The 123623-nt window shown below is 39.9% G+C and overlaps 2 protein-coding genes across 4 annotated transcripts; both read right to left on the reverse strand.

Moving 5' to 3' along the window:
* Positions 1-17165: 17165 nt before the first annotated feature.
* RAB28 (RAB28, member RAS oncogene family) lies at positions 17166-79880 on the reverse strand. 3 transcript variants are annotated; one of them, XM_040065663.2, is made up of 8 exons: positions 79622-79880; positions 72761-72857; positions 67566-67654; positions 58862-58991; positions 26718-26821; positions 23898-23975; positions 18737-18834; positions 17713-17847 (listed from the first exon to the last, which is right to left on the reverse strand). In XM_040065663.2, the coding sequence occupies exons 1-7, from the start codon at positions 79697-79699 to the stop codon at positions 18742-18744; spliced, it is 669 nt and encodes a 222-aa protein (XP_039921597.1). In that variant the 5' UTR covers positions 79700-79880; the 3' UTR covers positions 17713-17847; positions 18737-18741. The 3 variants fall into 3 exon arrangements, 2 of the variants coding, with proteins under 2 accessions (XP_039921596.1, XP_039921597.1); XR_009207901.1 differs by lacking the exon at positions 17713-17847 and adding an exon at positions 19788-20010 and having other exon boundaries at positions 18794-18834; XM_040065662.2 differs by lacking the exon at positions 18737-18834 and having other exon boundaries at positions 17166-17847.
* Positions 79881-103762: 23882 nt separating this feature from the next.
* On the reverse strand, positions 103763-106134 carry NKX3-2 (NK3 homeobox 2). The gene is made up of 2 exons (XM_040064996.1): positions 105738-106134; positions 103763-105297 (listed from the first exon to the last, which is right to left on the reverse strand). The coding sequence occupies exons 1-2, from the start codon at positions 106132-106134 to the stop codon at positions 104816-104818; spliced, it is 879 nt and encodes a 292-aa protein (XP_039920930.1). The 3' UTR covers positions 103763-104815.
* Between the last annotated feature and the right edge of the window lie 17489 nt (positions 106135-123623).

A 123623-nucleotide genomic window follows, 5' to 3' on the forward strand; every position in this document is an offset into this window, starting at 1 on the left:
ACTATTTGTAAATTACAATAACCAAGTGAATAATCTATTTTTAAACATTTTTTGTTGACATTTATCCTATGAATGTATCCTTTGGAACATACTTAACAATCTGTTATGTTTATACTTGCGGTTTCAGTTCTTTCTCTGAAGTTCAGTTGGGGGCAACTCCACAAGTATATTTATCTGTGTGTTTTATTTTGTCATCTTCTTACTATTTGACAAAGTCATCTTTTGCTCTTTTTAATTACATTAATATATAAAATAAAATTCCTTTTGGCAAGATGTTTTTGAGCACAGTAAATAAATATAAAGATGTACCTCAGATTACGTAAGGAAGCAAAGCTTGAACAAAAACAATCCTAACTGGCAGCCATTGTCCTGCTTAAGACATGAGGACACATCTGGGATATTTTATCTTACTGAAGACAGGAGTAAAATTCACATGGTGCTAGCTCACAAAAGATTTGGTCCACATATTAAGTTCCTTCTTATTGCTGTCCACACACACATCCGCGCTGAATTTCCCCAGGACAACTCCATAAATGGTAAAATTATACAACTAAGTTTTAAAATTTTGTCTCTTACTTAAGAGGACTTACTCTGGCCTCACTTAGAATCAATTTGCTCTAATATTTTTCTGATATGCAGATTAGGTCATGGTAGAAAGTTCAGGATGTATTAAACATTTTCTCAGAAATTTAAATAAGCCTTTATGGAAAGACTTTATGCAAAGAATCTATGAGGCCCATCTGCTCTCCATAGGTTATGAGAGCCCATGAGATTCTTACAGTTTCATATTCTGCTATTAGTTAAGGACTTTATTGCTTCCTAAATAAATACAGCAATTCAATCCATAAACTTACCACTGTGTAACATATTTGGTACAACAGGCCTGACATTACCCATCTGAACATGTGATTACCAAAAAACAGGTGAACAAGACTTCCTTCAAAGTGCTGTGTTTCTACATGAACTGAAAGAAACATTGAGAAAAAAAATGAAACTATCGTAAGAAAACATAACAAATATCTTAAATATTTTCATTGCTGTAAAATCTCATGGGTGGTTTCATGGAAATATCCCCTTTTTATTAAGTCAAATAAATTCAATGTTTCCTAAAGTCGTAGCCTCAACTGAAGAATTTAATTGCTATAATAGCACAAAAGATTTATTCACACATTTGGTTGGAATTCCTTTTCTCTGACAAATTTAATCAGTGTAATTATCTATTCGACAGACACATTGACAAGGAGAAACCTCAACAAGATACATGCTTCGATTAATCTTTCCAAAAATATGTATAATCTAACGGATGGATCAAACTTTATGCAAGTATTTGACCAAAGGCTATAAATCAACAGTGACATGTTTTCTTTCAGGCAAAGAAATTAATATTGCTTCACAAAGTTAGACAAAGGTATTGTTAATCTTAAAATAGTTCCCTTCCTCATAAAATGATCTATTATATAGAGAATATTAATGATATAGCTTTCTTAACCACGACAAAGAAAGGATAGGTTTAATATATGTTATTCCTGTTAAATAACTTTCTTTTATTAATGTAAAGAGCTTCAGAGCTTTGCACTACAGCAAATTAATTCACAGTAGCACTGATGAACAAACAGTAAAACTCCCCAAAAGGCAGACCCCACTGTTACAACCTATTCTCACAGCACTTTGTCAAAGCAGAGACACCACTCCAGTTTCATATTTTTCATTGCATTTTAAAAAATGCAAAAAATTGTGATATGAAAATTAAATTTGACAGGGGAGATGACAATATTCTAGGAAAAGTTCCAAAAGATGATTTGTGCTGTACAGGAGAGAGGGCTAATGTCACTGCTGACCCTCCCTGTCAGAGATGTCACCACATACTGCCTGTCCCTGTCCCTGGAGTTTTTGCTGCTCCAGTGCCCAGAACATTGGCACCACCATTGGGGCTCGGCAGTGTGAGAGCTCCTCTGGGTGCATCAGCTGAAAGCCTTGCGGCTCAGATCGGTCTGGACCTCCCACGCTGCCCTCGGAAGGAAAAGTAAACTCACAGCTGCCCCCAGTAACCAAAACACACAGCAGCTGAAGAGCCATGGTCTGCAGCAGGTCACCGTGTCACCGCCCTCTCACTCTCCGTGCCCCCGTACGCCCACCTGGCCACGCTGACAGCCGCACCTGAAGCCTCAGCACCCACAGGAGCTCCTGCCATCGCCCCTGAGCAGTGACAGACCAGACACGCAGCAGATCTTACCAGGGAAGGGGCTCTTCCTGCAGCTGAGTGCCTGCAGGCCCCATGAAGATGATCAGAACTGCTGCTGCCTCGTACACAGTAGTTGTTGATCAGCTGGATGCCGGCATCTTCCTGAAGACCGGCTCAAGCAGCTTCAAATAAAGGGAAGAATTAAACTTGCAACTCTCTCCTGCTATGAGAGTGAGCACCATAGCTGAGAGGAATGCCAAATCCATTTGTTATTTAGGCAACCTTCAGAACAAAGCCTCGTCCAGCAGCAGAGCATGCTACCATGTTGCTGTCACAGTATGCCTGAGGATTGGTACCTTGGAGTGGCAATTCTTCTTACTCTTTTAAGCACAAGTGAGAAGCCATAAGAAGAAAGTTTGTCTGGCATAAAAATACAGTCTCTTGGTTATGACCTTCAGTATTCTGCTCTGTGAGAAGTAACAGGAGCTTTGACAGCAATTAAGGAGCCGGCAACATGCAGAGAAATCCAGACAGTGTAGTGTAGAATTGGGTGGAAGCAAGAATTTCATTTAAATCTTCCACTTGTTAAATACATCTTTCCATCTGTCTCTGAGTCAGCAGCATCCCCCTCAAGACTGGCACAAAGCTCAAGAGGAAACGAAGCTGCTCCAAAACATTTTTGAACTTAACCTATCAAGCCAAAATTTAAAACCATCTGAGGTTCATTCACTCTAAAAGAGAGGGTGGGGTTATCCCTTTCTGAACCATGAGTGGACTTCAAAGGTGTACTCTTCACTTCAATGTGAAAAGCAGACCTAGTCCTCTAAAGCCACAAAGCCCTAATGCCCTTGATGTCTTAAAGATTATTTCAAATCAAATCAAAATTAATACCAGATGGGGAGGGGCAAGAAGGCCAGAAGAAGTGAAAGGAAAAAAAAAAAAAAATCTGTTTTATCTGCAGTTATTTTTGGCCTTTCATAGAGGTACTTTAATTCCTTTACCCTTCAGTCTGCTATGACTAACTAATTCCAAGCTTAACTGGTAGTGGCTATTGGCAATTCTGCTCACTTGTCAGATAATCACAGCAGTTAATTATTCCAGATTTTTTTATTTAATAGTGCTAGGCAAATACATAAAAATTTATTTGCAAATTCTGTTCCCTTGTTGATTATGTCTTCTGTTTTTTCATTGCACTGGTATTTGCAACCTGCTTCTTTGCTTCTTTACTGGATCCCGCTGGAGCTCGTGGAGAGAACTTGCTGTTCACACGGAGCCAGACAGCGGGATTGTGCATGCAAACCATGAATACATGTGGTCAAGCTTTGCATTTAGAAGGGGAAAAAAAACCAAAAAAACCTTCTTACTTCACAGTGTAGAAATAGCTATTACAAATTCAACTTGGAAACAGAGAACAAGATAGCACATTTTTCAGTCTTATGCTTTCCATAAGGAAACAAAAAGAATAATGTGCAAAACCAACAAATGATCCTGTGGCATGAAAAACTTGCAGTAACCAGCATAAGAAAAAAACCCACAAACTAAAATTAATTTGCACAGATTACTGATGGAACTTTCAGAACATGAACTCATTCCCAACACAACCTGTTTGTGGGAACCTGGAATAATCTTGAGGGATACATTTTAAAAAGATGAAAAGGTCCCTTTTTACAATGTTACTAGTTCAGTCTAACTGAAAACCCAACAAAAATGCAAGATAATTTGCTTTAAAGTCTGCTAAACTTCTCTTGGCAGCCTTGGCTTTACCATAGCTTATTTATCTATGCATGTATATTATATCCAACATATATATTATACTATATTATAAATATAATATAATATAATATAATATAATATAATATAATATAATATAATATAATATGGAAAAACATTAAGGCTCCAAAACCAGAAACAGGAAAATTAGCAAAAAAGGCAAAGTTGCCTGTTCCACCATAGTGCTCTCGGATCATGCCTATACATTTTGACACCATCTCCCATTACACAACCGCTTACTCTTTCCCCTAAAGAAACTCTCACCCAGACACTGGATGAGATATTTTCTCCCTCTCTCACCCAGAAAGGTGTGGCACATTCTGTTATTTACTGCCTGAAAGCCTTGCTGTGAGGGCAGGATTCATTTCCTCAGTGGTGGATGTGGTGTTGTATATCCCCATAGTAACTGACTGCTTCAACCACGTGTGTATTTTCACAACACCCCTGTCTCCATCCTCCATCATTCTGCTTGGTCCCAATCCCTTTGGCAGCCAGTTGGCTTCCACAGTTTCATGCCCCAGTCACCCAATTCCTCATGCAATCTTGGTCTCAGCCACACCTAGAGAATGAGGTTTCCATCCAAGTCATAACTCCAGCAAAAATGAAATTTAGAAAACATGGTGTTTAACCCTGACTTCCTTGAATTCGTTCTGATGAGCTCTTCTCCAACTCCTGCAGACCCACTCAAGAGGAGAAACAACACCAACAGCCAAAATTAAGCAAAATTTTTAAAAACCCTGTGCAGAGAATTGGAAGGGATAATTTAATGTGTTGAATCATTAGAGAAGAAGCTGCAGCAATTCTGCCAATAATTTTTATACAAGACAGCAGTTTCCAGGAAAAATTAATTTGAACTGAGGGAAAAAAATAAAGGAGTACACAGGGTTAAAAACACCCCGTGAAGTAGAGGGAAGCACACACAAAGACTACTTTCAAGGTAAGCTATAGTTTACTCTGCACCACTTTAAGGGCCAGTTCTCTGCAAAACATGCCAAGGAGAGAAAGGTAATTTTATAGAAAGCAGATAACATTAACAGATGTAGTGAGAAGTGTTATTTATGTGTATTTTCTAGTCCAAAAAGCAAAATATATTACATATTCTGAATTGACTCTTGCTGTCTTTTCAGATTTGAGATATTTTTAGAAAATAACATTAATATGAAATTACACTTCATTACTGGATTTGCTGAGGGACAGGAGTTTTGTTTAAACACAATGTTAAAAATTCTTGTCTCTACAGTAACTGGAAATAAAATTCTTGGAAACTTTCTCCTATTAAAACACATTTTGGCAGTTAAATCAACACTCTCATGCATGTTGAGGAACAAACTCTGTTGATGAGTTGGTCACTCACAAACACAAAGCCAGATTCACATTACTAAGGCTGTGTTCCTCTGCATCCCTGCCTGCAGGCTCTCCTGGAAATGACAAACAAAGCTGCATTACAGGACGTGATCTGGATAATTCAGGCAAAACAGATGTGGGTGCACACCTGGGACCAAATATATCTCTTCTGCACTATTGCAAGGTTGAACTCAATGATCTTTGAGATCTTTTCCAACCTTAATGATTCTATGATTCTATGATCTCTGAGCACCCACTCCTAAGAGGATACCATAGAACCACATGGGGAATACTACGTCAATTTAAAAGTTTACTGTCCTAAAACCTAACGGTCTGTCCTCCGTCAGCCTCTGAAGAGATGCCTCTCCAACCCTCAGAGTACACCCTGGCACTGTCTCTGCATTGCAGAGTTCACAGTCTGAGTGCAGATGCTCAGGGCCAAGACCATGGCCTTGGATCCAAGTGCTTGAGGCTGGAGGCATCTGCACTCCGTCGGTCACCGCTGTCCCCCGGAGCTCCCCTGCTGAGGACAGCACTCCAGCTGAGCTCCTCGCCTGCGCTCCCACGGCCACCACCAAAACATTCTCATTTATGTAGACTGAAAAATGCCACGGCAGCATCGACATACTGGCCTTTCACTGTGCAGTTTCAGCTCTGGTAGCAAACCTCTTTTACAGGTGTGAACTAAGTTTTATTTTATCAAACAATTTACACAAGAATTGCACCTGCAATGCCAGCTTCCAGAGAACTCACAGCAAACAGGTGCATTCATACTCTACAGGAAACCTCCCCACCTCCAAACATCATAGAAGAAGGCAGGTAATTCTTTTCTGCTTGCAGCTTTAAGAGCAAGTACAATATGTCAAGTGAAAAAAAAAAAAAAAAAAAAAAAAAAAAAAAAAAAAAAAAAAAAAAGAAGCAGCACACTGGAGAAAAAAAATGGACTGGGGTTTATTTCAGTTTTATCAAATCCCAGTAAATTTCTGGAACATTTATTCAGCTGTTCTGGATAAAAAGTAATATCTTAAATATTTTGAAGTATTATCAGATGTAAGCTTCTCTCATAAATTACAAATTGAAAGGTTAATGACTCCATGAGTACAAATGGTAACCAAGTAGAAATCAAAGGCAGCAGTCCAACAATTATGAAATCCATCTCCTGACTCTATTAAGTAGGAGATTAAGTACTTTGTAGTTCCATGGATAAACTCTTATTTCTTTATGCATCTATTATTTATTAAAATTTAATAAATGTTTTGAAAGCCACATCACCTTAGTATAGAAACAACCTCAAATCAAGGAGCCTCTGCTTTTTGTCCATAATTACTTTATAATTGCTTGTAGTTTTAACACTTTGTAAAAGTGGCACTCTGCAGGTGAGGGACATAAACCCTCCTTAGGGTGGTGCCAGCCATCTCCTTGGGTTGTGATGTATTGATCTGAAGGAATGGAAAACCTGTAATCTCACTACACAACAGGTATGGATTTCTTGAGCTGTTGCTGCAAGTCTGTAACAGAACCAGGGAAGTCCAGACCTCCTGGCCCTTAACCAAGAGCTCTGTCCATGGCTCTCTTTAAGTGCCTCACGAACAGCATTTAACCAGAATTTCTTTCTGATGGGGATCTGCTTTGGCATCACCATTTAGCACTGAAGTAGGGATTTTTTAGTCAATAACACTGAAATTCCTGTACAGTCCAGGCATCCTCTGATCCTAGCAGTGAGGGCTCAGGCAATGTCACCAAACAGGACAGTCATGTCCCTAGCTCTTGCCTCCTACTCAAGACGGTGTTGCAATGCCACCATGTAACTTCTTCACATCGAATATATATTGTGGGCATTACTGTTCACACTGCACGTGAATGTACCATTTTGAAGAGTAGGAATTTATGGACAGACTCCCTTTGCTTTCCCTGGGAATCCAGGAGTCCTTGTTTGGCCTCTACCTTGAGAACTTGAAAAAGAAGGGCTACTCAGCCTTTACCATCTGAATAAGTAATTTTAATGAGCAAATTCAATGTCTACAAGCACCACAGATTGCAGAAGACTGGGCTGCCTTTGTCAAAATCCAACCCACAGAGCTTTTTGTTTCCACCTCTAAGGGTGCATCTGAACCTCTCTTCACCCTTATCTTTCTGCATCCATGTTTTGTTCCTGAGTCCTACTTACAGTGTGAACTCTTTGTGACAAGGCCATCATTTGTTTCTGCATTTGAACAGCATCAAGTTTTCTAATTCCAGAACAATTTTGGTGTTTTAGCACTTTTTGATAAAGATAACAAATAGATATTTTTCTGTTTCCCTTAGCAAAGAAACAAAACCCTCCAAATCACAAAAAGGAATGTCTAGATTTGATTGATTTGACCAAATGTGAATCGTTTACAGGACATCTTCACTTATGTGACATAAACATTTACATACATGACACACTCACATGGCAAATACAAGTCAACAGGCTGTTCCTAAGGACTGTAGCTTCCATACAAGTGGCCAAGTTCAGCTTTGGTGCATGTGGGCATAATGACATTAGTCAGTGATAGTTATATGCTAAACACATGATTCTCCCACATGGTTGTTCTTGATCCAGGAACAAAACTATACAAGAAAGCTTCTAAGCAGTATGGAGTCACATATGCCATAAAGTTACACTACTCTTCTCAAGTCACTTATTCACATTCAGATGGAAGAAGAGAATACATAGGTACACTGAAAACTGCAACCGTTCCTTTTGTGAAAAAAAGTGCCAGAAAACCCAGGGAGGAATGTAAAGTGTTTCCTTGCAATGGATTTCAGATAGGCTGAAACAGGACTCTGCGCATTTCCTCTCTCTTTCTGCTCTGCTGTTTCAAGAAACCACTAAAGAGGTACAGAAAGAGGTAGGTTATTTTGTGCTTAAGGTAATGATCTTTATTTAAATTTATATTTTAAAAGAAAACACAAATGATTTTATATAGAAAGAAGTTAAAGATATTAATTTTCAAAACCTGAGGTAACCCTAGCCCTGCAATCAGATGCTCAAGAATTCATCTCATTGTAGGCATCTGAAATATCTCCTATATGGAACACAGTCAGACCTGTATTTTGGTGCCAGATATTCTTTGATGAGGAAGCGGATTTGGGAAAAAAAAAATCTTGAAAATTAATATCTGTTGTGTTTATGCCATTAACAGCAACATGAAAGGGGGAAAAATGATGGTTTGAATATCTAGGAGCCCAGGAAAATATGTGTTTGAAGACTGGCTTTCTGCAGGTGGAACTGATCTCAAGAGCAGGTCAGACAGTGGTGAACAGGATGAGAAAGACAGGATGTCTTTACAACTTTTGGAAGGTCTGAGGACTGCAGGTCATAAATGGTATACATTTTGCCAGGTCTCTGATTCCATGAGTTGTCTTCACCTAAACACTGACCAGTGGTGCTTCTGTGCTCCAGCTCACTGTCACCTCAGCCACGCTTAAAGAACGCATGCCAGGCCACATTGATCCTGCCTTCTAATGCTCCACTTCCACATTTTTTAAGTTGGATCACTTTCCTAATCTAGATTATAACACAAATAATTGTGCAGCCTTAATGACAGTGAAATGGAGGGAGGATTTTCAATACTGTAGTCTAATGCTGCTGTGAACATCCAAGTGCTCTGGTGAAATGACAGTGAGAGTTTGTTTGCATTCCTATTCTCCAACCCTTGTTCCATTGCCCTACTTCCCACTGCAGCTCTTAATGCACCATGTAAATAACAGAAGAAGGTCAGGTATGCCATTTTTGCTCCATAGCAAGCAACAACATTCCAGTGCTCTGTAAAGCTCCTTGGACCTGCTTTATTCACTGTATCAATGTAGTCAACATAGCTTAGAGACAGATATAATCAATATCTACCGCTAAATATTGCAGGTATTTCCAAGTTTTAGCCATATATTCTAATATTTGCTTTTAGCAGTACTGAAACACTTGGCTTAAAACAGTAAATAGACAGAGGTGAGGAGAGAACCCAACATCTAAAACTTTGCTAGCACCAGCTACCAAGACACTCATTATGTGCTGCAGTGTATGGAGGCTCAGGTATATTTATATACACACAGATGTACACGTGTGTGTGTGTGTGTGTGTGTGTGTGTGTGCAGTACAATGTCCTGCTAAAGTATGAAGGGATAGAAGAAACAGCTCAGAGTGATTGCTGCTGAGGATGGCTGCAGATGTGAAGAGCACAACAGAAACCACTGCTCCAATGAGTGGAACACTTAAAGAAAAAAGGTATTTTAAAAAAGCGGTTTTGGTAACTTTTTGTTTTTTACAAAAATAATTAGGGAAAGGAACAGACAAAAAAAAAAAAAAAAAAAAAAAAAAAAAAAAAAAAAAAAAAAAAAAAAAAAAGAAGACTAATTTTTTCATTAATTTAAAAGAATCCCAAGACTGACCAAAGCAATTAAGGCACACTTAGGCAAAGCATTCTTCTATCCCCAGGCTTTGCCAGAATGCCCCAGCAATCACTTGCATTAGCCTTCAGCTGCCAGTTGTGTCTTCTGAGCAGAAACAAACATCATTTAATGTTTATGGCTTGCATGATAACTAACCTTGCTGGTATAACTTTTATAAACTTGGGCCTATTTGTTACCTGAAATACACCTTGTCCAGGTCCATCTCAAATATTTGGCTGTACAAGGGACACCATCAGACTGCACACAATGGAAGCATTGATAAGAATCCTAGAAAATACTGCTTGATGCCTCCCACGTCTAAACAAGGAACCAGTCAAAGCTACCACTCTACCACAGTACACAAGCACAGGACATTCCCACAAATGTCCATGGCAGCCCCGCTGGATGGAGTACTGTGGTCAGCCTGCCAAGAATTCCAAGTCATAGACAGCTTAAGTGGTTTGTACAAACACACACAGGGAGCATTTGCAGCTCCTCCAACTCAGAGCATAAGATTCTGCCAGTTTCTACTGAAAACATTGGTCTGCAATGTCCAAGTCCAAATAAATTCAAAGACATCATCACCTGAATTTCTGGGTGAATAGGTGCCAATTAGACTATGAAGATCCTCTAAACAGGCAAAAAAAACCCCAGTTCACCAATTTTCATTGTCTAGCACTTCTACCATGCTTGGGGGTTAAGACTAGAGCAACAATTACAAAGACCAGAATTATCCTCAGCTGCTTATAGCACCGCCTTTGAATGGATACTACAGCACCATACTGAATGCTCCTCAGAGCCAGTGAAGTGCCTGCACAAGGATGTGGATTCGGACTTTCTCAAAGCTGCATCAAAAACTATGTCCAACCTGAATCAGTATGGTTAGTGAGTCTGCACTGCAACAAGCTTAACCAAAGAGGAGAAGACTGCCCACAGCAGGAGGATGCAGAAACGTTCAACCTGTTGTCACAAGTAGAAAAACTACAGTAAGCTTACACTCACCTGAAAAAAAATAGTAATTCAATAAAGTCAGTTGGTGTCTTACCCAAAAGACAGTGGAAGACATTCAACTGCTGCTGACGTACAAATCAAACTAATTTTTATCTCAGTCAAGTAACTTACACTTTCCAAATTGAACTATCTGGCTGAAGCTTCTCCAAGCCTGCTCAGCTGCATTTCAGTGTCATCACTACCTGTCACCTCAGTCTCTGCTGCTGGGGACCCGGCTGGCACCAGGTGCCCTTGACAGAGATTGGGGAGCCACCTTATCAGTTCAGCAGCTGACCATATAGAAACAGAGTTAAACTCAGAACTTTCAAAGGTTGGTTATTTAGTCAGGAAGATTAGCAGAACTACAGTGAAAATAAAAAAGAGAGCACCCTCTTTAAGACTCCTGATTACATTCAAGCTTAATTGGCACAAACACAGGTTGCACTTTTAAGAATATATAATCTGTTGAGTACTTACTCGCATTCCTGAATTTTTAGGTGATAAAACCAGTAAAGAGGTTCAACTGAAAAACTTCCATTTCCTTTCTTACATCAGTGTGTGATTCCTGGGGGATATGATTCGTTTTCTTGTAGTTTATGCTAGGTTGTGAGCTCACTCCCTGTTATAAATGGGTTGTCTGTATAATTGTTACCAATTACATGCAAATTGCTCCTAAATGGCACAGTCAGCCCATTTGTGCCAAACGTTGGTTTACACTTTGCTCTCTTTCCAAGACAGTGGAGAGATAAAAAAGCAATTGGATTGATGAGTGGGATGTCAACATTTCTCTCCAGTTTCCATTATGCAGTTAAACATTGCCTCACTATTCTTTGACAAATACTGGAATATTTCCAGAAATCACACTTCATTTTTTCCAAGATGGTGATCAAATGCCTCCCCAAATCTGAGTAAGAAGCACCAGCTCTTGTTTATCCTCCATGTCAGATCTGTAATTCAGACACTACAAATGGGAACTTGGTATGTTTTCCTGCACTATCAGTTGGAATTCAGTTTGCAATGAGACTTGTCAAGCGCCTCCAGATTCTTTTGTTTCTGATTCATTATGGATCTGAGCATTTGCTCCAAAAACAGCAACTTGGCCAATGTCAAGTAAATGTTCTGCTCACAAAACTGAACATTTCAACTTTCAATTTTCATATCATTCATGCTAGAGAAAATATCAGAAAAAACAATCATATGGGAAACAACTTTTGTCTTTTTTTTCTTTTTAACTTGTGAGTGGCTTTAGTTTATACCCTTCACAATGGGTAGAAAATTTAAGAAACACTAAAATTCCTGACAGAACTTTAGCCTCAAAGGCATTTATTTCAATGGAGCCAGAATTTCTGTGTCAGCAAAGTATGACAGAATGTATTTAGCTTCAAGTGTGTACTTAAACAGCATAGACTTCAAGGGAACTTAAATACATGCTTAATTTTGAGCATATGCTTAAGTGTTTTTGGTGAATAGTATTGAACCACAGCATTCACCTCTTTTTAAAGGAGAGAATGCTTTCCAAAGCAACATTTATTTTTCAGGACACAGTGTGTGTCTTTTAAATCCTCCTTTGATGTTTCTTGGTCTACTTTGTTTTTAAAAGCTCACCAGAAATCAAAAAGGATTAGTAGGTCATGATCCTCCAAGCTACCTGGTACGGATCAGCCCAAGAAAGGACAGAAATGGAGTTTAGCTAGCAAAGAAAAAATGTTTGCCTGAAGCAGTCTGAAGGACTTTTTCTGGGGCACAAATTAATTAAAACTGGTTTGGTGTTTTGTTTTCTATTTATAATCATTATCATTTTAAAGAATACTTTAAATAAGAAAAGTAGAAAGCAGAATATATTTAACAGATCATAACAACCAAATATAATTATTAATATGCATTCAACTTTGCCAGTGATATTTCATACAATAAGCAGTTTTTTTCCAGTCATCCTTAAAAGAAAAACTTTCCTGAACCAAAGTATACTTATCACATCTTGTTTTTAAAATGAGGACTCGAATTAATATTTTTTTTAAAGCATTGATTGCTGGTATGATATTACAGAGTAGAAGTGGAGGAAGCCTTGAAAGTGATATTAAAAAAAGATCTGGATTCCTACTTCCTCCAGAATTCAGTGCTCTAAATGTGGTATGAAAGCAAACACAAGCTCTTGACCTCAAATCTATATTCTTCTCTGAGGTTCGTCCACTAGGATAAGGACTGCTGTGTAGCAGTTAAACACAAAACAAACCTGAAATTTGTGCCTTCTGAGGTTTGGTTCTGACCAGCCTTTGAAACACGATTGCTTTCAGTCAATCGGTTATTTCAGCACTTGACATCACCCCCACATAAAACAAGGCAAATGGCCAATTAGCTAACTGGAAGTTTTCCAGTTCAAAATGGTGCCAAAATGAATGAAGATGAAGTGGAGGAGAAAAAAAAGAGTTGAAATTGGCTGAACAGTCAGCTCTCTATGGGGAGCTGAAAATAGAAATCAGTTCATGGAACTCAGGAGCTTCACTATCTTCTATTTGGGGAAGATCAAACTTCGGCATTTGCAAGTTAAACAGGGATCCCCAAGGCTTCTAGAGAGTCCTTTATAAAAAGAGGTTTTATACAGGACCTGTGTATTTTGCAAATAAAACTGCAGCACATTAAATTCTAATCACATTCTATTCATAGCATCTGAAATCAGAGTATAAATTTGCTTCCTACAGATAATTATCTGGAGTTTTAATCTTATACGTATGCCATTACCCCTATGCAAACATGGGTAACTTTTGGCTTTTTCTTTTCAGCAACATTCAGCTATTTTGACATTTTAAGTGGTTATGAGTTGGTTTTAAATAAAGACAGCCTAAAGAAATCAGATTATATGTTAAGCAGTAGTATTTGATCTGAGAAAGAAAAGAATACAGCACTGTAGAATAACATCTTTTCTTGGGATATAATGTGCAAATTCCAGAAAGAAAAGTAGTTAATCACGCCAGCTTTGTAAATATAACTTCTATAAAAGTCAATGCTGCTTTAAATACATCTATCAGGCCCCCCATACAAACCTTTAAGCTACATCAGAAATTCATGTAAGTATTCTAAATAGAAAAAATTCTCCTGCAGAAAATTTCCCACTATTATAAACTTGTTAGTTATATTGCAGAACAGCACTTTAATCTTCTGTCAAAACATTAGCAGCACAGTACAGTCCAAGTTAGATATACCAATGTTTACCTACTAAACAGTACTCTCTACTATGACTTTGTAAAATGTCAAGAACATCATGAAATAAAGATTATATTTTTTTTGTGAAAAAGCAACCATATTCCTGATATAAAATAAATGTAAAAAGGAAAAATACAACTGCAATTTATCTAAATTGCCATTCTCAAAAAAAGCAGAATAACCAACTTCAAATATTACTATAATATTTTTCTTTACAAAATTATTATAAAATTTTGGGTATTAAGCTATCAGGTGCACCTACTGACAAGCAAATTTGCTCTGCATTTAAAAGAAGCTGCCTGATACAAAAGCCCTTTTCTTCCAGTGTAAATCAAGCAGAGATTTAAAGAAAAGGGGGTTTTCAGATGCCTATTGATGCAGATACATAGCACTGACAATTATCAAATTCCTCAAATGAGCACATTTCACATAACTTCGTAGTGACTTTGTATGTGTCTAAAAGTTAAAAAAAAAAAAAAAAAGGTCCAGTTAAAAAGTAGCTTAAAATTTGGGGGGTTTTGACTTTTATGAACTGTCCAAAGAACAATGTATCCAGAGAGATCATGAACTCCTCACAGGTTCTGGCATTCACAGCATCTGGTTGCAAGGGAAAATGACTTCATGCAGTTCTTTGTGAAAAAGATTCCATTTGACTCCACCAAACTTTAGAACCATAAAAGTCAAGAAATTGCATGAGTCTAATAATGCTTCAGATCCATGCTTTAAAAGCACTGATACTCTACCATGCAGCCAGATGCAATGAACCGACTGGTATCCACCACATCATGGAGACTGACCTTAGCAAGGAGCTGAACTTAACAACAACGTTTAACCGTGGAGCTGTTACTGAAATGATTAGTTACAACAGCTCTGAGCAGGCAGATCACTTCACCAGTGTGCATCTGTGTAAGATCAGGGCCTGAACAGGTTTCTTCCCTTCATCTGGCCTCAGCTTCAGGAAAAAACATGTTTTGCTTGTCCCAGCCCACTCCCCATGTCAGTGGACATTAAGCACGTCACCTCACTTTCGGAGTGCATTGCATTTTTTTACTCTGTAACTATTGAATTGCCTTCCACCAGTTCTCACCTTGGAAAAAACTTTTAAAGTGCATTAATATGGCACAATTCAACTCTACTACACGTGAATCAGTAGTGGTGGGAGATTACTTACAGAAGGCAACCAGACCCAGAGTCCTTACACAGTCTTTCTCTAACTAGATTTGTGTCTATCCCTCCAGTCACGAGAGTCATTGCCTTCCCTGCAGAACACTGTCCATTCCCTCTCTCCATACCACTTAATCCTCCAGAATCATCTCTGACCTTTCTGCTCTGCCTGGGGAAACCTGTGTTGCAGCACCAGCAACAGCAGTGCTGAATCTTCAACCACAGCTGCTGCAGCACTTCAAAGGCAGCTACCACAGCCAAGGATTTAGACTGCAGCTGGAATTTGAAGGCTCAAGGTGGGGTCCCCAAGGCTGAGCAAAAAGAGCAAAGCTCATTTGTAAGGATTAAAAGGTGGACAGGTGATGGATCTCAATGGGGCAGGAAGGGGAGGGAAAAGCAGAGAGAGTGGAAGTCAGTATACAATACAAAAAGCTGAGGAGGTTAAGAGGGGCAGCAAAAGGAAGGGCTGAGGGCACAGAAGAGAGGAGATTCCTAGTTAGCGTAAATAATATATATGTATGTTAGAGGGAAAGAATGAGGGCAGTCTGGAAACATAAACAAAAATATCTTCAGAGGAAGTAGGCCTTTAACATAGCAGTTGGTAAAAAGATCAAGAGGAATACAGTACAAAAGGAATTACAAGTCAAAGACAGCTAGAAAAAATAGGCACTGAGAATTAAAAAATGTGATGTGACCAAGACATAAAATCCATGCATAAAACAGCTTGGACTGGGACATGTATAACATCTTTCATACTTCAGGATACTCAAAATGCAAAAGCAAAATTTTTTATTATTCAGGGTAATAATGGACTCTACATACGAAGTTATGAAAAAGCTTTTTTTTTTTTTTTTTTTGAAAAGTAAAATTACAGAAGTTTTTAAAAGGAAAAAACTTAGCTCAAGAAGTTGGGTGTCTAAGACCATGCTACTTATTACTTGGGAAACAGGACCATGAAGATGATACACGTGGACTAGAGAAAGACCACAGCCACCTGCCTGAGGCACGCTGTGCTCAGCTTCTCAGAGGGGGCAGCTCTTGTCAATATTTGAACATACGAGCAGAGCTGAGATCACAAAAACACCAAGAAATGTAAGGATTTAAAAAAACTTTCCACCTGCCTTGGAGGCCATTAACCTGTGAACTGAGTAACTACTTAAGAAAAAATTTCAAGAGAAGTTCTCAGCTGGTGGTAGTGGAAAAGAGTTTTCCTTACAGCTGCAGGTAACTATACAGTAAAGGGATGCAGTGGGACGTGAACCCCAGGGGAAGGAGGAAGAATATGGACTAGAATAAATAATTTACTGCAAATCACACCTATCTTAGTGTAGCATAATTTCTCAGTATCTCAACTTCTTAGAATTTCCCACATATGAATACTAAACAATACACACTAAGTCATATCACAGAGTTATATAATTATGTGTTAGGCTAATAAATGGGATTTTTTGCCATCAGCAATCTTTTTTTTAACACAGTTAAAATTGTTTAGCCATTCTGTTAAACTACTAATTGTTTGTTCCAACTAATAAGCACTTGCTTGAACAGCTTATTAGTAACATTCACTTGAAGAACCTCATAATTTTCACTTGTGATATACGAGCTTCACAGCCTCATTGCTTTCTGAATCTCCAAACATTTCCTTGTAGGTATTAGAAAACACATTCTAGAGTTTAAACAGGAAAAGATTTCTAGTTTGGGAATTGAGATGGCTTAATTTTTTCTCTCTCCTTAGCTTTCTGTTCAGATGTGCCAGCAGAGAACTGTGAGCACTGCAACAAAAGCAACAGGGGAAAAGTGTGAAGATCACAGAGCACACAGCTTTTTATTTGTCATTTACTTGAAATTCGAAAGAAAAGAGAACCAGCCCAAAAGTAATTCTGCTAGTTATTTAAAGTGACTGATGCTATCAACAGTTTCTAATGCATGTTGAATATATCATTCATCATTTACAGACCAAACTGTTGACGGAGATTCATCCATATTCATAAAGACATATAAGCCTATCTATTACTGCAAAAAGTAAAGCTGATGTGGTAATAAAAATACACAAAAACACCAGCATTTTTCAGAGCATCCATGGAAACAATTTGAGACTTCAGAAAAGTAACTATTTTTATAATAACAGCTTTATTTCAAACACTGTTTCTCACTGGATACAATTTATACATTTTGTGCTAACTGTATATATATTAATGGAACACTTTCAAAATTATCCCTAGATAAAATATATATTACGCGTTTAAAATTATTCCAACAACAGCTTTTCCAAGTAACATTTTGCTGAGTTTTAGTTCAAATAACTGGAGAAAAAAAATAAAAATGCTTTGGCAAAATACCCTTGCACGGTGATGTCTTTAAAAGCATTTTGATTGCAGGGCTTCCTCATCCATTTTTATTCTGGTATCACTCAAATAGAGAGGAGGAAACATAAACACAGTTATACAGTTTCATTTAAATATAACTTAAAAGAATATAGACCGTGAAATTTCAAGTGTGTGGTCTCATGTTTGAATTTTGGCTAGTCAAAAAACTGCCTGCTGCTTCTTAATGGACAATGGTGCAACATGTTTCTGAAACCTCTAATTGCTTTGTTATGTTGGTCCCTGTTAAAACAAAGTTCCTGGTAATCCCAGAGCCTGTGTCAAGGCAGAGGGAGTGCTATGGTTTCAAACCAGAGAAGAACAGCGTGGTCACTGAAGTGCACACATGGAGCTTCTGGGAGGGTTAACGGTTCTTGTCACAGGCTCCTGACTGTAGTTGACAATATCTGCCTTCACCACCCTCTGTCATAAAAGAAAACACAGTAACAATCAGAAAATACAAACTTCATGCTGGCAAACCATTCGACAGATTTTTATGAAATACAAAGGGAAAAATAACAAACAAACCATTTTTTTTTCACTACCTTACAGGAAGCCTTACCAGGTGCTAATTCTCATTATAATTCTAGGTTTATTCATGCTAAGCAGAAGCAAGTGCCTTGATAGATTATCACAGCACTACAAAAGGAATATAATTTTTTTCACTAAAGCAGAATACAGTTTTACTTCTACTAAAACTGTTCTGTATGAGAGTAATAAAACACAATTTATTTGCAAAAGTTGTGTCATTAATTTTTTTATAAAAACTGCCCAAATTGTAACTGGAAATTGTACCTAAGTTTGTCTTTTTGTCTTTACTCCAAGCATTTCATCAGAAAATATGGACAGAATTCAAAGCAAATTTTAAATACAGCCATATTTTTAAAAAGCTTTGTTAGGCTAAAGATTAACATAAAAAGAAGCTCTGCATACTATATTTATTCTCTAATACAGATCTAACAGATATTCACATTCTATTTACAAAGCATTTGATAAGACTGATGTTCTCTCCTACATGAGGAGGCAGAAATGTACAATTTTGTATCCATTTCCATCTGAGACAGCTATGAAATATTTTGAATGTACAGAACTGAATACAGTAACATGAAGCATTTCCAGGTTTCCACAAACTACCTGATTATTAGAAACACAATATAGTTAATAGTACACAGAGTTCCAAAATAATTGAGTATTACAAGTATTTACATATACAAAACACAATCTTCCAAAAGAACTTACTTTAACAGTTGTTAGTTCATGTAAAAGCAATGCAGCTCATAAAAAAGAAACAAACCAAGTTTTCAATCAATACCTGAACTACTGCATTGAGCAGACTTTGCTCTGACAGTTGGAAGTATGATGTTGGTTATCTTCTTCAGGATATTTCACTACTTCTGCCCTGACAACATTCTGTTAACCATGTATCAACATGATGGATAGAGGGCAAGGAGAAGAATGTAAAAAGAAAAGAGAAGGAAAACAATGGAGAGATTAATCAGTAGTTGAAAAGAATGAATGGATAACATAAGATTATGCAGAAGCAAAATGAAAGTGCATTTTCAGGCCTTAGGCAGATATAAGAGCAACACGTCTGGCTGAAAGCAGTACTCTCAGCACCAGGGCTGCTTCTCAAGCTTTTTCCAGGACATGCCCTTTCAAAGCACCTAAGTGAAAGGCTCAATCATGCAATCAGCAAAAATGTATTAAAGCTAGAGAAGGGACAGAATAAAAAGGCAGGGAATTCAGTGGAAGAAAAGATGACAGTGGCCTATTCCTCCTTTAAGTCAAAGATACTTTAATATTAAATACTACATTATCAGCTTGTAACAAGTGCATTTGCCGTACACATGCATCTTTTCCATTACTTAACAATCACATTACACCTAAATATATAACCCAAAAGCAGTGACCAAATTAACAACCTCATGTCAAAATGCTCTAAGTTTTGATTTTTCTTTGCTTCATTTAAAAATAAAAGGTTCCCATTTTTCCCCTTAAACAAATAAAACATTTTTATTATTATTAATACAGGTAATGGATACAGGGTTCTCATTTTTAATAAAGGGTTCATGCAAAGGGAAGTAAAATTCATGGAACAATTTCAGCAAAGAAGCAGCAGAGGAGGTAAGTCTGCTACGAAAGATACCCTAAACCAGTTTAATATTTTTTCTTAAATACCTCAACATTCCTAAAATAGATTTGCAAGGTTAAAATGAATTAATAAATAATTAAATTCTAGTATTTTAAAGGAAACAATATATAAACTGGATCAGGAATATAAACAGTATACATTAAAGATTGCCTCTGTAAATAAAACCTATATGTCAAACAAGCAACAATAATTGAATAGGCTGGTAAAGGACCTGGATTTATTAGCTGCTGAAGTACTCTTCTTGAGCTTAATTGATCACATTCATATTATCTTATCTAGTGGACAACACTTGTGATTTACTGGACTCCTGGCCTGATGTTATCAAGAGAAAGGTTGCCAAATCCTATGTAGGGCAGTAGTAGGAGTTATAGCATTAAACCGCGTTATCTGACCTCACAGGACCTAGTTTCTTCATACCAATCTTTTGACTAGACCTGAGGGGCAAAAAAAAAGAAAAAAAAGTCCTGCAATCAGTAGGCAATTAATTGTTCCTCAAACACTGGTCTAAATCCCATCCTGTAAACACAGGCAGGTTAGTGACCTATACTTAGGTACACTGTAGCAAAAAACTGATGATCATAAATGACCTGGATTTTCTAATGGAATTTCATCCAAATAAGAGTTTAAAAATATAATTGCAACATTTCTTTTATTAACTTCATGATAATTAAAAACCTGGGCCTCTTTGCATCAGATTCTCCATCAAGCATATCATTGCCATGGTTCAAATCACTGTCAATAATGAGAAATAACCTTTCTTGGCCCAGGTGCTCTGTATTCCAGATCTCACTTATCTGCCAAACATTTTATTGTACAAAGCTGGCGCATACACACTGGTCTGCTGAACTGGCATTTAGTTCAGCACATCTGAACTAAAAAACTACACATCACTTACAAAAATGCTAGCTCTTGCCAATGCCAAGAAACAAAGCTGTACCCCATGCAGTTTTTACACTACAGTTGAAAGTAAAAAATACAGAAAGAAAAACATTTGATTAATAAAGGAGCTATTTCCTCAAATTTCATCAGACCCTTGCAATTTAAAAGGGTGAGTATTTTGAGGACTGAAAATAAGTCAGAATCTGCAATTTTCTTATTTTGGAACTGTTTCATTTCAAAAAACATGCTCTACTTTCCAGTCACGCATGAAGAATAATCTAGTTCTTTGTTCTACCACAGTTTTGTCCAAATAAAGGTTTGATTAACAATCATCTCAGCATGTTAACAGACAAGGTTCAGTAGCTCTAGCTGAGATGGTTTAAAAACTTACCACCCCCAAATGTCTGTCCTATTCCTCTGCTGGACATCATTGCTGCCAAAGGAGAGCTGGTGGAATGTAATGTGTACTTGCACCTCATCCACTTCAGCGTAAAATCTGGCAGCTTCTCTTTAAAACAACTTTCAGCAGCAGTTTAAGCTAAGCTGCTCAACTTCACCCTGATGTGGCCAAAGCACATGATCACCTTCCATTTTCTGATTCTGATGTGGGAGCAATACATTCCAAAAAAAGGGCAGTAGCAAACAGCTTGGGCTGCATCATTATCTTAAACTGCTGCAGCTGTTTTCTGAAACAATGCAGAGTAAATATAATTCAATCTCTGAGGCTTGCTCTTGCAGTTAATTAACAGAAGTCGTGCTGCTAATTTGAAGGCAACCAAGAACTTCACATACTTTTCACAAGAGCTTCTGCAGTTCTGCCAGTCATCAAAGCTCAAAAGTCATCAGCCAAACCCCACAAATTCATACAAATTAAAATAATGTTTGGGATTCCTATTACTTATTTCCACCTATGAGTCACATCTAAGATAATAACAATCTAAACACAAGAAATAAGATCTTTAGACACAAAATCAAGTGCTAGAAATAATTTTAAAGCATATTCTCAATACCAGACAATAAAAAATACACATATAGCATTTGACTACTGGCATTTTACACAAATTCAGTATTTAACCTTGTATTTTCTTACAGCCTAGATTGAATGAACATAGCTGATACTCTCTGACAAACAGATTCAAGCAAGAACTATCTGTTTTCAAAATGAGGAAATATATCATTACACAAAATATGGAAACCTCAAATATATAATTGCGTGTGTAAATAGTGCGTATTTGTAAAAACTACAGTGGCTTTTACTCCTTAATTAAAGATTAAATCCAAGTCAACACCTGTGTATTTTATGGATGAGTCACATTTACTATTGTATTGTATTTATTGGATTCTTTATAGCATTTACCTAGCATCTGTCTATCCACTATCTAATTTTATAGCTAGAGTATTTGATGCCTAAAAATTTTAAGGAACACACATCATATAATTGTCCCACAAATTAAGGAAGATGCGTGCCCATTTTAGAGATGGAAGAGGGAAACACTCCCACCACCACCACACTGAAGGGACCTGCACCTGTCATACAAGAATCTGCGCTGAAACAGAAACCTAATAATGGCATGGTCCTCTAACACCACCTCCTTCCAGCCAAGAGACCAGCTCCAGGCTTCTGGGAAACAGCGTCTACACATCACCTCAATTAGGCTTTTCTACTGCAGACGAATGTATTTCTCTCAAGAGAATTTATCTTCCTGAGGATACAAAGGCTCAAGTTTTCACTCTCCACATTATGTAGAGACTTTCCCTTTTCTATTCTTATGCAGTGATGGGGATATTTGGTTCCATACAACGAGCCTTACGATACAGCTAACAGATATTCCAATACAATTCTCATTGGTTTCTGACTTATATTGGGGAAACTCTTACAGCCCCTTCAAAATAACACTCTCAAAAGAAGCAAAGGTTTTACTGATAACAAAGAGCTCACACTCTTTAGTTACATGCACAGTGTTGCACCACATAGTGACTTCTGCTGTGCCTGAAAGGCAACGGTGAAGTTTCTTTTCTGTCCAAATTAATTTACTGGTTTTGTTTCTTCTTTTGTTTATTTTTTGTCGCTGGTGGTGGTTTTTGAGAGATATTTTTACCTTTTTTTTTTTTCAGAATTAGAGCCTGGATTCACATCAACAGTAATGTATGCCACAGTATTTAATTTATGCAAATTAAGTATTTATAGACTATTACTAATGCAACTTGTGTAATATCAGCGTTGTCTGACCCATGTATTCCCTATTCCATTGATATACTCAACAAAATTAAAAGCTAATTACAATACTAAAGTAGAAGGAAGCCCATTTAAATCTGATACCAATTTGACATAGAAAGTTATGTACTCTTGAATTGGGGCTATATGGAACTTTTACTTTAAAAACAACCTAAAACCAACCTGAAAACAGACCCTTTCTTTAGAACAACACAATTTTCTGTATAACCCTACTACCAGTTTCCTTTAAATTTAAGGTATTTGCATGCCTTTCTACAATCTTACACCTGAATTACACCACTCACAGCACAGAGAGGCCTAGGACTGATATTCCAGTACTAGCTAAACAACCAAAGAAAAATGGAAGAACTCTATGTGCTCAATTATTTATAGGCAAATAGTCATGGAGCTCAAAATAACAGATGGATGGTACATTAGTAGTAAAAGAACATTTAAAAGACACACTTAGTATTTCTCTGCCTATAAATGACAGCTTTTTAAAACTAATCTGCTTGTTAAGTACACTCTGTAAGTACATTTTACAATTTTACTGTTTGCAATACAGTTTTCTAGTTAACCACTTCAACACAGACTGCAAACACTGCTGTGGTAAAGCACTTTCAGAAATTACATATTTATTGTATATTTCAAAAAGAAGGGGACCAGGCTGTACATAAGAAATGCTTTGCCATTTATTTTAAATAAACTTATTGACTTATTTTGTGGTACTTGTTTAACACTGGTATTGAAAAGCAGTTCCAGGGTATTACAGTACTAGAATAGCAACATTTGGGTTCACTAAGTACACTTAAATAATTGTAATCTCAAATGTCATTACATAGGGTGGCCTCAGTAGTATAATCTTTCTTTTTGAGATTTCTGAAACTAGGTTGTAGAAAAATTTTTCAGTTTAAACCCATGTATATAATATCACGAATATCTTCCATGCTACATATTTAATTTATAAACTAATCTTAAGCACTATTTTTAAACAAACTTCCTTAGAACTAAAGTTTTTTGTTCATTCTTGAACATTTTTTTCTTGTTTCAGAGAGTTGATCATGACGGATAAATAAGGAATTATCATATTTCAAAAAAACTGTTGTGAAATTTATTATCTTCAGAACAACAGATGAAGGCTGATTTAAGGAACAGTTATAAATCCACAAGATCACTTTTAATATTAAATAAAATACTAAAAATATCCATGTATTTGTGGAAAATCACCTGCGATTGTTCCAATTCTGCTTTGTTTAATTTGATGCCAAGTATGTCAGCAGCAATTCTCTGAAAACACAGGAAGACCTATGGAAAAAAATAAATGGCATTTAAATGATTAAAAACAGACATCCTTGAGGTTCTTTCAAATATCAAACCATTCTTGAACAGTAAACAATGATATACAAAAATTATGACCTGTGCAAAACAGATCTGAAAATAACCTCATCTGGTACTTTCTATTTTGTTTAAAAATTTGAGAAAATAACTCAACAATGGTACAAGGAATGAACAGTATTCTGGATTGTTAAGCAACACTTCTACTCTGCCTCCAGAGACCTAAGTTTAAACAAGCTTTTACACAACCCACCTCTCAAATAGTACTCTCGGTGCTATAAAATATGAATAAGGGTATTCACTAATGTTTAGCACAAAAATGTATTACCAGTGTATTGTGACATAAGAGATGTAGGTTTCTAAAACTGAGAATAACAGAACTGTGCATCGACATCACCAAAATCTTTACCAATTATGCCCAAAAAGTATGAAAGAGTTCTGAAGAATCTTACAATACATACACTGAATAGAAGTATCGAGGAACGAGCAGGATGTTGTACAGACTGCAGCAGCAGCCTGGCAGAATTAAGACTTTGGACATGGTTTAACACATAATACTGGGCGGCAGTGCTGTCTTAAATAATTCCTGTAATTCATCTCAAGACAGTACACCTATCTCACTGTTTAGGTAAAATTGCATTTTAAATGTGATTAAAGAATATGTCATGTTCAAGAGGAGCAGCTTAAGTGTGCACTGCTGCTGAACACTGTATTGCCAAGCTACATGTTTCATTTTATCTGCAGAGCTGTTCGTCTGAGCTCACCATCTAAATTCCTAACAAACATTGGTTTGCATCACGCAGCTGCCACACACAAGGTAAAAAGATCTACATACATGCTCCCAGTCATTTTCAGTGAAAACTAAGAAAATACTATTTACACAATCTCTTCTAACATCCAAGATGGAAACCAGAAACAAATTAGTGGCACAACCAACAAAGTGTGGTAGCTTCCAAAACAATTGCTCTTTCTCTAATTCCTTGGGGTAGCACTGGGTCTTTTCTACCAATTTCTGCACAACAAGAAAGGATATACTGAACAGAGATTCTGAGGCTCAGAGACCTAGTTTAATCCACATCAAGCTCTCAGGTGCTCAGAGCTACATCACCTGCCCTGAGAACACTCTGCAAAAAAATCAAGCATATGTGCAATGCCATGTGATTTGATGGACAGTAACACAGTTAGTTCTACTAAAAGTCTTTCATGAAATTTTTTTGATCCTGAGACAACTTTCAGAATTTTCTACGTACACAAGATCATCTTTTGCAAACAAGTCTGTCAAAAAGATCTGATGCAAACAAAACAAATCTGAGGAAGTCTCCTCTAGTCTATATTCACAATAGCAATGGATGGCCTGTTCTTAATACGCTGTCTGGGATAAGCACTCCATCTTCTGAATGATCACTGTGTAGCAACAGAGAAAGGGCTCAAATTTATATTGAAACTAAAAATGAACTATTGAAACCTCCTCTTTTGTTAGTAGATATTTAGGCCGAGATTTCCTGTTAACATTTTCTAGACAAATTTAGATGTACTTTTGTTTTTAAACAGTAAGCTATGAAAAGTACAATCAGTACATATAGTGGAATGCTGATGTAATTAATGACAGCTGCAATAAAGATTCTGACATAATTAGCAATGATAAATATATCAATTATAAAATGAACTCATTTTGGTGGTCTCCCTGAGAAAATAATACATCAATATCAGATGCACATTTTACTAAGTGTAGTATTATGGGGTTTTTTTCTGTTTTTAGCATAAAAAGCCTATATTATCACACTTTAAACAAAACAAAACAAAACAAAAGGACTTCAGCTGTAAAGAGGATCAGGACTCACTGCATTTGTAACTGCAGTATTGTTAGACTTTACAGAAAAACTATTATCTTACAAAATTAGGCAGTTCATTGCACAAGATTCATCAAAGTGATTCCATTTGTGGACTATATTTCCATGTACTTGAACATGGTCTTATTATTCAGTAACATAAAAATAAAGTAAACTTTCTTGTCAACAGTAATATTAAGGAGACAGATACAAGACTGTTTTATGGGAATGACAAACTCATTAGGCTTGAGACAGAAATCAAGCAAAACAATACGTTTTGACTGATAGTGTCAACTGAAAAAGAATCTTTTCTTTCATACGCTTCCAACTAAAACAAATAACCCAGTTAGCTCAGAGTCAAAAGATTCTTCAAAAATGTACTCTGCAAAGCATCTGGTACAAATGCCAAAGTGTTCAAATTTCAATGGACTTGCAAAGGGAATGTCTCTCATGGCCCAGGACCCATATTAAAATAAAATCTTTTATTGCAACAGGATCTTGACACATTATTTCCCAATCATTGGAAATTTCAATATTGATGGTCTATGGATGAAACTCCACCTGGAATGAAGAAATACATTTAACTACAGGCTGACAGCAAACAGAGATTTAGCTGGTCTCAGTTCTCACGCTGATGTATAAGCCAGACCATTTCCATTAAAATTTGTACCTCAAACTGAAAATCAGATGAGAAACCACTGTAATTTAATAAGAATAATATGCACTCATACAAAGATCTACTTTTCATGCAACTAAGGGAGGCAAAAGATGGCATGCAGCACCCTGGATTGTCAACAATTTGTTATGTGAATTATAATAAAACTGCTGCATCTTGGAAAAAAACAACAGACATCTACAATTTTGGGGGTTTTTTCTTACTTACAGAATCTCCTGTCTTGGCTGACACAAAATGGCTACTGAAATTGTTTTCCTGACAAAATCGCTGGTGCTTGTCAGCTTTCACTGTGCGCATATGCTCCAAGTCAACTAAAAAGAAGTTGAAGAAATGAAATATTATTAGACTGGAGCCCATTTAGTTACCCAACTTAGAAATTATTCACTGGAAACACATCAGATATATTTTTCTTTACAGGTGTATGCAAATGCAAGTTTCTTTCTCTCTATAACCATTTGCTAAAATAAAAGCAATGGATTACAGCAGACTAATTTTATTAGCAAAGCTAAAATAAAATCACAATTAAAATTTTATGGCCAAATGCAACAAATTCATATCTCAAAGTACAAATTTATTTCTGGATGCACTCAAATACTTTTTAATAACTCTACTGCTAGCTACATACTAAAATAAGACAGAACCAATATTCTATATTCTGTTTGCAAGCAAGATGCATATTGGGGATTCCAGTGTAACCTGAAGAGTTTAAAAAATAAATTCACCAATCACATCTGAATTTACATATTTTTCCAAAGTAAAAATGTAAATAAGTTATATAGAATTTTATTGCAGAACACGGCAAAGCAAAAACATTTACTATAATAAAAATTTGACCTAGTAAAAGCAGTGATGCTTAGTTACTTACATATGAGGCTTTCAATTCCACAAAGGTGTGGTTCAGAAAATTTTAAAAAGTAAAATGCATATTTCAAAACACACACATATTTTCATTTTTATCACCTTACAACCATTGGAAGCAGAGTAAAGCTTTCAAATGGTATTTTATGCTGAAAAGCACCAGTTGCTTCCAAAATCTCACAGAACCCAAGTCTTGTGCAGGTTTTATTGTGTACATTCCAACTTCTCCAATCTGATCCTAGGGTAATTGGAAACTATATTGAACAGTTTCTCTTTTTTTTTTATTGCATTACAGTTCCTATAAGGGTGTTGACTCAATGTAGTCAAATTATAAGGCAAATATATTCAGAAGGATTTAAGGACAAGCAGGCTCTTTGAGTTAATACAGGAAAAAAAAACTTCAACTGATTTCCTGAGGAAGAGACCCAACTGGCTTGTAAAAACTTGTAAATTTGCAAATCTAGTAAGCCTGTATAATAGTGTTATTTGATTATCAACTGAAAAAAATGCTCTCCTACTACATAAAAGGCTTTATTTTTAAATTATATTGGAGGTCTTTAATTTGTAGGCTCTTGAGATTTTCTCTTGGAGATTTTTAGCCTAACTGGGGATTCCTACACCCCATTTATACTGCTTACCTTGGTTAATGTGGAGTTTTTGACACGTATTACTGTTCCTTGCACATCAGTAAGGCCTTGTTTGTAAGAACAGGCCTAAAATCATCCAGTTACCACAGGCATTAATTTGTGAAGGACTAAAATACTAAGCTATTAACACTAATGTTTCTAGTAGAGTTTTTCCATAATGCTAAACATCCACTATATAATAAAGTTTCATTAAAAAGGGAAGAACAAATACATTTACTAAAATAAAACCCAAAGTCAATAACAATTTTGTTAAATTCTCATGCATTTAATTTTTTTTCTCTGAAAAATAACTACCAAGATAAAAGATAAGACTCTTTTGAAATGCCTTTAAGAATAAAACATAGCATACTACCTAAAACATTTCATTATTAACTATTGTTTTTATGCTTCACATATTAGTTTTAAGTGCAGCTTGGAAAAAACAACAGTGAGATTACTCTTTTGGGAAAAATAAAAATGTATTTTCTTTATTTTCATTTCAAGAACTTTTAAAGGAACTTTAACCCCAGCTCCAGATTTCACTCATTATATTTCTCTGATTATACCTGAACTCCAAAAATCTACACACAATTACAATACAACTAAATAGATAGATAGATAGACAGATAGACAGCATTTGCACTATATTCCTTTAAAATACCACAACATGCTTACATAAATACTTAAAAACAAGTTCACTAGTTACAATCTCTTTCAAACTCTCCCAGGAAGGAAAGAATAGAGAGTGTACAAAGAAAACAACAGGCTAAAAGGTTGATAATTTCCAGGAAGAAAATGCCACGGGGATATTGGAAATCATTCTCAAATGCCTCTTATTTTCTATGAAGAAATAGCAATAATAATACATGGTCAGTGGAGTATATGCTTTACTACAGAAGAGAAATTAAAGCACACAAGATCATAGAAACAAACAGCCTGAAAGTGAAAAATCAAGGTGCAATTACTTTTCCATCTTTGTGTGCTTCTCAGTCCTTCTCCCCAGTCACAAGTATTTTGCTTTCTGCCTCCTGAATTTTGGGCTGTCTGCTCAGAACTGTACAGGCACTGCCATGCCAGGGAACTGCCAGGTGACTGTCCGTGTGTACATTCAGAGCCCACAGAAAATGACAGGTGATTCATGTTACATTAGCCCTTGGTGAAAAAGGGCACATTTTTAGTATAAGAAGAGTTTCAAGTGTTAATCAATATTTAACTACCCATAACTGCAGTTTGAAGTCAATGAAGGGCAATGATCCTAAGTCCAGTCCCTTTGCATTGCCCACAGGTCAAGCATATAATCATAAATTACTGAAGATCAGCTAAAAGCAGTGAACATGTACCCTACAGACCTTTTTCTTTAGCATCTGACATTGGTCAGCGCAACAGGCAGAATTCTTAGCACACCAGGAGACAAGTCTTGTCCAGCTTTTATTTAGCCATCACAGCAAAATGACTTTAAGAAGAGCTTTGGAGGAGAAAAATTATTTTCTAAAAAAGATGTTCATAAGGAATGCAGGGACTTTATAGAAAGAAAACTAACAGCTGCCAATGTGAGCTCATATGATAAGCCAATTAACAGCAGGAATAGGTATCTTGGGATGAAGAATGATATGAGAGTGCACTTAGGCCATGAAAAGTTTAACAGCAAAGACAAATAAGTTTTGGATCGAAAGAAAGCAAATAAGATACATAAATATAGTTTGATTTTATAAACCAGTAAAATGATCTTGCAGAATATTCTAAATTACTAGATAACATAGCAATGGCCAAGAAAAAGGAATTATTGAAATTTAGATACAAAATGAGAACATTTTAACTCTGCTAATGGCTATGCTAGGCCATATCTAACAAAGGTCTCAGAGAAGGAATCCACAAGATTTGGCCACACATCAAACACAAACATTTAGAGAAAGGCCCAAAGTGAAGTTTATGTGCCAGATGGTACAATCGTCCTCCTCATCTTTAGGGAATGAGAAAGACAGTAACAGCAGAGCAAAATGAATTCATTTTTACCAAGGAGAATATAAACTGATGGCTAGAGATTCACAATGGGATGTATAAAGGAGACAAAAGAGCACAAGACACAAGTTTGAAAAGTAAAGAGAGATTTAACTATTTGCAAACAGTGACTCTCTACAGCACACAAACGTTACAAACCAATATTTTTGGTCAAGGGCTTGAATACAAACTCCCCTATCTGCATTAAAGTATGTTTTCTGATCATGAAAAGCTAGGCAAGCCCAAGATGTGTAAACTTTGGAGAATGCAGTGAGGGTACTTCTTTGATCTATCATTTCAAAAATTCTAAATGTCTTAAAAATGGGATCAACGGGGAGAAAAGGCAGTTAGAAGTATAAATTACCAAAGCAATAGTCAATGGAGTACATTGCTAATACCCTGGCTAGAATGGAACCACTTAATATATTTTCGTTAAATGGAATACTTAAATAAACTACATGAAAACTTGTATCAGGAGAAGCAGAGGGACATCATGAGCAATGGGAGAAAGAGTGGAAGATACAGGTCACAGAATTTTTTTCCCTGATTAGCCTGATGGGGACAGAAAAAGGGAACTCATCAGCCTCCAAAGTGTATTCAAAGTCCCTTTCAAAGAAAAGGCATCTACAATATAGGCTGTTGCAGTTTTGCTTATTTTTATGCCTGAAATACACACTAAAAGCCTCAAGTGACAACTACAAAAAATACATGGCTTCTAGATATTCTCCAACACTTATCTCCATTGCCTTGATTATCCTCTGAAGAGCCCATCTTGTTGATTCTCTAAAATATGACATTCATCTTTAAGCTTGTCTAGTATGAAGAGTCATTTCAATTACACTATCAAGATAAACTGCTGTTCCACAACAGGTTGATACACATCTGTATGTACAGATATCCCATAAAGATATTAGAACAACAAAAACAGATTAGAAACTTTGGGAATACAGACACAGCTCTCAGCAAGGCAAACAGATCCAAGTGAAAATCTCTTCTTAAAGACTGAGCAAGCATAGATCAACATCTGCTGTAGCAAAAGTAGGTAAGACTTAGTAAAATGCTTGCTTCACATGAATTCCTGGGAGTTCCATTTTGATTTATAGGTGAGATTAAACAGAGATCTAGTGAAGTGAAAAGAGAAAACAGAATCTAGGAGAAAAGCACTGAACTCCCACAGAAATCTCAAGGATACTCCCTCTAAGACATTCCTGAAGACTTCTTGGAAGAAAACCAATTCTATCCCAGCCAAAACCAGCACAGGGAAAAACAAATAAATAAACAACCAAACAAACAACAACAACAAAAAGGTAAAAACACTGCAGAATTTAGGAAAGGGAAAAGATGTAAACACTACTGTGGCCACCTCTGTGGAGAGCAAGTGACATTTCAAAGAAGGTAAGGACAAAATAATAATTTTAAATTATAACTAGAGAGGTTTGATTAGGTTAAATCTTCAGGTGATCTATAAAAGGATTTTCAGTAACTACCCTTCAAATTGCTCTTATACATCAATTATAATCTCATGGTCAGTGCTAAATCAAAATGGAAAAGGAAACCATACTTTAAAATACAGCAAGGCAACATATCTATCCTATGATTAAAAAATTCTGAGGAAACACTCAAGACAGCATAAATTGTTCTTCAAAGTCAAAAGTCTATATGAATTTACTTGAGAAATTAAGAGTAAGTCACTGAAATTTTAGTTTATTTGGCTGTGGCAAGGGAATGGAAAAACCTTAACAAGTACTATATAAAACACAAATGAATGTTTTACAATCTACCCACACCCAGCCATTCAGCAGCAATTCCATCTTGATTGAATAGTTCTGCTGCTTTTGACTCTGAAACCACTAATGGTAAATATATTAATGTCAAGGGGTTTTTTTCTCTTCCACTATTTAGCTGTTTGCATCATTCCCTACGTTAAAAAATGGCCTGCAGTCAGCCACATGGACTTGTATCATCTCCATTCCACTACACCATATCTGGTGTAGCAGCTTAAACACTACTTTAACTCAACTGCTTCTCTAAAATCCAGGAGATAGGACCAATATAATAGGCTCACCAGAGTTTGCTGTGAGGAAAAAAGTGTGATATCAAATTGCAGAACTGCATTGTCTTAAAATTAAGGCAATAATAAAATACATGTAACAATTTACCCAATACAACAGGTGCAAAGATAAAGCCAGGAAGTACTTTGAAATATATATCATCAGTCAGAAGAATGATGAATGTTCTGGTTTTATAATCTTTCAAAACCATATAAGCAAATAACTGCACATACTCTAAAAAGACAACAGAGCGTCATTTTGTGCAGAATGTAAAGGCTGCTACTCATTTCATTTATCTCTCTTTCCCCCAGGACTGCCAGTCTCTTCTTTCATAACACCACTGGAGAAGAGCTCCATGTAAAATTAGAGGGGTTTTTTAAGTAGGAAAACATCCATTTTGCATGAATCTTCCTTTCAGGCAATTCTGGAAGAAACACAGAAAGGTAACTTGTACACATAGTTCCAAGCAGCTGAGAAACTAGTGACAGTACTTGCTGAGGATAGTATGGACAACTGAGTATAATGCATGTGAAGCAAGTCTGGGTGTTAATTAGTTTATTGGCATTTCCCCTGGATCGTGAGATTACACTTGCAAACTGTAAGCTGTTTTCAATGATTATACCAGTGATAACCTATCCACTTTCTAACCCATATGTACAGAAAGAAACACAAGAGACAGTTTAGAGTTTCAGCTGGGATGCCTCTCCACCCAAATCTGACAATCTTTCATTTTCAGACCTTGAACTATAAAAACTGCAAGGGATTCCATTGCAAAGGGGCAGTTCTCTTTAACATGAACTTTTTTTTTTTAATTAATAACAGTATTTTCCATTAAAACTGGTAATAACACATAAATGAAGTTACAACTCTCTTAGTTATCTTACATATTATAGCTATCTCAATATTTCAATATAACTAAGAGTAGTTTTAATGTTATGAGTAAACATCTTTATTAATTTAAGGTACCATACAAAAATATATTCTTTTATAGTATGCTGTGAAAAATGAAATATAAATCTTTCTGCAAAGTATTTGCAGCTGTGCACACAAGGTATACAATTACATAATGTTTAAATAATGAGCTATCACGATTAGCCCACACAGACATGACAAGTAAAATGCTTTAATAATTTATTAATTTGATTTACATGTGCTTAAAATTATGTACACGTTTTCTCTTCTAAAAATACTCCAGGGTCATAAAGAAAGGGGTCTATATGCAACAATGTCTTTTTCATCCTATTTTTTGGTATAATTTCTGACTGATTTCTTAAGAACAAAGCTAGCTTGGGCACCTGAAAACCTATCAGACTGAGGACAACAGTATTGTTATACAACACTGTCCTCATGCAGAGCATGCTGCTCAACAAGTACAGACAGTTAAACTCCAGAACTTGACAGTTCTGCTTCCTCCATGTGTAAGCAAGCGTGTATGAAAAAGGGAATTAAAAGAGGGACTTCTCCAAGAGGTGCCAAATACCCACTATTTTAAAACATAAACCAGAAATCAAGCTGAACACTGACAACATCCTAGGCAACATGATTTACTTTCCAGTTTATTGGATCTCTGTCTCGTAGCATGTCAACAGAGAATAGCTTAGCATGGCCCACTGCTCTGGCCAGAAGGAACCCCTATTCAAGACTCTTCTGTCTGTAATAAGAAATATTACCTGGTTTTCATACTAATTTTACAATCAATCCAAAGAATAAAGTGGAATTTAAAAAAAAAGGAAAAAAAAAAAACCAAAAACAAAAAAACCCTCCCTAGTTTTTTATTGCAAGGCTTACCAGCAACCGACTGTTTTCTTGCTAAAACATGGAGCTATTTCATGACATCTTAGATTTTAAAGAGTATTTCAACAGGTTTCTTAGAACTTCAAGCAAATGCACTTTCATTTTCTCTTTAGATACAAAGGTTCTTTCTGTGTAAATAAAAAAATCATCTAATATCTAATCATTATTATCCAATATAACCAGATTCACCCAGAAATATCAATAACTTTATTTGCCAATGAACTACCAGGTCTGCAGCACTACCAGACTTTGTGTATCAGCTAGCTTTTTGAAAATCTATTTTGATTTGGTACTTCTAAATTACTGCAGCACACATTCTCGAATATTCAATCCCAAATGTCAGAGTGCAAACTGCAAGTTTTCATAGTTAATTTTCTGTTAATACTTTCAATCTTTTTCTCACACTAAAATTGTATAACTGCCAAGAAAACTCTTTCATGGAATCCTGAAAACTATGCCCCTACTCTGATTTAAGGAAGCTCAAAACGAAATATAAATATAGTTCCAGTACAGATTTTCTCAGTAATTTTTTTAGGTTATCAAGAAAACATCTAGAGTGTTGATCTGGTTATACTCATGTCAGACAAACTACATGTCACATTAACTACCTCCAGGAAGTTATTCCAAACACAAAATAAACTGTTTATGCCACTTCTCAGATAGATAGCATGACAGATTGTTATTAATTGAAGACAGATGAAATACATTAATTTGATTGCAAGCATATGTTTACTTTCTCACTGTCATGTACACTCTACGGCTGATGCTTTCCTACGAGGACATAGTAACAAATCAAATGTTGTATTAGAAGACTTGCTAAGGCAGAATAATAGCTGGTGCTGCACTTTAGTACTTAAAAAACTACGCTTAACATTTCCAGCTACAACAGGAAACCACTGATTTCAGAAAGCAAAAAAAAAAAAGATGGCTTAAAAACTCTTGTAATTTACACAAAACACTGTAACACTTCCTCCTCTAAAAAAATTAGAACTATCAGCAAATACACTTCTCAATTACAATAAAGAAAAATACAACTTTCTAAATGACAAATCTATGATCTGAGTGCCTTCCAAAAGAAAAATTCCTACAGATACAAGACATGAAAATGTATGCCTAATATGGGAAAGAATAAGTGAACAATTCCTAGGTCCTCTGGTTAAAAACACAAAGACATCATGCCTGTGAATGAGGTTTGCCTGGTTTTATGTGCACCTCTCATATAGGCCTCCACTTATTTGTAATAAGCTTTCATGGAATTACGTTTCTTGTCCAAAAAATTTCATACAAAGACACAAAATCTGAGCTTCTTGGTATAAGACTATTTCTCACATTAAAATCAAATTGACGAGGCTGACAGTTTGTTCTACCACAGGAAATAATAAAAAGAAAGTGTTTACCATGACAAGTTCTTTGATGGGCATTTATGAAAGTAGCTGCAGTTATTATATTAACTTCTTTCTACAAAATATATTTCATATTAAATGAGACTTTCAAATACTGTTAAACAATAAATAATTACAATACTTCTGGAAAGCTCTAAAACACAGTGGTTCTTGAGCATCTTATTAACATGAGGTTAACACCTGCAAAATTTAAAATAGTTTTCAACAGAAAACAAGAAGAACAGCCAGAAGCAAATGCCTCCATCTCAGCACACCAAGCACAGCTAACTAAAAAGGACACAGGACAGGATTCTTGCCTAATAACAATCATGTTTAATGTCTGGTAGATGGCAGGTCATTTTTAAGATGTTAACCTTCACAAATACAAGAGCAGGCATTTTTTCATACAGAAGTAAAATTTCTTACAAAGGAAAAAAACAATACACCCAAGTTTCTTTTCAAAACTAGGATGACAGATGACTGGCTTAAACAGCTTGAAGAGACAGTTAAAGAGAAAATAAGATTTTTTTTTCCCAGCTAGACATTTCCCATTTTATTTTTAATAAATTCTTGGCAGAAGTTCTTACAACCATTTCTCATTTGACTGAACAGACTAAGACGACAGCTGGAATCTGATCCCTTCTGTTTGGTACCTGTACCACTTATCCCTACCCCTAATGCCAGCACTTTTGGAAACATGTATTCAGAAAAGATTATATTATTAAACTAATACAAATTTAAGTCACTTTATTTTAGGATTAAAACATAACTGGAACTACTCTACTTTTTTTATTTTTTTTCTTTTTGAAAGGGCATCATAAGGCTACAGAAAGCAAGAGAAGTGGATGAAAGGCATTGTTGTCTGTGTTCTCCCCACCCTGCAACTCAAGTGGCTAAGTATGCTGAAGATCTATTGAGGCAGCAGACAGTGAATTCAGAAGGCATTAATCGAGGCACAAGGAGTTTAGACATGGTGCACACACCTCTGTGCAGATGACTTTATAACATCTCTCTGTTTACTGCAGTGTATGGACCTAAATAAACACGTCCTTGGGGTAAGCTTAAAAAATCAAGTGGTGTTGCAAATGAAAAAACATGAAACACTTTTGTGCATTCTGGTATGGAGAATGAACAGCCTGGCTTCAGCAAACTAATGCTACTTTCTCAAAAGTATCATCTCAAAAGACTTCAGTGTTCTCTAATTTCACATCTTTGGTTAATCAGTTTTTACTTTCCACACAGAAACATATCCTAAGATTACAAGCTCCTCCTGGACAGAGGACAATTTGTTCACTGTTGTTTTTTATCCAGTCTGTCAGATTCTTACATGGCCCTAGTGCCAATTTACAAACCCTTTACAATTAGTAACAGATCATTTGCTGACTAATTTGCTTCCCAGTAATACCATTCTTGTTTTTACAAAGAGAAAATGAAACACATATGAAAAGATAAATTAATGCCTGGCTAAGATCACAGGAAATTTCACTGAACCACCAATTAACTGCTTTGTGCACTAAATCATCTTTCACCCTCTTTTACACTTGTGTTCAGGCTTCCTATTCTTCATATCAATGAGAAAGTTAAGTTATTAAGTTAAGTTAATGGTGTTAATGTAGATGCAAATATCTTTATGAGTAGCTGTTTCCTAGAGACAAGGAGAAATGAGAAAAAGCCAGGGACAGGAGAACATACTCCAGCTGATTTTTTCTTGCTATATTAGTTCAATTATAAAAATCACAGTGCAGGCACAGTGACCAAGCACAGGACAGGAACACAGTTGAAAATGTTTATTGAATGATGCTGAGTAAGAAAAGCAAAGAAAAATAAGCTGTGTTCACATAAACCATAATCCCCAATGCCCAACACCAATTCCAGTCCCCACAGGCACATTAAAACATCAGCATTAGACAAGGAACTGTTTAATGAAATTATAAATTATACAGCAAGAGCATTAGTATGACCATCTCTGAGAAACAGAAGTTCTCTTAATGAAGAGCCATAACTCAAATACAGTAGAACATGAAAATATGTAACAATTCTTTTGTATCTCTCAAACTCTAGTTGCAACATTTCTTCTCACATTCTTAAATTTTTCTGGAAGTAATACATATGTTATTTCACTTTTTGGATCCAGCATCCTTCATAAACACAGTAATTAAGCATACACATAGAAAAAAATAAGTTTCAAGTGAGATATAGACATAGAAAAAATCAAGTTGCAAGTGAGATATCATTTTTTAATTGTCAACATTTTAGCAATACCAACAAGAAAAACATCATAACACTTTGAGATAAGATTTTTGCTCACCAGTGTAAGACTACCTTTTATAAAGCAACATATAAGAAACACAGAAATATTTGATTCATAATCTTTTACAATAATTTTTAACACTGCAGTGGCTGCAATATATTTTTTAAATGTTTATATGCACTCCTATGGACGAATTCATTTCTATATGCCTAACTTCAGAAACTACATTTCTCTTTAGATTAGACATTACTGGGTTTGATAGTAGTTTCCAAAGTTCCCTGTAATGAACTTCAATGACTGCCTCAGCACTTTAAAACAAGACCTGCTGACAGGAAAAAAAAAAAAAAAAAAAAAGAAACTCTTCTCTGATTCAATATAAAACTATTTTTATCAGGATTACTGAAAGTTAGAAAAAAAAAAGCTTAGATTGATTTAGCTGAGCTACTAGTGACAAACTTCTGGGCCCAATGGCTTTTTTTAAAAATAAATTTCCTCCCTATATTTTTAAAGGTATGTTTTAGGACAGAGGTTAAAAAGGGGTAAAATCCAAAAACCCTGTTTTCCTGCTAATAGAAATATCATTGTTTTGGCTGAATTTAAAATTCTGTAAGGTCAACAGAGTGTAAAAAAAGATATTATACTAATGCAATTTCTGAAATTCTAAGTTGAATGAATATTATTTTAAGTGTTCTTTACTGCATTATTGTAGACATGAAGTTGCAATGTACTAAACATTCAGAAGATGGTGCTAGTCCGATACATCCATAAGCCATGGGCGTATCAGCTTTTCTTCCTCTCTTTCAAATATTTTCTCTAATTTCATGTTTCTACTACATCATCACTGAATTTGTCAATCCCAGAACAAGGTATAGTCATCATCAGTTAAATACTATGAGGAGTACTAAATGATATCATTCTAAAATTCATGAAGATTTACAGGATTGACAGGCTGGAAACATGAAGCTCACTATAATTTCATAAACTCAGGGTCTTGGGATCTTTATGAAAACTTATACAACATTTATTACATCCTGCCTTCAGTCACTCACATCCATCTCCTTCTGCAGTCAGTTTCAAGACTTACTGATGCCAGCACCGAAGTCTGGGAAGTCTCACCTGTCCCACTCCCGGCTCCTCATCCCCACCTTCATGCCACAGTGTAACTATTCTCTCCTCACCTACTTAGGAGACCAGGCAACTCCTGTGAGCTTAGGAAGCTCAGTGAGCTGATCCAAGTTAAAAATAACCATTTCTTTTTGACTGCTCTGTTTAACCCAGATCAAGTCTCAGATCCGATTTCCCGTGGAGCAGCGGTGGTAACTTCAAGCTGTAAATGGGCTTCCCCCCAAGGCCAAACCAATTGTGGAACTGCAGCCTCCCTGACCTTCTCAGCATTGAAAAGGCTTGGCACATTAACAAAGCCAGGCTCATTACTGCATATGAAAAATTAATCTTTTTCATATTATTGAAGGCAGATATCTGTTTATTAAGATATGAGAGGCAGTCTGTAGCAACAGACAAAAATCAAAACTAATTCCACCTGCCCTCCCTTCACCAAACACCTACAAAATCTTGGAACCGACTGACAGTTCTGCCCATAATTCAAACATTATACAGCCCCTTCCAGACTAAGTACAGTTGGACAAGTACTTTCTTCCAAAAACTAGTAAATCAGAACATATTAAAATATCTAGCAAAAAGTCTTATCCTTACCTAGCAGTTCCTGAAACAGCGTTTTCCAAATAATGCACAGGAACATATCTCAGAGTAATATATTTCATGAAGCCATGGAAGTGAACTATTAATATCAAACTTACTTCTATAAAAAGCATTTACCTAATAAATAACAATTCCTCAGAGGACCCATGCCAGCTTGACATTCTTGATGGCTACTGCTGTATCCATTTACACAGTCTCTTTCCACAGGTATGCTTCTGTTGACATAGGCCAACAGCTATGTTTGGCTGTCCTCTCCAGTGTGATGATTTTATCCAATACTCTGAATTACTTGTCCCTACCAGAGCCAGCCCAGGTCAACTCCAGGGCCCTTCCATGCCTGATTTCTTGGTGGTTCCAGCAGATGTAATAAGCTGGAGACAGTGCTTCTCCTACATACCCCTATGGGAACTCTCCCACAACAAAAATTATAAATGAAATCATTCACTGGGATATAAAAGCAAGCCTTAAATGTTCAAAGATCAGGCCAAGTCAGTATTACTGTTATTACAATAAACCTCCAGCATCAAGCCATTTCAAACATCAGTTCTTCTTCCAAAATTTTTCAATGTAGAGGCAAGATTGGCACATATCTGAGAGAAATTACTCAGTTACTAGGCAATTTATTACTGCTTAACTGTTCCATGTGTATCAAATCCTGTTTAACAGCAGCCCAGTTCTTCTTCCATTTGGAAGCTTTTGTAACTAATTATTACTAAGCCAAACTGATTTCAACTGGCAGTTAAAAAATTAATAGTGCAACTGAATTTTACATTAAATGACTTTTTATAAGAAAAAAGTGAGGCTGGTTAGTAAATAAATATAATGTACTTCAATTAACTACAAAAGGCGAAACTAAACCCAAGCACATTCAGATAAATGACAGCAAATTTATCAGCTAATTCTTAAACTGAGCCACAGCACTTCAAAGACTACAAAGAACTGAATTCAAACTATTTATTCTTAACGATATGATGATTTCAGAGCAGACAGTAGAAATGGAATAGTACAAAGCTCTTACGCATTTGCCAACTCACATATTTCATTATTACAATCTAGTCATCCAGGAAAAAAAACCTCACCTGAATTTTAATCAACACATCACTTGGTTCATCATTATCTTGAAGAAGTGTTCTTGCCTCCAAGCAGAGTGAGCATATTTCTCCCTGACACAAATTTCTATACTGATGTGAATATGTGGTCCAGAACTTCGTTAGCTTAACAGAAAGCTATTATTGACTCAGATATTGAGGAAAAGCTAAAAATGCCTTTTCTTAAACAAATTTAAAACATCAAATAGTTGACACACTAATACGGATTATACCAGTATTGCAACTTTACTGCATTAACCAGTGTCAGATGAGAAGAAGAAACCAAGTCATCAGTCTAGCTATAAGGGACTGAACAAAAATCATTAACAACCTTGTCCAAGACTTTAAAAGCTACATAATGCATAAAGGAACCAGGGGAATAAGAAAAGTACTTTATACACAATTTGTTACAAATCAGGGCCCATATTCTTCTCAGAGCTAACCCAGCCATCTGCCTATGCAAAGCAATTCAATTCCCCCTTTTTGCTTCTCTCTCACACACAAACAGAAAAGAAAAAAAAAAAAATTAACCAAATGAACCTCACACCAAAAAGACTTTAATCAAGAAAGTAAATGGCTCAGCAGAAGAGCTAGACCTGAAATCAGAAGAATTATAGTTTCTTTAACAGTTTAAGCTGCCATAATTGCAAACCAAAGGGATGGTCCTGGCTTTTACTGGGCTACTGGCTGAGCACTTCCAAAGTTTCTCATGTGTGATAGCACCACTTCAGAAGAAAAAGAACCTACATCTTCATTCAAAGAAGAACTCCTCTTTGCTCTGTTCATTTGAGGCTGGATTAGTGAACAGAACGAACTCTGTGCAGTGCTACCATGACTGCAGATGACAAAAGTCAATCACAAAACCACCTCAGACCAGGCCATGTTGTGGGAAATACATCACTGAGAACAGCCAAATATGAACACACATATGCACTCTCATAAATTTTTGTCAGGATTCGTTTTGTTATGAAAATATTAAGCAAGTAAGTTAGGGTTGCACCAGAGCTTCTTTTTGTAAACTTTTTAACATTTATTTTCTAAAACTTCCTAAAACCAAAGGTGATTTTAAGAGTTTCTGCTTCATTCCATTTTTGTTTAACTTCGAGATATCAGCTGCATCTGACTTTAAGCAGAAGTTAGCTGCTGAAGTGTATTTTCCCAGGCTATTTGGCCACTCATGACCTCAAACAGTGAAACAAACCCAATCTAATTTTTATAGTTTGGAGTTCTCAAGGATCAGCAGTACTTCCTTTGCTAGGTTTGAAAAAGAAAAAGAGAATTTGTGCCAAGAAGTTAGCAAGTCCCTTGTAAATAACCCCAAGATATTATCTACTAAAATTTTAGCACAGCCCTGCTGATGACCTAATTTCTTTGTGACTTAGAATACTCCTCCTCTAATATAGACTAAGAGTTTCCACAGGCACAATTTCCATGAGTGAAGTGTTCTAAATTAGGATAGTAAAGAAACTTTTTTAGTTAATGGTTAGACACTTGTTTAGGTCATCACTGACAACTCTTTGACAAATTTATATCAACATCAAAATTCCATTTAAAACATAATATGTTTTTAATAATATTAAATGACACATTAGATTCTTAGAATTTTTCAGTATCACAATTCTTTTTAACATGGTCTAGGCAAACAGGGTTTTCAGAAGAGTCTGTGAGATTCACACAGTTGAACAGGTTACAAGCAGATACTTTAAAGAAAGACCTCAAAGGCCTAAAATTAGTCACCAGGGTCTACTGAGTACTCAGTACTCCTCTTTGTCCCACAGCCTTCTTAATTACTTTATCCAAAGAAAGTTGTATTGAAAAATAAATAAGACTGTGAAGCAACCACCAGAATCCAGATCACATTCTCTCACCCGCACTGTTCCAACCAACCAGTTCCAAAGTAATACACATAAATATACACAACCCAAGGCACTGGGGTCAAAATTGCAAGGATACATGGAGGTGTTTTGTTCACTGTCCTAGAGGGTTTTTGGAGCTTAGAGTTGGGGAGAACGAGTTGCAACACTCAAGAGTGTGAATTTGTTTGGGTTTTTTTAATCTGGTAGTTGAAGGTCTGGCACAGTCCATGCCAGCAACTTTCTTTAATGAGAATTCAGCAGCAGGCACTGAGGCAGGAAAATAAGAAACAGTATAACTACAGTGTACTACTACTCCTTGATACACACCCTACTTTGAGGCACCCTGAGTTCCTCAGCCTGACACTCCATCTCCAGGTTGCCAGGAATACAGCTGAAATGTTTTATGGCCACTGGTGGGCCAGCCCTTCACAAGTCTCTGTGGTTCCTTTCTGAAGCCACGTGCACTCCAGGCTACTACAATGAACAGTACTTCCACAATTTCGTTGTTCACAATGTGAAAAAATAATTTAATCTGTTTATTTTAAGCTTGTTGCTGAGATTTCCTCAGGTTTGTATTGAAAAGATGCCATGTAATTGTTCTCTACCCACTTTTCATGGTTTTATACACCTGTTTGTATTTTTCTGACTTCTAGGAAACTCAATCTATTTTGTCCCACCTCATATAAAAGCTTTTTCATTTCTCTGATCATCATTGTTCTCCTATGTAAACTGGGATCACCTACATTTTCCTCAGTTCTCGAGGATAATTCTGAGATTCATATCCAGAATTCTAATCGCAGTCTTATCAGAGCTTTGCAGTTTGGCACCAGGGATACACGTTGTCCTAAAAGCAAAGAAGGAAATTATGCACTTGCATTTTGCTTGTCCTACTTGTTTCTTCTTTTCATTTCAGTAGGAAATTTGTAGGGAATTCAAATTAAACATAAAAATGGGACATCCAACAAACTGGAAGAAATAAACAAGCTTTTTGGGTTCTTGCTTTCTAATAATATGAAGTGACAACCCTCAGACTTAAAAGGAGAAAACAATCACCAAGTAAAAAGAATTTACATTGCAACCCAACTCACCTTCACCAGTTGCCCATGCAAAGCAAACAAGGGCATATTGCAGAGGCAGATGTGTTAAATGAATGCCACACCAAAGCTTTGAACATAAGATATTTAGCTGCACACCACAGGCTACACTGTTGGGAGCAAAAGTGATATTGAAGGTATTTCCACAAGTGTGGAAACCCCAACACAGCAAAGCAACAGGTACCAAGACCAGTGATGGAATCAGCTATGACAGGCTGTAATCTGCTAAGATTAAAAGCCAACAAACACCCTAACAACCTCAATTAAAAAAGGAAAAGGAAAAAAAAAAGAAAATTGCAGCTTGGAAGAAACTTCAGTGCCATCTCTGCTGCCACACAAAACATTCAATGACTGTCATCTACCTGACATGCTTCCCAACTGTCTGAAGACAATTCCACATCCAGATGCATACTCTGAACGAGCCCTGTCACAGTAAGCTCAAGCTAAGTGAACTCAGTATGGTCATACCACAGGTAGCCTGGTGGGACAAGTCACACCTGCTCCGAGTGCCACCAGACATCTGGGAAGGCCTTGCAGCAACCATGTATCATTTATGGAATAGACCAGCCAGGACAGGATCAAAAACAATTGCTCTAACAAATTCCAGACATATGTATACATGGATATTAAGTCAGGAAGCATTTTACACTCTAGCCCCACCACCCCCAAAATCAGTAAAGACAAAATGTTCTTGAAGGAACTACTTTTTGTTTTTTCTCTTTCAGAAGGTAGATTGAACAAGGAATAGTCTAAATCATGACTCTTTCTTTTAAATATTCAACATCTGATAAACTATCTGCTTGTTTCTGTCCAACTGATTTTAATCAGATTAAGTAACCTGGACAAAAAAAGAGAAATCCTATTATTACCTCAAAATACCTAAATCATGAGCAGGACTATAATGCCTGCAAAATATGGCACAAGGGAAGTATTATGCTTAGCCTTGGAACCTGGGAATTTCAACAAACAAGATCCCTCATTAGAATCAAATGGGGACAGATGTACTTACATGTGGGTGGGCATGGGTGGACATCAGCCCCTCCAACCTCTCTAATGAGCAATTTCCTCAGATTCAAAGAAAAAATTCATAAAAAGTTAAAGAGAAATGGCAACTTGCCTCCCATTACCACTGGCCTAACTGCTTGGGCTGCTGGTTCTATAAAACAGGGGTTTTTTCAAAGAAAATTATTGTTAAAACCATTCGGCTGAAAGTGAAGAGTTATTGAAAAGTACAGTCAAACTAGCAGCTTGCTCTTAAAATTTCCCCCACCACTTTTATAAGTATCGTTTTGCTTGTGGCTTTTAACAGCTGTTCACACACGTCTAAGCTAGATGTGAACTTTTATTTTCCCAAAACTAAATGGGAAGCTTTAAACAGCATCTGATTTTTTTTTTTTTTTTTTTTAATTAAAAGTGGAGGTTAAAAGGACTGGGGAAATGGATGATGCAGCTGTGCTGATGCTAAGGAAAAGAATTCCAGAAAAAGAAGTGAGGCAGAGTAAACACACAAAATAAGTTTCCCTACACTAAGTGCACACCACACTCAAGTTATTTTATTAGCTAAAGAGAAGTTAACTCTATGTTTCTTCAGAAACATTTTCCAAAATTAAACTAAATTGTATTTTGAAAATACAATAGAATTGTGATGTCTACTACACTTTTCCCTCAGACCAATCCTAAAATTAATTCAAGAATGAAGTGGCTTCACAGGTTCCAATGTTATTCACAAATTAATTTAGAAACACGGAAAACTCAAGACACTCAAGTCAGAACTAGCCTATTGGTTCTTAATATTACCATATATTTACTGGTTTGGTTATCAACAGAATTGAATTTCCCCTGCATTTAGATGCCTTCTTGGAAAAATTAAACATTTAGAGTCACATTTGCAATGATACTGAGAGACTGAAAGATGAAAGCAGGCATTCCTAGGGACACCTAAAGTACCAAAGCAACTACTGGGCAACTTGAAAACCCCACCAGACAGCAGTCTACATTTTTAAGCACCAGCATACTTGCAAAAATTCTGCCCTCTTGGCCTAATTACTTAATACACAGCACTAAATACTAAATTCTAACAAAAAAAACCACAGAAAGAATAAAAATGCCACAGCTTATTTCTACTTGTATATGTCAAGTATAAAAGCACACAATGACAATATAACAATTCTGGATATCAACACGTATTCAAATGTCTATTCTACTGAAGTTCTTACAAAAAAACATAAAAGCAGCTCTAAGGCAGAAAATTCATAGGATTATGAAGGAAATGCCACATTAATTCATGTGGATTATGTACCCTGTAGACTGTAACCGCTCCAAAAGAAACCTTCTTCAGTACACTAGCAGAGCTGCTACTTAGACCAAAAGAATTTAGTAGTTCATCCATCAAGTTTATTCAAAGAATAAGGGAGGGGAAGGGAGAGGGAGAGGGAGAGGACCAAAACCCTGGTATATCAGGCTGATGAAGCAATACTTCCTGGTCATACATGGATGAAGAGAAAACCAACAGCGTTAAGAGCATTCCCTTTGCACCAAGCAAAAGGGACAAGGGGTGAAGGGTATGAAGAAGATGAAAAAGTGGGAGAAACAAGTAATCCAGTCTGGATAGTAGAGCCTAACACAGAGAGGCAGATGGAAAATTACAGTGATGCAGTCATTTGTTTGCCTCCCTTGTCTACCCACATACAAGAGGCTCACTATAAATAAGAAAATCTGAGCTAACCAAAACCAGAAATCCAGAACATTCTAGTCAGGTCCAATAAAAAATATTGCAACCTGGATCCCTTCCTGGGTTTCCTCTGGGACAATATCCTCTGGGATACTGTCTTTGATGATATGAAGCCTTGATTTCTGATGGGTTAGTACCTTGCTAAGTCCAGGGCATAAATCAAGTCAAGCAAATGAAACCCCAGTCACAGGTGAAACATTTTATGCAGGTGCATATAAATTACATTTGTTCACTTTAACTAATCAAAAGCAGAAAATAACAATTCACCACTGTTAAACACAATGATAAAGCAAATATAGCATTAATGTTTCTGACTCTTCTATTAAAAAAAAACATGCTTTAAGAACTGACATTAATATACTGCAAATACACCACTTGCAGATAAAATTATTCAGAGTGCACCAATTCACATGCTTTGTATTAGATAGAGAAGAAAAGAAATTTAATTTCCAGAACTATGAAATGAATATAAGTCACTTTTTGTTTTATTTCCTAATAATACTGTCCTCACACTACAAATAAACTAATTATTAGAGTATCACTCAATGGAAAGACAGAAGGAACTATCAATGACCAATACACATTTTGCTGAAATATAAAGTTTCCTAATATTCCACATATGAGCTGGAAAAAAAAAATTGGCCAAGCAACTTCAGAAGTGGATACATACTACCAACATGATAGAGATTCACCCATGCTATAAAATGCTCCAAAATGGATGACATAGAAACAGAAAATGCCTTGGTACTACAAGACATTTCATTGTCCAAAGAATATCAGATATCCTTTCTTTTCCCTACTGTCAGTTAGTATGAGCCTAAATGTATGAGAAGGTAGCTCCCAAAAGGTACACAGAAATTTTCCTGTCCTGAGAATTCTTAGCTGGAAGTGCTCTCCTCAGGTTAAACAACTACAAAAGCATGTGGGTTTGCAACCTAATAAATAAGGCATAACACAGTGAAAGTAATCAAATTCAAATTAAAACAAAGCATTCAAATTAAAACAAAGCATTCAAATGAAAAGCAAGTATTTCCATCAATAAAGCAATATAATCTGTTGAGGACAAGGAAAGTGGTTTTATTGCACGTTTGCTCAGTATTCCTTCTGTATGTTGTTTCCTAATCACAGACTTCATCAAGAACTGGGCTTTGTTTACTAATGGCAGCAGGGCTCAGGATGTTAGCAGTCTGTACTGCTTTACAGAAAAACTGATGGCCTTTCAAAATGATCTGCTCTAGTTCAGTCTGAATTACTGGACATGAAGCAAGAAGTAGAAAACAAAATATTATGACCTGTGCCGAGCAGACCAAGCCTGATTACGAAACAAGGCTTGTGGCTAAAATCTCTGAAACAAATCTTGGTCACACTGATGTCAAAAGCAAAACAGGACCACTGACAATGGAACTAGACACTCAGTTTTAAATTTATGATTTTTCAGTTCCCTCTCAAAGCATGTTGATCAGATCTTAAAGCTTATACTCACATATCTGTCAATATGACAAAAAGAGTAGGGTACTATTCCCTGTAAAAATCACAATTAAATAATCTATGATCATTTATTTCAAAATTAAGAAATAAGGGGAGTTAACAGTTGTTTTGATGACTGTGAAAGACCAAAACAGTGGATCTGTAAGATGCTTCAATTCAGAGAAACAATGTACAAGATATTTTCCTGTCCATATTGCTCTCTAGTGTCCTGATTCCATTATTAGTTTGCTGCCATGCTCTAAGCTTAAAAATATGAAGGAAACTGAAGGCTTGTTTCAGTGCTTTTGAAGGCAATGAAACTACTTGGAATAAGTGAGGGTAAGTGTGTATGGTGGGATTGTGACGTTGCTATAGTATTCTTTCATGAATAGTAATTACTCTGCAAGTGCATAAAGCAGACAGGCCCAGTTGCATAAGGCTCAATGTAAGTTTTATGAACTGCAGAAAAGCATGATTAGTATGGGGGGAAAAACATGTTTCACACTTTTATTGTAAAGAACATGAGAATCTCACAGAAACTGCCAGAACAGATGTTCATAAATTGGGCCCTTAATCTGCAGCACTTTCCAGGTTTTAAGCTCTATCCGCTGGTCTGTAGAATATATTCCTCTCTTTTTAATATAATTCTTCTGTTTAGTTTTTTTAATAAATAAGTTTATGACTTTAGTAGTGTTGCCAGCTGTTCAATTTTGATTTACTGTCAGAGTCTGCTTTAATATATAGTGGCTTTTGTGGCTTACCCATATAGATTACATTTTAAGCTTCAAGATATCACTATAAAGCAGCTGGAGAAAGTGCTGGCTGTGCTCAGAAACCAGCATTATCGCCGTAGTGATCAACCACTGAAACATTCAACTAGACCAGTAACCATTCTGTAATAAACTTTTGTATACAGCATTCCCAAAATAAAACTGCAAAACTTACAGTGTAAAAGCAGGTCATCTTAACACATGTACTTTAAGAAGCCAACCCAATAAAATTGCTAAATTATTAATTAGGCAATATATTAGCTGGCAATAGAGATCTCTACAACTGCTCTTTATTCTTTCCTTATATTGTTTCCTTTACTGTGCAGCTTGAGACAACTTAAGAAATAAAAGATTTTAGAACTGTTTTATATAGTGCTTTCTAAAAATTTTCTTTAAGGCAGTACTGAATATTACTCTTCACAATGAACCATTTTCAACATTGCAGAACCACAATACAACCAGACTAGGCGTCTTTTCTCCAGCATCTGCTAGTACACAGGGTAATGTTATTAAAATAAACTACCACAACAGTATACTTAGAATTAAATAATAAATTAAACTCAAAAACGCTGGAAATTCTTCACAGCTGAACTAGTTCAGAACCATCAGTCAGAACTACTAGGGCTCTTTTATTACACTGAAAATTACTTTTTCTGCTCAAAAAGATTGGTTTTCCATACAAAACTAACACCCTAAAAAAAATTCCAACCAAGAGAACCAAAGAGTTTGATTCAGAAAGATGAGTAAAGTGCCTTTTGAGAGGGATTTTTTCACTTTTCTTACACAGTTATTTTCTCCCAAGTTTAGATTTGCCAGTTGGACAGTATCCATGGTACATTACTCTCATGAAGTCCTATCAAAGCTAAGGGGAAGGCAGACCTACATCATGGAAGATATAATGGGAAAAAGAAAACGAAAACTAAACTAGCCTTTCTACCCATAGCATCAGGAGCAAAGCCTGTAGGAGAATGAAGAGTGAAGAGAAACATAAAAATGCATATCCCATGAGACACTGCAGTGGCATCTCCAAAACAAAATACGTCAAGCTTTTCTATAATGCTTTTGAAGGGAGATTAAGAAGTAGAGTCCAAAATGCCACCATTTTCTATGTTATGAGCAGAACATAAAAATATTTTCAAAACAGTTCTACTTAACACATGGCCAACATCACCTATACGCTGCTTTCTTCTGAATGCCTACAACAAAATTACTTTCCAAAGTCTCCTGTAAATGCAGGTTTTAGGAACTGAGGTTTCTTTTTCTGTACACAGTATCAAAGATGTGCTATCTGTACAAACCATGGCTTTTCAAGCCTTCATGTTAAATTATCTACAACAACAACAAAAAGATTGGTTGCAAAATCCAACAATTTAAAGTTGTTCTAAATATACATCATGATTATATCCCTGGATTTTTCCAAAGCAATCCCTTTTTTACTGTTCTCTATTCAACTATTTAGGCTGTACTTTTTTTTTTTTTTTTTTAAATACTTTTTGTTTAGCATATGAAACAAAATCAATAGTCCTGATGGCAGTATTTAAATTATATGATCTAGGTGTGACTGAGTTCTCCAGTCAAAGTGAGAAAGAGTTGATGTTATTCCTTTCTGTACACATATTTCAAAACTTTAATGAATTGTACCATCATATACTTGTATTATACCAGTATGATAGATTCCTGTTATCACATATAATTAGGTAAACATACTGGACAATATTTACAACCAAATCCTCAGAGTACACAGATTGAAAAAGGCAATCCAGAAGAATATTAAAAATTAGGCGCTAGCATGAAAACTCCAAACGTGGAGTAGCTCACTAAATGTGCTCTAAATCTACGCTCATGTAAACGACAAAAATTTTTATCTTCAGCACTACTTCTGAAAAAAACAAGGTAAAACATAAAAATATGTCACGAAAAATTCATAGGGAACTCAGTATTTTTGAAATAGAAACTATGTGCAATGCACATAAAGGCCTCCTCTTTTACAGCCTTATTTTAAATAAATAAATTAGATTACTAATTTATCATTCATCATCACTGCACTCCACCCTCTTCAACCAACGTATTTTAGTAAATCTTAATTTATTTTTAACTGAATTTAATGCTAAGTCATAGATCTCTCCTTCCAAAACAAGTATATTTGAAGTTATCCTTGAACCACAATGGCTGGAAGCACAGAGTGTAAATAACAACAATACTCTCTGCATTTAATTAACAGGCTTGTCTCAGTGATCTGTTTGATATTGGCTTAAAAGTTATGCCCATGGTAACATCTTCACAGTCTCATATTACACACGTAAGTAATGCCATATAATTTTTTTTTTTTCAAATACTATTTTTCCCCTCAAAAAAACGTGATCTATAAAATCCCAAAGCAGAATGCAGAAAATGCAGCACAATTGGTACCTCATCAAGACAAACCTTCTCAAATACTGCAACAATGAAAAACTCATAACCGTAAGTGCTTAATATGCTTAAAGCTCTATCAAAAAAGCCACACATTTAGCAGAGTACACATGTTTCTGTACTGAAATGGGTATCATAAACCTACTATGTCTCAGGAATGGAGCTGAAACTGTAGGCTAAACTCGAAATGGTACCATTTACTTCCACTTCTCTTGTAAAACCCCAACAAACATGATGACATCCTGACAATTACACAATTTAAACATATACATACAATGCATTCCCTGTAATTTTACTTCTTTGTTCTTAAATTTGTGTGCACATCATTCATACTATACCACAGAGAGTGAAGGCAATCCATTATGATTATTCCTCATATTAGCAGGGACTATCCCTCATTCTCTAGATTGAACTGGAATAATAACTGCTTACTCCCAATAAAAGTCTTTTGGTTTTTTTTGTTTGGTGTTGTTTGTTTGTTTGTTTGTTTGTTTGTGGTTTTTTTGGTTCATTGAAATCAGTAGAAATGAAGTTTTTCTTGCTGGAATAAATTTCTCTTCCACACTTTCTGCCCATAAAGAGTATTAAATATATTTAACTACTACATGCATTTCAGTTGAAGTTGCAGAATACACATAAACACTGTACAACTGTTACTATATTTATCAGTCTAACTCTTACATTATGAAGCTTTAAAAAAAATTAGTTTACTGACTTATCTAGCTTTTAAATAGAAAATAATGCTACAATAGCATTTGTCTTTTCCTCCATTTTGTCCAAAATCCTAATACTAATGCCTTATTCACATTCAAAATTTGGTTATCCTCTCTCATCAACTTCCTTCAATAATAATATATGAGAATATATTTCCACAGTAGCTAATGGAGACATTCCTACAAATCAATGTGCTGCAGTGATACAGAAATAAAAGCTTACTTCACTGTAATGATGCTTCCAGACTTCCCTCAAGTCAGGTGGTTACTTGCAGTTAATGATCTGTGACATACCACACAAGTAGTCCTAAAAAGACTTATTATCCACTGCATGTGCAACAATGTTTGCTTTATGGATGGCTAAATGAATGAAGACATTCAATGTAACTGTAAAAGTAAAATCAAAAGAAAACTTACAAGTAACATGTTTTCTTTGAGTAAAAGAGCTGTGAACATTTTCCATTAATACTTAACCTTTTGCTGGAGCAGTGCAACCACATATAATGCTCAAATCCATAAAGCCCAAGAGCTGCTCAGGGTTAACACTGATTAACTACCTCCCATCGAATGTTATAACTTTTAAAAATTTCAGAGAGGTTCCCCCCACCAACAAAATCAAAATTGCATTTATGTCATATGGTAAAGGTAGGAGCAGGACAACCGGCAAGGAGAAGAAATTCTGCCCTGTTTTAAAAACAGGTATTATTTTTCAATCCAGTAAAACAGACATGAATTTGACTGGGTTTTAAAACTATGTATATTATGCTCCACTGACTTGTATTAATATACTAATTGAAAAGAATAGCAAATTAACCTAAAATAAGCCCCAATCCAACAGCACAATATCTCCCATGACTCTCAGACTGTGCAGACATTCACACATTTTCTGTTTATAATTTTTTTCATTTACTAGACTCAGCTTTTGTCCACCATATGTCCACCGTAGATTAACTATTCCCTTAGGTACAATTAAGGGCTTTCCATTTGTTGTAAGAAGACCTAAGTATGAAGGACGCAGCCAGAAAAAACATTTCTACCTAAACCAAAAACAGAAGCACATTCAGCCTGAACTATAGTTTATGCAGCATCTTTTTTATTGGGTGCATGTCTACATTGCTAAATACACCACAGACAAAATCCATGGAAACAGTAAGAGATCTCTCAGCATTTCATTTGTGTATTATTATAAAAATATCATATATATACTGTTCTAACCTTTGTATTTAAACAGATTACTTCTATTTGCATTTTTCAATGACATCTCTACAGACTTTTTGCAATTTAAGTGTAACTAGGGAATGAGAATATATTATTTACCGGCTCTCCTGTAGCACTGGTCTTTGAGTTCCAACAACACTAACAACTGTCCACCAGGTCCTTAAACTTGGTTATGGTTCTTGGTTAGTCATAGTAGATAAAACTCAAGTGCACAAAACAAAAACCTCAAGTGCTGCCTCAAGATTTTACATGCAGGAAGAAGAAACTAGTTTATTCATTGTCACTAAAATAAAAAAAAGTGTAGCATAAGAACTGTTTATTAGTTGGAATAGTTCATGACTATTCTCACTTTCTTCCTAAAGTGTTCTATGACCCAAATGAGAAAACATTATTTTCTGCAAATAGTTTGCACAGATCTAAATTGCCCTGGTTCAAATGAATGCAAATTCACTGATTTTCATAGAACTACACATGTTTATGGCAGGGCTCTGTCTAGCTGTACAAATCTCAAACTCAGATAAGCAGTACAACAGTAACATATCTTCTGTGTGCAAGTTGTGTGTATTGTTCAGCTTCAACCCTGTAATGAACCCCAGACTACAGCAGAACACAAATGACAAAGCAAGCTTACTACTAATACTTAATATTAATACTTAATACAGACATTTGATAATTATCTTTTGAGCAGCATAAGAGAAAGGATTCACCATCAAAAAATATACTGTATATATGCTTCAACAATGGTTTCAGCACTCTAAGAAAGTCCAGAAGTCTAAAAATTTGCCTCTAATCAGTTTACTTATCCGATTCTGTATGCACTGCCTTCTCATCCAAGAGATCATTTTGTGAAGGATTCTGAAAGATGGTTCAAAGTAAAACACGGGCTGATTTGCAACCCTTTGCAACAGATACATTTATCACAGCAAGTCACACAAAGACTTGAGCCAGAATGGAATACATATGCACAGATTCTTGTAATCTTTCCATCCAGGTGTTTTCCCTTCAAAGACAATACAATATGGCAAGGTAAATACTACACAAGAGCAATAAACCTTCCTTCTTTTGTTCTGTATAATGTTCTGTGAGCTCAGATCCTTCCCAAAGAACAGCACTTGAGGCTCAACCTCTGTCTACTAATCACAGACTTGTCCACATGGCAGTTTAACAGACATAATTAAATAGATCTCTTCAGCATGGTACCCAGCTCTACTAATGTTAAGCTAAGCATGATTCAGGATCAAAGTCTTCCAAGACAGATACTTTCTCAGACAAGCAAGGTAATTTTCTCACTCAAAAATCTGTGTGCTTGTAGGTTGCCTCCACTGCTAAAGTAATACAGAGCACATTGAGACACAGAGTTGAATATATAACATGGTGAATAAAAGTTCATTTTCACCTGTGGTTTTCCCTTCTATTAATCTAAGTTTCTTGCTAAAAGTAAATTTTAATAAACTTACCTTGAAACAAATAAATCCGTAAGACTGCAATTTTCTATTAATCTTACAAGCTGGTTGAGACAAACATTCTATACATACATGGTATCATTCTACATTTATTCAAATGAGTTTCACAGGACAAGGTTTTCTTTTTAAGGGAGTCTCTACATGTAAGTAGTTTACCCTCCAATCCCAAGAGCATGTCTATGGCTCAGGTGCCCTTCTGTCAGGCACAGAGGAAATTTAGTTTAATCAGGCATAAGATTCTAAAGAACAGGGGTCTTTGCATCAGCTGCTTAACACTTGTCTTAATTACAGGTGAAGGACCTTGAAAGGGCAAGCCCCCCAGAAGTAAGAACAGAAAACTGGGGGAGGTTGGGAGGGACAGAAGAATAAATGCACAGCTCTGAATTTAAATAAAACAGATTTTCAAAGTGAGTATTAATGAAGAAATCTTCTGAGTACAATGGGGGAGACTAAGTATATAATGCAGCAACAGAATTAAAAAGCAGACTGGGCACCAGTCAGATTCACATTAGTACACAGTACACCAAATGTTAATTTCTATCTGGGCTGAAAAATGTTTCTTTCTCTGCTCAGATAAGATAGGTAAAAACATTTTATGTTGTATGTAAGGGCAAGTTAAAGGGTACACTAAAATGTAACCTTTAAACCCCACAATGTAACAGCATACCACTTCCTGTTCAGAGATAGCACTCCAAGATCAATTAATCATGGCTAAGACGAACAAACGGTCAACATTCTTAATTAGTGTTGATGCATTCTCCTCTGTGCCCTCATCTGTCATGAAGATTGTTTAAAAATCTGAGTTATTAGGCTTTATTGAGGAGTGGATCTGGTTAATATCTCTAAGAACAGGAATCATTCATCTAGCGACTATACACAGGTACCTGATAATTCCTACCCCCTATATAAGCTACAGATAACCATTGCCCTAAGACCATCTTGGTAGCTATAAATCAAAATGAGTATAGCTCCCATGCAACCTGGGTTAATTTTCGTTTACAATATATCCACTGAAAATGCTGGTATGACACTTGAGGAGACTGCTCATAGATTAGTGCAGAAGAAAATACATAAAGCAGTCAAGGTAGAAAGGAAGAAAATACATCAATCATACGAAACATGGTAAACTCTCTTTTCACACTTCATGAATAGAACACCCATTGTGATCACTGAACTTTATCAATACCTAATTTAAGCAAAGATCCTAAGTGTACAAAACATAATTCATTCACTTGATAGCTATAGTTTCATTTATACCATACAAATCAAAGTATTTGACAATAACATATATTAAAAAGTTTTGAGTTATTGCATAAAACCTCTAAAACATAAGTTAAAATTAACAGTAAGGTTTAGTCCCCAATTAGCAGGGCAGAGCAAGTGGTACTATCAGCACAAATAAAAGCACATTTCAAATATACTTTCTATTTAATAAGAATAAAGTAATACAACAGAAGTTACTAGTAAAGGCAAAGTTAAGATTCAGTAGCAGCTGTAAAGTTCAGGATTATTAAGAACTTATGACATAATAAATAGGCAAAAATAGTTCTACTTCAAATTTTATAATTCCTTCTGTTGTTCACCAAATGCACAGACAAAAATCTATGGAAAGACAATTGATAATTGAACATAGGTGCAGAAAGCTGGTCTGGGCAAGATCTTGATTCAAATCAGTTTTCTACTCTCTGACTAAATGTGTAGGATGGGCTATGGAAGAAAAGAAAAAAGGTACAGGAAGGAAAAAAGAATGAAAACTGAAACCAAGCACCCAGAAGGAAGCCAGACAGCTTAAATAAAGTACTGGTTTTACAAGGGAGAACTGCATCTCTGAAGCTCTTGCTCTCCCAATTGTTTTTAATAAATTAGTGGGCAATGACAGCCCTTCATTTTAGCTACTACTGAATTAAAAAAAAAAAAAAAATAGATGGGAAGGTCCTGTATTCCAGAATTTAGGTGTTAATTCATACTGTTCTACTATTTTCAAATAAATCTCTGATGGATGAGATACCAGCAACTGATTGAACTGATTGGAGCTTTTTAAGTAGAAATTACCTTTCCAATGTTTCATGAGTAAATCTTAAGTTCTCACAAACACAACAGAACATTTTAATAGCTTGACACCATTCTGAAGAAGTTAATTATCATGCTTTAAACAGAAGCAGCAGCTTACTGTGTTTATGATGCTAATCTACTGCAACGCACAATAAACCAGAACAGTGAAAACAAGTTCTGTTTCATTTAAATCATCAAGTTCTATGGAATACTAGAGAAATCCCCACAAACTTAACATTTAACAGAATGACTACAAATTGATACTAGAAATCACTAATAAATTAATTATAAAACCACATGACTTAACAGTAGTAAAAAATTATGCACCATATACTGCTATGTATCAAGTAATTTGCCTTCAATGACAAAATTATCCAGGGAAATTATTTACATTTAATAGAATTCAAGTGAACAGTTTTCAGTATCATATTGTGTAGAAAAGTATTTTTGTTTTCTTCCAAGCTATAGATTTATTCCTAGACAGAATCCAAGTATATCTCCCCCAAAATGGAAAAAATACACATGTATTTGAAACAGTATCAGTAAGAGAAAACAAAGGACAGCCCAAGTTAAGTAACTAACTTTAAGCCAAAATTTCAAAACAGAAGCCGAGCTTCAAAATTCTTATTAAGGTATCTAAAGACTGTCGCAAAGCTTTCCAGTTGCTATGAATGAAAATAACTGCATTCTTGGCAGATTTTAAAGCTTTTATCAGAAAAAAAGTTAAGTGTTAGAATAACTTGCCTGTGGCTATTGACATTTCTAGTCTTTCAGTGAGCTTACCTGGATATTTTCCTAAAAGACACGTAGAGTTCAAATATACCAAGTACAATCCTGAGATAGAAACCACTCACTGGAGTATTTCTCCCGAATGATGCATGAGGTCAAGTAAGTTCATCGATTCATCAAATGGCTTTTCCTGGCTCTTAACCTATTATTGCTCTTGCATTGCATGAGTGTTTTATCACTTACTAAGTAAAGAAGCTGAACAGAGTGATTCCTCCTAAATAATTTGTTAGCACCAGTAGTTTTATCTCTTCATAATATGTGAGAGTAAACAACATGCTTCTACGTAAACACCTTGTTTTCTATGTGTGTATGGACAAGAACCTGACTGGTTTCCTCTCACAGACTATTAACTTTTTAGTATTGGGGTGGAAGCCCTCCTAGATATTCTTGTCCTAATACAGAATTCAGAAAAGCAATATACTTTCAAAGTCTAATTTTTATCATGCTGAAATAAAAATAAAGCAAGAAAACCCTTCTGTAAACAGTATCCCCTGCATACTCAACAGCAATAAACATCCTTAGCATCACCTGAAATCAATATTTTGCTGCTTTTCTTTATACACAGCTTCTGAAAGCAAACAAGGCACAAGCACAGTTCCTTCAGCCGCTATTTTCATAAATGAAAGCCCTTTCACTAATCAGTGTCAGCCTTTATCTGAAAACTCACCTACGAATCCACATTCTATTTCCAGATGCTCCCAAGGAAACACTTGAATATTAAAGATTTGCAGGCATTTATATGGGGGGAAAAAAGAAAAAAAAAAAAAAAAAAAACAAAAACACTCCTCCAAATTGAAACCAGTGTATCATTTTCTACATCTGTTGTGTCAGTTCAGCAAAGGAACTTTTTCAATGCCATGTTACAGTGTATCTTACTGCAAAAAGTTTGTAAAATTTGCAGGACTCCAGCTAGGAAGTCCAATTTCATGGCAAAATAGAAACCAGTGAAAAATATTTTTCATTTGAATTTCAACAGAATCTGTATTATTGACTCTGGTCTGCTAGAGTACAACACTGTCAGTGTTATACTTTCAGAAGTGCTATTTATACATTGTAACTCTACGACTGTCTCTGTTTTCTTCACAGGAAATTAGTCTTTCATAATTAATGTCATAAAATGTTACAGCATCACTGTTGCAATACTACAATTAATGGTTCTGAAGAAAAGTGTTGGCTACATTGTTTTCAAATTATTTTAAACAATTTTAGCTTCCGGTATAAGGTCCTTTACTCAGGTTTGTTAATGACATGGTCACTGTAACAAAAACAAATTATTTGGAAAGTGAAAAAAAATCAAATCTTTTTCTGATGTTCAAATAAATGTATTTATACTGTCTAAAAATTATGTATCTACTTCTACCACTTTGTTTTTAAAATTTTTATATGTTGCTTCTATCATCTTCACCATAAAAAGGGGTAAGAAAGCCAGGATCAAGACATTAGATACATTAATAAGGATGTTTGTGTAAGATTTTTTCGTTGGAAATGGGGAAATTTGGAATCTGTCTAATTAGGAAACTATCTAAGTGATGATTCTACAAAGTGACATTATTTTGGTGGTCAGAAGAAAACCGCTATATCACACTTACGTGATCACAAAAAGGAGGTTAAAAAAATCCCAAAACAACACAAAGTCACCTCATGTGCACAACTACAGATAACATTAAAAAAATTCTGATAAGCAACTCCTAAGTATTATGCCTAATGCATAGTGCAGTTTTTTAAACATATACCAGTAGTCAATTCAGCAGTCTCTTAGCATACAGAACCATGAAATACACCCTCTACTACACCCAGAAATGCTCCCCAGTTCTCTATTGCAGACACACGCCATGGCCCTACATCCTGGGGCCCTATCAAATTCAAACATGGATGAGTGATGTCATGTCATCTGTATACAGCAAAAGCACACAAGATGGTATTTAGCTGCATTTTGCTAAATATATTTACCTTATGTAATTTCTTTAATAGCAAACATCATCCAGAGTATTTCAATTAATAATGTAATTATAAGTAACTTACTTTTATTTCCAACCAAGGCCACAAGTGGCTGTGTTTCTGACTCTTCATTCACTTTTTTTACCACGTTATACCAGTCTTCCAAATTTTCAAAACTTTGGCCATTGGTAATATCATAAACCAAGAGAATACCCTAAATAAAAAGACACATTTAAAATGTTACAGTCTGAAAAATAATTTAATATGGCAATATTTGCATTGGTCTAAATTATTACTGTCATAAAATAGAGCATTACCAAATCATGGCATCATATTTTTCAAGGGTCAGTTAAAGGAATTATAAATTTCTATACTATACACATTATTACAGTATTTCTCTTGCATTTCAAATGTGTTCCAAATTCACGCTTCAGAAAAAAAATGGCAACACAGTCAAGAGCACAGTTAGTTATATCAGAAATATTACAAACTGCATATGCTTTATGATAAACCCAATACAGCATTTCACACTAACAGGAAGGTAAAAATTACACTGGAGTAGGACTTTTATTTTAACTAATATTAGCTGCAGTTTCAATGTTCCCTTTTTTGGGAAAAAAATAAAAAGGCAGTTCACTTTTACATTTCTGCACATTGTCTGTCATGTTTCTGCTGTCTTTTGGGGATAAAGGCCAGATTCCATTCCTTCAGCATTGTAGAAGATAAGTAAGTATTTGTGAGCTATAAACTTTCAAAAGAGAACCTAAATACATGGTGAGAACTCAAAAAGAAGTCCCATATATTTCAGATGTTTTGGGCCAAGCTGCAGATGACAAATACTCAAAGCAGACACTGCTGACGATTCCACAGCACAAAAATCCCATACTATAAAGCACAGCCTATTAACAATCCAAATGTCATCCCCATCCCCGTCACAATTCTAAGATCAGCTCTCAGATCTTATTGAGTCTTCCTCCCCTGCTTCGCACTACACCTTAATAAAGTCAGTAACTTTTAAAAGAGGAATAAAGTCAGAATTGGCTTCAGTCACACTTGCTCTCACGGAGTTCACACCTGGCAAAAAAAACTCCTACATCTGCACACTGTTTCCAATATGAAGTTTTCACAAATATTCTGAAACAAACAGTATGATCCATACAAATACAGTTGGGTCAATGACCTATTATCAATAGAAAAAAATTTTCAAGTTTTTTCAGGCATCTGTCTGGGCCTAGTTCTAACTGATCACAAAACAGAGTGTACGCTTACTTAATAATTTCACATTTGACAACAAATTAGTACAGACTGCAAGACCATTTGAGAAGATTTTAGATTTTATGATGACAAACAGTGTAAAACTAACAGGATGCAATTCAATAAATACCATGACAAGCTCAAAGGAAGCAATAATTAAGTGCACAATAGGAAGCATTTGGCTTGTAGCAAGGTCCATACAATAGGACCAAGTAGTTACAGCTCACAGCTGAATATGTCAAGCTTATTTTGCAAATATGACACTGGCCTAAAACATTCCAGGTGAAATAATGTATCCATCTTTGGACACTTGGATGTCAAAAAAAAAACGTACACTAGAAGAAACCAGCAACAGTATCATAAGTTTAAAAATCATGTGTGATATGAAAAAAACTGGAAAAAACCCACCTGACTACTTCAACAAACACCTGACTTATGGAAGGCATGATGATGCTGGTAAAAGTTTTAAGAAAAGATAACAGGAGTTCTCTTTGTATATGCTTTTATACAAAGTTTGCAGAAGCCACTAAACTGGGAAGACCAGCCAATGTGCCCAAGGGCAGGGTTACCACCAAGGGATATGCAGATACGCTCAAGGAATGGGTGAACGGGAACCTTTCAACATTCAAAGAGGTAAGTACAAAGTCCTGCAGCTGGGAAGGAATAAAAAATATAAGCTGAGGGGAGTAATATGTGACTGGCTGGGGAGTAACTGAAAATGACCGGCAGGTCTTGTCAGACAGCAGGCCAAATCCGAGCCAGCAACATTCCCTAGCAGCAAGGATGGCCAGCGTGATCCTGGGCTGCATTAGCAGAAGTACAGCCACCACACCAGGGAACTTTTCTACTCAGCACTTGTTGGATCATATCTAAAAGAATACATCCAGTCAGAACACATCCTTAGGACCCTCAAGACACAAGGAAAGTGGAGTAACTTCAGCAGAGGGCCAGCAAGATGATCAGAATCTGGAGCACCTGTTTTATAAGGAAGAGATGGACAAACACAAATTCTTCAGCATGAAGAGGAAGTGGTCCTGGGAAGACCAAAAAGCAGCCTTCCCATATACATGAGGAGGCAATGAAAGAGATGAGAGCCAGGGTCTTCACAGTAGTGCATGGCAAGATAAAACTCTGTGGGCATAAGCTGAAAAAAGAGAAATTCAAACCATATCTAATGAAAAGCTTTTTCACCACGAGAAAAATAAAACAGGTTGACCAGAGGTTGCTCAGTCTCTATCCTTAGAAATTTACAAGCAGGAACTTGATAAATCCTTGAGCAGCCTAGTTCCACCTCTCAGCTGACCCCACTTAGAGAGTGCTTCACTGCTGACTGCTGACCTTCTGAAGAGATAGGTTTAACTCACACCAAGATTACAGCAAGGGTACATACTAAAAACAAGCAAAAAAAACCCAAAAAACAAAACAAAACAAACAAAAAACACCCCAACAAATAAAAACACCTATGGAGACAGTAAGAAGAGCAAAGCTCTTTTGAATTTTTTGAAGGTTGCTAAAAGTCCTAAAAGTCATTACACACAGATAGCTTTGTAGGAGGGCAACAGATCCTACCGAGATTCCTCTAACTCCCACTTTCTTATGACAGCAATACCAACAATGTTATCAACTCCTTGGCAAACTTGAGGTTTTGTTCCTTACATTTATATAGTTGTGTTAAATTCTAAGGAACAACTTTCATCAGTTCTTTCAAGGAAATTAAGAATTATGACACCCAACTTTCCCCTTGCTATCTTTCCTTCTTTATAAATAAAATTTAGTATTAAATATCCACTTCCCTCTTCCAATTTTGGTGCAATTTATTCCTTAATATCTCACATCTCTAAGTTAATCTCAGTTAATTTCTCCTGACTATTTTTATAACTACCCAAATGCCTGGACATGTATGTAATTGTCTCACAATCTAAGTTTTGCTCTAGGAAGGACATACTTGTGTTAATAAATACTAAGTGGAAAAGAAACTCAACCTAAAGCACAGGTATGGTAAATGTTAAAAAAAAAAAAAAAAATGCCATCCATAAAGCTGAAAGTTGTAAATGAGAAAGAGTACAGCTTCTTTCACCAGCTGTCAAGTCCTCTCACTAGCTTGCAGAAGAGCAGATTATCTAAACCATCTTCAGCACTAATCAGAGTTAGATGGAGAAAAAAATAAGTATGTGTGAGCATTTGAGGTTAGCAAACACTTTCCAATCAATTCTTCATCAAAATTCTACTCTGCTTCACACCCTCTAGACAATTGCAGCCTACCTACCCCTTTGAATGAAAAGGTATTCACAGTGGATTTATCATGAAAAAATCATTTAACAAAGTTTGCAACAAGAGCTGACCTAACATCCTTTTCTCTATGATCTAACTAAAGCACATTCTTTCCTTAAACATTTTTTTTAGTCTTGTCAATATTTCCTACACTTAAGAAACAAAGATGGAAGGTATATATTTCTGCATCATAGAGATGCAAAAAAAAAGGCAGCATGGCATCCAGGTCATAAAGAATACTTTCTGCTTAGATTTTTACTACAACAGCACTCTGCAAGCTATTTACTATGATACAGATAATTAATGAAGGACTAGTCATAACTCCATGACTAAAATTTATTTCACTTTTTTTTTTTTAATGTATTTAACAGAGAAATCCAATAATTGCTCTCAAGAAAATACATCACATTTTACACAAACTTACAGTATATGGAGCAGAGACTAAGTAGACAGCATAAAAGCTGTTGTTTCCCTGTTATGAGTGAGGAATTCAGGAGGAAAATTAATGCTGGCGTTTTTACACAAATATTTCCCTGCCATGAAAAACGTTTGAAACACATGGTAGACAACACGCCAAGAAAAGCACATTGATTCTCTCGTCTCCAGCAACGTGGCAAATAGTCCCTGCTTGCACAATTGTACTCTAGTAAGAGAGACATTTTGCCTACAGTAGTGCATTTGTGAGTGCTTTTTGTTTTGGAATTATAGAGCATTTTCAAAAATAGGTCACTAGAAACTGAGAATATTGCAGAAATTATTTGCTGCTCCCTGGAGAAGGTAGAGTCTGCAGTAGTCCTATTAACAACCCAATTTATGATGCAGCATATGCCAGATCTTAAAAATAATTTAAACTAGATATGTGGGTAGGGGCAGCAGTTACAGGTAAGAGACAGGAGTAGTTCTGAAAGATTTATCACACAAACAGCAGCAATGTTATTTCAAAATTGAACTGCTAGTATGGAAAGGTTGTAACCAGACAATATATTTGTACTGATAATCAAAATTTAAGAGGTGTCAAGTTTATGTCAAGATTTGTCACAATAAAAGGAAGCCAGAGAAAACAGTAAGTAAAAAGATATGTTTTCTTCTTCATTTATGCACAGCTACCCAGTGTCACCCAATGACAGACTTTTGCACCAAGGAACTAAATTACCTTTCAAGTTTTCATTATTAGTAGTAGTAGTAGTATATAAGCTAGGCCAAAGTTCTAGAGTATTTTTTCTAGTCACAGAATATTAATTTAGTAAAGAGCAACTGAATTATTGCAGAAATGTGCAGATGAAAACAGTTTTTTTGGAAACAAAAGCAGCTTAGTCCTCATATACTTAACCACTGCTGTCATTGCTGATACTGAGGATGTGGGTACTCAGATACATGTGGTTAAGTGATTAAGTTGCCATAATTGAATGAATTACTCTCTATCAATAGAGCTATGACAACTGACTACACAATTACTCTCAGCATCTGTCAATTCTGAGATAGATGTGGTAGTTTTAAACAGCTTTCAGTCAGTGTTAATTATTAATGCCTTTTATTTATAGAGAACAAAGAGCTCTTTTTTCCTCACAGCTTGCAGAGTTCTGCCTCACCACTGAAATTCAGCTACCAAGATGGGATGCAGCAACTACATTGTTCTAAATGAGCAACATCAGAGAAAAATGGACAGGAGGAAAGCAACTGTTTCAAGACAGCAAGTGAATTGCTATTTCTCCAACTGCAACCATGCAAGAAAATTATGCAAGTTCTCATGCTCAAATCTGCCATTCTTACTCTAAAATGTGGCACAAGAAATAGGGGATCTCAATCAAAATATGGCACCTTAACAGCAACCTAACCAAAAGATTTATCCTAAAGAATTGATTCAGCTCTCATTAGAGAGAAGGAAACCTCCAGTGGCAAGTTTTTGCAGCGGATGGATGCTCCACTTACTCTTCTTGATATCCTGATCAAATTTCAACCAAGATCTGGTGAACTGTAGATGATAATCTTTTCAGTTGCTGCAGATTCTCTAAACTTCTATCTCCAGCTGGCCATCCAATTTCAGAAGTAAGCCTACCATACACATAGGTTTCTGAGCACAAAAATAAGAATTCAGACACCTGTGATTTCTGAATCTCTCAATGATCAAATAGGTGGAAATTAGGCTGTGGGCATCAGTAAATACTCGATAAATGCATAATGCCTACTGTAGGTATGCTACAAACAATTCCACACATATACTTTAGATCTGAATTATTTATATTTGAAGAATACAGAGATGAACACAATTTCTGCAACAGACCCAAATTATCTGCTTTATCTCTATCTGTACAGGTTGTGTACTTTTAAAACAAGATGTCTGAAATCCCAGCTGCAAATTCCATACATGCTGACCAAGTGCAACCAATTATTGGCACATATGGGTTTTTTGTAGCAACCTTCACTCAAGTTATTTCAGTATTTTAAAGGCTTTCTTGCACTGAGGAACCCTAAACTGAACACAGTACTTCAAATGTCACCTCAAAAATGTCAGACAGCATGATATTCACTTTCCTTGATTTAACAACTTCATTCTTACTAACACAGCTCAGTACTCAATTAGCTTTTACTCTTGCAAGGATGCATTGCAAACTCTTATTCAACTGGTTTTGACCTCGATAAAACATTCATCAAAGAGCTGTTTCCTCCAAAGCCATTTCACAGATGACTGAGGTTTGGAAGGGACCTCTAGAAGTCATTTGGTTCAATGCTCTCAATGCTCCTGTTTAAGCAGTGTCACCCAAAGCCAGCTGCCCAAGACCATGTCCAGATGGCTTTTGCTTACCTCTGAGGATGGAGACTCTACAACCTCTCTGTTTAACCTGTGCCCAGTTCTCAGTCATTCTCACAGCAGAAAACATGTTTCCTGTTGCTCAGAAGGAATTCCCTGTGTTTCAGTTTGTGCCCATTGCTCTGGTCCTGTCAACAGACGCTACAGAAAAAAGCCTGGTTCTCTCCTCCTTGCATCCTTCCTTCATGGTTGTATATATATTGATTAATCTTCTATTCTCCAGGCTGAACAGTCACAGATCTCCCAGCCTTTCCTCACAGGAGAGATGCTCCAGACCATTAATCACCTTTGGGGCCCTTCACTGCACACTCTCCAGTTGATTGCCAGCTGCATAAGATTATTCTGTACCAGGTGCAGGACTTGGCATCTCTCATCAGCCGAATATCACATGGATCCTGTTGGTCCACTCCTTCAGTTGTTCACAATCTCCCACCAGCAGCAGCCCTACTGTCCAGTACAGTGACCATTCCTCCCCAGTTTGCTGCTATTCATAAACTTACAATGTTTTGTTCCATTGCTAAAAGAAATACTAAAAGACATAACCCCAGTATCAACCCTTAAGAAATAAAATCAGGCCTCAGTAAGACATTGAGCTATAGACCTTTAAATCCAGCTGTCCATTCAGATTTTCAGTAAATTTACGGTCCACCCATTCCACTTGCACCTCTAGGTATTGTAATATTATTATGGGAGATTATGTCAAAAGCCCTGCTGAAGTGAAGGTAAACTACATCCACTGCTCTCCTCTCCACACAGTTAACCATCGAACCACAGACAGCAATCAAGTTGGCTGTGCACATTTTATCCTCGCCATGCTACCTCCGCCTAATTACTTCCTTGCTGTTTTGTTGCCCATTCATGGGAATTTTTATTCATATTTAAAAGCATTTTCCTTTATAAATACTCCTACTTGTTCTACTTTGCCTTTCCTCTTTTCCTTATAAAAAGCTACAGACAAAATAAGCTTATAGAAATAAACCTAGAAATAAGCTGAAAGCAGTGCCTTTCCAAACTATTCATGGCATTTCATGAATAGATAAAATTAGAGACAGTTTTATGCATCTTTAACAGGCACTGTTACAAAGCTAATAGAAAAGCGTGTTAAAACTCAACTTTGATGATAAGAAGCCTCTTACAGACATTGGGAATACATGCCAACACTGGGAAACAAAAATCACAAGTCCATTAAAAAAATTAGGGTTAAAATGAGGACTGTGGGAAGCTTAAAGACAAAGAGATTGGACATAGGGAGTTTTTGTTAATGTGTTCCAAATTACTAAAAAAAAAAACAACTTTAGGCTTAATGATATCAACTTTATGCACTTTTCAGCACTGGCATCAACTTTTTGACAGGCAATTTTTGGTAAGAAACTCCTAAGTTTGTCACCAAATTCAATACAGACAAAGCTAATAGCCTTTTATTTCCTTCATTAAATTTACTTTGGACATATGGCAACAATTTGTGATTAATCAAATTCCCTCTGTCATGGAAGCCACTTTCTCCTATTGCTTGGTAGATCTGTAACAGGTCAGCAAATCGGTTTTTATTAAAAAAAAAAAGAAAAAAAGAAAAAAAAGAATATGCTATAAAACAGATGCAACAGCTAAAAACATTGACTTTTTTTGGAAGTGACAAAGTGTTACATTGACAAGTTTCTCCTTATCCAATTAACTAATAAACCCCAATCTCTTTCATTAGCCATTCCTGTGTTGTATAACATTATCTAATAGCACATGTTATGCCTATTGTTCTCATTACAAACTCCAAATTAAGGAACAGAGTACATTTTAGGATCATTCATGCTAAGAAGTCTGGCATTTATAATACATCCTTATAAATCATCTCATGACTCCAGATATATAGTTATAATACTTGGCTCTTAATCCTACCATGCACTTTAAGTTGCTTAGTTAACTTGAATATAAAGTTAATTTTCATTGGACATGAGTTCTGCAAAAATATTTAGCTACTTAGTTGTCTCCTTTTGTTTGCCCTCTTATAACACCAGTTGCATGTATGAGTTTAATGGTGTAGGATTGCTCTTAATTTCCTCCTTCTACCTTTTCCCCCCAGGAGGCAGCTGTTCTGAAAGCAGCCACTCTATCTACCATGTGGATATCCAAATAGCCTTTACTATTTACTGTGATTGCTTTTCTTAACTCAAGACACAAAGCCTGGAAACAAACATCTGTTCTTGGGAGTTACTCAGTTCTATAAATGCACACACTTGCTTTGCTCTTTATGTCAGCTCTAAAAAATTAGCTACACACCAAAATTAAAGCAGAGTATTAATATCAATTAAGTTTAGATTGAACAGACATCCAACACTTTTGAGATTCATGAAACAATCAACTAAAAGCTGTATATAATGCAAGTATGTATAATTTTAAGGACAAAGTTTCAATTAATTTTATATGATTGCTATAGGTAAATTAATGGCATTTATACTGTACCTGAGCTCCATAAATATATTTATCCAGCATTTTGCCTCCTATTGTTTGTCCCCCTACATCCCACACTTGAAGAGTAACATTCAAATTTCCTGGAAAAAAAATCATACAGATATTGTGGAAGCTGGAAAATTTAGATACAAATATATTCAACAACAGCTTTTAACAAGTATGCAAGAAATAGGAACAAAATTTCAAAACAAAAATTATTGTATCATCTGGGAAAAAAGTCATTTGAGTCCAGCTAAGTCATTAAGATACAGTAAAACTATAGCTAGTTACTAACATATCTAATATTAACAGAAAATAATTTCAATTGTATAACATATAACAGTTCTAACTAGAAATTATATAACATATTCCACTGACAAAACATGTAAAACTTCACACAGAATGTTTTATACCGTGGTACTTGGAACTGAAAGGTAACACAACTAATGCCAACTTACCCACATTATTTCATACTGTGTTCCCCTTCTTCACCCCTCTCCTAATCTTCCTTATAGATCAAGAAGCATGATAACTTCATTTTGGTAGTAATGCTGATAGTATTATACAGTTACAGAATTATATCGCTGACAGAGTTAAAAAATGGAAATACTGACACAGACCTAAGTTGAGGATGCACACTATAATTACTTCCTCCACACACCACCTTAAGGCATGAAGCTAAATTGGACACGATTTACATCATTTCCTCTTCAAAGAACCTATACCAAGAACAGACCTTCCTTTCTACCCTAAACCATTTTAAGCTACATTGAAATTGTTAACAGGTTTTTAAAAACAAAACTAACAAAAAATTAGCGTCAATATAGAATATTTAATATCTTACAAATTATACATATTCTGCAAGACAACTCAGCAATTCACAGATCAAAAATACACACAGAAAGGGATGCTACCGTATACATACAAACATATGAAAGTATAATTTCTCACATTTTGCATGGTAAGAACTGTTTTTAGAACTGTACTGATTAATAGAGTAAGGACTGACAAAATTTTTTCTAATCCACATACAACTCACATGACACTTATATGTTAATACAAATTCTACATACTCACAAATTATCACAACTGCCTATTAATTTTCACTCCTGGATTTAAAAATTGCAACAAATTTCACAGCACAGTGATTGCAAATAGAGTGAAAAAGAACACACTATTTTGGCTTGCTAAGAAAGATATATTCTTAATTCAACTATTTTATGTAGTTGACAATTTGATTTTATGCTACATGATCCATTCAGCTGTAAATTTATAACTGACATGCTCCCATTGGTTACACAAAGGAATGTGCTCCATGGAAATGTATCACAGCACCAGGTGAAAATAACCAGCAAATTATAACTACATAGCTGAATATATGCTACCCGTGGTACTATTTTTATAAGGCACCTTGCTTTAATCTGGTTAAAAGAGCAGATTCCTAAAACTACTGCCTTGGTCTCAAAAATACAGAGATGAATGTGAAACAGTACTATTAAGTTATGCTGAGTTTTATGTAATACCAAGAGAATTTCTATCTGGAGATTAGAAAACACATCATGAACACCCCAGCTCAACAAAGGTAACCTTTTACAATCAACAAAAAGCTTACTTGTTTTGATAGTTCATATACTATGTATTAATTAATTAATTATTTTTAAAGCTTAGAACATAATTGATTGTACGCAATGAAGGAAAGTCTTCCATAAAGCATCTGGCATGGATAAACTAGTGCATCCACAGTCAGAAAAGGCTATACATCCTCAGTGGGTAAACAAACTAGGCAGGCACAAAGGCTCACCATGCTGCACTATTCTACCCTATGTATTACACTGGAAAGTCACCGTGTCATTCACGTCACCTATTTTCAGAAAAAAAAAAGAAAAATCTTTATAAATATTATCACTTTCAAACTCAGTAATTTTCAGATGCCAAATGTTGTCTTCAAGTGCTCTAAAAAGTTCTAATTTGATTTTTACTCCTAAAGAAATAATTATGCACAGCATACTGGCTTTAGTATCTGAATAACTGCATGGAACGACCTGAGAAATTTTAGTGCAGTAAGTTATATTAACTAGCCAAACTGTGACTGCCCAACTAAAAAAATCTCATATTACAAATTATTTACTCTGCTTCATTAATAACAGAAAAAAAGAAACAGGAAAAAAAATATTAGTATGTTCATTTAAGGTGAACTCCTCCTGAATTAGGACCTCACTAATTATGACATTCATGCTGATCATCTCCTGTGCAAAATGCTTAATTTTCCCTTTTTATCAGTTAGGTTCTGTAATATTTGCTTTGTGTTCAGGTTGATTCTGGGGGAGAAAGGAGGATAAAAGGATTATTCTGACAAAAGGAAAAACTGCAGGCAATTTACCTAGCAAGTATTTCCTTAACAACTGGGATAGTGGCGCACAAAGTTTTCTGCAAAAAATTTGAAATCTTTTATTTTTTCAATTTAACAGGAACATAAAAACTAAAGACTTACAACAAAATAAGACAGTTCTTAGAAACAGTCTTAACACACTAATAAAAGTAACTGCAGAATGCCATCTAAATAACATGTAATGCACTAATAAGGAACAAAGAAACCCTAGCACTTCTTTACTGCATAGAAAATGCACACAAGTGCAAAGCTGAAAGGCAGCACAGTGCAGGTGTGTAGGTTGCTTCTGGTAGGAACTGAAGCCACTGGGCTGCTGCAGCAGTGACCCTGCAGGAGGACACGTGGTGAACTGGTCAACCTTACTTAAAGGGCTGCACAGTCAAGATGGAACTAAAAACCTAAGTCTGACCACTTTTTACACCAACTTAAAAAAAACCCTTTTAACAGAAGAATCCTGTTTACTGAACTGTACCCACAACCTCCCAAAAAGTATACAGCTATGGCTCTAAGAGTCTCTATCAGCAGACCTCTGACTAGCAGACACAATATTTAAGCACGAAAATCTACACCATGGTTGCATACAGACTATACAAGATTCTGCATCAATAAATATAATGAAACTGATTTACACCTTAAAAAAAAGTATTTTGAACAAACTGCATGAAGTGAATTTTTCACGTTGAACACTAGGCACATGTTGAACAATGTTGAATAATGGTTCAAAATTTGTCAAAGGACTTCTGATTTCTATTAAAGTGTATTGTTTTACCATACAAAATATTTACTATTTTCACTGTAGAACTGCATTAGTTACTAAAACAACTGAAGACAAATGCCACTTTTATCTTAAAAAAGAAAAAAAAATAAATCAGAACAACAGCACTTTATTTTATAAGTTGCAATCCATTACAATGTGGCCTAATGTAAACTTCTGTGCAATTCTAGAAATCTGTAATTTTAACTTCCAGAATCTTTGCTTACATAGAAGAAGAAGAAATCATCTACCATAGTTGTTCAGAGAAATCAAATATTTCTTTCCTACTGATACACACATAATTTCTGTGCAGTGGTATGAATTAACCTTTCAAGTAAATATAGCAGCTCTGCAAACCCAGAACCAACAAAGAAATTAGAAAAATCTACTTACTAAAGTAATGCTTCCCATTCCAGTATTTAGAAATGTTACCCCCCTCCCTCACATTCCCCATGACTTGCCCAGTTTACCTATAAAATAGAGAGCCATATATACCTAAACACATATATAGGCATAGGCAGAACCAGAATGACAGCCTACAGAAAAATGTTTCTTCCTGCATATGAATACAAATGCTACTGTTTTGAGAAAAACAGACGTACAGACTTTTTGGCACTATTTTTACCTGCATTCTGATTTTATTACAGAATAAACCATGAATGAATGAAATTCACACAAAAAAATAAACTATGAACAAAAATGAATGAAGCAATAGTTGAAAATTTTCCAAATTTTCTACTCAACAAGAATATTTATAATCCCAGTAATACACTAATAGCATCTGTATGCTTAACAGCTGGAAAAAAAACTTGCAAAATACAAGTTCTCAGCATGCACACTGCATGATTTGTGTACACATTCCACTAGCAAGTACTGCTGTTAAGTATTATACACACTGGTATTTTTAGAGGCAGGAGCAGAACAATAAAAAAATTATTCTGTTGATTTTATGGAGAAATAAGCACTGGAATTTGGTACTTTATCATTTTACTAAAAGAAGTACATATTAAATACTAAAGAAGTACATCAAAATGGCCAAACCAAAATAGTGAATACAGGAATAGTCTGAAAAGATTATTCTGTTTCACTTACGAAAATATAAATATAGTCAAGAAATTATTGGCAATATAATTTTTTAAAAAGTTCAAGAACTGCATATATTTTCTTATATCTTCAGGTTACAGATAAAATGCTTTATTTCTGGGTTTGCTTCCCTCCCCACCCTTCACAAGTAGACAGGAGTACAGAACTTGCATCAACCTTAGCAGATCTCACTACACCTTTTAATAATTACACACACTTCTTCTAACTTCTGATTTCTGAATCCAGAAATAAATATTTTTAATTAAATACTTGCATACTTAGAACATGAGCACACAAAATCAGTGAAAAGACATATTTTAAACCCCAATTGTTCAGAGACAAACTTAACCAGCAATTATTCCTTTATTTCTTCGCATTTTCCATGCAGTGTGCTGCAACAGCATCTAAATAGTTCCTTTGCCGTCGTGAAGTGAAACATCTTGAATGCTCAAACTGTATTTTTATGAGTGCCAAGGGACCCTAAATTTTAGTGGTCTATTAAATGCCAGCAATTTCATGCTGCCTTGCATAAAACAGCATTCACATATTAGAGCACTGCAAGTCCATAGCTGCATTATGCTTGTCTTACACAACTCAAATATGAGTTTTCAGTAAATATATATATATATCTATCAAAACACACAAACTTTTAAAATTAATATATTTAAAGTTTCATTTCATTGTTGTGTGTTACAATATCCACATGGAAAGTGAATGCACTCAAGCAGGGATAATAAAATTCATCAATATAGATAGCATTCTTTTTATTTGAATTCAGTGTTTTACTTAGAGATGTAAGTTGCAAATGCATAACTCTTTGAAACCTGGAAAGAATGTATGAACAAAATACTCTCTAAACCTAATTTACTTTGCCACAAAAATCACTGCACTAAGCTAACTTAGTACACATCACTCTGAAGAATCTGTTTCTGCAAGTCTTGCTGCCACCCAAGCTTTCAGTGTTAACTTTTATTCTCTTACCTGGCAATAATATCCTTTTCAAGAAGAAGTCCAGTCCTATGGTTTGCTTGTACTGTTTTCCAAATGTTTCTTGAGCAAAACGTGTAGCTAAGGATGTCTAAAACAGAACAGTATCAAATTAAGTTGTCATTTTTAACAGCAACAAACTTTATGTTAACCCAGAAGTATGAAATACAGTTAAGTACTTTTTAAATCAATGAATGCTAACAGTGTCCATGGATTTGGATTGACAAGCACTCCAGTCAGTTTCAACATAATAACTAACAGGAGGTGGCAAAGACTACTAATTTATGCAAAAAGAAGCAAGGTGCATATTTGCTTTGATTTCAAAAATACTCTAACAATCCTACTCCAAAATTACACAGATTTGAAGGAGGTATCATTAATTTGTATGCTCAAACTGACACCAATCTAGGTGACACTATCTGTACCTGAAGATCTTAGTACTTTTAAAAAGCATTACTTTCCAAAACAAGGGTACTCCCTTGGTGAAGAACACCATGACCCCAGACCAGCTTTCTGGGAGGGAATAGAGATCTGCACAGTGCAGAATCCCACAGGGGGCTCCTAAGTGTGGCAAGACTTCTGCCACTGTACATCAGTTTCAGGATCGGGGATTACAGAAACTCTGAGATGGGAAGAGTGCTTTCTTACATACAGAAAAAAAGTTAAACTTGTATTAAGAATGCACAGTTACAGAATCATTCATTTCAGCAGAACTTTGAAAATTTATTTCTTCAATTGGTATTTTGTGGATTTATGAAAGCAAACCAATACACCGTTGACCTAATAATAAGCTTTTACTATATACAGCTGAAAGGATACACAACTAACCTAGGCAAACTACTGAAGCAAGGCATTTAGATTCTGTCAGAAGCAATTTAGTAGCAATTTAAGATCTCCTTTCAAGACAAAAAAAAAAAAAAGTGGGGGGGGTAGAAAGGGAAAGAAATAAAGAAAGAAGACCCACAAAAAAGTAAACAAGAAAACAGTGGCACAATCATAAATAATACAATAATACAATGAATAAATAAATAAATAAAAAGTTTGTGTTGTGAAAAAAACACTAAATATTAAAAATTATAAAATACAACAAATATCAAATTAGTGTACACTTAAAAATCTCTTGTTGACATGACATCTGTAAGTAAAAATACAAATTAACTACAGAAAAAAATAATCTAAATATTTATTTAACTATATAGAGAAGGAAAAATACTAAGAGGCTCATAAAACCCTTACACTGCCTGAGAAAACTCAAAACAGGCCAGAAGTAGTCTGCCAAATTTCCATTCATCAAGACCTGAAGAGACGAGTCACACCAATTGTTAAGAGCACATTTAGTCAACAATGCAAGAGCAAAATAATGCCAATAATTCTGAAATATAAGAATAGGCAAGGTCCATAAATAGGTGGTTATAACAAAGATTTTAATTTACTTCACTGAACTCAAGCCTTAAAAGGATTAAAAATTAAAAAAAAAAAACAAATGGGGAAAAAGGCAAGTAAACTAGAAATAGCGTGAGTATGCTCATATATTTATATCCCTGTGGAAAGATCACAGAGGATGAATCGTGATAAGATTCTTCTGCCTTCAGCTATGTGACAGTAATGCTAACAACACACACAAAATAAGATTCAGACTATTGAAAGAGTCTGTAGAACTGATTAATTTAATCCCAATAATTAGCATGTCAAGGTTACAATGACATTATCTTTAATCTGTCATGACCTTAAAGATGTAGATGAGAATAAGATGACTGCAGGAATACACCATTCTGTCTTCTTGAAATTTGCCTTTTTGGAAAAGTAACAAGTGCCTAGATTACAGATTCAAGTATCATCTGACTATATCACAGTATTTTATAATCTCCAACACACTTATTTAAATCTTGATAAAGTGAGTAACCACTCCTTTCTTGTTTCAAATGCTCAGTAAATGCTAGTTTACCATTCTGTGACAGTCAATATTCCCTGAGGACTCCTAGGGATGTTAGCAAATGACACATGATAACCTATAAGAGCAGTAAGTAATCAACAGCATGGCAAAGTCCTCTTAAACAGTTTTTCTCCACTGTGCTCTTCAATGAGAAGGAATTTACAGCACAAAATCATGGACGAACCCCTTCTTGAATTTTTTCCTAATAAATGTTAGAGCTCAAGGAAGGTGTTGGACTACCAGGCTAGGGTGTTCTATTTATTCACAAAACAAGCATTTATCCTCAAAACGCTAAGAGCAACAGTTCAAACTTCTTTATAACACTAAACAAAGAAGTTATATCAATGTATATTCAATGGAAATACCCCCTTCAAATGCCAGAAGTGTTCACTGCTGTGCTTGACAGAAAAGATTTTGCTCAAGAGTTTTGCCTGAGGACATGATGAATACAACCTGCATAAGAATTAATGGAAGTCGAATAATGGTTCAGTAGAACTGTAGTTGTAAAAATAAATAAGTGATCAGTGACGATTTTTTAGAAAGGTTGCATTCCATACAATTCCACCCCTTAATGTCAGGGTCAGAGAACAGTACGGTAGCACAAAGGCCTTGTTTCTTTGCCCCTCTACTAAGACAACCAGGCCACCAGCTTGCAGGGCAGAATTTCCAGCAAAAATTCCATCAGTTTGGAAGGTTCACACACTTGCCTTAAATACTTCAAACTGAATGTCGACATCCTATTCTAAATTTCAGTACTCTTTTGAAAGCTGATGTTAAAAACCCCCCGTTAAAACCACAAAAATGTCTTTGGGCTCTAATACACAGAAACCAAGATAGCAGTAAATTATTAAAAAAAAAAAAAAAAAAAAAAAAAGGTACCGTATTCTAAGTTCAAAATACAATAGGATATTTGGGAAGGGTTTTTTGAAAAAAGCAAAGATGATTTAACCTTATGTGAAAGGCATGACAGTTTCTTGCTTCTATTTTTCAATGTCAACAATTCAGTATAAATTGCTGACATGCTGGTCCTAAAGACCTACTTAATGAGTAAAAAGGAAAAAAGCAAACCATATCTATGAAATAAACTAGAAGGTCATTAAATTGAAAGTCAAATGGAACAGGCAATGATATCCAGCTCTGACAGTGACCACCTACCTGGGCAACCAGAAACTTGTAGGGAAAACCCCACCATATGACAAATCTTTGAGTAAAATCCTATAGAATTAAGTTTTGAGAAAGCAGTCACAAAGTGTTGTATCATAGTTGTAAGAAAGAAAACTAAACCCAAATTTCAATTAGATGCAAGCACATAGTTCTGAAGCCATGAATTTCCGAGGACACACAAACTTTAGCCACTAATTGAAAATCTACTTTCCAAAAATCACATGCATCTATCTCTTCCCTCACTCCCTTCTAGAACATCAATGCCATTATCCAAGCACAGCTACACTCATTCCTCAGTCATGTCCTATCCTACTGGCAAGAATTTTAAGACAAAATTAAAACAAACACTAGGCTAAATAATTAAATGCTTTACCATAAAAACACGTAAGTATCCACACTGATATCCTTCCATCCCACTCCTAACTACCAATGCAACTTTGTTCACTGAAAAAGAGAAAATTTTCATAACTTCTTGACATTTGACATAGATCTATTTGATGCAGCTGGGCCAATCTGCACAGCACACAGCACACTTCATTCAATTTTCCATTTGCAAGACTCAACAGTGAAAATATATTTTTGTCACCATTGATGAAGTTTTCAAGCCCGAGTGTAACAAGACAATTCAGAATTGGCACAATGCTTAAAAATCTGGTATCCTAAAAAATCCTAAAGTAAACAGGACACTACTCTTTATGCCAGCCTATGTTTTAGCTCCTGCAAACTCCCATTCCAACTTGAGCATTTATTCTTTCATTTTCATCATTCATTGCTACAAAAGGAAAAGATAGGATGTTTCTGCTCCCATACTTTAGTCCCAGCTACAACAGAGAGCAAATAAACAGAACCTCAGCACACCTGTTTTCCACAATCTCCCTTCCCAATAACAGCTCTGAGATTTGCTTCCAGAGGCCCAAAACCTTTTCAACAGTAGCAAATCATAGTATTCTATCTCAAGTCAGCATTCTTGTATACTTCACTATTAAACCAATCTATGCACAAAAGTAGAAATATCTGGATCATAACATCTTTTTTTTTTCAATCCATACTAGTAATGCTGGTTTATTTTAATGGAAAATCGTTTTGGCTCGGGAAGAGTGGGTTTATTTAAAACCTAGACACATAAGGCTGTTGTGTGTATATATATGCCCTTCCTATACCCAAAATCTAAGAGCAAACTGCTATAAATAATTGCTGGGTTTTTTTAATCTCACATTGTCCCCGCTTCTGATTGCTTTTTAGATTGTTCCCCTAGTTTGTCTAGTTCATTAAAATCATTCTCTATTATCTTCTGACTAACCTGTCTTGCTTCCCTCAATTTTGATTTTCCACAGTTCACCATTACCTTACCAGCTATTTTACTCCAAGAGTTTTAGAGATTCTACTGTCTCACCTCTCTTACGCCATCTTCCACTTTTACTCTTCTCTATTTGAGTTTGCTCCAGCAATGCTTACTGCTCCCCTTAAAATTCTAAGTATCCAATTAGCCATTCAACCACTTCAAAACAAATTAATAGAAGCATAGCATACTTCCCTTGCCTCATGAATAAAGCAATTCCTAGCTAGTAAAAGTACAAACATTACCTTTAGCTTGAACTAGCACTGATTGGTTTTTAAGCTGCTACCAATCCTTGCAGAGAAGCCAAGTCACATTGCTTCTAAACAATGGGTGAGGAAAACAGCAAGTTTCCACCTGACCCACAACTTTTTTTTTCTTTTTAAAGAGGGGGCAAAAGAAGCCAAATGTGAACACCTCACACAACACAAGATAGAGCATTTCAGATATACCCCATCATTTTCTATAGGCCTCCTGTCTAATGATCCCAGTGACAGAGGAAGAGAAAAACCAACACCTTGCACAGTAAGAGAGAGTTAAGTATGCATGTGTGTAAAGACCAGCTGTGAACCAGATGTGAGAGTCAGGCAATTTAGTTGAAAACACATAGACATACAGAGGTTCAACAAGTAAGCGGAACGAGTAGACAACAAAAGAGAGGAACCTCAATAATTTAGTCTTCTGAGGTGCTTGAAATAGCACTTACATTTATCCTTTACATTCCATGAGCCAATTGCTTCTTTTTTTCTACAAGACCACACAATAAATCTGTGCGTGCTGCCAGGCCATTGGGATGGTGGGAAGGAGCCTCTATTACAGCATCATCTAGGGGGGACAGGAGGAAAAGCAGCCCACCAGAGCATTGCTGCTGCTCATGCCCAATAACCTGCCATGGAAGCGTGAGATTCCTAGAGTCAGCAGGAGATGCAGTGAGTGGCAGCTCCTGGGAGAGAGGTAGGAACCAACAGGAATATACATCAAAACCTAAGAATGCTTGAAAAATCCAGGTTTGGTGAGAGGTCTTGCCACAAGCTGCTCAACAGCAGTAGTGAAAGGATTCTTCAGTCTGAATGGAAAACTCATGGGAAATGCTACCTGTGAAGCAGCACTTCAGCTGTCAATGCTGTGCATTTATTTTGCTCTCATCATGGTTGGACTTGACCATCTACTGACTAAGATGAACACATTCAGACTGGGCTTGGAATCGCTGGAGACAAAAAAGAAAAAAAAGTTTTGTTTCTTTATAGAGCTCTGAAAAAGTAAGTGAGCAAAACCACATGTACCTTCACTAAGAGCATATTCCTGTTTATGTAAGGAGTTCATTTAAACCAGCTCTAAGAACATTTCCACTTTTCATATGAACTGTGAATCAAGCAGAATTTCTCCCCATAGTTTCAAAAGTTAACAACAGAGGAAAAACACTGTATACTTCAAGCATACAATAAATTTACTATTTTCAGGCATATCTCATAAAATTATTCAGGCTATATATGACAATAGATATGTTCAAGTGTATAGTTAAGATCAAGTGACTATTTTAAATGGTTAAGAAAGCAGCCTCTCTTTCGCCTTCTTTGGTTTCTCCTTGTCAAAATTTCTATTTTACAATGAGAAATTTGTTGGATTATTCCTTGCTTGTTTTGATTATTGTTCGATTATTGTTGATAGATAAACTTTTATAAACAGGATTTCATTATGGTGATTAGAGATAGGGGGGAAAAACCCACAAACATAAAAGTACAGACGAAAACGAAAGGGATCCAAAAGTGTCTTTCCAAACTCTGGAACAGTAACTCCACTAGATGCAAACTGTTCTGTCCAGCTCGGGAGATGCTAGCTCTGTATCTGAAGGGCGCCTGCAGAGCCAGCTAAGCGACCTTCGCTGCTCGTCCCTTTCGAGGGGAGCCGCGAACGTAGGTGCTCGGCCCCGACCCCAGCTCTGCACGCCCGGGGCACTGTAGCCACCGAGAACGACTCTGGGCTATTCCGGCGACTTCAGCCGAGCAGCTCCTGCCTCCAGCGCGATCGGCAGCGCTCGGGGATCAGTGGGAAACTCCGTCAGCACCACAGGAATTACGTTATTCGCCGCTCCTTTTCTTACGGCTCAAGAAACTTGGATTACAGTCGTGTACGTCTACTTGTTGACGATACCTCCTCGGGTGCGCAAGCCCCGTCAGAGGGTTCGGCTGCTGGGCACGGCGCGGATACCGGCGGGAAGAGCCCGCGTCTCCCATGCAGGGCCTGGAGCCGAGGGGGAGCAGCCAGCCAGGTATCGCGACAGCGGCTGCGCGACAGACTGAAATCTGCCGCGGGCTGCTCCCTCCTCAGCAGCAGAGCCAGGGACAGCGTGAGGGGGAAGGCCGGGAAGGGGCTCGGGGCACCGCGGCGAGGGAGAGGAGCTGTCCGCGGGGCCGGCACTGACCTTGCCAGTGGTGCCGTCCCCCAGCACCACCAGCTTGAGCTGGCGGTCCGGACTCTCCTCCTCCTCCGAGTCCGACATGATCTCTACGGCCCCGGCGAGAAAGAAGAGGCTGAGAGCAGCCGGGAGGAGCCGGGCGCAGGAGCGAGGACGGGACAGGGGGAAGAGCGAGCGGCGCGCTCACGAAGCCGGCAGCAACGGAGAAACCAGCACCGCCATCTTCCTTCGGTGCGCCCTCCGTCGCTATGGTCCGCACGGGGCGAAACCAATGACAGCGCTGAGGGAAGGGGAAGAAGCGGTAAATTGCAGGCGGGAGCTACAGCAACAAGTCTAGCGGCTGCTTTGGGACACACCCACTTCTGCCCCCACAGGATCGAGAGATGGTTCAGCCCGGCTGTCGGCCGCCCGCCGCCGTGGCTCGAGCTCCGCAGTGACGCCCCGCGCCGTAACCAAGCAACAGGGGGCGGGACGGGGGCGGGGCCACGGCCCCGTCCCTGTGGGGATGAGCGGGGTGGCGGGGGGGGTTTTGCTATGGCGAGTACATGTGGCGGCTAAATACATAGTTATGGCAGCTAAATCATAGATTCGCTGAATGGTTTCGGTTGGAAGGGACCTTAAACATCTCCTTCCAAGACCCCTGCCTTGGGCAGGGTCACCTTCCGCTAGACCGGGTTGCTCAAAGCCCGGTCCAGCCTGGCCTTGAATACTGCCAGGTATGGGGCAGACACAGCTTCTCTGGGTAACCTATGCCACCAGCCTCACAGTAAAGAATTTCTTCTTGATATCTAATCTAACCCTGCACTCATTGAGTTTAAAGCCATCCCCCCTTGTTCTATCCCTACATGCACTTGTATGAAGCCCCATTCTGGCTTCATACCCCTTTTAGGGGGGTACATAAAGGCCTGTACAGTAAGGTCACTCTGGAGCCTTCTTTGCTGCAGACTGAACAATCCCAGTTCTAGGGACTCCACCACTTTCTTACATAGTCTCAGAATGTTTCTATCCATATAAGCAATCAGTAAGAAAACTTGTCAAGGTAGCTGAATTTTAGACCATTACTTTGTCACATACCGTGGCCAGGGAGAACAGACTATAAGCTCCTCTTTTGCATCAGCCTTCTCTGAGTTTGAAAACTGCCAGTGTCCCTTCAGCCTGTCATCTTTCCTATAGACTAAACAACTCCCCTTCAGTCAGTCTTTCCCTCGGTTGTCTTTTTTAGACTTCTGATTATTCTTGTTGCTTTCCTTTGGCCCCTCTCCACTTTCTTGCAGTACCGTGCCAAAAACTGGATACACTACTTCTGTTGAGGCCCTGGGAATACTGAGTAGAGTGGAAGTATTACTTCATGTGTCTTGCATACGAGACTCCTGTTTATATATCCCAGCATGATGTTTGTTTTCTTGACGGCTTGACATTGCTGACTCATACCAATCCTGATTTACTAAAAAAGCCTCTGGATGCTCTCCTGTTATTGGCATTTCACACATTGAAGCTTTATTTCTGTTTAACTGTATTGCTTTCTGCTTTTCCCCATTGAATTTAATCCTAGGTTTCAGGCTACATGAAACATTTGTCGATATAATTTTATTTATAATGTCCTCTGAAATGCATGCCAACCACCCCTACTTGCTTATATCTGGAAGTCTAAGAACCATACTCTCTATTCAAAACTCTCTAATAATTATATCCAAGAGTACCAAATCTCTTCAAGTCGCTATTTGACACATTTTTCCAGTATGAGTGACAACAATTCTTTGGGCATTGTTTATATGACAATTTGAACAGGCAAATCTGTAACTCTTTAAAGTATAGCTGTATTTCAATGCATTCAATAACAAGCTAAGAATTTTTAAAACAACTTTGTATAATGTCTGAATAGCAATCATACCTGTTTCAGTCCCTTTCCAGTTTTCTTTATGAAATGTATGTCTGGAATTTCCAATATTATAAGTACACTGTTTTACTCCATCGTCAGCAGGATCAAGAAGGTTCCTTATTGATCATATGTTAACATGTTTGCACAATTGAGGCTAAATGCTTTTCCAATGACATTCTGGGAAAGAAAAAGTAAAGGGGGGCAGGGGGGGCAGATACACCATGAAGTACATTAAATTCTAATGGAAAACAAGACACACACACCTTTGTCACACCATACTTTGAATAAAATTAAATGTGTTGTTCATTATTTTCCACTTAAAATCATCTTTTAGCCTAATTGTACTGGAAGTTCTTTTAACTTGGCACTTCATCAAGATCAGCATCTGGGCTCAGCTGAACAGCATTTCATGGAAGGAAGAGCAATAGGGACAAACATGGAACTTTCCTTTATAATTTCTGACATGCTGAATTTGTACAATTGGCATTAGACATTTAGAAGCGCCACATCTCAGTCCAAGGCAAAAACGTGATTGATAAACCACTGTTGCTGGAACTGCTCATATTTCTGAAATTCTCCCTCAGTCACATTAAGAAAAAAATACAAAATATTAATTAAAAGCTTTCTGATGCTTTTGAGGAGAAGCAGGTTCTATTTAACCCACAAGATGAGAAGCTGTGTGTGCAAACACAGGATGATGAGAGAGCAAGGTGCTCCAGATGTCCAGACTATGTGTATTTTCATTTGAAATGCCACAAAGAAATGCAAGTGCTGTAATAAACATCCCAAATTTTAATTTACTCCTTCTCTTTCATCTTCAATGTGGTATTCATGGTCTTAAATTTGTCTTGAGCCTATGTATCCGACATGCTTAAATAAGCAGTTATATAATAAAGCATAATTTTGGAAATACTGTGAATACTTGGTATGGATAAACATGCATGCTTGCTGTTGACTACTAAGAAAAATTAATGGAAACCACCCCAGGAGATGCCATGGTAATGCTATTGGACCACTCAGCTCCCAAAAACCTCCTTGCTTAAGGATATGAATGGATGCTTAAGGATATGGATGTACTAAAATCATTTTTTATTATATAAAAAGTCAGTGTACAAGAAAAAAGCTGCCTTGTGGAGTTAAAGCTTTAAAAATAATACTACCAAAGAGTGTTTTTTACTATTATTTAACTTTAGTAGCATAACAGGGCAAACAATCTGACTCCAAATCTTTACACATCTTGCCTGCAATGTTCAACAAGCACATTAACAGCATGGTGTGGTAATTTTACACAGAGTGTACCAGTCTTTGGTATGAATACATCCCCTCTGGGAGGCTTTCAAACTGAACTATTTTTGTCATTGCCATCTTTACTAAGTATGGATAGCACATTATAGATGAAAGGAAGCTAGTCTCAAAGTGTTTGATACTTCACAGTTCAAAGAAATATATGAAGTGTTTTGAAAAGCACTGGAATTAACAAACAGAACACTTTAGTAAAAAAAAAAAAATCATTGATGGAAGTGTAGAAATAATTTGAAACCCTTATGCATTTTTATAATACAAAAAGAATCCTTGAACAGTTACTTTGAATGGAGTTTTTAGTGAAATGTACCTGGGTCACCCAGTGACACAGAAAAGAAATATGTATTGTTTAAAAAATTATGTTGTTTAAATAAATATATATTATTTTACATTATGTCAGTATTTTGATATTTGCTCTCTTGGCTTTTTATCATACTTTCTATATACTTTATGTTATTTCTTCATGATGAAAATTCACTGCCAGTCCATTGGTAATTGAGAATATTGTGAATAATGACTGAGATGGCAATTTTAAAATTCTAAAATTCCAAATTTAAAATTTTGAAATTCGTATTTCATTAAGGCTACAAACAAGAAAGTAATTGCATCCTCATTCCCTGTCAAGTTTTGGCCTATTACTTTACTTGACCATTTTCTACTGAGTTAAATTGACTTCTTAATATGTGAAACAAATGATACAGATAGTTTTCTATATCTATACGTCAAAAAAAGTGAGGGAAGAGCTATGTGACTTTGTTTCAATTCCCTTCATTTCAGTAGTTCTTGATCGGTGGAGACATATGTCTGAAAACATCTCTCAGGAGTCCATGGAAGGTTGCTGAGAAAAGTAAACCCAGAAGACTTAGATTTAACCTACGCAGACATTCACTTTCACTTGAGGATTTTGAAGAGTCTGTAAGATTGTTGCTGCTGCTGAATGCCATTACTAAATCTTCCACCTTTATCAGCTGAACAATGAGTTCAATAAATGTTTTCACTTGGTTTCGTTCTTCAGAGTATCACTGAAGTTGTTTCAGTTCAGTTTTAGTTGCAAAGGCTCGACTATTTAAAGGCTTGGTAACTCTCCCTAGGTAGAATCACTGCAACTGCTGAATGAGTTTTTGGGAGACAGAGGCAATAGAGTGTGACAGGAGGTGCCAGAGATGTTTAGGAGACGAGATAGGCAGTGGTGGAGGAGTCAGAGCTTTTATGTAGGTGAGGAAGGAGGGCTGGAGGGTGAAATCTGTGAATTTCTGAGGGTCAGAGACAAGTGTGGGAGTCCACTACTTTGATGCAACATCTTCGTCCATCTCAAGAGACAGAGCAAGGTACCCAGCTCACCTCATCTAAAGGCTCTAAAGGAACTTTTCTTCCTGGACACTGTGAATTTTTGTGCTGCTTTTAGATGCCACTTGTTCCCTTCTTCACATTTTCCCCTACAAACCCCAGTTAAATTTGTTAGTGCAAGCCACTGATTTTCATTTCTGCTTGTGTTTTGAGCTGGCAGTCAGCAATACTCTCTTTTTTTTTCTCCTGACATTTTGTTACAGTTTAATTAGAAAACCATTTTTAGTAATCAGTTTCAATTTGAAGAAGAAATAGCACAGTTCGAGTTTTGATTCCTTTACCCCCTTGTTCTTGATTACCCTTACTAAGTAATTGTGGCATACACGTCAACCGTGTTTGCAAATGCAAACTGTACAAATGTGAACTAGACCTCTGAATGTGGGAGGGATGTTTTAGAATATAGGATAAGATTGCATTCCCTTATGCATGTACAAAAGCACCAAAAATCATTGCCTACATAGGAAAGAGATGTATGCTTCTCCCAAGCTCTGGGGAAAGGTGAGGATCAAGCTGAATGGGATGGAAAAAGGAGTAGCATGGAGTAGCATGTGTGAGAGCCTTCAACCTTTTTGCCATCCTCTTCAGGAATGCAGGGTCATTAGCTACGAAGTCATCTGTGCTGTCCTTACAGCACTTGATGGAAACAACACATTTCTCAGAGCCATTTACATGAACTGTGTCCTCTGTTACATATAGAGGACATTCTTTTAAATTTTGTTCTGCTTTTTCTGCCCATGCTTATACAACAATGCTCATTCTCTTTTGAGTTGCATTCATACCAATTTTTCTATTTCAAGTCTCTGTAGCTGGGATCTGTAGATGCTCCTCTTCTTCAAGGTGGAAACTGACATTACATTTGTTTGAGTGAGGAAAGTGTCCTTGAAAAGAAAAGCAAAATTGTTGCCACAAAAGTGGAGTGTCCATTTAAAAATAAAATATATTTACTTTCATTATAATGTTGTGTTTGCCACTCATCTCTAGAACAGAGTAGAGAGCTGTTGGTTTTAATTGTGCTACAGATTTGCAAATAAAACCCAAATTGTTTCTACATCGTCAGTATCATCTCTAATGTCTTTACCAGACAGTGTTTTCTCCTGCACTGCTTGATGACTGTGCCTTGAGTGGAACTGAGTGATTAATGTGCCTGACTAGACGGACAACTGAGTGGAAATGGTAAATAATGACTTGTTTTTATACACGCAAAAAACAGTTCCTACTCAAATTGGAAATCCTTGCTTTTGGAAGGGCATTCTTCCATCTTGTTTCCTGCTAACCTAAGGTCACTTAAGGAGTAACTGTTTTTAATGCTGTTGATTACAGTGATGTAAATGTCTCTGGCCCAGACACTGCAGTGAACAAGACTTTCCACACAGGAATATGGTTAAGCTGAAGGCCGCAACTTTTATGAACTACATTGCCTAATAAAACAGGGAAGAACCACTAGCCAGCTGCTCTCCACAAACTACCCAGTAAAACAGGACCAGTGAGGTTCACCAAACATAAGACTGTGGAGGCCAAGCTAAATGTTTGAGAGAAAGCTGACCGCATCCTCCCTCTGGCAAAAGTGACCATGGTATGCGGTCCCACTGAAACTATCTCCTCCTACATTGCCTGTGCTGGGGAGGGGAGAGAAACATCAACAGTAACTTTTAATTTGTGTAAGGCTCTACCTTTTTCCCTGTATTGTGGAAAGAGAAATAGCTCACTGACACCTGGCTAGTGTTTAAGACGTGAGGAGTAATTCTAGCCACAGCTGACATGAAAAACCCACATTGGAAACCTGCTCTCCAGTTTTGTGAATGGACAAACAAGTTCTCTTGTCTTTCCACTAGCTGAATTTACTAATAAAGCCGCACCACATTTTCAGTGTGGTGAACACTTTTTTCCACTAAAGCACACTATCTCACTCGGAGTATAAAGTCCAGCAGCAGCCAGGCTAACAACAATAAAAGTTACAGAAAGAGAAGGAGTCAGAAAGACCTTCAGAATAAAAACTAATTTATAAAGGAAGTGTATCTAACTCCTATTGAGACAGTCATGCAAATTTGGAATTTCTCATATGAACACAGAGGATCACTGGGAACCCCTGTTTCTTGTCTTCAAACCACAATGCTTGCTGGAATAATGGAGAAAATGGTCTTTCTTACAGTCTTGACCTTTTACCAGTTAAGGGAAAAAAAAAAAAAAAAAAAAAAAAAAAAAAAAAAAAAAAAAAGGTGCTTTTTTTTCTTTCATTCTATAACAACATGGAAAACCTAGAATTATTTTCTAGCCTGTACTGCAGCTTTGGAAGGACCTGAATCACTGGTGTCATGTTGTTGAATTCCTGAAGGAAACCATTAAGTTCCATCAGAAAAGCAAGAAAGCTATTTGCCCTCACCCCTCTTGAAGGAAGTATTTTCTAGGGCCTGGTGGTTTAATTCCATGTTATGGGTTTGCCCTTCCAATTCTCTCCCCAGTCTTGCTGATGGTGGAGTGTGCAAGCAGCTGCACGGGGCTTGGTTGCCAGCTGGGGTGAAACCACAACGCCCCACCTGACAAAGAAGATTCTGCTCAATCACTTGCTCACTCTCCCTCAGCAGGAGCAGGGAGAGAATCAGAATCAGAAAGACAAAATCAAGAGACAAAGCTTGAGATAATGACAGTTTAATACGTGAAACAAAGGTACACACATAAGCAAATTGATTTTTTTTAAAGGAAATTAATTTTCTGCTTTCCATTAGCAGGCAGATGTTTAGATGCTTCCTGAAGGCAGAGCCTCAGCATGCTTATTTGGGAAGACAAGTGTAATAATCTCAAATGTCTGTTTGGCTTCTCCTTTTCCCCACAGTTTTTTACTGAGCACAACAATTGCATTTGTTTTTTTCACACAGAAATTATATTTCCAGTAGATCTAGTAGCCATCTTATTCTCCTCTTAATCAGTTAACTGTTAAATCTCATCTTCTGAAGATTCAGCTACTAGTTTCCAAGTGTATGACTTTGCACTCTATGTGGCTGAATCTTACCCCACACCAAGTGTTTTGGGCCACAGTTATCCAGTTCTCTTGGCCCAGTATCTTGAGCCTCTGCTGTAGCTTCCCAAAATCCTCTTACCAGTTAATCAGCCTGATCCTGCTTTTTGTAGGCAGGTGTTTAAGAAATGCATTACACAATGTTGCACCTGAAACATTTTGCTCAGGTAGCCCATCCCCTGCAACCTGATAATGCCAGTAACATCCATCATAATTTTCTCTTTATCTAATTCTCCCATCTTCACTTTATCTACTGATTTCCATTTTTCTGCCATAGTGTGGAGCTACTCTCTGTGAAAATCCACACAGATGATATTTGTGAGGTGACCTTGGCTGAGTACCAGGTGCTCACCAAAGCCACTCTATCATTCCCTTCCTCAGCTGCACAGGGGAGAGAAAATACTGTGTAAGGTTCATGGGTTGAGATAAAGGCAGGGAGAGATCTCTCATCAACTACCGTCATGGGAAAAACCAGCTTGACTTGGGAAAAAAAGTTTTATTTATTACCAGAGCAGAAAAAAGAGAAATAAACCCAAAGCTTAAAATGCCTTTCTGTCACCCCTGCCTTTTTCCCAAGCTCATCTTCACTCCCAAATTCTCTATCTCCTTCCCCCAAGAGGTGCAGGGGGATGAGGAATGGGGGCTGGGGTCAGTTCATCACACATTGTCTCTTATCTCTCCGTCCTCTGCAGGGGAGGACTCCTCACACTTTTTTCCTTCTTCACTGTGGATTTCCCAAGGGTCACAGCCTCCTTCAGGGATCTGCCTGATCCAGCATGGGGTTCTCTAGGGGCTCCTGGTGGATCTCTGCTCCACCACAGAGCTCAGCAGAGCACCTGCCTCTCCATGGTCTGCACTACAGCCTTCAGGGGGATAAATCTCTGCTCCGGTGCCCTCAGCACCTCCTTCACCTCCTTCTTCACTGACCTTGGTGTCTGCACATTTGTTCTTCTCACATATTCTCACTTCTCTCTTCAGATGCACTTGTGCAGGGTTTCCTCCCCGCCCCCCCGCTTCCTTAACTCCTAGAGGTTCTGCCACTGTTGCTGTTGGCTTGACCTTGGCTGGTGGCAGGTCCATCTTGGTCCCAGCTGGTACTGGCTCTGTCAGACATGAGGGAAGCTTCTGGCAGCTTCTCACAGAAGCCAACCCTGAATGTCCACCCCCAACCACCACTACCAAAACCTGGACACACTAACCCAATACACTATCATGTCTAAATTGCCCGTGTCTAAAAAATCTTTCAGCAAATCAACTGTCACTTTAATATGACATGTGAAGTAAGCCTGTGTTGCAATGTATCCTATTTTTCACTTGCCTAGAGGTCCTTATTAACATTTTTTTTCACTCTCAACTATATGCCAAAAGAAATTCCTTGGAAATGTGTCAGTTGAAGCCTTTATATAGTCTTTCATTCTGTGAAGACTGTGTGAACAATTCAGAAGAAGACAAACTCAATTTTCTGAGTAAATTATTAATCACAAATTATTTTTAATATCATTCAATATTAATATGATAGGGAATATATCCCTTTCAGCACTTTTATGATCAGCTTTCACAGCAATAATTATTCACTATTGATCATCATCCAAGGAACAGCACGCACATGAGTTGAATGAATCTTGACATTGGAAACCCTCTACAATCCCCTTTCTGCCAAGTCTAGACAACCTGCTCAAAGTCATATATGTTGTCAACCTCAGAGGCAAAAAAAGAGCTCAGAGTTTCCTACTTTGACCTCTCCAAATATACATTTATCTCCAACATTAAACTGCAGATGTCATAGTCATGACAGTGCAGCTCTGTGTTCACTTCAGCAGATGCCAACCATGCTTTCGGAGTGCTCAAAGCTAATTAGTTGCCCAGAATCATAGATTTTATTGTATTTACCACTGTAGAGCCTCTGGGAGGCTCTTTTTTTGTTTCTTCTGCTCCTTCGCTGTGCAACCTCATCTATAAGTACTCAGCAGCTGGAAGATACTGATGATCCAGATTATCTGTCATATTGTATAAAATTGCCTTATTTCTCTTTGATTGTCCCCCATGACTGTGGCTTTATTTTTTTCCCCCCTAGATTGCAATTTGCAGTTCTTAAGGAACAAATATGATCTATTGGTGAACATCACCTAGTAAACTGAGATCCTCATGTCCGATTATAGATTTTAGCTGCTGTGAATATTCAAGCAATGGAGTCATTTGTATAGCTCAGTCTGAAGTTATTGGATGGACACTTTCCTGTGAAACTTTCTTGGGAGAGGTAGGTTTGCACTGATTGCAGATACCCAAGACTGATTTTCTGGACCAGACAACTATTCCAGTCCAAAACTGGAAAAACCTGTGAAGTGTCATTTATTATCCTCCAACTCCTGTTGTTAAAGCCTGTGTAAGACACAGTACCCCAGAGGATGAAGCCTAACGTTTCCTTCACAAACCATCCAGCCAGCCATCAGCTGTTCCTTTTCATTGCCACATCAGCAAATGAAGGCAAAGCACTAACTACCCCAGTGTGCTTTGCCAAAAAATGATCCCCATCTGAATAGTTTAATGTAATATCTTAATCAGCTCTGAAATGTCTTCTATGCCCAATAGGCACGTGTGTCACTACCCGCTGTGTAGAGGGCTCTGTGTTCCGGAGCCAAGAGCTGCAGCAATTCAGGATGTCACCATCCACACCCTCTCCATGGTTTGCTAACACCGCTGGAAGAAATGAACCTGCACCTCACCCACACCACAGCCTCACCTGAGCTCATCTTCATCAGCAACCTAAGCCATGACATGAGCAATCTGGGCACAAGTCCCTCCAGCTGCTTCAGCTGCTGTGACATCCAGCAAACGGGAGAGTTGTCATCCTGGCTGGGAGCTGGGTACCAATTTGTTAGCTGGCCTGTCATAGCTCTAATAAACATGCTTTCTTAGACATTATTTATATCATTTAGCACCGTAAAGTTCACAGCTCAGTGTCAAATGGAATGACAAAGAACTAGTATTTCTGATAGTTTTTCTGTTCATCTTTCTTACTGCACATGACAAACTAAAATCAGAACTATCTCCAAATTTTCCATAAGAGAATATGATCAGCAGAATTACATCTCCATGATAACTGGTTTTCAAACCCCTACTTTGTATCAATTTTCTTCTGATGTGGTATCAAAAGCTGTGACTCATTCAAAGTGTTTTTCCTCAATGCTAGCTTATGTGCTTCCAAACTAATTTCTTCCCAGGAAATTTTACATCCTGAAGGGGATTCTACTACTACTGCCAAAACTGTAGGTGTTTCTGATGGAGATGAAGTGCTTTATGGCATGATTATCTCATATCTACATCGAGCCAAACCACAGAGATATATTAGCAATGGGATAAATATAGAAAATACTAAAGAAGAGAGAGCTAGGAGAAGCCCACCAGGAACAGCTGAAAGAAAACTGTGACAGAATTTGCATATCAAATACTGTACTCAAGTAGACCAAGAAGAAACGTTGCAATTAAGGTTTTGAGAACATACAATTATTACTAGTGAAAGATTAGGTATTATTTTCTGTTTCCTGAGAATTCCACCACATACTTTTAACATCATTAAATGGATCAGTTTCTGGTTTTTTCTACCTTACTTTACTTAGGTAAAATTCTTACCTGTTAATAACACACTCAAATTCATATTCAGTTTGACAATATAGTCAATTAATGGAGAGCTTGCTCAGCTTATTGCATAGACTTAATGAAATAATACAAAAATATTTAATCTGTTATGAGAATTGAGATTCAGACTTAGATGTGGTGTCTCTCTTTAATCCTGCTCATCATTTCAACACAATTTGAAATGTTTGGAGTGAATTTCTACTCTTATTTGTAACTAGAATGCAATTTTTTTAAAGGAAATATGATATCTGAATTGCTAGTGTTCCTTTTAAATGGACAAATGTACACCCACAGACACAGACACTGTATGTATCTGTGACTTCTGGAACACATCACATAAAGTGGCTGGATTTTAGATCCCTGCTGGCAAACACAAACCTGTTGGATGCTGTGCAATTCTGTCACTTCACTTTGGTTCTTCAATGGCAGTTGTAATCTTCTGAAAAAAATTTGGTCTCATAAATTTCTGAGCTGTTTGGCCGAGTTCCTTTGCCTATGCAAAACTGCCTTCTGCTCGAACTTTGTTATCCAGTAAAATATTACGAAAGTTCTCCACTGATCTCACTCTGTCATGCAAGAACTTTTCCAAGATATTCCCTGCTAGATTTCAGCTTTAACTGGTAGGTGTTAGTGTGTTTTCATTTTCCTGAATCAGGCAATGTCTGTCTCAAGAGCAAAACAAGGATCCTTGAGCCAGACTCTTGCACTACACATACAAAGAAATTTTTTTGAGATCAAAGGAGAAATCTGGCTGGTCTGAAGGGTGATATCACTGCTAATCCTGTTTTATTTTCTGCCTAGTGAGAATGAAGAGCAGAAAACTTTATACAATATACACTGTAAACATAACAGAGGACATGAGCCTGTCAGGCTACCATTGACAGGAGACATGCAGACCTGGATCCTGACAAGGATATTTTGTGACCAAAGGCAATAATGAGGTTTTGAAAAGCACACATTTAAGAGTAATGGATGCTTTAAAGCTGTGTTCCTACAAGTTGTGATTTAAAAGGCTGGAGGCTTCAATTTGAACCACTAAAATTCAAAATGACAGAAACTTACAAAATTTTATTGCTCTGCATTTAATAAAATTTACATTTACAAGCTGTCAGTTTGAAATGCTGAATAAGTCATAGTTTAGAACACTGAAAACCAGTTTGAATTGCTCTTGCAGTCCATTGCTTCCTAGTAACATTTTTCTCAGATGCCCAGAATAATCTGTTCATCGCACAATTTCCTATCTCTCTTAATTAATCTTTGAACAAACCTAGGCATAATGAAAAGCTCCCTTTCTGCTTGCTTAATGTGCTATTATGAGAACATTAAGGCCAATGTACCATCAACAGCTTGGTTGATCTGGCTGTCTGGATTTTTTATTGTTAATTTGAAGACTCAGTTATGTAGACTCTTAAATTCACAGCATTAGTGGGTGGGAAGGTTAATGAAAAAACCCAGAGTAGGAAACTTCTGCTTTATATGTATCTTGGGTAACATTTTTAGAAGAACAAGGATCAAAGATTGTAATTTAAAGAAACTCTCAAGGTAGGAATAAATGTACATGACTTTAAGGCACCCCTAAAAATTATGGGATGGCTAATATCCCCGTGATTCTGTGGTCTGTTCTAAAACAAAAATATTAAGCCAAATGTTTGGCTCTATATAATAAAAACAGATTATCTAATGGTTTCCAGTGGGAAATATGAGAAAGAGCATTCATAAAGACTCTGTAATAGTTATGAATTATAAAGACTTCCCCATTTTCAGTATGAACTGAGACCCCAGTAGAAACTGTTAGATATTTATTCACATGCCCTCAAAGGGACTGTGCATGGACATTTTTAATTAACATTATTTGCAACACCTTACTCAAGTTGTTCATTATTAATTTGACATGTTTTGAAGTCCTGACCAGAAAGTTTTCATCACTTACTCTAATAACACCATTCTTACATGATTTTTATAGTTTTGAAGGGTTACAGTGATTTGTAATCTATACTTATTTTAATGAAGAAAGAAAACAATGTTTAAGTAATCAAAGTCATTACATTAAAAAAAGAAGTCAGGAAACATAGAATAAATATTGGCATGCCATTAGGCCTTTTCTGTAAGAAAAAACATGTAAAAAATAAAGGTACAATTTGACAGCACTTTTGTATCTCCAGAGATGCCCATTTCGTTGCCATTTCGCTCTTCTTTTTTCATCTGCTTAGAATGTTTTGATATTTCTTACTGGGTATAAAACCTGTATATCAGTTTCACCTCCATCTGTCCTCACTGGCCTGAGGTCTGTGTCTATCAGTTCAAATGTTTAAGACAGGGTAAAATGTTTTTGTCTTGCCTCATTTGAATGATTTTCCTTAGCTTTTGTCTTTCATGCAGTTTTAGCTAAAGAAGCCAAAATTGCGTTGTGAGTCTGCAGAGATTTGTCTTAGGTTATAACATTGGTAGCAAAGGTAAAAATATGCAGTAAAGTATTGACAGGACCTTCGTGCTTGTGTCTGTACAAGATAAATAAATTATACTAGTTTCTTCCTAGAGAATGTTAAACTTAACTAGAAGAAAAGTGACACTGGAGAGACCTGAGAGTACCTGAGAGCTGTACCATGACAGAGACAGAGAAACCTGCTCATCCTCATTAAGATCTCACAAATATGTTTAAACTTTGCTCTTTAGCTAGAGGCTAAAATGTTGAAATTTAGCCCTTTAAATAAAAGGGGCGCCTGGCACCTCCCTTTGAGAGCATGTGTTTAACTGGCTCAGCTACACTTTTTATGTTCGCAGCTACACGTTCTCGTTGAAATTGGTTTCGTAAGTAAGAGCTGGAACAGTGGAACACAAGATGGCAGTGTCAGACGCCACTACCGGCAGGGGACGGTGGGACGGTCCAGCGGGAATATCCTGAGAGAGGAGACCAGAAGCGCTGAGGTCCTCGTCCTTTCTTTAACACCTCTGTGGAACAGTTGCTAGGAAGAGAGGAGACCTTTTTGTTCCAACGACACCTAGAAAATACTCTGCAGAAGGATTAAAGATACAATGCACTCTGCAGAATAGGTTTTGCTCCACAAATTTCACTGAGATTTTCAGGTCTAAGGTGCTGTGTTAAGACCAAGTAATATGTATCTTACAAAGTTATCAAGGAAAAGGAACCTTCTGTCTCTGGAAAATTGCTTTTCTTTCCTTTTCCTAGTAGATAATGAATATATAGGATCTTTTTCTCTCTCTCTTCCCTCTCCCCCCCCCTCCCCCCCCCCCCCCCCCCCCCCCATTTAATATATCGCCGGTCTCTACATCTATACATATAGTAAGAGGATAATCTTTCTCAAAAAATATTTACTAGTTCTTGAACGCCATGGTGTTTTTCCTGGTTTTAGGAAGCTCACTATAATCAGTGAGGATGTGCATATGAATGTCAGAGTAGAGAAGGTACAAACGTGATCTAAACCGTGGCAAAAGCCTCAGACAGAACCTGCCCGAAACGGAGCTGAGTCCAGACGCCGGCAAAAACTTTAGGGGAAAATAATTTTAAAGACCCTTTAATCAAACCTGTATGTCCAAAGCGAGGGAAAGTCATTAGCAATTACTGTTCTGCCGAATTTAAGAGATTCTTACTGGGGTGTCCTTCATGACTTCCTCAGTACTACCGAGCGCCTGAGACACAGTCCCGCTCGCACCGAGGGCCGTGGGTCTATTCCTTTGCAAGATGCAGGTCGGAGCCCCAAACCTGGAACTCCGGGGTCCCCCGGCGCTGTGTTTGGCCCCGCTTGGGGAAGGGTCCTTTCAGCCCAGCCCGCCTCGCCCGGGCGAGAAGCCCCGCTCCCGGCAGTCAGGCGGTACCTGCTGACACCCTGTTGCTCTGTTTTTTTAATATCTACTGGGCTGGTGAATTATTTTTTTTCCATCATCTTTACCTCAATTTCGAGGGCCGAGAAAGTATTTTGTTTCGTTCTTGGGGAAAGTGCAATAACACCTCAGACATGCCTTGGAAGTTTAACTAGAAATAAACCTCCTCATCGAAATACCTCCTCGGGAACCGAGAAACCTCAGACAGGCAATCCCTCTAGTCGTTATTTTAAAGTATATGGAGGACTAAATCCTTGCACTCGGTAGGTTGAAAAGGCTGTGAGAACCCTTTTCCCGCGCCTCGGCTGTCCAAAGCGGGAGTCGGTGCGTTCGCCCTTCGCGGGGCCGTTTTGCTGCCCTGGAAGGTGCGGCAGGGTCGGGGCGGTGCCGGGGCTGGGGCGGTGCCGGGGCCGGATCCCGCCAGGCCGGATTCAGCACTTTCCCGACATGACAGTTCCCTCTCGTCACACCGAGCCGGAGCACGGGTGGCCCGGCGCTGCCCCCGTCCGCATCCCTGTCTCGTCCCGCCTCGGCCGGCAGTGGCTGTGTCAGTGCCCAGGGGAGAAACGAGTTCATGAGTGGGTTTTGTAGAAGGACTCGGGGAGGACAGCCTGGGGACTCATCTCACCGGGCTACTGAGAAGGCCCGGGTAATGCCCCAACATGCTCCGATGTGTGATCTTCACCCCGGTAATCGCCAGCCCCTTGTCTGTCCCCCTTGAAACACGCGTGTCTGTCCGGGCTTCTCTGTCACTCTGGCTCCTCCTTGGGCTGCGTCAGGGAGCGTCGCAATGCGGGGCAGAGTGGCACAACCTCAGGAGCTGACTTTGCTCTCTCTCTGCCCGTCCTTGCAACTGTGACTGGGGTATCCACAGTCAGTTATTCCTAACGAAGGAAATGTTTCATGTGGCTCTTCAAACGTTAATGTAGCAGGAATACCCAGGATTTAAGAAGCAGACGACGTCTGCCTCTCTGTAAAAACGCGGAGTTTCTGCCTTGCAGCCCTTGGGCAGGAATGTTGTGCCATCGACATCGCGACGGCGCTTCCGCCGTGCCGGGATTAAAGTCAAACAAGGGCGGCTTCATTCGTGTATTCACAATAACAAAAACAAAAACAAACACAGCAAACAAACAAACAGAAAAACAAATAAAACCAAAGAACCCCCAAAAAAATCACTCAGGGTGAATCCTCACACTTCCTTCTTGTCAACCGAGACCCAGTGCAGGGGTGCATCGGTCCGCAGAGCGTGTGTATGTCCCGACGGCCGGGCCGTGCCGGGCAGCTGGCGCCAGGGTTGGGACGGAGGCGCGGAGCTGCCGATTCTGCTTCCCGGCTGCACCGGGTCCCACAGAGACACCTTACATCACGTGCGTCTGGTTCTAGGGGAGCTGCGGAGGTAAATACCCCAGGAAACCTGGTGGAAACAATGGAAAAGCACTGTGCGCCCTGTTTGCTGTTGAACCTCCCCGTCACGCTTTGCCGTCTCTCTCACAGAGGACAGTTGGTTCGTGGAGGATAGAAGCACAAGTACACGCGGGTCTCCCTGGCCGCGATGGTGATAAGAGCGGCGGGAAGGGAACAGCCCGCAGGGACGGCCCTGGCTCCCGGATCAAGCCGCTTTCCATCTGGGATTCCTCGGGGGCGAGCACAGCCCGGCTGCCTCGAAGGGCGACGGGGCGAGGAGAGGAGGGCCCGGCTGCTCCGCGTGGGACTCGCTCCGGTCCCCGCCGGCCCGCATCACCCACGGCCGCGGAGACGGCGACGGCCAGCAGCCGGGCTCCGGCGGCCTGCAGAAGGGCCGGGGGTGCCGGGGGGTGGGTGGCATCCCAGGTGCCCCGCTCAGAGGAGAGGGGCTCGCTGCAAATGTCATCAGGACCTCGCCGCCGAGCCGGGCGCGTTTCAGCCACATATGGTGGGTGGATTTAGGTGTCAAAAGCCGGCGAATTAGAAATGGTAATTGTCCGTCATTATGGGTGAAACGCGATCTATCACAACAACTGGAACATGTCTGGGCGCTAGCAAAAATAATTTGAATGATTAGCGATCATTATGGATGTCAAGCCGCGTCCATTAAGCTGTATGAAGAAATTATCCTTGACGTGCGAAATCAAACTACAAATACACAGGCCTGGCATTGAGAAGACCCTCCCTGCCGGGCCGCGGGAGGCCGGGAGCGGCCCCGCGGGGCGCTGCCCGGGCCCGGGAGAGGCTCTGGGACCGCTGCGCTGCCGGGGCCGGGCCGCCGGGAGCTCCCGCCCCGCTGCCCGCTATGGCCCATGAGGAGAGCTCTGCCGCGGGCATGCATGGCCCTGCTCATGGCCAGGGGAAAGGGCACAGGCGCTCGGCCAGTCAGAGAAAGTTTTGCAGGGGGTGGGAGGCAAGAAGCAGAGAGCCGGGCGGGATGCGGCAGCGGTGGGAGGCTGGCCCGAGCAGCCAGCCGGCACCTCCCGGAGGTGCAGGAGAGAAAAGATGGGGAGAGCTTCGGGAATATGTCTTCTGCCAGGCACGCGCTGGAACTCCCGTAGCTGCTCCTGTCCTTGGTATGAGGGGATGTCGGGGGTACCCGCTCCCCCGGCCCCTCCGCCTTCTCCAGCCCTCAGCCGCCGCCCCCCTCACCCTCACTGCCTGGTCGAGGGCTTTGCCAACCCGCTGAAAACAACGTTATTCCGAGGCGAGGTCGGTTTACAAGTAGTTTCCGTGTTTCAAATCTTGCATATATTATTCTCCGAGATAAAAATGTCGGGGTTTTCCTTTTAAAGTTCACCCCGTACAGAGGGCTTGCGATAGATTTTTTTTCCCCTGCGCCTTCGTTTCTGCTCCTTTTTAGTGAAATAATTTGTTCACAAAAACGAAGTGGTTTTTTCAGTATCTTTTGGAGGTATGTTGGTAAAACTATGTCACTGTGTTCCCACGAGCCGTGACCTGACATGGACACCTAAACACAACTTCCCAGTGGCCGCGAATCCACGCAGCAAAAAGAAAAAAGCTCTCCTCGGAGACCGAGGAAACCCGTCTGCTTCTGCTTCTGCTTCTTCCAGACTTTTCTTTTTTTTTTCTTTTTTTTTTTTTTCTTTTTTTTTTTCTTTTTTTTTCCTTTTTTTCCCCTTTTTTTTTTTTTTTTTTTTTTTTTCTTTTTTTTTTTTTAATCCATCCGGGAGGTTAGTAAAATTTCAGACAAATTGACAAAATCATAGTCTGCACCCCTGCACAGTGGGGTTTATAACCAGGGAATGAGCATATGTGTTCTCTTTGGTTCTGCTCGCTGGGAAAATGTAGTAAGTCCATAGAAGTTCCCCCTTTGCCACCATTTTTCATTCGTAAGTGAATAAAGAGAACCGCGAAACGTCTACTACTATTATTTTTATTAGTATTATTATTAATAGGCCAAGTAAAGACTGTTTGTCTTATGTGGTCATTTTGAAGTACTGTGGCACCGTGCAGAGCAGAGTGGAATTGTCACCACCTCGGTAAATCCGCGCACGACACGAAGGCAAACGTCCCCTGGCTTCTCGGGAGTGCCTTCAGGGCTGCGCAACCCGCCACCCGCTGCCGTATCGCAGGCGAGCGTCCAAAGGCAGAGACCCGGTCCCTCGCTTTCGCCCCCTGAGCAGAGGAGCAGAGGAGCCGGGAGCAAACCCCGCCGCCGAGTCCTGGCTCTGCCGACAGCCGGCAGAACCGCCTTCCCTCCTTCCCTTCCAGCCTATCCAGCTTTATTCGTAGTTTGCAAATCTGTATTATTCCCGCACAAGCCAAAAATAATATTAGTCCTCTCCACGCGCATTTCATCCCTAATTATCACTCGAGTCCTTTGCGACACAAAGCGTTTCTCTGGCCAGTTTAAGCGCCGCGCGGATCCGTGGGCGAAGCGATTTACCCCGGCCCGGGAGACGAGCAGCGGGGCTTTCGCCGTCCGACGATTTTAACGGAGAGCGGATCACCGGTGCCGAACGGGGTCCTCAGACCACCCGAGCCGACAGGCAGAGTCGGGCTCTGAAGCAACGGGCAGAGGTGTTTCTTCAGAGTCGTCACCGCCAGCAGGATTTGCTTTCCCCACAGAGCAATTTAGGAAAGAACGCTGTAACCCGCGCCCCCGCCCCGAGCAGCGGCTCCTGTCCCGTGAGTGTCCGCCCCAGCGCCGGCCCCGGCCTGGCGGCCACCCCGGCCACCCCTCTGCCCGGCCGGCGCGCCCCCTCGCACGCTGATAGCCTCCAGGCCCGGAAAGCTCAAAATTAGAGTTGTTCCTTTCCACTACTTTTATACTTTTCTGCCATTCTTGTTCGGTGTGGAAGCACTGTTTTACTTGTCAATCGGCCGTGCGTGAAAAGGCTGCGTGTGGCCTTCCTAGCTCCTATGCTTTTTTTCTTTCTTCCCACTTTTTTTTTTTTTTTTTTTTTTTTTAATAAAGAAAAAATGTTTCAAATACCTTCGAACATTTAAACCTGTTGTTGCTGTTGTTGTTGTTACTACTATTTTTTATTTTATTATTATTATTATTATTATTATTATTATTATTATTATTATTATTATTATTATCTGTGTCCCTATTCTGGTGGGAAGAACACCGTTCACCCGTTCTGGTGGCTACTTGCACCTCTGTAGACATCAGGTAGTCCCTGTGGGTAGCCTTCTGAGCCCCTTTCTGTCTCTCGCAGCTCCTAGCCACTGCTGCGAGAGAGTTCCCTGCCTGGCTTGGTTCAGCAGAGGATGTGTTGCTGGCTGCCATCCGTGTCTTTCGGGAACCCAAGCCGTGGCCTCTTTACCACCGAGTCAGATTTTAGGCAAGAAGCCACAGGCGCACCTGGGAACCACAAAACGGCTTAACTTGCAGCTCTGCAGCCACCACTCCCCGCTCTAATTTTTTTCGAGGATCACCCTGACTATCGCCAGCACCACTTGGGATGCTAAACACCTCTAGTGGCTCCGGAATGGGGCAACAGGCCCAGGGAAACACCGGAGAAAGAGCCGGGGATGGTTCTTCAGACACCCCAAGAGCCTCAGACCGAGGAGCCAAAGCCCTCATCCTCTGCCAGGGTTTTCCTCTGTGGGCCGTAGGACCTGTCAAGGAGGGAGCCAGGGACCTGTCTGCGGCTGTGCGTTCAGGAGGGCAGCCCTCGCCCGTGGCCTGTCCCAGTCACCGCGACACCCTCCTCCCGGGCCGGCCCAGGCGTAAACTCGCCCTCTCTCTCTGCTCCTCTGTTCCATCCCTTCATAAAAAAAACCAAAAACAAAACCAAAAACAAACAAACAAACAAACAAAAACCTAACAATACCCCAAACAAAAAAACCGCACACAAATATTAAACATGTTCTAGGAAAATGGCAAGCCCCACCTGCGGGTAAGAGCCCGCCCTCTCCCGCGGTCCTTCGGCGAGGAGCCGTCCAGCCGCCGTGCGGAGCCGCCCCGGTGCGGGTTAGCGCGGCTGCCCGGGCGCAGAGCGGTGCGGGGGTCCCGCAGGCGGCAGCCGCAGCGGGGCTGGAAGCTCTCAAGCTCCCGGGCACATCCTGCCGGCCCACCGGCGTCTGTGCTCACCCCCGGGGAAGGGAGCGCTGCCTGCCCCGGAACGGTGTCCCGGCACTGACCGCCCTGACACCCGGTTGGGAAACGAATCGTTTTCTCCCTGGTTCACCTTGTTCCCCGGTTAATCACGTTCCCCGCAGCAGAGGACAACGCGAAGGAACAGTCCACTTTCTTGCGGCTTTCGGAAAGGTGGGGGGAGGTAACACCCCCGATTATGTGGCCGGGACGAAAAGATCTGCCCTTTCTTTTTCCCATCACCTCGGGACACTACTGGCAGCGCCCTTGGTCTCCAGAGGCCGCGGGGTGTGGCTTTCCGACTGCCCGGAGGAGCACCCCTGTCCTTGTCTTCGGAGCCGTCCCAGAGGAGCGGCTGCCCCCGTGGTTTGGGCTGCAGACCCGGGAGAGCCGCTGGAAAGGCTGTCGGGATCCCCTTGCCCCGGCCCGGGGCCGCCCTCGGGGCGCGTCGCCGTCCCACTGACAGGAGAAGCGGAGCGGAAAAAAGCCTGCCAAGGCCTGCCGGGGAGAGGCCCTTAACCTCGGGCCACCTTTGGCCCCTGCTCCCGGGAGCCCCTGGGAGGCCGGGCAGGTGCTGCACTGCCGGGGGGGCTGCCTGTGCCCCGGGGTCTTCTGCTGCTTCTCTTCCTCCCGGGAAAATATCTCTGATTCCTACCTGAGTGTGTTTGTGTGTGCGTGTATGTGCGGAGGGGGGCAAATCAACGTGGTTTCCTGTTTTATTACCCTGCGAGCGAGCGGGAGGTAGCTAAATATAGGCAGCCTCCCGGCTGCAGAGTTGGACTCTGCGCCTGTGCGACTGTTTAATACACAAACACAAGCGCCAATGGAGACATATGCAAAGATATACACAATTTACATTACATTTCAACAATCGAATTTCTTGGAGCTGCGGTATTTCCCCCCTCTCCCCCTTGTCTCTGCAAGATTTTTTTTTTTTTTTTTTAAGGCTAGATCTTGCCCATGGTCAGATGGAAAATGATTCCCACGGCCCGTGTACGATTCGGGGTTTGTGAGAGAGGACGAAATTGGGACACGTCGTTAGGGAGATTATTTTTACGTAGCAGCCGAATGTGAGTTTGTGCGTGTATGAAGAGAGCCTGTTAGAGCCCAGTTTTTGCTGATGACCTAAACGTCGAAAATACAGGGTAATTCCTTTGGCATCGGTACAGTTACACTCGTGTTGCTGGGGATTTTGCCATTAAGAAAAGATAAAGGACGAATAGAGTTTACTTTATATTTCAAAAATCAAAATTATAAAGAGAAACAGGAGTAGAAACTCCTAAAGTTCCAGAAAAACTCCATTAAATTATCAATTAAATTTTTCCAGTATCAAACACTGATGTTTCTTAAATATCGTATTTTATCAATGCCAAAAGAAGACATTGTAGATGCATAAATGTTCGATATTAAACACCAATACTAAAATTCCGGCTAACTTTACCGGGATCAGCTTTTCCAGCTTTTTCAGCTTTTCTATCTCGAGTAAAATGCACGTCAGTTGTACCTGTTTCATAGGAAAGTAGTTTGACACTTTATTCTGAGTCTATTTCCCAGTGTTACAACCCAAGGAATCTCTAATAACCGTCGTTTCCCTTTTATATCAGGTTCCCTACAGCTCTACATGCGTTAGCAAGCACGAATCAAAATAATACAACACGGTGACCTAAGGGGGAAAAAATAATTAAGCTTAGAAACAGTCCGCTCCCTCGAACAGGGGGCCCGATAGGAACCACAGCTGGCTTTGCCGAAAGCCACTCCCGCCGGGGACAAAACCTACGCTGGTGTCAACTGTACCATTGAACCTGAGATGGGAGTCAGCGGCTCGGTGTCTTGTACGCAGCTCCAGGCGGAGAAACGTCCCCGGGAAAAAGCAAACTGCGGGGCAGCAGTGGCACCCCTTTATCTCCCTAAGTGCACAGGGATCCAGACTCTGCCGTCCAAAAGTTTCATTCCTCCAGGAAGGGAAGCGTTAGGAATGTCAGAAGGAAACAGTTACAAAAACAAAAACCCCAAAAACGCACCCCCCCCCAAACCAACAACAACAACAAAACCCCACAAAACAAAACAAAACAAAAAAACTAAGAAAGAGACGGGAGCTTCGGGATCGGGCCAAATAAATGTCAGTCCTCCCGTATCTGCCAAGGGACTGCAACATCCGGAGCACTCCTTTCGGCAGCAGGACCGCCGACACGCCCGGCAGAGTAGAACCAAACCCAAAGCATTTCCCTCGGTGTCACGACGGCTGGCAGCTTTGGGAACAGAGAGCTCGTTCCCAGCCCGTGCTGGTGCTGGGGCAGCCCACGGGCAGCCACTGCGGCCGAGCGCTGCTGGAGGTGACAGCCCGGGGACATCTAACCTGCGGGGTGCCCGAGCCTGGGAAAGCGCAAAGACAGCAAGGGAGGGCCGGAGCGAGGGGCGGACAGGGAAACAGCCCGGCTGTATCTTGGGGCGGCTTGCAAGCGTCACGGCCGGGAAGCGATGAGGCCGCAGGGGCTTCCTGCAAGCCACTCCGAGCCCGGGAGCCGAAGCGAGCCAGCGGGAAAGAAGCCGGCGGTGATGAAGAATCAGCGGCGCTCAGGCAACCTGCCGCCCGTGAGCGTGGTCCGGGCCGGGGCTCCACGGGCGCAGAGAAACGACCACAGCCGCCACCGGATCCGGCCCCTCCGAGCGCCCCTGCCCGGCCCCGGCCCCCCGGGTGAAGCTGCCCTCTCCCAGTCAGCCTGCCCTCCCCTTCGGGCAGCGCCGGCCTCGGCGGAGACGCCCGAGGACAGCAGCCGACGGCGGGGAAGAGCCGCCAGCAACCGCGCCGAGGGCCCGGGCTCGCAGCTGAGGCTTGGAGGAGATTCGGTCCAAGGCGGGAGGCTGCCCCAAGTGGCTATCGCGGCTGTGTCGGGATACAGACGGCCTGGGCAGTTTCTTGCAGCCCAATCCCGAGCCCAGTTTCTTGCAGCCCAATCCCGAGCCAGCGCCCTCCGTCTCTCTGCCCGGCTCCAGCAGAGAGAAAACAATCCACCGACCCACGCACTTTCCCTAGGATCCGCCAAGGTTCTAAACGGGCACGGCCCGCGGTAGAGGGGCCGCAGCCCGGACGATGAGACCGCCATCGACCGGGAAAAGCAGCGTGAGGTCCCCGTGGCTCCTCCGGCTGCAGCGCGTCCTCACCGCTACCAGCGCCTGTAAATTCAGCCAGCGATCGCGGCTCTCCGGCAGACGGGGGATCGCTCTATCCGGGACAGGCCTTACCAAAGAAGTGATTAAGGCGCCCAGCCAGAGCTCCTGGGTCCCCTCTGCCTCCCACATAGGGAACGGGCATCAGCGCTGACTGGTGCAGCCGGGCAAGGCGGCCCAGATCTCTGCCAGGCCCCACGATCCTCCTCCCGAGCACCGGGAAAAGGAGAACTGTGGTCTGAGCTACGGCCTGAGGTCTGCTGCGGGGAAAAAATATTACTGAAGAAAACCATGTCCGCTCTCAGGAACAACACAAGCAGCAGAGGTAAGTGTTAAACTAAAGTTTATAAATTAAAAAAATAACAACAAAACAAGTACAGCGGGTAGCTTACAAACATTCACAATTCATTTGAAGTAAATAATCTAGTTGAGTGCACAGTGCCATTAAAAGAGAAATGGGCGGGGGGAGGTGGGGGAAGAAATAAAGAAGGGGGGGGGAAAAGCAACGGGTTATCTTGGAAGAAAGAGACTGTAATTACATTGCTGAGCAGATCAGAAATCCCCACCCCTGGAAGAGAGCTCTGCAGAAGAATTGTAAAAGGCACTGATGGTATTAAAGTTCCCTGTTACATCGATTTCTTTAAAAGCCTGACTAGAAATATTCACATTGAATATAAAAATAACAACAACTTTAATACATCTGGAAAGTGCGAAAAATCCGTAACTCCTCCCTCCCCGAACACGGAAAGATCTCAGGAAAAAAGGAAAACAAGAAGTCAGGAATTTCGATATAAGTCTCACCCTTTTGTGACACATTTATCCTTTGCCAGGGATCATGGAGTACAGGAAGAACATGGGCAACAAGAGCAGGGGGACCTGAAAGAGGCTTCCATACATTCAGCACCATACAAGGCACACTCAGTTTGCAACAAGTTGGAAGACCAAGGACTCGGACGACAAAAACAATCTTCCTTACAATCCACTGAGGGAGTCCTTGATCTCCTCTTATGAGCTGCATTTGGTTTTGCGAGTTGTACTTTTTTTTCCTGTCCTTTGTTTTCTCTCTTTTTCTCCACACAAGATCGAGTCTCTACCGATCCGAAGCAAAATAAAACAAACAAACAAAAAGTCTACACCGAATACACTGACAACATGGATACCATGAACAAGTTGTGCCGAATTCGCGAGAGTCCTCGGCTGGCGGGATGGGGATGGGGTGAGGGTCAGGGTGGGGGTGGCCAAGAAGTCCTAAGTTGAAAGAGGAGAGGGTGAGGAACCATCCAAAAATATAATTAATAAAAATAACAATAAAATAATAATAAATACTGTCCGAGGCACTGAGAGCTGCAGCTGAGGCTCTGGACTTGAGAAGCTGAACGGATGGATTGATGGATGGGGAGGTGGCAGAGGGAAGATGGGTTTCCTGGCTGCCAGTGTGTATGGTGGGGGTGTCGGGGCCGGGGGGCTGTGTATGTGTGCCTCTCACTGGGTGCCGGCGGCTGCGGCACAGGTGGACAGAGCCCACCCGGGAAGGCAGTAGTAGGGGTAGTAGTAGGATGGCTGGAGGGAGAGCAGCGAGGGCGGCCGCAGCACCTCGCCGGGGTGGTACTGTCTCTGGTCGTCGCGCACCAGCACCTTGACGGCCACCTTCTTGGCGGCGGGGGCGGCGGCCAGGAGGTCGGCGGCCATCTGCCGCCGCTTGGTCTTGTAGCGCCGGTTCTGAAACCAGATCTTCACCTGCGTCTCGGTGAGCTTCAGCGAGGCGGCCAGGTCGGCCCGCTCGGGCCCCGACAAGTAGCGCTGGTGGTTGAAGCGCCGCTCCAGCTCGAAGACCTGCGCGTGGGAAAAGGCTGCGCGAGAGCGCTTCTTCCGCGGTTTCGGAGCCGCCGCCGCCGCCTCCTCCTCCCCTGGCAGCAGATTCCCGCACTTGCCCGCTCCATCCTCTTCCTCCGGAGGGCTGCGATCTGCGGCAGGGCGAGAGCACGGCGGTCAGGGCAGGCAGGCAGGCACCGGGACAGCGGCATCCCTGCTCCTTGCGGGGCCCGCACCCGTGCACAGGCGGCCAGGCGCGCTCCCTGCGGCCGGTCCGCAGCGACGGGGCGAGCGGAGAGCCCGCCAAGCCGCTGCCCGTCCCGCCGCCGGGACAGCCGCCGCCGGCAGCCGGGGCTTCTCGCTCTCCTTTTAGCGCCGGGCGCCCTGGCGGGCCGCGGGCTCAGCCTGGCCAAAGGCCCTCCCCGATCCGCCCTCCCTCGCCCCTCGGGACGCGTTTCGGGTTTTTTCTCCCCCTCGGCACAACCCCGGGGAGCGGGCGGAAAGCCAGGATCGTCTCCCGTTCCTATCCCTCCAGGGCCCTCCCGCCCTACTCGCGCGGGAGCGGAGGAGCCGCCATCGGGGCCGCCCCTACCTGAGACGGCGGCCGACATCTCGCTGTCGCTGAGGCCGGCGGTGTCCCGCTCCGCCGCCTCCGGGGGCTGCGTCTCCTCCTCCGCCGGCCGCCCCCCGCCAGTGGCTTCTGCGGGGCGGGCGCTGCCACCGGCGCCCTCTTCCTCGGAGCGCCGCTCGCCCTCGGGGTCCTCGCTGAGCGCGGAGTCCGAGTCCCAGCCCGCCGGCGTCCGCAGGGCCGGGGCGCGGGCGGCGGGCGCGGGGAGCGGCGAGTCCTCGGCGGCGCCGCACAGCCGCCAGCCGCCGGCCGGCCCCGGGGGCGGCGGTCGCCCCGCCGCGTGGCGGGCGCGCTCCTCCTTCTTGTTGAGGATGGCTTGGATGGAAAAAGGCGTCAGGGCGTTGCCGCCGCGGACGGACATGGCCCGGCGACGGGCGAGCCCCGCGGACGAGCAGCGGACCGCGCCGCGCCTTCAGCTGGGCGACCGCATCGCCGGCCGCCGCCGCGCCGGTGCCGGGCCCTGTTCTGCCGCCGGGAGGGCGGGCGCCAGCGGGAGCAGCCTCTCTGCGCCACAGCCGGCCCGCCCGCCCATAGGGCCGGGGCCACCGGGGCCACCGCGCTGCGCCGGGCGCCGCCGCGGGTCCCTGGCGGCACGGGCGCTGCCTCCGCCCCGCTCTGTCCCGCCCCCGCCCGCCCTCCGCTTTTTCTGCCGGCGGCGCTGCCATCCCTCACGGCCGCCTGACAGCGCCGGCCCCGCGCCTTCCCATTGGGCAGCCCCCGCGCGGCCCGCCCGCCCATTGGCTCCCGCCGCGGGCCGAAGCGGCTCCGCGGGGCGCGCGCCGGGGCGCGCCGCCTCTTAACCCCTTGCGGCCCGCGGGGAGCCTCCGCCGCCTCCAGCGCCCGCGGCCGAGGAGACCCTCGAAGGGACCGTCCCTCTCCATGGCAGAAAGTGGCGGTACCACCTGGAGAGTGGGGGATCATAGTTCCGAGGTTTAGGGTGTTTCGCCCCCTCGCCTCGCCTCGGCAGAGCGCCGCAGCCTGCAGCCGGGGAAATGTCCCGTGCCGACGGGAAAAGTCGCGGGGACAGGACCAACGCCGCAATCTGGTGTGCATGGCTGCCTGCTGCTGGGAAAGAGCATCGAAACTCGCCTTGTTTGAGTCTGTCGGGGGCCGAGACGCCGTGCCGGTGTGGGGCTGTGCGTGCGGTGGGGTGAGCGCCCAAGCAGGGTGACAGCCCGCGCTGTCGGGGTAAACGCAAATCAGCCTCGGCTGGTTTTAAAAAATGCGCTTTTCACCACTGCGTTTGTTTTAAAACATGGTCGGGTTTATAGTAAGTACGGACTTCTGTCCATGGGGCTTATAAAGCCCGTATTAGGAAAGCAATTTCTCGCAGATTTTCCCCAAACGATGCTTTCCCTAAAAGAAAACGGCCATACATAGGAGGACTTGGGAAACTATTACACGCACGTGAATTGTATATATGCGACTCGTTGCCAAAACAACCGTATGCCCCCAAGCATCACGTTTTTCTCTTTTTCAAACATTATTGGCGTTCTTGGAGCTAATAAAAATACCGGCAAGGGTATCAAGCAGGTACACGAGAAATGAAACGCCTGTGCTTCACGAACATGGGTGTTTGGTGCTGTGAGAACGCGGTAACATAAGGAGATAAAGCATATAAAAAAAGATGTCAATAAACCCGCTTTGCTTCATGAACTAAATTCCCAGGGTGTCACCGGGCTTCTCCACAGGCGTGTGGCCACCGCCAGCACCTCCCTATTTGATCTCACGGAGATGAACGTCTGTTCGCAGTAGACTACGAAGTAACAATAATTGATTATCAACGACTCTGGCACGAATTAAATGTATTCAATCATAATTTTTACCCCCCAAATAAATCAATAAAATAAAAAAATCCCTCTTTCAGGCGCAGCACGAAGCTGCAGAGCACCTCTGCCTGACTAAGCGGGAACTGTCTATATCATTCTGAATAAACTCAGATCATTTTAATAAGCTGCCTGGACTCACCTTTTACCTACGTTTTCCCCAGGAAAGCCATCACTTTGCCACCATAAATTTCAGTGTCACGATACACTACGAAAATATCCAAACGGGAAATTTTAAGAGCTGTAGGTAAACAAGAAGCATGTAGGGAAGCTGCGAGAAATCCACTTACGAGAAGATACGTAGGGGGCTAGAAAGGGTGCCTTGTACGAGTATTTTAGAGGCTACTTAACAGCCAGGAGATGAAATTTGGGATGTCAGAAGAGATGAGCGGCCTCAGACGCGGGGACAGAGGAAGGGCTCCGCTCTTCCAAGGGGAAAGGCTGGAGTTGTCGGGCTCTGCTCAGGTGCGGCAGAGCGCCGAGAGCGAGGCAAAGCGGGCGGCTGCCGGGGGTCGGCGAGCGGCAGTACGGAGGACGAGCCTCTCCCGGTGCAGCCTCCCGCCATGCTCCGGCACACGGAGTTCCAGCCCACGAAGCCCCTGATGTACGGAGTTTCGTGCCCAAGCTGTTGAACATACCCGCATACAGTCTAGAGCGGCAGTAAGTCTTTCCTAATTTACTTAGCTCTTCCCCCCCCCACATATCTCCTTTTCTCTTTTTCTTTCTTTTTTTTTTTTTCTTTCTTTTTTTTTTTTTTTTTTTTTTTTTTTTTTTTTTCTCCGCCTACTCGGGCGATCTCTGCACCCTCTTTCTGATCAGAAAGCCTCTGTTTGTGGGAGGAAATGCCTGAGGAAGAGGCCGGGAGGAGAGCGAGCGGCAGCGGGGGTAAGGCGCAGAGGAGCGGCGGAGGGAGGACGGGCAGGGCCGGCGTGTTGGGGCCGTGGCGGCCGGGGGCCAGCTGGGTGGTCCCGGCTCGCCCGGCCCCCAACCCCTCCGAGGAGACGGGAGGAGGGAGGGAGGGAAGGAGGAATGGGGGGAGAGCGGCAGCCCGGCTGTGCACGGCGCTGGCCGCCCTGGCGTAGGGCTGGTAACCGCTCCCGGCCGCGCTCCGCCGGGGCGGCACCGGAGGGCACGGGCTGCACCGGAGGGCACGGGCTGCACCGGAGGGCAAGGGCTGCCCGGCCACGGCGTGCGGGGGCACAGGACCCCTCCGAGTGTGCGAGGGAGAAACCGGGCGCAAACTCCCCTGGCTGAAAAAGGCTCGGAGTGAATGTGATGGACGCAGTCGAGAAGCAGGGCAGCGCCTGAAACTGGGATGTCGCCTTCCACTCCTCGCCGTCTGAAAGCGGTCACAAGCCTTGATATACACCGTGATACACCATGACACACGGATCTGCCATTTCACAGACGTGTATTACATTTCAGTGAGGGAAAGCCCAAACCCGCCGTCCCGTACAGCTGCCTCTCCCCGCGCCCCCCGGCGACTCCCGGCTCGCTGTCCGGGGCCCGGCTCGCTGTCCCGGGGCCCGGCTCGCTCTCTCAGGGCCCGGCTCGCTGTCTCGGGGCCTGGCTCTCTGTCTCGGAGCTCGGCTCTCAGTCCCGGGGCCCGGTTCGCTGTCTCAGGGCCCGGCTGGCAGTCTGAGGGCCCGGCTCGCTCTCCGGGGCCCGGCTCGCCGCGGCAGAGCCGTCCCGGCGCTGCCGGTGGCCGGGCTGCCCCACCTAGAGGCGGCCTGGCCGCACTGCCCGGCCCGGGGCCGTCCTCGGGGCTGCGCTCGGGTCCCCGCGCTGCTCGGGCCGCCCGTGCGGGCCGTGGTGACAGCGGGGCTGCTTCGGTCAGGGCGAGGCCGTGTGGAGAGCCGAGTGCCGAGGCACAGCCCCGCTGCCCGGAATCCAGTGACAAACCGCGGCCTGAGCTGGACAGCGGGAGGGAGCCTGCCCGGCTGCGGTGTGAGGCGGCTTCTCTCAGCCACCTGAGCCGTTTCGCTTGGCAGGTGAGAGGCAGCCCTCTCACAGAAGCACTGCACATGACATGTGGGGTGATGAAATTGGAAAAGATATGTTCTGCTCGTGGGAAGCTTGTGAAAGCCTTTTTATCTCATGTGAAAGCATAAGGAAATGTTGCTGCAAGACCTTAAGCCTTTTTAAAGAGCACAGGCTTTCTACATAATATACAACGTTGTATAAAACGACCCAGATGATCCCCTGGGTGGGAGATCATTGCACTGGGAAAAGGAAACGTTATAACTTTTCCTTCAGGGTAGGATTTGCCCAGTATGGGAAAATAATTAGCGGTGTAATCTCCATGTGCCAGTTCTGGGGCAGAGCCAAGCTAACACGGTACCACTTCTGCCTTCCAAGTGCTTCTCAGCTCTGAGGCAGGCCAGGGAGTTTCATGGCCACGGGCACCCACACACTGTAACCCTCTTGGCAGCACATCCCAGGGCCTGCATGGTGGTAGGTATTACTTTTGCCATCCCTAATTAGAAGTGATTTTTTTTTCTATACACAAACTGTCTCCCCAGACTAGTTTGCCTCCCGATATCCCTGCTTGCTCCTGCTGGATCTTCCAGGGGCTTGAGGGGAAGATGGCAGTGGTACAAACAGTGCTTCCTTCTATAAGGAATTTGAATCTCTTGTTAGTAATGGGGAAGATTTTTTCATGGCTTTTACATCAGCTGTGCTGCTCTCTGGCTGTGCAAGAAAGGCGTACAGACATATCCTGGACTACTTTCTGGTTTTGCAGGAAAATCTTAGGTCATCTGCTTTTGAATGAGTTTTGACTCTATTTCTTGTATAATAACAAATTATTTCCAAAAAATGTAACTGCAACTACACAGTAGGCGACAGCTGCACATATCTAAACCACATTACTGTCAAGATTTCTCCATGTATTTCATGAGAGACCTCATAAAGGTAACTGCTGCGACACTCAGTCTTCAAATTGCTTTTTGCAGTTGACATCAGGATCTTGTGTTGTTGCTGAGATGTCAACTGGAAGATGCTTCTGGACTTTAGTGAGAGAAGGATTTACCTTCTACAATTAAGAGAAAAATTGGAATGATTTTTTGAATTCAAGTGATTATGTGCAAATATAATGCTGACAATGAGAACTTTATTCTCACTATGTGACAACGTTTTAGCAAATTAACTCAGTAGGTTTTAATAGCTGCTTTGCAGTCCCCTTCATTCCTTATATGGGGAAAAGCCCATGTCCATTAGGGCTGGGAGGCTCAAACAAAAACACTCCTGCAGGAGTTTACAACCAAACTGAAAAGAATGCTTGAATTTTGCTGTTTGTGTATATACAGTGATACAATCTCTCCCAGTTTTATTGCTCAGAGATGCTGTTTCTGGGAAAACCAACTCAACTCTCCCTCTTGTTGCTTCACCTTGACACTAACAAGTGAAAGCTTGGTGTGCAGAGTAGCAAGCAGGGAAATAAACCTACCAACACTTCATTTCACTGCAAGGCAGTTTCTCCTGAATTATACCTCCATGCAAGACCTGAAAAGGGAAAGACATATGGGCTGTCTAATGGTTGTGTCTGATGCTTAGTGCCAGGAGGCAACAAGTTCTGTACACACCGAGAGCCCTGTCCCACAACTGCCTTCAGGCACCACCAGCTTTTGAAATAAATCTTCCCTTTGACTGTCTCCTTATTTCTATGCTAAGTTTCCTACTAAAGAAGTAAATGACTGTATATTCCTTATTTTCTGATGTAGTTACCTGTAGGATAGCAATGCAACCTGAATAAAATGAGCTTGTTTTACTAACAAAAAAACAAATCACCATATGTGAATGGCTAGGTGCTTCTCACAGTCATTAAGTAAAGCTTTTGTAGACCCTGTATTTAGCTTTTAATGTGCAGTCCCTGATAGAAAAATTGAAGTAGGAATGTCATGTATGGGTGAGTCATGCGTACGGTATATCTACTTGTTCTGAATTTTTCCTTATTATTTAGTAGAACATTTTAATGACTATTCACCACATTGCAATAGATGCATTTACTGTGTGCAGGTCTCTAGGCTTTTAAGAACATTCTTAGCACAGATTAATAATTTGGTGTTTATTTGGTACAACATCGTATGAAGTCCAGGTTTCCTTTACTTTATCCAAGTTGCCTTCCACTTAGAAATAATAAACTTTCCTACTTTTTTTTTTTTGAAGCAGTTGACCTCACTTTTCACAAATGATGGACTAACTTGGTAACTGAATCAATGGCTGCATTGGGGTAACATTTAAATATTTTTATTGCTACCGATGCTTAAGTAAATCAAGTAAGCATCTCAAGACACTGGCACTGTTTATATTTCTAAAGTGATTTTACCTCTTTGTCTAAGAGTCACTTTTTTATTGATAGTAAGTCAATAGTCATTTTTATATTAATGTTTCTATCTCTTTATTATTCATATCAGGAGTAGACACCCATCAAAGGTAAAATCTGTGAGTGTTTGGGACTTATCAGTTTTAAATTTACACAGATCACTGATTTCTCAAAAACTGCAGAATTTGAGTTCAAGGACTCATTTGTTTCACACTCTCCTCCCACTGAACAAGAGGCCTAAACTGTGGAAATAGAATGTGTCACTTCTATGTGTTTTGGGCAGTCTCCTGCATGCAGTGCTGCCCGTTGGGATGCTGCTTTGAGGAACAGACCTGACTCAGGTGCTCCTGTACTGTTAAACATGGTGTGTTGTGGAGATGAGAACAGTGGAATATCCATCCTGTTTTGGACCCAGGCCCATGTGATTGACTTCCTGCGTTGGAAGGGCAATCAGAGTTGTAGGAGCACCAGCAGTTGCACCGAGTGATGGGTCTGGTCCCAGGAGTGCCCACTGTGCTGCAGTTTAGCAGCAGAGAAGGAAGCCAGGCAGTTTAGACCAAAAGTCTCACTCCATATGAGACTGTTCTTTGAAAGGACCCCTGCCTCTTTGAGAACACCATGACACCTCTGGTGTAGAGAAGGCCCCCAACTCTGCGTGCTGGGTGATGGGGTTCCATGCCTGCAGCTGCCTTGCAAGCTCACAGTGTTGGCCTTGCCCAATAACCTGTGGTGGAGCAGCCAAGCCAAGAAGTTTGAGTATGGAGAGCCTGGACCCAGGGCTGAGTTTATGGAGTTAAGGCAATTAGCAGGTTCACTGTGTGAGTTGTTTCCACTGGCAATGCTTTTGTATGTACAGTGACTGTACATTTCATCTGAACACAGTTTGTACATTAAATCACTAATTCTTTTGGCTTGCTCAGTGAGAATACAAATACTCACATAAACTTCACAAATAAATTAGTGACTCTGTTTTGTTCAGTACACCTGCAGATTTAATTGGCTGCCTGAAAATTAAAAACCAAAAAATCAAACATGACACAAGTTGTCTGAGGCAATACAGGTATTGTTCATATTTTCTGAGTGTTTCTTCAAGGAAAGAGACTTTGAGCATGTCGGTTGTGGATGACTACAAATTAGCACCCTGTCTTTTCCTTATGATGCTAAATTCTGTCCTCTCAGAATTTCTTTTTTCATTTATTTTTTTCCCCCTAATTTTAGATATTCTGAATTTTAGGTTGTCTCCTGAGTAGGTTCTCAGGGTATTCCTGTCACAGAAGCAGCTATTTCTAGAATTTATTCTAGACATGTTTTTGGGATTTACCTAACAGAAAAAAAATATAAATAAGGCAGGTGACAGAAGACAAATAAAAATGTGTAATATGAAAAAAGCAGTTTGTATCCTACCCATTACATGACCAAGTGTAAACGAGATGGTTGGAAAAGTATCCAGTACTAAAGGATTCCTGTGTCTTAGTTGAAAACTCTTGTGATGGGAGATGGGCAGAAGCGTAGATGGACAAAACGTCAGTTATGGATTCCTTGAAAAACCAAGAAAATCCTTTTATTTCTTCAGGTTTTTCACAACTAAAACATGCAGAAATATGCCTGCAAATGAAACCAAGTAGAGGAGCATTGTCTGGAAGGAGTATTTCCAAGATGGCAAACTGTGATATCCTACACTATAGATGAGGTTATTTTTTGCAGGACAAATGAGAGCTTTCTGCTCTCCCTGCTTTGGAAAGAAGGTAGTCTGTGGTGTGATCTTCTGGTGCTTTGTAGTATCATCTCTCTTTTATGAGAGTTGATTAACAACCCCATGCTTTTATCCATGTACCCTTAGGTTTCCAACCCTGTACAGGACCATAGGAAACTGCTGCCTGTAGGAAGCATTAGAATACAGTCTTTGGTCAAAAATGTTGCTATCAACTCCCCTTTCATGTCTCTGGAGGACTTCAGATATGTCTATATTTCTTTCACACACTGTACACTTTGTGCAACACCCCTCTGTCAAAGACTGTATTGCACCAGATATGCTCCCTCATCAGGAAATACAACTCAACAAAATGAATTGTTATGCTTTATAGCTTTAAAAAGATGTCTGCAGTATAGTCTTCTGCAAAATAAGCAACAAAGCTGTTGCAGTCCAAGATCTTTGTACTATTGTGATGATTTGGTCTGGCTGACTGAACATTCCAAATATAGATGGTCTGTGGATCAGTCATGGATATCTGTGGAGGTGGATGAGCCACTCTACAGCCGTTCACAGATATCCATACCTCTGACTTTACCCACAGTTGTCATGCAGGGAGCAAAAATCTCCTGTAGGCAAAGGACCTTCATGTGCAATAATATTTTTTTCAGAGATTAATTTATCTATTTTAGTGTCTCCTTGACATCAAACTGTAACAAACAAGCATAAGACCTGAATGTTGACCCTGAATCCCTCTGAGCTGTTGGCAGGCTCCGGGAAAGCAGCAGCATGCTGGAGGGAATAGTGGACATCCTGCAGTCTGTGGAGGATATAGAAGAACTTCCACCTTCTTACCCCAAATACCTTTCTCCTTGGCTTGCATATAGCCAGGTCCACCACTACAGCTCTTGCGGCTGCTTTCTTCACAGTGACTTCAGGAGCAGGCTCCAGCAGCTCAGGTACCTGCTTTGGTACAAGGTAACAGCTGCTTTTACAGAGGATATTTAAATGTCAGAACACCTGGAAAAGGAAATAATGAGACCCTTTCAGTGAGGAGGAGTCAAGTCTAGCAGCTGTGGAACTGAAAAGAAATATCAATGTCATGGCAGGGATCTGTGTGTTGCTTTGTTCCAATAGCCCCAGCCCTTAGGACATGGTATGTGGTAGTGGTACTTTTGGGCAAAGCAGTGACATGTTCTGGCATTTAATAAACTGCTTTTCAGAAAGTGGTGATTCTGAGCTCATGGTAAGACCAACTTATGAACAGGTTGTTGCTGGCTGTAGCTTGCTTAGGTACATATCCCTTATCATGTGTCCCAGCATCTGGGCCCCAGCTGACAGAAAAATCCCCTGTGCATTTGCTCCAAGAGGCAGAGAGTGTTCAATAATTTCCTTGAAGAAGAAGCTTTATTTTCCTTACTTCTGGCTCAGCTGCTTTTTGATGTTGAGTCTGTCCCAGTTCTTGTTTTCTGCATCCTGGAAGCCCAAAAGGTGATTCCAGTCACATCAGAGTTAACTGAAAGAAATGAGGAATAAGGATATCTAGGGAAAAGGGGATTATGATTGCTTTATTGATATTTGCACAATCTCTCTCATCATATGGACTTGCAGAAGCTAGTACAAATAAAGCAAAGACCCCCTAGGTAAAGGCTAACCTGGTTCAATGTCAGTACATCCATGTACTTTTTTCATCCACAAAAATTCTTGATCATGCCAAGAAGAGGAGGGAAGAATGGAACTGAAGAAAAGATTTTTAAGAAATACAAGGAGCACAAGGGCAAAGGGAGAGGTCACATTATATGTGATTCAAGGGTGTGCAACAAACTGATGAGAGGCAGGGAAAGGTAAAGGGAAAGGAAAGGATAAGCGGGAAGTAAGGGAGAACTGAAGTCTGAGAGGGATCCTGTGAGAGAATTGAAGTGCATGGATGGGAACAAATGGACATTGATCACTGAACGACAGTCAAATGAGAAGTCAGGATGGTGATAATTAGACTGGAAAAGTGCTAGGAAGAGAGGGCTGGAAAATGAGAGAAATCAGAAGAACCTAAGCAAAGAAATGGAATGGAAATAGATGGCTTCTATTAAACCACCAAATCTAACACATTACACTTAAGGGGAAAAAAAAGTTAAATGAACTGCTCCTGAAGAAGTTTGATGTGCCTATAAAGATAGAACCATGTTACATGAAATTCAATATTGCATCTGGAAACAAAACACTTGGTGGATTTGGACTGATGCATGGTATGCTACACAGCGTTCTCATAGATGCAGAGTTGAAGACAGGTGTTTCTGCTCAAAGCGTTGAATCCCGCCCGTGCTGTGCAGAGCAGCAGCTCAGGAGGAGCTGGTGGATGATGGCTCAGGATATTCAGGAGTGGTGGTCCCAGGACCATGCCTAGCTCCTCTCTCAGGACTTGTGGGTGTTGTCTAACCTGCCCCAGGCTCTGGGCGCTCCAGCGGCAGAGAGGGATCCTGCCTGTGCCTGCCTTGTGCGCCGTGCCCGCCGATTACCTGGCAGGCACCCGTTGCCATCTAGTGGCTGTTGTAGGACTCTCTGTGCCTGGAAAACGTGTTGGTTTTTTTTTTTTTTCCCAACCAAATTGCAGCCCAGCAATTGCATTTCTAGAGATGATTTGTATGGTTTGCCCCCAAAAGCTCCTGAGTGACTTGCTCAGAAGCGCTGAGTCTGATGCTTGGAGTGAAGAGTGGGCACCCCTTTCTTGTAGCACCCAGAGTTTGGCCTTGCTTTGCAATTAGACAGGTTATTCAGCTGCCTTCTACACGTGCTTTTTACAGAAGGAGATGGCTGGGAAAATCCCAAAAGCAGCCGAATGAGACCTCAGCCCTGCTGGGCTGGCTCCCTTACCGGCAAACGGGAGCTCAGCAGCACCAGGATCTTCACCTCTCACTTTTGATAATTCTGGCCAGATTATTGGAAAAGGCTGTGAGATTTTTGTCAGTATATTTTAGTATTTTCACCCTTGATAGATCCCAGCTGGACCAAGACAAAATACTCTAGCTGTTGGGCAAGCTTAGAGCAAGTATTGCTTCGGTATGTTGCACTGGCTCCAGACCATTCCTCTCCCCTGGTCCCTGAGAACTGAAGACATGGTGCAGATGGACAGTTAAAGACTGATGCCCTTGAGTGAAAACAAAAGTAATTGAACTCCTTTTCCTTTTAGAGCTGCCAGTATCTTTCCATTTTTTTTTTTTTCCCTGAAGAGATTATAAAAGCTGAGAAAATTTGAGAAAGGTGGGAAAAGAGGGAGAGGAGTGAAGGAATGAGATCTGTGAAACATGCTCTCTATTCACTGGTGTCTTTGAAAAATCCCATTATCTCAAGAGATCAAGTGGAAAAATCTTAAGAAATGAATGAGAAGAACTTATTTGGAAATGTGGAGTACCTGCCTTGCCCATTATACCACTTTCTTGGAAGGGAGACCACTATGAAGGAATGGAAGAATTTTCCATCTCTGTCTCACAGAGTGCCTCAGTACAGAACATCTCCACATCCTTTACTGTGGTAACATCTACTTTTCTTTGTGTTCACTTGTGATGGATTATCCAGTTTTGGGTTATGGCACCGTGGTGTATAATCATCATAGCAAATAACAACCAATTGTACTTGGAGTACTTATCACTTACACACTGAGCCTGCTGTTGTATTCAGAAGAAAAACTTCCCCAGTTCTGGAGCTACGACAAAACCACATGAACATCCATCACAAGGTGATAGTGGTAACTGGACAGTATTTTTTTCACACAAGATAAAGGAAGCTCACAATATGTCTGTAACAGCAAAGCTTTGTGCATGTGCTACGCAACACAGCTGCCTTTCTTCTTTCTTGTATGCACTTGAAGAGGATCCTTGTGTCTGCTAGCTCCAGGCTAAGGCAAACCAAAATATTCCTGCAAAGCGTGACTGCAGGGCAAAAATTGGAAGCTGTTATATGAAGCCCCTCCCCGCCCCCCCCCCCCGATGTCTTAAAATTAAAAAAACTGCCAACCTTCTATTTTTTTAATGTAGAATTCTGTCTTTTTTTAATATGTTTGTTTCAAAACAGAAGAAACTTTTGCTTTATGTTTCTGCCTAAATTGAGGGTTTCATGCTGTTCTGCCTTTTTTTTTTTTTTTTTCCCCCAGTGGGAAAGAGAGAAGGAAAATACATGAGCCAATGAAAGATGAGAAAAAAAGACAGTTTTGATTTTTAAAAACAGAAAAGTAACAAAACTAGATCAAGAAAAATGCAGGTCATGAGGAGGTGGGACCCTGCTGTAGAGATACGGTCATACGGGGAATAAAAGACAGAAATTGCAACAGAGAATTTCAGGTTAGAAAGAAATTCTTTAAATCTAATCAGCAACAAGGATTGAGTGACATGGGGGTGGAGTGTGTCTTCCCATCACTGAATATCTGTGGGGTCTGGTTAGACATCACATACTTGGAACAACCTGGAGCAACCTGCCCAGTGGAGCAGCCAGTCTTTTCCTGCCCCCCATGAGAGTGGCTATCCTGTGGCTGGCTTCCAGAGGTGTTGGTGCCAAACGTTCATAAAGAAATGGACCAACTTCTCACAGCCTCCAGCCTCGTCTCTGGTGGTCCCATTCCACCAGCACTGTCAGCAGCAGGATGTGGAAAGGGCAAAACCTCCAGGGCCTCCCTGGGCTCAGTGGCCCTTCATGCTTATATCTGGTGGCTTCTCTTTTCCACTTTCATACCAGTCTCTGTCCCCAGGCCCTCCTCTGATCCATAAAAGGAGGCAGCATCTTACTGGGGGTGAATGACTACCATTTTACTTTGATTAGAGCTTCCCCAAGAGGATATTTCCTAACATGGAGGGCCACATAGAGTTCAAAATTAGTTGAAAGAAGTTTTTTCCTAAGTTTTATTTTTTTTTAAAGTGGCCTTATATTGCCTATTTACTTAGCCTGAAAAATCCAGAATAAATAGAGTTAAATAAGCACTATATTACTGAGCAATTCTTAGCTCTTGTTGATATAAAAGGAGCAGAGTGAACCTATCATTGTCTGAAAGGAAAGTCAGATTCCAAATCTCTGCTTGCTTTGGGCACCAAAGCGGGAATGACTATTTAATTTTAACATTTTCAAGTTTATATACTGGAACTGATGCTGGAGTATCATGAATGTGATCACAGAGCATTTTTCTTTCATGTATCCTCTTTATTAATTCATTTTAATGTATGTTGACTTATATAAATCATTGCACAGCATGTGTGACATGTTACAATGAAATCTAGAAAAGAAAAAGACATCATTGGAGGCTGAGTTCTCCAGCTGACAGTAGGACTGATAGCTTTGATATACTCCTCTGCTATTCATTCTCAGTTATATCCTCAGTACATGTACAGAGGTACAGCCAGTGCCTGTGCTGTCTGGTTGTGTGATCAGCAAAGGAGATGTGTTTAAAAATATGGTTCAATTTTGGTCTGCTCATGTGGTTTGAAAGGAGTCCAAATCATTCTGAAATATGTTGTAAAGCTTTTTCTACTTCAGCTGTATTCCCACCAGCTAGTTAAGCTGGATAAGAGCTGCACTTTGTGTATGGCTTAGCTGGAGCTACATGTAAGCATTGTCCTTCCACAAGGAAAAGCCCCAACTGGAGCTCACCAGGACTGCAGCAGGTACTTGATTTCTGAACTGAACTGACAGAAAGGTTTATGTTTCCCCAGTGGAAAGCATAGTTATTTTTAGTGTATTTGGTGACATAAGGGACCATGGCTCTGAGACAGCTTACCTGCATTTCAGGGGACCTGAGCTTGCTGATAACGAGATGCTGATGGTAAGGACAGAGATGCATGCCTTTCAATTGCCAGTACAATTTGTTGTCAATCCTAAACAGATACACAAAATAAAAAATAAAACCTCATCCTTGGTGATGCATAATCCATTATTCTTTCAAGAAGTCTCTCTGTTTTGTCACCAGAAAGGATAAACCCCACAAATTATCTCACTGTTCACTTATACACCAACTATTGATAGAGTGGTACCATAAATGCATGGGAGAGCCAATGGTGCACCTGGATGATGAACATAAGCGCACTCCATGGTACAATGGGAAGGTGATTTCACAGCCCCTCTCTGCCACACGGACACCTTCTTTGTGCAGACAGCAGTATTTGTCCCGTTTCATCAGCAGCTGGTTTAATAAAATCATCACATTATAAACTAATCTGCAGTTTTGTTTTGTAGAAGTAAATTCCAGCTCCCTGATCCAGCAGTCTGTGACTGTACAATTCAACACCAGCATGGAGAAAGGCACTGACCAAGGGGCAGAAAAGGGAAGGTGAAAAGTGCCTTGCAGTCACAGCCTGAGCATGCAACCCCACCCCTTTGACTGCCAGTGCCAAAATTCTATTCCTGCCCTACTAAGTTACGGCCATTTCAAATCATATTTTTCTTCCCTGGTTGTTTGGCAAGAGTGTTATGTTCCTAGTTTTAAATACAGCTATCTAGGGACACCCAGCAAGACATTTATTTTTATTATGTTTTTCTTTTGGACCTTATTCACAAAGCCAGCAAGGATAACTAAAAAGCTGAGATTTGAAAAAGAGGAAGGGGATTTAAATGAGAAATATCCTTTCAAGGAATATTGGTGAAACATCTTGAAACAGGTACTAGAATGGAGATAGAATTTCCTTGGTGTTTAAACTTTCATGTTTTAGTAGAAAAAACCCATCCTGTCTGAAACAGGCCCCAGATTTTTGAGAAGTTGATGGAAGTAATGGAGTGTGACGTACATAGCTGGGACAAGGAATAAACTGGAAGAAGCGAGCACAGTATCTTTAAGAAGTTGCCAAGACCTGCAGAAGGCTGACATGGGCAATTTCCTCCAAACTGAAGCTACAAGCAAATGAAATAGATGGAAGATTGTTGATATTTGAAGGTATGAGTCTTCTGAGCTCTATAAAAAATGAATGAGCAGGCAATTATGATACCAGAGTTATCAAGAATTTGGAGTAGGTGTATGAATGTGCAGTCACCTTTGTCAAGATGGTCCCATTAAACCTTAAAATTTTAACGGGAAGAAAATAAAAGTATACCAGTTACTTTCACTCTTTACAGTATAAACAGGAAATCAAATGCTGCTTTGGAAGGATCTGTAAAGGCTCTCAGTGCATCCCAGATTCAGGGAAGCAACTCTCTCTTCAGAGCAGTGGTGCTCAGCATTGCAGAGGTGTCAATACCTCTTCCAAAAGCAAGGGAGTAATGAAAGTCTGTGGTGGCAAATGATCTTTTCCTAATGCAGAACCTGATGCAGATATCAGACTTAGGCCACTTTTAGGTGTACATACCCAAGCTGGTGTTGGACTTCCATCACAGTTGACATCTGCCAATTGTCACTATGACCAGGAACACCTGCTGCTCGTGATTGCCAAGTGTTATGTGATGAATTTTTACTGAGTTATTGGAGAGATTAAAGCAGCTCAGAACCTCTGAGGGATTGGGGCCAGAGATTGTTCTGTATAGGATAGTCTTGGAACATTGGTTGAGAGAGAAGAAACAGCAGATGTGTGTTTGGGATGGATGTCACAGACTAACCACTGCTTCCCTCAAGAGAGAAGTAGATGTGTTACTAGAGAAACTGCTGGAATAGAAAACTGAGGCACGCAGAGATCTGCCAACATCAGCAAAAACCCTGCTCCAGCTGCTGAGTGCACCTACTGACTTTGGATCAGGATCTAGAGGGAAATTTCACCAGTTGCAAGACTTACAAGCTTGCCAGACCCCACCTAAAAACAAAAACTGCAAACTTGTAACTGGTGACCCTCTAGCTGGTTTAAAAACCCACCACAAACAACTGAAAAAAAAATCCCTTTGTGTGATTTAAAATCTATATAATACATAAGCCCACAGTATTTCAAATTGAAGACAGTTAAGAGGAGTAAATAACCTTAAGTAGAATGCATTAGAAATATGAAGAGATCCCGGGAACTTGCCAACAGCCAGCTGGTAACACAGGCAGCTGAGGTATGGCAAACAGGACTCAAGGTCCTGTTCTTGTAAAACTCTGGGAGGAGCTGAAGTCAGCCTTCCACCAGCACATCTCTGCACACTCAGTATGTTAATATTCAGAGAATTGAAGTTGTTCCAAGAGAAGGAACTGGAAGGAGAAATAGCCACTAGAACATAAAAACCAGCCAAGTGGTTTAGAAATTTACTCGGATTGAAGCCTAGCCATGTTATTGCACCAAATGACCCTGAGCAAGTCTCTCCACAAAACAGCGTCAGGACATTGTTTCATCACAGTGAAGGACAGTATTTTGCTCTTGACCTCCCTAAATTTGCATGGGCTAGAAAAGTACCATTGCTTTACACGTCAAGATTCAAGCTGGAGTACAAACCCAGCTTCTGAAGACCTGCGTGACTGTGGCAAAAGATAGTCTTCCTAACTTCCTCCCTCTCCCACTTTGCAGCTGTCTTTGGTGGGCAATATGATTTGTCCCAAGACGAAAAACAGATGAGAATTGCAGGAGGATCTGCCACATGAGATAAAATCCTAAAGTAGTTCCAGAGGTGCTTGTTGTAATTGTGCATTCTGCAAAGCCAAAGACGGTAAAGACTGTAAGACTTTTAGCTCTTCCTAATTTATATATAAACTCTTTAGACCTGCTTTACATTGGCAATATTTAGATACTGTATCAGCAATAAATCCAGTCATAATCATCCACATAAGCACTGTCAAACGGCTTGGGCCTGAGTCTTCTCTCAACTGCTCTGCCACAATGTGTCTCCTGCTGCACCCAAGGAAAATTGATTCTTCTTCCTCTCCGTGTCTTGTGCTCAGAAGAGCTCTGGGAGACAGAAGGTACAAAAGAATTGGAAGTTGTGAACATTCAGTCATAGAATCATAAAGGTTGGAAAAGATCTCCAAGATCATTGAGCCCAAACCTTGATCAAACACCACCATGTGAACTCAACCAGAGCACAGGGCCATGTCCAGCCATTCCTGGAACAGTTTCAGGGATGGCGACTCCACTACCTCCTTGGGCACCCTGTTCCAATGCTTAACCATCCTTTCAGTGAAGAAACTCTTCCTGATGCCCAACCTGAACCTCTCAAGTTTTGCTTAATTACAGCAGACCAGTACTGTCCATGTAAAATGCAATAGTAATTCAGATGACACTTTGAAACTACTAAGCAAAAAAATGAAAAAGTTCCCAATATGGAGTGACAGCATTGTAGCCTAGGATAGTCTGTATTGTTAACAAGAAAGAAGCTGGCAGCAAGTAAAATATGCATAAGCTGGAAGTTTGTGGAATTGGCAGCTTTTACTCTCTCTTTAAGTGGCTGTCCTACAGAAAGGTAATTCTTTTAATGCTTTGATACTACAGAGTAATTTAATCAATGATCAAAGATACATTTCATAGACAAGATGCTCCCCAATGTTATTCCTAAATGTTATCCATCATTAGAGGGAAGGACAGAAGGCCACACCTTAGGAGCTTAGCTTTGAAAGACTGACACTGATCTTCAGAGCTCTGTTTATCTACTGAGCTATCAGACAAGAGCCAGGCAAAAGGATCTGACACAAGACAGCTTTGTCAATCACTACAATCCATCAGAAGAGCTCTGCCCGTGGAACAGGCAAAGATGAACTGTCCTGGGGCAGGACAGGTACTACCAGCAGAAAGAATAAATGATAATAAAGTACAGTGCAGTGGCAAGGCTTACTTAGGAACCTCCTGAGCAACTTCACCACTGAGTTCAGGTGCAAGGAAAAAAATTAAACAGGTGCAGGGAAGGACTCCAAATCCCACCTAAAGTCTGAAAAACACCCATGGGAAAAAAAGCAGTTCAGCCTGTTTAGCCTTACACAACAAAGGCTGAGACAAAATATACAACTTTGGTCTAGGCATACTGCATAGGGAAAAGGGAAAAAAATGGTAAAAAAAAGTTAAGATTCTAACTGTGCATAAACATCAGTATTAGTAAGATACAGGAATATATCAATCGGTATGCTAGCAAGGTATGTATTAATATGGCAGCAG

This window comes from Hirundo rustica, chromosome 5 (assembly GCF_015227805.2).
Source record: "Hirundo rustica isolate bHirRus1 chromosome 5, bHirRus1.pri.v3, whole genome shotgun sequence".
NCBI lineage: Eukaryota > Metazoa > Chordata > Aves > Passeriformes > Hirundinidae > Hirundo > Hirundo rustica.

What these genes read in the sequence shown, in the direction of transcription:
- NKX3-2 (XM_040064996.1), bottom strand. Translation starts at nt 106,134, where the DNA reads ATGTCCGTCCGCGGCGGCAACGCCCTGACGCCTTTTTCCATCCAAGCC. An exon ending in GATGTCGGCCGCCGTCTCAG is followed by an intron (nt 105,298 to 105,737) that starts GTAGGGGCGGCC and finishes GCCCTGCCGCAG; the next exon opens with ATCGCAGCCCTCCGGAGGAA.
- RAB28 (XM_040065662.2), bottom strand. Translation starts at nt 79,699, where the DNA reads ATGTCGGACTCGGAGGAGGAGGAGAGTCCGGACCGCCAGCTCAAGCTG. An exon ending in GGGACGGCACCACTGGCAAG is followed by an intron (nt 72,858 to 79,621) that starts GTCAGTGCCGGC and finishes GTTCTGTTTTAG; the next exon opens with ACATCCTTAGCTACACGTTT. An exon ending in GAAAAGGATATTATTGCCAG is followed by an intron (nt 67,655 to 72,760) that starts GTAAGAGAATAA and finishes TTTTTTTTCCAG; the next exon opens with GAAATTTGAATGTTACTCTT.